The sequence below is a fragment of the Dromiciops gliroides genome, chromosome 5, assembly GCF_019393635.1.
Source record: "Dromiciops gliroides isolate mDroGli1 chromosome 5, mDroGli1.pri, whole genome shotgun sequence".
Lineage (NCBI taxonomy): Eukaryota > Metazoa > Chordata > Mammalia > Microbiotheria > Microbiotheriidae > Dromiciops > Dromiciops gliroides.
The window spans coordinates 191,822,975-191,943,376 of NC_057865.1; the positions used below are offsets into that span (position 1 = coordinate 191,822,975).

A 120,402-nucleotide genomic window follows, 5' to 3' on the forward strand; every position below is an offset into this window, starting at 1 on the left:
ATCAGCTGTATTATTTCTCATGGTCAGAGTGTCCTCCTCACAGCCAGAGTATCCCTAACTGGACCCAGGCCTACCAGGCTGCTACTACAGTCCTCTTCCAACAATATGTCAATAAAACACTCATCATTAAAACTGGATCATGAAAAGCAGTTTGATACATGATATTCTTATTGCTGGTGGTTTTTAAAACATTAATTCTATGCCAATTTCTGAATGCCTTCTCAATAAATGTCTGACCTTTCTTTTTGCTGGATCATTAGAGGTGAAGAAATGACAATAAAAGCACAGTGCTGCATCTTTTGATAGGCTATGTATTTTTTTTTATGTATAAGGTATTTTATTTTTTCCGTTACATGTAAAGATAGTTCTCAACTTTTGTTTATACAAGCTTTACAATTTCAGATTTTTCTCCCTCCCTCCCCTCCCTCCCCCCTCCCCTAGACAGCAGGTAATCTGATATAGGTTATATCTATATATCTCTATACATATAGATATAGATATAGATATATACACACACATATATATACACATAATAACATTAATCCTATTTCTGCATTAATCCTGTTACAAGAGAAAAAATCAGAGCAGTGATGCAAAACCTCAAAATAGAAAAAAAAAAACAACAGCACCCAAAACAAAAGAAATAATATGGTTCAATCAGCATCTATACTCCACATTTCTTTCTTTCTTTTTTTTTCTTGGATTTGGAGATCCTCTTCTATCATGAGTTCCCTGGAACTCTTCTGTACCATTGCATTGGTGAGAAGAATATAGTCCATCACAGTAGGTCAACACTCAATGTTAATGATACTGTGTACAATGTTCTTCTGGTTCTGCTCATCTCACTCATTATCAGCTCACCTAAGACCCTCCAGGTTTCTCTGAACTCTTCCTGCTCATCATTTCTTACAACACAATAGTATTCCATTGTATTCATATACCACAACTTGTCCAGCCATTCCCCAATTGATGGGCACCCCCTCAACTTCCAATTCCTTGCTACCACATAAAGAGCAGCTATAAATATTTTTGTACATGTGGGTCCCTTTCCCCTTTCCATGATTTCTTTGGGCAAAAGACCTAAAAGTGGAATTGCTGGGTCAAAGGGTATGCACAGCTTTATCGCCCTTTGGGCATAATTCCAAATTGCTCTCCAGAATGGTTGGATCAGCTCACAGCTCCACCAACAATGCATTAGTGTTCCAATTTTCCCACAGCCTCTCTAACATTTATTATCTTCCTTTTTTGTCATTTTAGCCAATCTGATAGGTGTCAGGTGGTACCTCAGAGTTGTTTTAATTTGCATCTCTCTAATCATTAGAGATTTAGAGCATTTTTTCATATGGGAATAGATAGCTTTGGTTTCTTCATCAGAAAACTGGATAGGCTATGTATTCTAAAGTATACTTTATCTACTAATTGGACTGGAAATTTTTTGTTTAGTGAAATTTCACATCCAGAAAATATGCTTAATCTAGGCTTTTATGGACCTCTAGACAATCAACACAAGTTTTCTTTCTTTTTTTTTAAAGTAATAAACATTTTTATTTATAGTTTTGGGTTCCAATTTTTATCTCTCCTTCCCTCCCTCCCCTCCCCCTTCCCTGAGGTGTCAAGCAATCAGATATAGGTTATATATGTAAGCTTATGTACAAAATTACCATATTAGTCATTTTGTATAAGAAAACTTGAATAAAAGAAAAAATTGAAAGAATGTGAAAAATAGCATGCTTCATCTGTGTTCCATCAATATCAGTTCTTTCTTTGGAGGTGGAGAATAGGTTTCATCAATAGTCCTTTGGGATTGTCTTGGATCATTGTATTGTTGAGAATAGCACTAGTTTTCTAATCTTTTTTTTGGATATATCATAAACTAGGTCATAAGATAAAGTATTTGATAGTTTTGAATAGGTCTATGCTGACCTGAGCTAAGATATAAATTATCTTCCTTTGGGCATTACATAGTGTTTTGCCTGCAATAGAAGTGTTTGCCACATTATTTTCATGTAAGTCCTTAACTGAAAATTTGAAGGTATCCAAACTATCATTATTTTTTCACACTATTATTATTATTTTTTTATTCACAAAAATTTTTTTAAAGCAGGGCAATGAGGGTTAAGTGACTTGCCCAGGGTCACACAGGTAGTAAGTGTCAAGCGTCTGAGGCCAGATTTGAACTCAGGTCCTCCTGAATCCAGGGCCAGTGCTTTATCCACTGTGCCACCTAGCTGCCCCCTCACACTCTTTTTTTTTTAGTGAGGCAATTTAGGGTTAAGTGACTTGCCCAGGGTCACACAGCTAGTAAGTGTTAAGTGTCTGAGGTCGGATTTGAACTCAGGTACTCCTGACTCCAGGGCCGGTGCTCTATTCACTGCGCCACCTAGCTGCCCCTCACTCTTATTTTTTAATAATAAATTTATTTATTTAGAATTTTCCCCAAGTTACATGTAAAAACAAATTTTCACATTGATTTTTAAAAACTTTGTGTTCCACATTCTCTTCCTCCTTCCCTCCCCACACTCCGTAAGAAATCAAGCAATTCAATAAAAGTTATACATGTGCAGTCATACATAACATCTCCACGTTAGTCAGGTTGTGAAAGAAAACATAATATAACTTTAGAAAGAAGAACTAACAAAAAAAGATATACTTCAATCTGTATCCAGATACCATCAATTCTTTCTCTGTAGATGGACTGCATTTTTCATAAGTTCTTTTGATAGCATCCTGTTCTTTCACAGTTACTATTGCTAACTGTATTACCCTCCATCCTATTCCCCCCTGATATTTACTCTATTTTCTATCTTCTTTCACCCTATCCTTCCTCAAAAGTATTTTGCTTTTTGTTGCCCTGTCCCCCAATCTGCCATCCCTTCCTTCACCTCTCCCCTCTTATCTCCTTCCCCTCCCACTTTATTGTAGGGCAAGATATATTACTGTACCCACTTATCCACACTATTATTATCTTACCTTATCAATGAACTGAACCATATCATTAAGCTAAATTCAATTATATGATTGGATTAAATATAAAGCTACACATTTGCTATATTATTTCAGTAGATCATATGCAACAGAGTAGACATCTATCTTGGCAAAACTGATGCGGCAGCTTTTCTAAAATAGTAATTGGAAGGGAAGGGGAGAACCCATGGCAACACAGATTGGTCACAATGAATAAACATTTATTGAGTCTGGCCTATTATATGCAAAGTATTAAGAGCCTTTTTTGATACAATGAAAGGCAAAAGACAATTTCTACTCTCAAGGAGTAGCTCACAATCTGATGGGGAAGGCAACACATAAAAGAAGCTGAGGAGAGGGAGAAGAGGGTAAGGTGGCTGGCATGAAGGCATAATGAAGTCCAGAGGAGTATAGTTAGGTAGGAAATGATGAAACAGCTGTTAGGAGTATCCTTTTTAAATGGAGGATTTGAGAGAGTTCTCCAATGTTCATTCTCTACCCTTCCAAGTCACAGGAACTGAGGGGCACCCTGGGCAGGGGATGCTGAGAAGGTGTGAGTTTTCAGAGTTGATGTGCAGCCCAGGTCTGAGCTGCAACTAAACATGGGTTTTCTACATATTTCCCTAATATCAATGTTATACAGTTTGGGATTTATTAAATTATACTTTAAAATAAAAAAATAGTATATGAAATTAAATTAAAATGCAAAATAATTGCCTTTTGAGACAGGTGTGTTTGGGCACATTCAGCACACTGAGAGCATGCTTATGGTCATTGTTCTCCATCCATGTAGCCTGGATTAATGTCTATTTTAGGAATATATTTATAAGCAGCAAAGCCTGTGGATTTTGGTGCTGTATTATGGCCAGTGAAAACCTCTGTGTTCCTATATATTTTTAATGAATTATATGATCATAGCATGCTAAGCCTCTGAATCTATGACCGAATTGGAAAGCGACCTGAGACAGTGGAATCCACTATGGAGTGAGGGCTCTAAGCTAAACAACAAAATCCATATTTTAATATTTTGAGCGATATTCTATTCCATTCCCTAAATTAAATTGGGACCTAGCCAACAAGGGAGGGTTTAATCATTGACAAGATGGATAAAATAGAGTGCCACCTGGTGGCAAATTCAGATATTGAACTCAGCTAATTAAGCTTCCTCGGCCAGTAATTAACAAAAGGACACACTGATTGGTTTTTTTTTTGGGGGGGGGGTTGGGGTTTTTTTTATGAGTTAGCTAATATTGAGCATCTAAATAATTTTTAAGGTTTGCAAAGTGTTTGCATATGTTATCTAATCTGATCCACCCTGTGAAGGAGTGGCTATTATTCCCATTTTACAGGTGAAGAAACTGAGTCACAGAGACATTAAGTGTTTTGCCCAAGGCCAGTATTTTTTTCAAGAAAACTCCAAATTGGAGCCATGAGAGGTAGGATATGACTGAAAATGATTGAACTGAATACAGCTAGTAAATTCTTGATTCAAACTCAGTTTTTCCTGACTCCAAGTCCAGGAGTATAACCTAACATTGTGCTACTGAGCTGCCTGAAGTCTGTTTATGCAGGTTTAAGGAAAACAACACCCAAGGCACACAACCAAAGGTCCCCACGTGGTACCAGTGTCACAAGATGACTTATTGGCAAGACATATCTCTGCCCCTAAGGAACTTATAGGCTAGCAGGGGAAAAAATACCAAGAAAGATAGCTTTAATATACAGTGTTACATAATAAATGCATTAGAGAGGTACAAATCAAAGTGTACACTATGTAAAGTGTAAAGATTGGCTTCAAATACAGTTCTCTCTTTTGTTTTGTAGATTGGAATATTCATATTTGTTCATGATTAAGTTTATAATAAAAAAAGGAAAATTAGAAGTAATATAGAAAAAGAAGCCATGAAATCAGCAACAACTATCAGATAGAAGTCTACTTAAGTTGGATTTATTTTTTGGGGGGGGAGGGTAACTAAATTTATTTAAAATTTTTAAATCTTGTCTTTATTGATTCTTTTTGTTTCAATCCACAATCCTATATTCACTTCTGAATATGACCTTTCCCCCTCCCCTGTTCAGGGAACTGCCCTTTGTAACAACAATAAAAAAATTTTTTTAAGTGTGGGAACTTTAAAAGACAGGTCAATAGAATAAGATGGACAGGAAGGACGTTCTAGATACAGTTAATAAGGATGGAGTTCATGTTGGAAGGGAATGTACAGTTGTCTAGCTTGCCCAGAGTGTCTGGGGCTCCACTCTGGACTATAGGCATTAAAGCTAGAAAAAGTTAAGGGGGTGGCTGGACACTATTCCCAAGCTCCCTCTTCAGCTGACAACCTCTTTGCTGCTGCTCCTTCTTTCTGTTCTGACCCAAACTGTTATCCTAGGGAGCTTGTAAAGTATGATGGAGCATGGCATTTAGAATCAGATGAATGGTGGGTTGCTTCCTTTCCTTTAAAGCCATTTGTAATGTTTACTCATTTCGTTTTCTAGTAACTGAAATCATAGCAAAGATTAGTAATTCTTTAGGTTAACACTTAGTTTTGAGATCTCAGAAAAAAGTTCTCTTTCAAATATTGCTAAAAGCATTAATGCAAATTAAAAGTTAAAATGTGCAATCTTTATTCTGACATTCAGATACACTAAATTTTTTTTTTCAGTAAATAAAACTAATTGCAGCAGTTTTGCTATGACTAGCTTTTGAGGATAAAGCACATGCACTTGTTTCAGTTGCTTTATTGCACTTGATTAGGTACAGTCATATCATATAGTATTCTCCATTCACATGTGTTTTGGGAATATTCATTTCCTACCATCATATACATTTTCCATAAACAAAACTCTAAATGCTTCATATAAGTTGCTATGCTACATTCATTTTCTTCCCTGCTGCCCCCCTGCCCAGGGCAATGAGGGTTAAGTAACTTGCCCAAGGTCACACAGCTACTAAGTATCAAGTGTCTGAGGTTGGATTTGAACTCAGGTCCTCCTGAATCCAGGACTGGTGCTTTATCCACTGTGCCACCTAACTGCCTACTACATTTCTTTCTTTCTTTCTTTTTTTTTTGTGTGTGTTTTTTTTTTTTTTAGTGAGGCAATTGGGGTTAAGTGGCTTGCCCAGGGTCACACAGCTAGTAAGTATTAAGTGTCTGAGGCCGGATTTGAACTCAGGTACTCCTGACTCCAGGGCTGGTGCTCTATCCACTGCACCACCTAGCTGCCCCTACATTTATTTCTAAGGCAAATGTAAGTTTAATGTTCACAGGTGATTTTTCTAAAGCTTAAGTCTAATCCTATCACTCCCCCCACCCCTGCCCCACTCACTGAGCTCCCAGGGCTCCTTTTGACAATATAAAGCTTTTATCTACCTTTCCAGCCAGCTTACACCTTACTCCTCTCCACCACTCTGGTCCAGCTATACTGGCTTCTTTGTAGTTCCTTGAACGGGACATTCCATTTACCAATTCTGTGCCTTTGCATTAGCAGGGCTCCTTGCCTTCAATGCTCTACCTCCTCAACTCTGCCTCTAAATTTCTGCAGAAAGTCTTTCCAGGTGCCCCCTTTCTTCCCCAGCTGCTAATGCCTTCCCTCTGAGAATACCTCCTATTTACACTGACTATATCTTATATGTGCCAAGTTATTTACCTGTTATCTCTACGAGAATGTGAGTTCCTTGAGGGCATCTTCCCTCCCCCCCCCTTTCATTGTATCTCTAGCACTAAGGATGATGGGAGACACATAGTAAGCATTTAATAAATGTGTATTGGCTGATTGGCCAACTGACAACCAACCAACTGTACCAGCTGCTGAGCCTCATTTCCCTTTCCATGCAGCACACAGAGGCAGTACGGTGTAGTGGAAGAGCCTTTGTATGGTGTTAGAAGACCAAGGTTCAAACTCCACTTCTTTTTTTTGTTAATTTTTTTTTTTTTTTTTTTGCTGGGCAGTGGGGGTTAAGTGACTTGCCCAGGGTCACACAGCTAGTAAGTATCAAGTGTCTGAGGTCGGATTTGAACTCAGGTCCTCCTGAATCCAGGGCCGTTGCTTTATCCACTGCACCACCTAGCTGCCCCCAAACTCCACTTCTGATATTGAACATGTGGGATCCTGGCCAAGTCACTTACCATTCTTGGGTCACAATTTCCTCTATAAAAGGAAGGAGGTTGGACTAGATGGTTTTTCAGGTCCCTGGGACTCTGAATCTAGAATTCTACATTTCCAATTTGCATTCTGCCTAGAGAGAGACCCCGATACTTAGCTATGAAAATTTTATTTGAGACAAATCTCAAGATGACCACTAGAAACGCTATAGGAGGAGGGGCAAAGCTGGAGCAGCTTGGAGACTAGGATGGTGAGGAAAAGGAAGTGATGGGATAAATGGGGACCCCGGGAATGGAGAAGAAAGAGTTGTTATACCTAAACCTCAGCCATCAGCCAAGGGACAACTGGACGCAGTCCTAGATTGTGGACTGAGAGGAGGACTACCTTCCTGGAGATTGCAGAAGTGGGGCAAAGCTTTGTGACCACAAGCACAAGGTTATTTCTTTATTGGTGAATGAGTGACGGATGGTATTCTTCCCTGAAAGGAATCATGAAGCTTCTTCATTTATCTTCTGGATAAATGTCAAAATCGCCAAGGACGACAGCAAATGGAGTAAGGAGGAAGGACTTAGGTCTGTTTAATTGATCTTATTGACTAAGAGAACAGGCTGGCTAGTGTCAAAAAGCAAAGTATTTCAATGACTGATCATTTGTGGGCAAGTATTCAAGAGTTGGTGTGGGTGTCATAACTGCATAAATCAGTGAGTAAATAACTTGGGTTAAAAGGAATGATCATAGAATCGTAGGGCTAAAAGGGACCTCAGAGACAATTTCTGAGCCCTTCATTTTACAGATGAGGATACTGAGGCCCAGGGAAGTTAAGGGACTCCCCCAAGGTCACACAGGTAGGAAATAGTAGAGGTGAGACTTTAATCCAGGTAGGTCTGCTGACTTCAGAGCCAGTGTTTTTTTTCTATTGTGTTATGTGGCAAGGAAAACATCTTTCTGAAACTGGTGCTCATGCATTAATTTTTAGATGCCTTGGGGCAAAAGTCCCTACCCTCAAGTAAAAGTGAAAAAACAATGCTATGCCATTTAACTATGGTTTAATCATCAACAAGAATTTCTGTGTAACTTATTCCGATGAACTTTCTTTTAAAAATGTTTTCATTAATTTTGTTAAATATTTCTCAATTACATGTAAAATTTTTAACAATCATTTAAAAAATATCTTGCGTTCCAAATTCTCTCCCTCCCTCCCACTCCCTTCTCCTTGAGAAGTCAAGTAATTTGATATTGATTATACATGTGACATCATGTAAAACATATTAGCTGGGCAGCTAGGTAGTGCAGTCGATAAAGTACCGTCCTTGCTTCAGGAGGACCTGAGTTCAAATCCAGCCTCAGACACTTACTAGCTGTGTGACCCTGGGCAAGTCACTTAACTCTCATTGCCCCACAAAAAAAAAAAAAGGAAAAACAAAACAAAAACATATTAGCCATGTTGTGAGAGACAATACACACATACACACAAAGAAAAATAGAGAAAGGAAAAAATATGCTTCAATCTGTATTCACAGTTCATCAATTCTTTCTCTGGAGGTAGATAGCACTTTTTATCATGCATCCTTTGGAATTCTCTTGGATCATTGTCTTGATTAGAGTAGCTAAGACTTTCACAGTTGATCATTCTTACAACATTGCTTTTAGTGTGCATGATGTTCTCTTGGTTCTGCTCACTTCACTTTGCATGATTTCATGTAAGTCTTCCCAGGTTTTTCTGAAACCATTCTGCTCATCATTTCTTATAGTACAACAGTATTCAATCACAACCATATACTACAACTTTTTCAGCCATTCCCCAATTGATGGGCATCTCCTTGATTTTGAATTCTTTGCCACCACAAAAAGAGCTGCTATAAATATTTTTATGCAAGTAGGTCCTTTTCTTTTTTCTTTGATCTCTTTGGGATACAGACCTAGTAGTGGTATTGCTGGATCAAAGGGTATGCCCAGTTTTATAGCCCTTTGGGCATAGTTTTTTTTTTTTAATTAAAATTTTTTTGTGTGTGGGGCAATGGGGTTTAAGTGACTTGTTCAGGGTTACACAGCTAGCAAGTGTCAAGTATCTGAGGCCGGTTTTGAACTCAGGTGCTCCTGAATCCAGGGCTGGTGCTTTATCCACTAAGCCACCTAGCTGCCCCCAATACTATTTACTTCTCACAAATATTTTAGTTACTGGAGGTGGATGGGGATAGGGGAGAAGAGAACTCATTTTATGCCTTTGGGTTTCTGGATCAGTGATTTTAATGTAAAAGCTGTTTGGGAAGCAATTGTGATCTATCAAAGAGTCATTTCCTTCGCTATAGCAGCGGTTCTCAAACTTTTTGATCACATCACCCTTTATACTCTTTTTTTTTTTTTTTTGGCAAGTCAATGAGGGTTAAGTGACTTGCCAAGGTCACACAGCTAGTAAGTGTCAAGAGTCTGAGGTCAGATTTGAACTCAAGTCCTCCTGAATCCAGGGCCGGTGCTTTATCCATTGCACCACCTAGCTGCCCCTCATACCCTTTATACTCTTAAAAATTATTGAGGACCCCAAATAACTTTTTAAAAGTGGGTTATATCTATTGATATTTACCATATTAGAATTAAAATGACTTAATGTTGTTATGAAAGTAATGGACTCTCTGAAACCACTCTTTGAGACCCTCAAGCCCATGGTGATTTCTATGCCAAGGCTAGAGTATCCCTTGGGGCTCAGGCCTCCCCTTCCATTATGCCCTTGATCCAGTCCATGTAGTTGAGGACCTTGGTGTAGAAGCCATACCCTTTGCTGCAGTCAGTACCCCAGGACACAATGCCTGTGGCCATCCAACGTTCAGTAGTGTTGTCCCACACAGCAAATACTCCTCCACTGTCTCCTTGGCAGACACCTTGCTTTAGAGTCCTGTCTCCAGCACAGAACATGTTTGGGGAAAACACCTCAGTCCGATTCTTCTCCAGAAGCCAGGCCTCACAAGCCTCTCTCTTAGCAACAGGCAGACGCACATATTTCAGCTGGCTAACCAGCCGGCCCCTTTCCATCCCAAAGCCACTGACATAGCCCACCAAGCCACTGGCGTAGAGAGTCTCATTGTCTGGCAAACAGATGGGGAGGATGTTGGAGCCCAGGGGGACACTGTTCTCTAATTCCAGTAGTGCAATGTCACCCTCAAAGTTGTCTGAATCCTCTGGACGATAGTCTGGGTGCACAATGACCCTACGGACAGAGTAAGCCCCCAGCCTTATGATCTCTTCTACGTCTGTGTGTCCTAGGAACACATCCACACTGTGGTTCTTCTGGAAGAAGCTGTCCTTAGGGTAGATGGTATGGGCAGCTGTGAGGATCCAGCGATCCGCAAGCAGGGCTCCTCCTCCACGCCCATAGATGAAGATCAGAGCCTGCCATGGGAAGCTTCCCAGCTTTGCTTTGGATACAACAAGGGCCCTCTGGTCCTGGTCGATAGGGGTAGATGGTTTTCCACACACTGGAAGTCAAGAGAGAGAAGGAAGAGAATGTCATTTACCTCATCATAAAAAACATACATGAATAAAGGACTTATTTCTTTGGCAAACTGTCCACCATACAAGGAGAGTCACATAGCTACCTCCCTCTGCTGACGATGGAGGCTCAAGAAAATAACCATTTAAGACAAGTGTAAATCTTGGGTCTAGAACAGTTAACAATGTAAACAATCAAGAAATGTAGATAAAATCATGTATATTACCGGTAAGTAAACTGAGTATTTATGGACAAGAATTGAGTGTTTATTTTGGAAGTGGCTCACCTGTGTGGTAAAATATGAAAGTTTTTAACAGTCGGTTAGGACACCTGTTAGGAGAAGCAGCAGAGCATGGTAAGTAAGATAGGGTTGGCCTCGAAGACCAGGAAGACCTGCCTCCAGCACATTCTGGCATCTGTGTCACTTAATTTCTCATTCCTCTAGGCAACTTTCTAAGACTATGACAAGGAAAGAGGTGCCAACCTACTTTCCTTTTTTTTTTTTTTTGTTGTTGTTGTTGTTGTTTTTTTTTGCGGGGCAATGAGGGTTAAGTGACTTGCCCAGGGTCACACAGCTAGTGTCACGTTTCTGAGACCAGATTTGAACCCAGGAGCTCCTGAATCCAGGACTGGTACTTTATCCACTGCGCCACCTAGCTGCCCCCTGCCAACCTACTTTCATAGAGGGAGTTTCCAAAACCAGTGAAATGACAGGTCCAATACTTTGTCCCTATTTTCTCCTAATGCTCTCCTTCATCTCTCCTGCTTCACTGGGACCTTGCCATTTGGATGTCTAGAGGAAAACATTCTGGGAAAAATGATGAAAAATGTTGATTTCTCTCCTACGTGGCCTTTTCCCTCCTTTTCAGTATATATCTATCCTTCGCACCTGGCTCATACTGCCTTGGGAATTGCCAGTTTCATAAGGAAAGTGATTGGCAATTCATTTGTTTGGAGGTACCAGTGATATGCTCCGTTACCCCTCTCAGGAGTATTGGTATTTTTTTTGGGGGGGGGCAGGGCAATGAGGGTTAAGTGACTTGCCCAGAGTCACACAGCTAGTAAATGTCAAGTGTCTGAGGCTGGATTTGAACTCAGGTCCTCCTGAATCCAGGGCACTGCACCACCTAGCTGCTCCTGGGGGCATTGGTGTTTTAAAAGAGAAATAGAGATGACCTTAAATCAGGGGAATTAAAGTTTAATGATGAGATTTCAGGCATCTCCATCTGCTACTAACCAGAGACATGTCTATGCTTTAGTCCCTCCTTCCAAAAGAGAAGCAGGTTTTTACTAGTATTGTAACTAGCATATTAAGTAGTTAACCAAATTTTACTTCTAGGGCTGTTAATGCAGAGAACTCCATGAGAGTTGTCCAACTACATTCTACTGGTCTGGTCAACCAAACTAGTGTTTTCCAACCTGAATATAACCCAAGATCCAAAGCTCCATCAGATTTGACCTCTGATTTCACTGCTAAATTTAGCACCTAGTTATCAAGAATTGGAAAATGGCTAGGAGAGGGAAGAACCCAGATCTCTAATTTCATTGGAATAGGAAGCTCCCAGGTGAGAAAACTCCTTCTGCTATTGTAGATCAGCAACTTCTAGTTACAAAGTAGCCTAGAGGCAAAGACAAATTAAGTTACTTGCCTAGGGTCACACAGCCAGGGCTAGCTCTCTATCCACTTGCCCAGGGGTTGGTAAATGTCAAGCAGAGTGCAACCTGCTGCCTGTTTTTGTAGGAGCTAAGGCTTTGTTGTTTTTTTTTTTTAATTTTATATACAATAAATAAGTGGTGGGACAAAGTCCAGGGGCCATATTTGCTGATCCTTGCACTAGCCCATGACAGACTGTGAGGAAACTACTAAAGTCTGATCCGTGTGGAAGGGCTGCTTCCTCCATAACAGCCTCAGGGTGTCCTCCTGCCATAAGATGTTGTCTCTATTTTCCCCACCTCTTTACTTTCTTGCTATTAAGGGTTTGCAATAGTCAGCCCAGGTGTAGAAATAGCAGACACTTAAGTTCTCTGGGTCTCAGTTTTATTAAAGGGCTTTACTAAATGTTCTCTTAGGTCCTAAAATTATGATCCTCTTATACAATCTGCTCCTGTCTCCTCCCCTCAGACCTTCCCTTCTTCCTTTTTTCCTCACCTGGCTCTGAGGTTAATCTAAGGGCAAAACTCCCTTTCTTCCCATAAGTCAGTAGGGTCTTGTCTCTCCTTTCTCTGGTACATGGAAAGCAGGGGTGTGCTGGTAAATAGTCATCAATCAGCAGGACACATTTTTAAGTTTAATCTGCGCCACTGACATTTTCTCCAGACCAATAACAGAACAATAAATCAAGCCTTGATTTGTAGCATTTGCCCATTACTGAGGTTTTAATGCTCACCATGGAACTTTAGTGATGGGCTCTCCCAAGTCTTTATTAGCTGGTTTCAGCACATCCCTGAGTGGAGGTCATCTAGCAGAGACCAAATGACTAAATGTCAGGTTTGTTAGAATGGGGATTCTGGGGCAGCTAGGGGATGCAATGAATAGAGCATGGGGCCTTGGGTCATGAAGACCTGAATTCAAATCCAGCCTCAGACACTAGCTGTGTGACCCTGATCAAATCACTTCACCCTGTTTGCTTCAGTTTCCTCATCTGTAACATGAGCTGGGGAAGGAAATGGCAAACCATTCCAGTATCTTTGCCAAGAAAATCCCAAATGGGGTCAAGAAGAGTCAGACACAACTGAACAACAGCAGGAATCCCTTTTTTAGGTGTGGGTTGGAATGGATGACCTTCCAGCCCTTAAATTCTGAGATATTATTTCCTCTTTCATTCTTCTTACCTTTGCTTCTTTCCTCCTTTTTATTGATGCAAAGAATGTCAGAGCCAGAAGGGATGAGGGAGGACCTTAGAGGTCATTTAGTAACTATATTCTGGTCCAATATCTCATTTTAAAGATAAACCTCAAAAACCAAAGCTCTGTAAAGTGAAGGAATTTCGGGGGTTATATAAAGTGACCATCTGAAGTTGCCAATTTCCCCCCAATCAAATTAACATTTAAGTGCTTACTCTGTGTCAGGCACTTTGCTAAGTGCTGACCTTTAATCTATCTTTCTTTACTTACTACATGCCCACACAGTGTCTGAGGGCTAACTTTGGGGTGGGGGGGAGCGGTGACGACAAGGCTGTGGTGGGCTCTGCTTACCAGGTAAACACTGAGGAATCTTCCCACTTCTCTCTCTGTCTTTCCAGATGTGCTGGGTCGAGTCAGTGAATGTTCCTTAAAGGACAACATGAAGAGATAAGCTAAGGTCAGAAATGTGTTTAGAATTTGGGGGTGGGGGAGACACATGCACAGAGTGTTCTTGTCTTGGGGTTGGTTCCTTACCAGGTAGAGGCTGGTCATTGTCCATGGCAGGCACTATCTTGTAATATGGCTCATGGCATGAGTATTGGATCTTATCTTGGTAGTTATCTTCTCCAGACCTCATAACATGCTCAAAACCACCAGAGGACAGGTTTTGGGGAGGGCTGCAGGTCATGACTGTAGGAAAAACATAGATCAATAACCTCTTCCTTTAGCCCCTCTCACTAAGAACTCCTCTAAGTCATCCTGAGGATTTTCTACTACCCTTCCTCCAGCATGGGGTAGTTATCTGGGACAGGTCTATGCCTTTTGAACTTGTAATGATCTCTAACTTCTGATGTCTTTCTGGAGAACTAGTTATAACTCAACACTTCTTAGAAGGGCAGGTAGGTGGAGCAGTGGATAAAGCACCGGCCCTGGATTCAGGAGGACCTGAGTTCAAATCCAGCCTCGGACACTTGACACTTACTAGCTGTGTGACCCTAGGCAAGTCACTTAACCCCAATAGCCTCACCAAAAAAAAATAAACAAACAACAACAAATGAAAACCCCCTACTTCTTAAACTAGGTATACTAACCATTCTAGTAGAGCCCGGAGTGAACAGGACTTTGCTTCCACCCACCAACATCTGGAGGGAGGGGCTGAATTTCCTTATCAAAGTGACTACAGTCTTCACCTATAGGTCTCCTGGCTAAAAATGGCACAAGGATCCACTCACCACCCCCAGCATCCCATTGTTTTGGTGCCTCTCTCCCAGGCTTATTGTCCTCCTAGACTCTTCAGGGACAAAGGCTGAATTCTCAATGGCACAGACCATTCCTTCTCCCTATGTGATAGCATCTGCCTTCAGTCTGTATTCCTTGAGTTGTTGTCCTCCTTGACTAATTTTGCTCAGGTTCAAGTATAGCTAGTTACACACAGACTGTGTTTTGTGGGAAAAGGTCACCCTTTCTTCATAACCTTCAAGGGATGGATGCTTACCCACAACTTGATGGCAGACCAGGAAACCTCTGAAGAAGATGGAAGTCCAGTTTTCCAGACTGGAGAAGATTGTGTAAAAAGGCAACTTCATTCTCTTCTATTAGGATGCAAAATCCTTCTGACTGGGATTATTTCCTCACACAAATCCTAGTTCTCCACTGAACTAGACCAAGTGGGTTCAACTGACTGAGAACTGGAAGAGGAGGAGAAGAAGAAGAAGAAAAGGGGGGGATGGCTTAGCGGAAAATCTCAGCTTCTGTTGGTTGCAAGATACTTTCTAGACTCTATAGTGTATGTACGTCACCATATAGGTCTCTCTCTCTCTAGTTGATCAGCATTTCCCCAGGCTCAGGCATCTCAGGTATCTGAGAATTACTTGGAATGGCTAAGAGAGGTCAATATTAGAAGCCAGTAATTGTCTATTTTCCATATCTTTTATTTGCCTAGCCCGCTCCTGATTCCAAAGTCACCCAAACATCATCATGTGCCCAGAATATCCCCTTAGTTGACTGTGTTGCTGCCTCCCCTTCCTCTTTTGCTCCTGAAATCCCACAAATATCAAAATAAGTGTCCCAGGATACCTCAAAGTAGAAGGTTCCACCACTAAGTTTCCCTCCTCACTATTCTGTTTAATTTCCCTAAACCTACCTTTGTGAGGTGCCCTGGAATAGCCACAGAAATTCCCATCTTGGTGTACAGAGCACACAGCACATTCTGATCAGCTCCTGTGAACTAAGCTTCCAATTACAATAGGCACAATGTTGGTTCTCCCAGCACTTTATTGTAAAAGCAAGGAACAAATGCATTCACAACTCCTCTCTGTCCCCCTTCCTTCCCCAAACACACACACACACACACACACACACAAACACACATGGACCACATCAACAAGATACTCCAGCTTGTAAAGAAAAAACCCTACATACAAAAGCTTAAGATGCCCTAACATTGTTTTATCCCTTATAAAACATTAACATACCTTAAAATGCTATGTGTATGTTCTACCGTATTTTCCTATTGGCTCAAAGTTTTCCAATAAATATTTCTTTTTTAAAAGTGGGGCGGGGGCAGCTAGGTGGCACAGTGGATAGAGCACCAGCCTTGGATTCAGGAGGACCTGAGTTCAAATCCGGCCTCAGACACTTAACACTTACTAGCTGTGTGACCCTGGGCAAGTCACTTAACCCTCATTGCCCTGAAAAAAAAAAAGAGGGGCAGAGGGACTTTGTTATACCACCTCCTCTAGAAAACTTTCCCATCAGCTAAAGCCTGACTAGCTATGGGTGTCCTGCAGCATGTTCTTTGGAGTCAGAGGATATAGGTTTAACTTCTGTCTCTTGTCTCTTGCCTTTGGGCAAATCATTTAAATTCTGTGGGACTCATTTTCCTAGTCTGTAAACTAAACCAAAGGGTTGTAAACCAAAGGGTTGGATTCGATGATTTCTATGGTCCCTTCCAGATCTAAATCTATGATCCTGTGATCTATAATCTTAAATCTACTCTGTGAACATGCTATTGGTCAACTAAATATAATCACTGAGGAAGAGACTTGGTTCAGTGGGGAAAAAAACAACAACCCAAACTGAACAGAACCAAAGGATCCATGTCATAGTAATAGCTGTGTGACCTTGGGTAAGTAAGTTACTTCCCCTTTCAAGGTCTCAGTTTCCACATCTGTAAAATAAAGCCTTGGACTGGATTTTCTCTGCTCCTCTATTGGATTATGTCAAGTCTCTATTATCTGGAGCAATGGAGGAGAGCATTAGTGCAAAAAACCAGCAGGATACTTTAAAAACAACATATAATTCAATGATTGCTTAGTTATGTTTGAAATGCACTATTATGATTGCTTTAGCAGTGGACTTGTCTTCTTAAGTATGTCATCTTAGATTCATTGTCAGTGATTTTGTTTCCTTAAGCCCACAGATCCTAGGTTTAGGGAAGACTCAGCCTGCATAAAAATTTTGCAGTGACAAATCCACTTAGAGATTAATCCCTATGCATCTGATTAAGAGTTGACACTACTTGCTTCAGAGATTCATAATTTCATCGGTGAGCATACTCTTCCCTTATGATTTCAATGTTCTTAGTACCTCAATGGAGCTGTCATCTCATCAGTGTGAATCTTACCATCTACCTACACCTTGTCATGGGATAGCTTGTCATGGGTGGCATAGTGGAAAGAGCACTGGACCTGGAGTCAGGAAGACCTGAGTTCAAATTCAGTCTCAGATACCTAACAGCTGTGTGATCCTGGACAAGTCACTTAACTTCTATTTCCCTCAGTTTCCTCATCTGTAAAATGGGGATTATAATAGCCCCTTCCCCCCTAGATTGTTGTGAGGACCAAATGAGTGCCTGGAAGTTAGTAAGTGCTATCTAAATGTTAGTTATTATTGTATTCTTGTTCTAATTTCTTTTTAGATGGTCTACCCAAAGTCCTAGGAAACTCTCTTCTCAGCATCACAGATATCAAGAGTTGGAAGGGATCTCAGAGGTCAAACTGCCTGAACAAAAATCCCTTCTACAATATACTCAACAACTATTCAACACATTCAACCTTTGCTTGATGATGTCCAGGAAGGGGAGAGCCCCACATCCCCTAAGGTGGCCCATTTCACTTTTATATAACTCAAAATCAAGCAGTTCTTCTGTCTCTAATCCTACACCCCACATTGGTCCTGGGCCTTTCTGCCTTCCAGAGCCAATCAGAGTAAATTTAATCCTAATTTTAAATAATTGATGCCAACTATTCTTTTTTTTTTTTTTTTTTGGCGGGGCAATGGGGGTTAAGTGACTTGCCCAGGGTCACACGGCTAGTAAGTGTCAAGTGTCTGAGGCCAGATTTGAACTCAGGTACTCCTGAATCCAGGGCTGGTGCTTTATCCACTGCACCACCTAGCCGCCCCATTGCAACTATTCTTTATATTCTTTATCTTCTTTTATCTAGGCAAAATATTCTCTTCACTCAATTGATCCCTATATGGTATGAATTCAAGGCCCTTAACTGTACCAGTTACTTAACTATACTGGTTCTATCTTTCCCTTTTCTTTTCTTTTTAAAATCTTTATTGATTTAGTTTTGATTTAAATTTTATTTCATAAAACATACATTTCCATACTATAGTATAATAAAAAAGATAATTGTATATGAAACTGCACATCTATTATGTACAACTAGTTATTCTCTTAAAATATATAATAAATTTATATAGATTTCTTTCTTTTCCCCTTTTTTCTCGTCCTCTCCCCCGACCCTAGAGATGGCTAACAGTAGACACAGATATGTATTGAAATATGTAAAATCATTCTATACATACTTCTATCTATCAATTCTTTTTCTGGATGCAGAATAGTGTCTTTCTTCATAGGTCCTTTGTTGAGTATTTTCATCTGTTCATTATCCTTTTTACAGTTATACTCTTAAATAGACTCAAGATGATATGGCTTAACTGTGTTTCTTGCCAAGCTTACCTCAAACTTCGTTATTTCTCTACAGCTTCTTGCTAGTTTGCAAGGTGATGCTACTCATAATTTGCCACTCTTCTTCTCTGGAAGATTTTACAAATGAATTTATGGTCTAATAATAATATCTGATCCTGATCATAATAATAATATTGCATTTAAAGGCTTGCAAAACTCAAACATAAATACATTTTGATAATAAATACATATTTTATTTGGCTGTAAATATAAACATAAATAAAATATAAACAAATATAACTGAAAATAAATACATATTTTATTTGATCCTTACAACAACCTCATAAAGCAATTGTTATTATCAACATTTTACAGAAAAGGCTCTGGGAGATTCAGTGTTTTGACCTGGTCACACAGCTAGCAAGAAAGTAATCTGGGGGGTAGCTAGGTGGTGCAGTGGATAAAGCACCAGCCCTGGATTCAGGAGGACCTGAGTTCAGATCTGGCCTCAGACACTTGACACTTACTAGATGTGTGACCTGTGAACAAGTCACTTAACTCCTATTGCCCCCCAAAATAAAGAAAAAAAAGAAAGTGATCTGAACCCAGGTCTTCCTGACTACAAGTTCAACGCTCTACTTTGGTATTGGTCTTGGCTGTCATATTCTTTCTACCCAACAAGAAGATCAAGTGTTTGTTTACTAAGGTTGTTTCTAGTCTCTTTTGGTCTCTGTGTTCTAGTGATTGCGATATATTGGTTAAACTTCCTTAGGAAGTGGTGAAATTCTATAGTGATGTCTGTTTTTTAAAATCCATTTCCCATTTTTTGGTACCAATAGGTTGTTTAAATATGTCAGATTGAGTTGCCTAAATTGAATGCCTTATCTTTTTATTTTTGTCCTTTTTTTTCTAGTTTCATATTGCTTTTGATTTTTGTTCTAACAGGTCTATGGTACAACTGAACACAGATAGCTGATTCAGAAACAACTCCCATATTTGTAACCTGTCATTTCCTGTCTCTTAGAATATTATCAATTTCATTTTTCACGATGTTGTTCAGTGCTGATGATGTCTGTCTAGTGCTTTTCAACTTTTTTCTCACAGAAAATATTTATAATACCCTTTGGGATAGTCTACAAACATTTGGTCTCTTATTTCCTACTTCTGAATCATATTTACAAAATATTTTTGCCATTCTCCCCCATGTCCAATGTGGGAGATAGATGAAGACACATGTGACATAAGTGATCTTGTTTCAAGTCCTACATAGTGAATGTCTTGCCTTTTCCCTACTTCCCAACCCAGCTGACTTTCTGCGCCCTAAAAACACTAGCATCTGTGTCTGGCTCCATGCATCAACAATCCTATTTAATATAGCTTCATCTCCTTCTCCAGAGCTACAGGCATCGTAGTACCCAGTAGTCCTACCAGGGCAACATGTCAAGGTTTAGAACACTGCAAGAAAAACTACAGTATTTCACACAATGACCATCATTGTCATACCGGAAGTGTAATTCTTTGTGCCTTTTAGCCTTTTGAAGAGATCTGTCTCAGTCTCAAAGGTTAAGTATACATTGGCTCTCTAGACAAATGTCACCTTGTTCTAGCCTCCCATTTAGGAAGATGGCTTTGATTCCTTTCTGTCCTATACAATGCATAAAGCATTTATTAAGCACCTCCTACATTCCCATCATTGTTCTTGGTGCTGGGTATAGGAAGACAACACCAAAAATGTCCCTGCCCTATAAAATAAATTTACATTTTTCTGGATTATAGTTAGGAGGACCAGGTAAATAAGGAGAGTTTAAAGGGTAATTGAAATATAGCTCTTTCTTGGTAAATTTGACTCTAGAGAAGTAATTCAGTCTTTGAAGGGGATTGGAGATACCCATACTGCACATCCAATAACCTATTTCTTGTGGTCTTGGTATTGACATGAGGAAACAACACGCTGACAAAAGCCTCCTTACTCTTTCTCAAGAGAGAGAGGTCAGGCACTTCTGAATGCAACCCTCAGGGAGTTTTATTTTTGCAACAAATGGGTTTTTTTTTTTCAACAATCTTACTCTGCTTTTTTCTGTCTTGTGCCCCAAGACTGATCTCAGAATTTGATGCCTGGCTGACCCCAAGGCAGCTGGGTGCCTTAATGGGTAGTGCACCGTACTTGGAATAAGAAGATCTGAAGTTCAAACCCTGCCTCAGACATTCACTTAACTCATCCATGCCTCAGTTTCCTCATGTGTAAAATAAAGGAGTTGGACTTAATGCCTTCTAAGATTTCTGTCAGCTCTGTTTCTATGAGATCCCCTCCCAGCCTTCACAAAAAAAAAAAGAAATGAGCAGAACCAAGAGAACATTGTATAAAGTAACAGCAATATTGTTTGAAGAGTAACTGTGAATGATTAAGTTATTGTGAATATTCAAATCAACTACAAAAGGCCTAAGAAGGAAGGTGCTATCCATCTCCAGAGAAATAACACATATGTAAGTAGATATTGTATGGTTTCACACACACATATACACACATATATGTGCACACACACACACACACACACACACACACACACACACACATTTTGAGTTCCAAACTGTCTCCCAACCCTGCACTAAAGGTCAACATTTAACACAGATATATGTGTGTGTATAATATTGACATATATATAAACAACATACGCATACATACATGCATGCATGTTGGCCTTCTCTAGTGCAGTTGGGAGGGAGGGAAGGAGACAGTTTGGAACTCAAAGTGTAACAAAATTGGTAAAAATAAAGATTTAAAAGATGGCGGGGTTGGGTGGGAAGGGAATATTATTCTGAAAAGAAAATTATAGGCCTCACCACACCACCAAAAAAGGTTGAGAGCCCTTGCTCTAAATTAATCAACTCCCTATTGACTCTAGAATAAAATAATAAACTCTTCTGGATGGCTTTTAAAGTCATCACAATCTTGCTCCAAACTATCTTCTTGTAACCCATTCCTCCTCCCACATTCTATGGTCTAATTAAACTGGCTTTCTCTCTGCTCCTCTCACCTAGTACTCCATCTCCTGTCTCTACCTTTTCATTAGTCCCAAGCCTAGAATGCCCTTCCTACACACCCCCAGCTCTGAGCATTCCTCACTTCTTTCAAGAGGCAGCTCAAACATCACATTCTACAGGAACATTTCCCAGATCCCTCCAACTACTAGTGTTTCCCCTTCCCCCAAGTACTTTTCATTTAACTAACACGTATTTGTTTTGTATTTATTCCGCGCATGCCTACATATATACGTGTTGTCTCCCCATGATGGAATATAAACTCCTTGGGAATAGGGTTTTTGGGTTGTTTTTGGTTTTTGTATTCCCAGCACCTAGTATGGCAGCTGACACACAGTAAGTGCTTAAGAAATACCTGCTGATTGATCTTGGGCAAATTATTTTCCTTCGCTGCGTCTCAGCTTCTTTTTCTCTAAAACGATCTCGAAGGTTGGACCGACTTGATTTGTCAGATCGTTTCTAGCTCTCAATCCTACGAACCTGTGTTCTCCCCTCTCTTTTCAGAATAATATTCCCTTCCCACCCAACCCCGCCATCTTTTAAATCTTTATTTTTACAAATTTTGTTACACTTTGAGTTCCAAACTGTCTCCTTCCCTCCCTCCCAACTGCACTAGAGAAGGCCAACATGCATGCATACATGTATGCGTATGTTGTTTATATATATGTCAATATTATACACTTCCCCCACTGTCGAATTCGAGGGCAAATAGCAGAAAAGGAACCCCGGTTACCAGTGCCCCTTCCCGTGCAGTGTAAGTCTCACTAGTCGGGCTATAGTTGTGAAAGAGGAGCCTTTGCCTCCATTGTCCACCACGCTTTTTCCTGGACATCGGAGTCTAGCTAGGAGAGTCCTGGGCCCTCAGCTTCTGGATAGTGCAGAGGGGAGGGAGACATACCGTACGGGCTTGTAAGGGCTCCCAAAAGGAACAGATATTACCTACCGACATCTAAGAGCCAGGCCGGGAGGTGGAGGTGACTACCACCCACTGGTCCTGATTCCATAGATCACCAAGGTCTCCCAACAGCCCCCTAGGAAGATGGGCGGGCTACCTCTGCGTCCTTGCCATTTCTTTTCCACGTGGCTGCCTCTAGCTCTCCTCCCCTACCGGTCCTCCCTTCGAGAGCTCACTCACATCTCGTAAATCCAGGCTATAAAGGTGGTCTTCCGGGGTTTGCTCTGTACGCTGGAGCAGGGCTTCTTAAACTTTTTTCCACTCGCGACCCCTTTTCGCCCGAGATTGTTTTTACGCGACCCTGGGTATATGGGTATATAAAAGAGGCATACATGACCTTTTACTACAGCGAATTTTTTTGCCTCCCCCACATTCAGTTATGCGACCCCATCCCGACCCACAGTTTAAGAAGCTGAGGGCTGGAATCAGTAAATTTGTTCTCCTCCGGTAATGGAAGAGGAGGCGGGGCCAGGGTAGGACTGGAGGAGAATTGCTGGAAATGAGTTCTGTGCTAGATCAAGTTCTCTTTTTCGAAATACGAAGGCGACACCTGCTGTCGGAATAAAAGAAATAGCAAGGCTTTTGGCGTAGGTTTTTACTCAGGGTGGACATGGGCAGGCATAGAGAAATCTAAGGATTAGTCAGTCTTCTTTTTTACATTTTAATTTATTTTATTTTTTGTTTATGACATAAAACAAGCATTTCCATAACATAGTATAATAAAAAGATGATTGTGCGTGAAACTGCAAATCTATCATATACAACTTGCTATTCCTTTTTTTTTTTTTTTTAGTGAGGCAATTGGGGTTAAGTGACTTGCCCAGGGTCACACAGCTAGTAAGTGTTAAGTGTCTGAGGTCGGATTTGAACTCAGGTACTCCTGATTCCAGGGCCGGTGCCCTATCCACTGCGCCACTAGCTGCCCCTATTCCTTTTAAATATATTATAGAGTTAATATCTAAATTTCTTTCCTCCCCTTTAGTCAATCTTCTTGCCAGCAAACTTGATGCTGAGCTAGGATGCGGGGGAAGAGGTAGAGGAGAGTTTAAGTGACTCATACCTGGCCGTTTCTTTTCCTCTCTATCTGAGTCTCTTTCAGCTTTTGTCTTTTTCTTGCTTCTCTGCCTCTTCCTTTATTCTATGAGTGATACTATTATCCCTTTCCTTCAGGGATCTGCCTGAAAAATGGGAGCAGGGGGATTCTACCTTCACCTCACAAATGAAATGAATACTTCTGACCTTATTCTCCCAGAGTCAGGTAAATTACATCTCTCCATTGTTCTCTAAGGATATCCTGAGAGCATTTTCCCCCTAAGGGTCGGGGGAGAGGAGAGGAAGAAATTTCTTCTATCAGCTCAAGCCCCCACAGTGCTTGTAGGGGCTTATGGACCGACTGACCTTGAGAGCCAAAAGTACTTTGGTAGTAATGTTACAAAATGAATTTGGATGTGTCTGTGATCTTCCCAACACTCAAATCTCAAATTCCAAAATAACTTACTGATTTTATACAAGCCCCACAGGACATGACCAAGTCTCCCAATCTACCCTAATAGCCTTTCTACGTATTTATTTGAAATGTTGGAGATGCCCAAGACTTGTTCACACCTTCTGAATAATATAGTTCTTTTCTCACCCAATAAAGTGATCTGAGCATAGCATCTGGTCACTTACTTTAAATGGGATGGAGTAATCTCATTGACTGAACCCTTAAATCTGCATTGGAAGGGATGGTCTTGGAAAAAAGCTAGCCAGGCTCTATGGTGGGGAGTGGAAGGGAGGACTCTGGTAGATAAAATTCCTCCAACCACAAAATAAAAGACAAAAATGGAAAAAAGAAATCCCTGCCCTCAAGGAGTCCATATACTATGTACATGATGATATGTAAAGTTTAATGAAGAAGGTGGTACTTGATCTTAGTTGAAAGTTAGGTGGAAGTCCATTCCAACTAGTATAAAGACATAGAGAGGAGAATGTTGTGAGGAACACCATCATTATCACCATCTTTGCTAGCATTTATATAGTACCTACTGTGCTAAGTGCTTTACAAATATTATCTCATTTGATCCTCTTAACAACACTGGAAGGTAGAGATAAATACTTTTATTATCCCCATTTTACAGTTGAGGAAGCTGAGGTAAACAGAGATTTTTTAGGTGATTTGCCCTAGGTCACACACCTAGTAAGTATCTGAGACCAAATGTAAACTCCAGTCTTTTGACTCTTTGTCACCATCTAGCAACAGAAAGGCCAATTTCGCTGGACTATAGAGAACAGGAAAGGGAATAATGTATAATAAAGTAGGAGAGGCAAGTTGGGCCCAGGTTATGAAGGGCTTCAAATGCCCAACAGAGGACTTTATATTTTAACTTGGAGGCAATAGGGAGCTACTGGAATTTGTCAGCTGGGTAGTGACATCAACTCTATACACGTTGGTAGCTATATGGAGATCATTTTCTCCAGGTATTCCTCAATTAAAGGACACTCAAATTGTTTATAATTTTTTCCTATCACAAAGAAGGCTGCTGTGAACAGATGATTATAGAAATTAATGAGAAGATACTTTATAGAGCTGCACAAAATAACAATAAAATTCATTTGGAAAAAATGAAAGGTCTAAAATCTCAAGGAAACTAATGAGAAAACATACGCCTGAAGGGGATAAAGTATTTGCAAACCTGAAATCATATTATAAAAGTAGTAGCCATAAAAGAAAAACCCCCCACCAAAAACCATTTGTTACTGGTTAAAAGACAGAAGAATAGATCAAAGGAAGAGACTAAACAAGAAATAGGACAATCAAAAATAGTAGTCCCCGTGTCTGCTAATTTAAGCACATAAATTACGAGGGGGAGGACTCTTTTTGATGAGAACTGCTGGGAGAATTAGAAAGCATTTTACCAGAAAGTAGGCTTAGATCAACATCTTATATATAGTTCAATAGGCTCAAAATATATACATGAGCTAAATATAAAAAGCTGTACTATGAAAGAAAAACAGGAGAAAACTAGATTAATAACTTCTCACAAGTATGGTTGGGGAAGATTTCCTAACTAAACATGGGATAAAGATGATCGGAAAAGATAAAATAAATAATTCAATAACAAGCATTTATGAAATGTTTATTATGTGTCAGGCATCATAAGTACTAGGGATACAGAGAAAGATGAAAACACTGTGCCTTGCTCCCAAGAGCTTACATTCTAATGGGATGACAAACAAACAGCAATGTCCACACCACACACCTACACACACACACACACACACACACACACACACACACACACACACACACACACAGAGTTGGGAGATGGAATTGTGTTTGAGGACAATAAGAAGGTCAGTGTTGTTGGATTGTAGACCATGTGGTAAAATGTAAGGAAGTCCATCAAGGAAGAAAGGGGTTGAGTTGTTAAAGGCCTTAAAAGCCAGAGATTTGATCCTAGAGGTAGTATTCATTAGAGTTGGTTGAGTTTTAAAAGCTTTTGCATGTACAAAATCAATAAAGATATCATTAGATGAGACATAGTAGAGTGGGAAAAATACTTCCATCAGCTATCACCAGTTAAAGTCTGACACTCAAAATATATAGGAACTTAGACAAATGTCTAATATCAAGAACCATTCTTCAATAGATTAGTGATCAAAGAATATAAACAGTGAGTTAAATTAAAATGAAAACAACTCTGAAATCTTATCCCATATTATTCAAATTGATGAAGATCACTAAGGAACTGTAGAGTTTATTCATTACATGCTCATGTGTAGTGTCACTGATAGCTAAAGATTGGGGTTATATAGGTGCCTGGAGCATTTAAGGAGGAAGAAGGATGACTAATATTGCTTATGGTCCTATAGTGGTACCTGCAAAAATTTTTACCTCCATTGAACTAGAATGAGTCTGTGGACATTTTTAGCGCAGGGGAAATTCAGTTCACTGGATATTAAAAACAGACTTGTCCGAGAGTAGATTTGGTATAGGAATAAAGCTGATGAGAAGGCAGGTGAGATCTTGCTTGAGGTCATCTTGGCCCTTCTACATTTTTTCCCCCCATGGAGAGGGTTCCAATACATGACGCAGGACAAATGGTTACCACTGGCTGCTTACTACTGAGTCGCCACTGACCAGTGAAGGGAGATCTGGGATAGATCCTTGAGAAATGCAGTGGTCAAGGTAGAGGCCCTGGGATGGAGATGGGATCATTGTATAGGAACTGAGAAACAGATCAAGCCAAGACAGACAGAGCAGGCCTAGACTGGACTGACAACTCCTATAGAAGTACACAGTAGCTGGTGGGATTGGACCAGGAGAACAATTTTAAGACCAATTCCAACACATTGCCTTACTTGCCCTGAGATGGGGCTCCTCATTTTCATCATTTGTTTGCAGAGTCTAACCTGGAAAGTTGCAAACACGTAATTTCTTCACTTATTCTTTTCCTCTAAACCTATCATTTCAGAGGTTGGGTGAGATGATTGGGACTCATAATTCCCTTACAGTTTTTACTTTACTATATTTCTATAAGCCCCGTGTACCCTGAAAGGCCAATTAATTGTCTAAATCTTACAAATGACGTTGGTAACTTCCAAAAACTTCCTAGACAAGTGGGGATGGGAACTAGAGCGAAATCAAGATTTCACATAATTTTATTTCCATGCAGTTAGAACGATATTAAGCTGGAACAAGAACATGATGTGAGCCTGGGGATAACTAAGACTTTGCAGGCAGAGTGAATGCTGACTAGCAGTTGGGAAACTGCAGCTATTATGGAAGACTGGGCAGGCGCACTAGCTCTCCTCTGACAAAACCACTTGTCTAGTGGCTTGAATATACTGCCACCTGCCGTCCAAATTACATATTACACTCTCTCATTGGTTAATTTAATAAGGTCACAGCCTGCTTTTCTGTAGGCTTGCAGAAAAGTGGACGGTAAATCTGGGGTGGGCACCTTACTCCTTTCCTGGGATACCCACCAAGTGCACAGACTGCATATATCACAGTTACTGATGTAAGACTGGGTTTCCTTTCAGCAAAATTGATTTAGCAGCAGAGAAAACCTGAACCAAGTCAGTCTGAAGGTGTGGGGAAAGGCATTAGCTGCATGATACAAGTACCAAGGGATGCCTTTCTTTATGACAGGCATTTCTGAGTGCTTTTCCAGTATCCTGGCCCATTGGAAAGGCTGCCGATGGGTGTCGGGGAGTGGTGTTTCTGTTCTGTCTCCTCCCCACAAGGTGTCTTGTCTACTGTGACCATTTGGTACCTGCCCTGGAAATCTGTTTCCCATGATATCATGCTAATTTATCTCATCTTCTATTGATGAAGAAAATATATAGTTTAATGAATACTTATGAATGATCCCTCAAAATGTAAGCATTGCATACAGAGCCTGGTTTCATGTCTAGATTTTTCTTGCTTTCTTGGCTAATGGCATTCTTCCAGGAAACCTGAGATAATGTGTCCCCTATTATAATGAGACTCTTGATTTCCATTCTCTATCTATTTCCTCTGGGAGCTTGACTTCTCAATCACTCCCTCTCTTTGTCTCTTCGATCTTCTGGCTCCTTTCTCATCACCTATATTTAAATTTTTTTTTGTTAAATTTTATTTTTTTATTTTATTTATTTTATTTTTTTTGTGGGGTAATGGGGGTAGTGACTTGCCTAGGGTCACACAGCTAGTAAGTGTCAAGTGTCTGAGGTGGATCTGAATTCAGGAACTCCTGAATTCAGGCCCAGTGCTCCTATCCACTGTGCCATCCTAGCTGCCCCCTAAATGTTATTTTTAAAAAAATTTTTTCTCAATTACATGTAAAGATTTTTTTGAGTGCCAAATTTTTTCTCCCACCATCCCTCCCTTCCTGACTTCCGAAGCCAGCAAGCAATTTGATATAGTGTTATACTATCATCTCATCACCTATAAACGTGTGGTAACAGGGCCAATACTTCTGCATGACTTTTTTTTTTTTTTTTGGCAGGGCAATGAGGGTTAAGTGACTTGCCCAGGGTCACACAGCTAGTGAGTGTCTGAGGCCATATTTGAACTCAAGTCCTCCTGAATCCAGGGCCAGTGCTTTATCACTGCACCACCTAGCTGCCCCCTGCACGACTCTTTATAATGTCTGGTTTCTGTAGTTCATATAATTTCCTTTTGTATAATTGCCTAATTTGTATAATGATATGATTTTGATTCTTAGAATTATGTAACTACAAGTGAGTATCCTTTCTTATTCTGAGGAACGCAAATTAATTAATAGTGTTTCTATAATACATATACATATAGACATTTAAACACAGATATTTTCATAAGGTGGGCAGCTAAGTGGTGCAGTGAATAGAGTGCCAGTCTGAGTTTAGGAAGACTCATCTTCCTAAAATTCAAATTTGACTCAGACACTTACTAGCTGTGTGACCCTGGGTAAGTCACTTAAACCCATCTGCCTCAGTTTACTCATTTGTAAATGAGCTGGAGAAGGAAATGTCAAATGACTCCAGTATCTTTACCCAGAAAACCCCAAATGTGGTCAAGAAGAGTCAAATGTGACTAAACAACAACAAAAATTCTAATAAGTATAATATGGAACTGACCATGAACCCAGCTCTTATGTACATGCATGGAGTGTTCTGTTAATGCAATCCCCATGTGGATTTTGAAGCATATGTAAACATTCTGCAAATCAAATCAGGTCAAATGGGATAGTATTTGTAAGAAAAAATGCTTAGCACAGTGCCTAGCATGTAGTAGATTACTATATAAATGTTTTATTCTGTCCCTCTCTGCAAATAGTTCCAGTCTGCTAACCATGTGGCAAAGAAGACCATCTTTGACTGGCTACTTAGTAAAAACTGGAGTGTATTCGAAAAGCTCAAGTCAAGTAGAACCTTTCCCTTTGCTTGGTTTGACTTTTTTCCTGACTGGCAGAATTCTGATGAGAGAAGATACTCTACTGTAAAGAGAGGAACCTAGGCACTCCCCATTTCTGACATGTGGCAATTCCTCTGGGCTGAGGCTGGCTATAGATCCCAGAGGATCTAGGGGTAATCCCTGAGAGTTTAGGGTTGTCTTTTTCTTATACTACTGGTCTGAGCCCCCATTCTGGTGTAGTCCCCTTACCACCAGTGATTAATGCTACAGCTCCATTTAACCAATTGGCAGCCTTTCCAAAGGGATGTTTACTTTGAAGATATAGTAATAACGGAAGTACAAACATCTCCCTTGTCCCAACACGGGGTGGGGGGGGACGTGCTCTCCCCTATTCTGCCTCAATCTGTGGGGCTGGGGGGCTTAGACTTAATGAAGTTTCTATACAGCATTGGTCCTTCCAGGTCATGCCCAAATGTGGCATTACTGATAGACAAGTCCCTGTTTCAATTAATCATGGACTAGATCCCAAAGTCCTCCTTGGGACACTAATACTAGACTGGCTGCAAAACTTAGCCTTGCCTCTATACCCAGACCTCCATTTCCATTCTCTTTCACCTAAAATATAAGTACAATCACAATGGCAAAAACTGAGGCCAAACAATCAATAAATTCATGGGCCACATCAATCGATCAATCAACAAACATTTATTAAGTACCCACTATGTGCCAGGCACTGTGCTAAGTGTTGGGGATGCAAAAAGAGGAAAAAGACAGTCCCTGCCCTAATGGAATTGGGTTGGTTTAATGCTTCTCTCATTACTGCACTGTCTCTCTCCTCTCACCAGAATGACGTTAGCAAGAAGTCAAACCAAATGAAGTGATAGTGGGGGCAGCTAGGTGGCACAGTGGATAAAGCACAGGCCCTGGATTCGGGAGGACCTGAGTTCAAATCCAACCTCAGACACTTGACACTTGCTAGCTGTGTGACCCTCAAGTCACTTAACCTTCATTGCCCCCGCAAAAAAAAACAAACAAATGGGCAATCAAATGAAGTGATAGTCTGAACAACTACCGCCTTTGAAATATATTCTGTTTTTGGCTATGCAGCCAATCAGTCAAAAAGGTCTCTCTTCTCTACATGGTTTAGCAGATCAGAACCAGTTACAGAATGTCTGTGCATGCTCCCAAATCCACCTGGGGATTGCATCAGCCAAACACTTCGTACGTGCTGAGCTCATCGGTCCAGCCTCGTGTTTCATAAGTAAAGCTATTATCCCTTTATTAGTGTCTTTGTGGTTTGGAAGTTTCTTCATTTCCCCTTTGGAATCAGAGATAGTATTTCACATGTAGGAATCCCATAGGATGGGTAAAAAGCCACAACTACTTTTATGCAGCTTTTGATTTCTCTTTTGAGAGAACAACCTAAGGGCACTCTTCTTTCAGATTAATTGGTATCTCATGTTAATTGTCCCTTGTTTTTTTGCTTTTACCCCTAAAATCATCCAAGGGGAAAGGGAGTTAACATGTAAATAGTGCTTACTATGTGCCAGGACCTGGGCTAAATGCTTTACTAATATCTCATTTGAGCCTTATAACAACACTGGGAGGTAGGTGATATTATTATTCCTATTTTACAGTTGAGGCAAATAGAAGTTAAGTGACTTGCACATGGTGACACAGCCAGGAAGTACCTGAGATAGGATTTGAACTCAGGTCTTTAAAGGCCCAGTGCTTTATCTACTGTGCCACTTAGCTGCCCCTAAGTAGTCTCCCTTCTTTACTCAATAACAACTTCATAGATTGGTGCCCATCTGAACTGAGTCAACTCCACAGCATCTGATATCATGGATAAGATCTTCTATATGCTCCATGTTAGCCAACTTGAATAAATCAGGGAACATTCTACTCTCTTATGCTCATCCCCCTCAATTAATTACCATATTCACCAATGCCAAAGCATAGATCTGGAAGTAGAGGTAGCAAATAAATACCTTGCTGTACCAATCACCATCACCTCATCCTGGACCCCCCCCCCCAAAAAAAAAAAAGAAGAAGAAGAAGAAGAGCGACATCTCTTGTACACAAGAGATGGGACTTTTCCTGTATCCAAAAGAAAAAAAAAAACTTGAAAGGAGCTATTTTACCACCACAACCCTGGGTGTTGCCATACCCTTGCCCCAATTTGGACACAGATTTAGAGGCCCACAATATCCCATTCTTGTCTCCAGTGTGCTGTAAGTAATATCTATTAATAATCTCCTTTTGGATAAAACGTCCTGTTTGTTGGTTTCTTTTCCCCTCGACACTATGGACATTTGAATAACTATATCATCGGTCATTTGGAGAAGCATTTGCCACTAAATAAAGGAATTGAAATGGGTAGAGATAAACTGATCAAGTATCCTTCTCATTTTTAATTTTGTTAAACTGAAGAAACCCTCATTTCAATTGCCCTAATTTACATGCTTACATCTTCCCCATCTTTAAAATTTTTTACTGAAAGGATGTTCAGGAACAATCCAAAAGCATCACTGGGCCTGAAACATTGGAAGTGAGCTGTCTCTGCTCATATGTACCTTAACCATGTGTGTTCATTGTGCATGTGCATGTGTATGTGTGTGCATATGTGTGTACATTTGTGTTGCTTCTCCACTTTTGAACTGTAGTCGCTCTTTGTTCTGATGCTGTGTACATTTGTCGGAGGTTTATGGGGAGATGTTTTGTTGCTACAGCTCTTATCATGCCATTTCAATAAATGTAAACTTTGCTTAGAGTTACTTGAATTCCCTAGCTAACTGGGGAACAGAGAAAAGCTGTTAGTGGAGACTTACGAGCTATAGTTTTAGGAGTTTTCTAGTACCGAGTACCTGGAATTATCATTTACCACACCTTCAAGTGCAAGGGTTGGAAGTACCCTAGAAAGGTTGTTATATTGATGTATCTAGGGTCTTTATGTCTTTTACCTCCTTGTAGCCAAAATGTCAGTTCTTTGAGTCAGGAGGTATAAATATTTTAAGTGAATTTTCTCAAAACATTGCAAAATTTTCCAAAATGGTCAATTCAATTAACAACTCTGCCAAACATGTATTTGTGTGCCAGGGTAGGGAAAATGAAAAGACCTTCTGACAGCTCTTGTCCTCTAAGGAAGAAAGGAGGGGACACAAAGGAGGGAACTGAATGTACATAGGAAAGACACCAAATCTTTCTCTTTCCTTCCTTTTGGCTGTGATGTGTAAGGATGACACTCTGAGCTCCAGAGTCGAAGTCTGTCCTTACTTCCCCATGACCAACCTATGAGCATATGGTTTACTAGGCAAGTCTGTGTCTGGGGGCAGAAGTGTTAATGTTTTCTTCCCTTTGGTACAGGGCCTTGTGATATCTCAAACTGTTGGAAGAGCTACTAGATGTCCAGCAACCAAGTCTGGAAAGGAACCTGGAGGCCTGATGAAAGACTTACTTGACCTAGACTGGTAGTGGATTGACCCAGCAGCTGAGCTAGTCATGAAAAGCATGGGGGGATAACTCCATTCATTGACTATGCCACATTTAGGAACTTGGTGGGGCAAATACTTTGTAGCAATCTCCTTAAGACTGAACCCACTTGGGGCAGCTAGGTGGCGCAGTGGATAGAGCACCGGCCCTGGAGTCAGGAGGACCTGAGTTCAAATCCGGCCTCAGACACTTAACACTTACTAGCTGTGTGACCCTGGGCAAGTCACTTAACCCCAATTGCCTCACAAAAAAAAAAAAAAGAAGAAAAAAGATTGAACCCACTCTCTCAAAGGATTGAAGTGGTAGAGGGAGGAGCATATCACCGATTTGAGGAGAGCGTGTTTGTACTCTGTTCCTCCTATACCTTCTCAGTAAACCTCCTTTGTAAAAGCTAATTGATGTTAATTGCTTTTTGATGACAAGGAGATGTCAATTGGCTAACTAATAATTGGGCACTAATCAGTTGTATTGATGATACTGAGGATTAATGGGCACTTGTCTATTGATATTGAGGAGAATATGTTGGAATGAAGTATGGATCAGATAGCATTAGAAAGATACCCCAACCCCTCAGAAGTACCCCTAAAACCTTGAGAGAGATATGCAGCCTCTTTCTGGGACTCGACTTGCCAGTGCAAGTAGAAGTTGGGTAAAGGACTCCTAAAGTCCTTGATACATACTGTTTACTTTCCCAATCAGTTGCTCTTTGCATTATCATGTATGGCTCTGTGTTTGATAATAAGTGAAAACTCTGGCAGCAACCGACATCCTTATTTGTGTGATTAATGCTGGCATTTGGGTAGAGCCTTCACCCTTTGAAAGAGACAGGAGGGGCAGCTAGGTGGTGCAGTGGAGAGAGCACCGGCCCTGGAGTCAGGAGGACCTGAGTTCAAATCTGGCCTCAGACACTTGACAATTTACTAGCTGTGTGACCCTGGGCAAGTCACTTACCCCAATTGCCTCACACACACACACAAAAAAAAAAGAGACAGGAAATGTTATCCCTCTATCAGCATGAAGTTGAGATCCAGGGTAGAGGTGGACCTACTTCCTATTTGGATTTCTCACAAGCAAGAGACATACTATAATTACAACCCATGGGGAAAAAACAAGCTTCCCATACATTCCTGTTGTTCATTCATTTCACATGTGTTTGACTCTTCATAAGTCCATTTGGGGTTTTCTTGGCAGAGATATTGGAGTGGTTTGCCATTTCCTTCTCCAACTCATTTTACAGATGAGGAAACTGAGGCAAACAGGGTTAAGTGACTTGCCCAGGGTCACACAGCTAATAAGTATATGTGGTCAAATCTGAACTCAGGACTGTAAGAAAATAATGGGGGGCAGCTAGATGGCGCAGTGGATAGAGCACCGGCCCTGGAGTCAGAGTTCAAATCCGGCCTCAGACACTTAACACTTACTAGCTGTGTGACCCTGGGCAAGTCACTTAACCCCAATTGCCTCACTAAAAAAAAAAAAAAAAAAGAAAGAAAATAATGGGCTTTGGCCCAAAGGCCCCAGATTGATTTGGACTGATGTATTGACTGAGATTGATTGACTTTGCTGATTAACCCACTTAAAGTTAATTCAATTGAAGCCACACCTCCCTGGCCCTCAAGAGGGTATTGTTCTCAGAATCTGTGGACTCTGATCTCAACATGGGACCACCCTCAAATCTGGTGAACCAATGGATTTGGGTGATGCTAGCCAATTAGCCTGAAGCAGGGTGGAAGGACTGCCTCTCCTTGGAGGCAGAGGAAGCTTCCTCTCTCAGTTTGTTGCTCAAACTGGCTGGTAGTGGAGGAATTGAGCTTGCTAGGCTAGATAGGCTTTTTCTTGGCTTTCTGACCCAGGTGTTCTCTTTTTCACTAATAAATGTTAATGTCCCAAACTGGTGCTAAACCTTCTAATTTATAAGTAAACCCTAGCTAGTTTTCCCTACACTTGGGACAGGAATAAGGCGACCACACATAGATTTTAAACGTCACAGGACCTTGTTGCAGGCCCAGTACTCTATCCATTGCACCACTTAGCTGCCCTTTCCCATAGACAGGAGAATTTATGAAATATATACCTTAATTTTATACAGACCCAGACTAAATATAGATAAGCTCTTGATGTAAATTAGAGACTGTTAATGTCTAATTGAAAACATAATAAGCATAAAACTCCTGAACCAACCCTTTCCCCTTTGACCCGCTTCATGTCAGATGATAGGGGAAATCTCAGAGCTCCCTCACCTGTGATTCCTCCCCCCCATTACACATACACCCCCACAATTATTACAGCTCGCCTATGTCTTCTTCCTACAACCGTAATATGCTCTCTAAATAAATAAATGCCCTTTATCCTATTCCTGACTCCAACTTTGCCTTAAGCTGCAAGTATGTGAAGTCTCTCAAAACCAGAACATTTCTCTAGCTTCCCTCCATGCCTGAAACTTTCCCTCCCCACCTCCACCTCCTTAGGCTTCCTTGGCTTCAAGACTCAAATAAAATTCTATTATCAGTAAGAAGCTGTTTCCTATCTCCCTTAATTGCTGATGCCTTCCCTCTGTGGATTATCTCCAATTTATTCTGTATACTGTCTTGTTTGTGCATAGTTGTTTGCGTGTTGTCTCCCTATTAGACTACAAGACTCTTGAGATCAGAGACGCTTTTTGTCTTGGGTATTCCCAGCATTTAGCAGTGCCTGCCACATAATAGACACTTAATGAATACTAGTTGACAGACTATATGCTCATAACGACCACATAGCTCAACCTGATGCCTCCTTACCTTCTTTCTAGTGATTCTAAAATTCTATTGATGCCTAGAAAAGAGCACCCCTTTGGGTAGCCCCACACAGCTGACTCTCCTAGTTTCCTAGCTGGCTATTCTATTCTCTCTCTCTCTTCTACCCTGTTACTTTACAAAAACAAGCCCTTTCCCCTTACTCTTAATAGCTCTCCCCAAACTATATCATTTCAGTACAACATTAACAGTAGGACGTTTAAAAGCGCAGAACAAAGATACAATTGTAACCTCAGTTTAAAAAGCTCTCAGAGACTGATTACTGATACTTGTACCTTTGAGACAGAGAGAACAGACTCACGAGGAGCACCCCCCAACAATTTCTAGTCCCTGTCAAAGATACAGTATCAGTAACAAAAGTCTGAGAGGGGCTCTGTACATTGGGGTTATACTATAGTTGGAGGGGATTTGGATTACAAGCACCATGCAGAACAGGTAAATTCTAGGTCTCAGGTTACTGAGTTCCCCTTGACACAAACTTAAACTCATTGTCTCAATTCATTGCAATAGCTTTGGGACATAAAGGAGGCTTTACAAAAGAGGCAGACTAGCTGGTGAGTGCTGAAATCAATAGGTGGTTATTGGCACATTTCAGTTGCACAAGAGAAGACTTAGAACGTGATATACAGGGGAGAAAGGGGATGGGGAACACTGGGAGGAGACGTTGGGACAGAGGCAAGAGACAAAGATAACAACCAGGGCAGCTGTTGGGGTCTATATTGTAAGGACAGGAAGTAAAAGGGAGTTCAACAATGGTCCTGTGGAGAGACTGCACTTTGGCCACAGTGCACCATCATCCTAATAGACCTGGGAGCTGGCTGAGGTATTGTCTCCACCATATCAGGACAGCAATTCCCACACTAGAGGTAGGCAGCTGAAACCTGTAAACTAGGGCAGTGGCTCTGCATGGTACTTCTGTAGCTCCATATACTGGGGAGTTCCTTTGACCTGGAAGCTCTCGTTTTGGCTATGATGCTCCTGGAGTTTTCATTTTAGGGTTTCTTAAGGAGGTAGATTCTTTCTATTCCTACTTTACCTTCCAGTTCTAAGAAAGTTGGCAATTTTCTTTTAAAATTTCTTGAAATGTGATGTTCTCTCTCTTCTCTCTAACTCTGTCTCTGTCTGTTGTGTGTGTGTGTGTATGTCTCTCTCTGTCTCTCTCTCTCAGTCATGGCATTCAGATAGTCCAATCATTCTTTTTTTTTTTTTTTTTTTTAGTGAGGCAATTGGGGTTAAGTGACTTGCCCAGGGTCACACAGCTAGTAAGTGTTAAGTGTCTGAGGCTGGATTTGAACTCAGGTACTCCTGACTCCAGGCCGGTGCTCTATCCACTGCGTTAGCTGTTCCAAGTCCAATCATTCTTACATTGTCCCCCCTTTAATCTATTTTCCAGATTAGTTATTTTTGCTATGTGAAACCTTCATTTCTTCTAATTTTTTTAGATGTTTGATTTTGTTTTAGTATTTCTTATTGTCCCCTGAAGTCATTGGCTTCTATTGGTCCATTCTAATTTTTAGGGAGTTTATTTCCTGGGCAAGGTTTTGACCTCTTGTGCCAAGTTGTTAATTCCCTTTCCAATTCTATCTTCCATGGCTCTCATTTCTTTTTTGATTTTCCTGAGATGTTCTCATTTCATTTATAAAAGCATTTAAAACTCTTTAAAAAAAATTCTACCTTCATCTCTGACAGGAATTTTAGTCGAGTTTGTACCCAACCTATGTTATTCTCTGAGGCATCACTTGTGATGTTTTTGGGTCATTCTCTTCATCCGTATTTGTAAAATCTTGAGCTTTGGGCAGCTAGGTGGTACAGTGGATAAAGCACCAGCCCTGGATTCAGGAGGACCTGAGTTCAAATCTGGCCTCAGACACTTGACACTTACTGGCTGTGTGACCCTGGGCAAGTCACTTAACTCCCATTGCCCTGCCCCCCCCCAAAAAAAAAAAAATCTTGAGCTTCCTTGCCACCACAATAGCTCATTAGGGTATGGGTTCTTTTTTTGTTCACTTATTCTTCCAGGCTACTTCCTAACTCTGGATTTGATGTTAGGGCTATGTTCTGTCACACTTCTGGAAGAAAGGATTGAACTGGTCTTGTTTCCTGGATATTAACTATTGTGTTATTCCAGGATCTCAGGGATAGTCTGGGACCTATAAGTTTTCAGTGCTTTCATAGTGGTCACATCCAGGCAAAGTCGGATTGCTTCCCCCCTAGTCTGAGCTCTGCAAGTTCCTGACCTAGGTGTGGGTCTGCATAAAGGTAAACTAATGCTGGACTCTGCCCCCTCAGCTTCTTAGATAGTTATCTTAGTTCAGCAGTGGTAGAACTGTGGGCTCCTCTTGGTTTGGGATTCCTATCCTAATTGCTTCTTTACAAGTGAGGCCTAGCTGCTGGAAGTGAGACCCTGCTCTCATCTGGGGTCTGAACTGCACTAATTGCTGCTGCCAGCTTCTGAATATACTTCTGTCTCAGACCTCCCTACCTGGGAATGGCACTTTCCTGTACAGGTCACCTTCCCACTAAGACTTAAGCCCTGAGTGAAGAGCTGCTAGTCCATACCTTGTCCCTATAGCAGTGTCCCAGTTTAGGTCTGGGAGTGTCCTGTATTGTCCGAGATCTCTTGCCTGGTGTCTCATTGGGTGCTACAGTGCTCAGTTCAGTGTATTCAGGTCCAACCCCAGTCCCATTGCCTGCAGACTTACTTTTCTATCTTCCTTTGCTGAGCTAGACTGGACAAATGACTTTTTTCTGTATTTCCCCATCAGGATTAGGTCTGGTACATTTCTACTGTTTGGAGAAGCCTTTGGAGGGGACTGGCCACAGTTTCCTATCACTCCACCATTTTGGCTCCTCCCTAGATTGATTCCCTATCTCTGACACCACAGGCAGGAGGATACAAGAAATTGACTGATCCTAAAGACTCAGGCATGCAGGCACAAGGCATGATATTTCCAAGAGGAAGATTCTAAATTGGGGGAAGAGCTAGGAAGAAGGACAGGGAGGGAGAGGTGACATATCTAGGTGCAGGTTGAACTAGGGGGCTTTGAGACCACTTGATTCTCAGATTCTGTGATTTTGTGATAGAGCAGCTTATCACAAATGAGCCTTAATGAACCTCAGAATGTTCCCTGACCACTCTCCCACCCAAACAGAGAGGATTTTAGATTATTACATCAATTCATTGATATTTTTTTCCAGGTTCTTCATGGGAAAAGTGCCAGTACAATACTTGATTGTGAGAGAAAGATGGGTGTGGTAGAGGGAAATTCTCTTCCAGGGGGAGGGTTGGGGTGTAAACTGAGAGTCTGACAACTGTAAATCCAAAAACCAGACTAGAGAAGTAAACAGGATATCTAAGAAGTGCTGAAGTCCAAGAGTGCCTTTTCTTCTTTAAAATGAAGCACAATGAGAGACCAGCAAAAATGATGGAGTAGGGAGGGATCAGTGTAGAGCAGCTCTCTCCACAATAACTTTAATAGATCTAAAAAGAGTGCCTAGAACCAGGTTGTGATAAAAAATCAAAGAAGAAACTACAGCGGGTCATATTTCCAGCCCAAGATTGTGAATTCAGCTTTCAAGTGACCAGGATAGGAATTATAGAAGGAGGGTGGACCTGCAGCTCTTCACTTTGACTCTGGAGCTTTAGCTAGAACTTGCCTAGGGGTGAGTGACCACATTAGGAACCAGAGCTCAGCCTATATCTTCCTTGTTCTGAACCTTCAGAACCTTCTAGTTAACTAACAGAAGTTACAGTCAGAAACTGTCTACTGGAGTTTCATCTAGGGGGAAGTCCACAGATATGTCAACCTCACACAAACCTGTTTAGTTTCCTGGAAAACTCAGAGGAGGAGGCAGCAATTACCTTGTACCCTAGATCTGACTTTGTAAGGCCAGCTGAAAGTTTGCAGCTCCCTGACTGAGCTGCTTCTGATATTTTTTCTTTTCTTTTCTTTTTTGGTGGGGCAATGAGGGTTAAGTGACTTGCCCAGGTCACACAGCTAGTAAGTGTCAAGTGTCTGAGGCTGGATTTGAACTCAGGTCCTCCTGAATCCAGGGCAGGTCATTTATCCACTGTGCCACCTAGCTGCCCCTGCCTCTGAGATTCTTAAAAAAATATAGTTCTCAATAGTCAGAGAGCATTATCTGAGGCAGGTCCCCAGATAATAGAGATAAGGATTATACAAGACATTGGACATTGCTTTCCAAAAGTACATAGCAACTGGCTGTAACACAAAGTACCAATTTGGGAATTAAGACTGGAAAAATGAGTAACAAACCCTCTCATGATGAAGACCTCTTAGACTTTCAGGGACATTTAAGACACAAACCCAGAAGTGAGAAATAATTCTAAAACATTTAGAGGCAAAGCCTCCAAAACTTTCCCCCCACAAAAAAAACAACCAACCAACCAAAAAAAAAACCACTCCACTACTGCTTAGTCATCAAGGTCAACTACAATTCCACAAAGAAATGAAATAAGAGATTAAAACAATTTTAATGATATAATTGAGGACATTAAAGGAAAGAATTTTTAAAATGAGAGCTTTAGAGGAAAGACTTTGAGGAGAATTAATTGTTTAGTATAAGAGTTAAAACCTATACCCAAATAACAGATTTCCTGAAAAATTAGAATGGACCAAACAAGAAATTAAATGATTCTATGAGACAATATTAAAACAAAGTAAAAAAATACAAAACTGCAATACAAAAGAAGAAAAGATAAGTATCTTTCACTGGAAACAGTTAACCAAAAAAGAGGTCAAGGAGAAGAAAATTAAGAATCATTGGAGTACCTGAAAGCCATGAACACACAAAAAGTTTTTAACTTAAAAATTACCTAGATAACATATTTTAAAGGGAACATGAAAGGAAACTGCATATTAGAACTAGAAGGCAAAGTGAATATGGAAAGAATCCTTAAGTCCTATCCTAAAAGAAATCCCAAAATGAAAAACTCCAGGAACATAAGATCCGAACACTCAGCTTCCTGGTCAAAGAAAGAAATGCCAAAAAATAAACAGAAAGCAGAAAAAATTCATGAGGTGAGGGATAAATCAAGATCACAAGAGTTATCAGTTACCACTATAAAAGAAGAGAGAGCTTTGAAGATTCAAAAGATATATAGACTTACAACCAAGAATAAGTTACCTTGGGGAAACTGGGTGCACAGTGGATAAAGCACCAGCCCTGGATTCAGGAGGACCTGAGTTCAAATCTGGCCTCAGACACTTGACACTAGCTGTGTGATCCTGGGCAAGTCACTTAACCCTCATTGTCCCGCCAAAAAAAAAGAAGTTACCCAGTAAAAACAACATAGTCCTATGGAGAAAAAACAATGGGATTTTCATGGGGGTGCAGAGGGAGGTGAGGAATAAGCATTTATTAAGCAGCCTACTATGTGCAAAGCATTTACAATATTTTATCATTTGATCCTCACAAACAACCTTGGGAGGGAGGGTGCTGTTATTATTTCCATTTTACAGTTGAGGAAACTGTGGCAGACAGAGAGGTTAAGTTACTTTCCCAGGGTCACACAATTAGTATCTGAGGTTGGATTTGAACTCATATCTTCTTGACTCAAGGACCAATGATTTATCTACTATGCTACCTAGACTTTCACTAATTATGAGATTTCTAATAATTTTTTTTGGTGAGCAGTTGGGGTTAAGTGACTTGCCCAGAGTCACACAGCTAGTAAGTGTTAAGTGTCAGAGGCCGGATTTGAACTTAGGTACTCCTGAATCCAGGGCCGGTACCTTATCCACTGCGCCATCTAGTTTTCTAATCATTTTTGATGAAAAGACTAAAGCTGAGTAGAAACTATAAAACAAAACATAAGAGTCAAGAGAAACATAAAAAGGAAAATACTTTATCAGAGCAATCAGAAGAGACTATACAAGGATGAAGTGATTACTCTCTAAAGAAGATGATACAAATATCTCCTCAGAACTCAGGGGGTTGATAGAGGAAGTTAAATAAAAAGGAGGGTCTGGAAGTAGTTGTAATCTGAAAAAAAAAAAGAAAGGAAAGGGAGGGAAAATGATGACATTATAAAGAGAGGGATTTATTATTTCACATACTCAAAGCCCACAAGTAGATTAAACAAACAAGGAGGTAGGAGTCAGGGGAGCAGGTGCCACTTGAACTTTGAATTACTTTATAGAGCTAGAAAAAATAATATTGGGATTCATCTGGAGGAACAAAAGGTCAAGAATCTCAGCTAATGTAATGAAACAGCAGGAAGGAAGGGGGCCTAACAATATCCAATTTTGAACTATACAACAAAGTACTAATCATCAATTATTTGGTATTGGTTTAAAAAATAAAAGGTTGGTCAGTGAAACAACATATAGAAGCAAGCAAAGAATCTAGTAGTCTGGTGTTGATAAATTTAAAGACCTACAGGTACTTATATAGGGTTTCCATATTTGGCAAAATATGTTGGGAAAAAATAGAAAGCAGTCTGGAAGAAATTAGGTTTAGTCCAACAACTTAGTACCAAATAATGAGATAAGCAGTAATGCTTGATATAAAAGGTTACATCATAAACAAATGAGAGAAGCAAGGAAGAAATTACCTTTCAGATCTATAGAAAGGAGAAGAATTCATAACCAAAGAATAGAGAGGCTCGCAGAAGGATAAAATGGACAAATTTGATTACATAAAATTCACACATGTTTCCTGCACAAAACAAAACCAGCTAAAATTGGCATGGTAACAGTTAACTGGGAAAAATCTTGCAGCAAGTTCCCCTGACAAATATTATTATTATAAATAGCAATAGCTAACATTTTTATAGTGCCTTAGGGTTTGCAAAGTGTTTTACATGTGTTAATCTCCTTTGATCCTCACAACAATATTGTGAAGTAGATATTATTCCCATTTTATAGATGAAGAAACTGAAGCTGAGAGAGATTAGTGATTTGCCCAGGGTCATAAATCTAGTAAGTATCTGAGGCAGGATTTTGAATTTGTCTCTCTGACTCTATCCATTCTATCCAAATAGTATGTAAAGATCTCATTTCAAAGTATTTGAGGAATGGACTTCAGATTTTAAGAATAAAAGCCCTACTCAAACTGGTCAACAGGCAGTTTTCAAAGAAGAAATCCAAGGTACAAATAGCAATATGAAAAATGCTTCAAATTACTAATAATTAGAGAATACAAAATAAGCAACTCTAAATTTCTACTTCACAAGTCATCAGATTATCAAAGTTGATAAAAACAGAAAATGACAAATGTTGGAGAGGCTGAAGGAAAATAGTCACATTAAGACACTGTTGGCAGAATTGTGAATTGATCCAGTTATTCTGGAAAGCAATTTGAAACCATGGCCCAAATATTACTAAATTGTGCATACTTTTTGTAATAATAATCTTTTTCTTTCTTTTTTTTTGGTAGGGGGCAATGAGGGTCAAGTGACTTGCCCAGGGTCACACAGCTAGTGTCAAGTGTCTGAGGCCGAATTTGAACTCAGGTCCTCCTGAATCCAGGGCTGGTACTTTATCCACTGTGCCACGTAGCTGCCCCTCAAAATTGTGCATACCTTTTGACCTAGCAGTACCACTGCTAGGTAAACCTCAAAAAAAGATCAAAGAGTGAAAAAGGACACGTATTTTGAGCAGCTCTTTTTGTAATTGCAAAGAACCAAAAAACTAAAAGGGTATCCCTTAATTGGAGAATGGGTGAGCAAATTATGGCATATGAATGAAATGCAATACTAAAGTATGATTCTTATGGTTTTGGAGAAACATAAGAAGACTTGTATGAATGGATGCAGAGTGAAGTAAACAGAACCAGGAGATAAAGTTACACAATAATTAATGGTATCACTGTAAAACCAAACAACTTTAAAAGACCTAAGAACTCTTATCAATGCAACGAACAGTCAGTATTTCAGAGGATTGTTGAGGGAACTACCACCTGACAAGAAAAGTAAATGATGGATGCAGGATGCAGTTAGAGACTTGTATTTTTGGACCTGGACAATGTGATAATTTGGTTTTGCTTGACTATACTATTTGTTTTAAGCATTCTCCCCCCTCTCTCATTGGAGGAATATTGGGAGGGAGAGAAAGTAAATGTTCATTAATTGGAGAAAAAAGATAACTTAATAGCTAGCACTTATGTAGCATTTTTGTTTGTTTTTTGTGGGGGGAAAGTAGTTAAGTGACTTGCCCAGGGTCACACAGCTAGTAAGTGTCAAGTGTCTGAGCCCGGATTTGAACTCAGGTACTCCTGAATCCAGGACCAGTGCTCTATCCATTGTGCCACCTAGCTGCCCCCTCTTATGTAGCATTTTAAAGTTTGCAAAGGGCTTTACATATGTTACTCATTTGATCACCACAACAACCCTGTGAGGGTAGATGCATTTATTATCTCCATTTCATGGATGAGGAACCTGAAGAACAAAGAGAGAAGTTAAATGAGACAGTAAGAGTCTGAGACAGGATTCAAACTCAAATCTTCCTGAGTGCAAGTCCAGCATTCTGTCTACTACATCACTCAACTACTCAAGTATTATCTTCTGCATAATGCCTTTCCTGATCTCCCCCTCAACTGATGGTGTCTCTCCAAAACAACCTTATATTTGGACTACTTTTTGTATATTATATTTACATACACACCATGTATATATCTGTATATTTATGTGTATACATATATACACACGTGTACATATATGTATGTGGTACATATGGACTCTGGGGGTATTTATCACAACTTTCATGACACTATCAAGTCGTGTCAGCAGAATACAGCTATATAGAATCTTCAAGTTTCTAGGGGTAACACTGAGGGATTGGGGTCATTCTTCTACTACAGTATTATCCCAAGCCCTCATTCAGTATGTGTTTCCCCTCAATATCAATCACCCAGTGTGAGTCAATATTTCCTCAATATCAATGTACCACTGATTAGCAAGTTGATTGCTCTTTATTGATTAACTAATTACCATCAATTAGAGTCTATATTTATTGAAAAGATATAACAATATATGGTCTACAAAAACATCCCCATGAATAGGGGACACTCCATTGGACACCCTTTACGCCTTGGCTGATCTGGGTCAAGCAGGTCATTCATCAGGGCTGGCTCCTTCCTGGGCTTCACTGCTAAACCTCTGGTGGCTCTTTCAACCTTTTATAGGGTCACGAGGTTACAACTTGGTCCATTTTATCTCTGATGCTCATTCACTTAAGAACAGAAAAGAAGGAGCATCTAGGTGGCACAGTGGATAGAGCACTGGCCCTGGAGGTCAGGAGTACCTGAGTTCAAATTCGGCCTCAGACAACTTACTAGCTGTGTGACCCTGGGCAAGTCACTTAACCCCAATTGCCTCACTAAAACAAAACAAACAAAACAAAAAAACAGGAAAGAAGAAATATGACAGGGATGGAAGAAACAATAGCAGAAGCATTCCTTGAAGACTCCACATCAGCCTGGTGGTGAGAGTAGGTCTGGTATTATCTCTTTCCCTATCTGGAGCTTATGTGGATATACATACATACCTATGTGTACACATGTATTGTTTGCACATGCATGTCTATGTATATATATATGGTCCTATGTCTAGATATGTATATGTGTGTATACAAACATCTATTTGTGTATGGGGGCAACTAGGTGGCATGGTGGATGAGCACTGGGCCTGGAGTAAGGAGCACCTGAATTCAATCTGGATTCAGATACTTCCTAGCTGGGTGACTTTGGGTAAGTCATTTAACCTTGTGTGCCCTCCATTTCCTCACATGTAAAATGGGAATAATAAGAACACCTGCTTTGCAGGGTTGTTGTGAGGTTTGAATAAGGTAATATTTGTAGCCCATGCCTATAACATAATAGAAGCTTAATGCTTTTCCTTCCCATTACATATGCATGCATATATACATATACACATGCATACATGTGTGTGTACATAGTCTACATATCTATCTACCACATGGATGTAGTCACATACACATATGTATACCATACCTGTACCTATATCTTTACCCATACCCCATACATATACATATAAATATACCACACCTACACCTATACACATACAGATACACATTCATATATGCTTTTTTTTTTTTTTTAGGTCAGGCAATTGGGGGTAAGTGACTTGCCAGGTCACACAACTAGTAAGCGTTAAGTGTCTGAGGTCGGATTTGAACTCAGGTACTCCTGACTCCAGGGCCAGTGCTTATCTACTGCGCCACCTGGCTGCCCCCTCACATTCATATATTCTTGTCTCCCCTGGGGGGATGATGGCAGATAGCCTACTAGCTTTAATTCACTTTGGGTGTTTGTGGGGTGTGCTAGTAGCAATAGGTATTTTGGGGTTTTTTGGTTTGTTTTTTTGGAGGGGGCAGGGCAATGAGGGTTAAGGGACTTGCCCAGGGTCACACAGCTAATAATGTCAAGTGTCTGAGGCTGGCTTTGAACTCAGGTCCTCCTGAATCCAGGGCCAGTGTTTTATCCACTGTACCACCTAGCTGCCCCCTAGCAATAGGTATTGACTTCAGGAACTGTAGTGCCCAAGATAAGTACAGTCAAGTACCAAATGTGGGAGCCATTGTTTAAATAGCAGGGTAGATGAGGGAACTGACTTAATATAAGAAAATTCTATGGGTTATAGGACAGCCCACTTATCCTGAGGCCCAGAAAGTGGAACACTGGAGATACAATTTCTAGGATTTGGGCAGTGTGTTCTTTCTGTTCACTGGGCTAGGGGTAATTGTGGAAGAGGCAGTCTTACCACAGATGCTGATCACTAGTCATACTCACAGTAGGTAAAGTGAAATATTATTTAGGAAGGAAGAGGGGGGCCTCCAGATGTTGAGCCCAGGAAGCCTAAACCAAGAGGTCAGGTTGGGACAGGGTTTCTTCAGAGCACCCAAATCCAAGGGGCTCAGACAAAGCACAGAAGAGTGAAGAGGCTGGAAGGTCGATATTAGAAAAGAAGCAAACATCTTGAGCGTATTAGAGTACTTTAAACAGGTGACTGTTGATCTGACTATTTTCACAGTTTCAGTATTTTGTGTATGTTTGAATTCCAGGTCCCAACCTTATCGGTCACAGTCATAGGCTTGGTTCACTCCGCTCCCTCCTGACACAGTCACACCATTAAAATCATGGCCACTGACAATCCTCTTTTCGTTCTTCCTATACCCCTTCTCTCCCTGTATAGCTTTATGTAAGCAACAGACTGTTGGCCATGGTGCCGACATGCCTGAGGCCCTGGGGCCTTGGGTATCTGACCACCTTGGGAAAATAAACCAGTACCATGGAAGTCTCACCTATCCCAATGGCAATGTATATATTAGCAATGTACGTAGCATATAGTGGTAGAGTCAATGGCAGAAAGGATCTTAGAGCTCACCTAATGGCGTCCCCAAGGTCATATAATTAGTAGAGTCAGAATTTGAAACTAGATCCTCTGACTCCAAATTCCATCCTACATTTTTCTTGACAGCCACATGGTGGTTATTATTTACTGTCATGGGGTGCAGAGCACCCCAGAAGTTCTCTGGGGCACATCAAGGAAGCTTCTCCTTGAGAAACTAAACCAGAGGACAGATAACGCCTAGAGAGATAAACTGAACCAAATTGGATTGAACTAGTTTTGGATTCCTACCTTCATCTCTGGTCTCCCTTACCCTGGGGAGATAAGTTTGGGTGTGGCTGCGGCCTTTGCTTTCTGAAGAGGGATCTGTAGCCACCCCTCACCCAATTCCTTTAGTCACTACCAGTGGGGGGATGGTCCTCCACTGCTCACCCAATTCCCCCAGCTACCACCAGTGGGGGATGGTCCTCTCTCACTAAAGGAACTTTTCAACGGGCAGATGGTCCACCCCCATCAGTCCTCTATAAAAGTACCTTCCAGTCCTCCTGTTCGAGGAGATTTGGTACCTCTGAGCCATGTGCTTTATGCCAATCTCCCATGAAAAGTCCAAGGATTTCTTTCATGGTTTCCCACCCCCCACCCTTTCCCTCCCTTGCTCCTAAATAAACTACCACCTTATTCTAACTACGTTTTGTGTGCAAGAGGGTGTAATTCTTTAAAGAGGAATTCCTAAGAACCCCAACTCCTACCCCAACCCGTACCCCATTTCCCACCATATCATCACCATACTCAAGAGGTGCAGGCAGCTGGTGACACAATGGATAGAGTACTGGGCTTGGAGTCAGGAGGACCTGAGGTCAAATCCAGCTTCATTCATTTCCTAGCTGTGTGATCCTGGGCAAGTCACTTAAGCAGTGTCTGCCTCAGTTTCCTCAACTGTAAAGTGGTGACAATAATAACACTTACCTCACAGGGTTTTTGTGAGGATAACTTGAGATAAGATTTGTAAAAGCACTCAGCACAATGCTGGGCACATAGTAGGTGTTTAATAAATTGCTTGTTCCCTTCTCCCCACCCCCAACCCCTACTTTGGCATGCTGATGGTTGTCTGTAGAGCAGATTTGATGTGAGTATGTAGGTCATGGTCTTTCAGTCTTCCTCTGAAATCTCTGGTACTCCGCCTCTGTGTCCCTGATTTTTATGAGCTATATTTATCTCATTGCTGTCAGTAACACAAGGTAGTTACATAGCCACGCATAGATAGTGGGTCAGGGTGCCCGTTGTGATAGTCCCCCTGGCCCACATTCTATGCATACCTGTGGGGCTTTGTGTCTGCAGGATGATGGACTTTGTTTGTGGAGACCTAACTGAAGCTGCTCTCTCCAAATTATTAAGGCAACTTTTAGTGCTAAGGTCTTTTCCCAATCCTCATCCCTGTGACTGGAAGGACAGAGTCATAAGCTTCAAAACCTCCATTTAAAGAGGAGGCCCAGCACATTCTTTTCCCAATTTCCCACCAGCTGCATTGTTTTTGGTCTTCTTTGATTTCCTCCATAGTGCCTTCACACTGAGTAGCTTCTTCACACCCTCCCCTCCTTCGATTTCCTTTTGTGTTTTGTCTCCCCCATTAGATTGCAAGCAACTTGAGGGCAGATCAGCTTTCTTTTTATTTGTATTCCCTAGCATTTAGCATAATGCCTCATATACAGTAGGCACTTAATACAATGCTTATTGACTGACTCTTGACTATTCTTTGTAGCCTTTGACACTATCAGTCACCCTCTTCTCACTGATACTCTCTTATTAGTTTTTTGTGAATGCTCTCTTCAGGTTCTCCTCCTACTTGTCCAGCTACTCCTTATCTCTATACTTAGCTGGACCTTCATCAATGTCATGACCACTAAAATTGGTGTTCCTCAAGGCTCTGTTCCTCTGCCTCTTCTCTTCTCATTCTATACTATTTTTTTTGTTTGTTTTGCGGGGCATTGGGGGTTAAGTGACTTGCCCAGGGTCACACAGCTAGAAAGTGTCAAGTGTCTAAGGCCAAATTGAACTCAGGTACTCCTGAATCCAGGGCTGGTGCTTATCTATTGCACCACCTAGCTGCCCCCAATTCTATACTATTTCTTTCCTTTCCTTTCCTTTCCTTTCCTTTTTTTTCCTTTTTCTTTTCATTTTTTTACGGGGTCAATGAGAGTTAAGCGACTTGCCCAGGGTCACACAGTAGTAAGTGTCAAGTGTCTGAGGCTGGATTGAATTTAGGTCCTCCTGAATCCAGGCCAGTGCTTTTCCACTGCGCCACCTAGCTGCCCCCCCATTCTATACTATTTCATTTTATGATCTCATTAACTATGGTTTCAATTATCATCTCTATGCAGACGACTCTCAGATGGGACTTATCTAGCCCAATTTCTCTCCTAAGCTCCAGTCTCAAATCTCCAAATAGACATTTCCCCTTTAGACATCTTAAATCAACATGTCTAAACTGAACTCATTACCTTTTCCCCAAAATCCTTTCCTCTTCCTAACTTCCCTGTGTTAGGGATGACAAGTCTGAGACACATAGTTTCTGTGTAATAAGAATCAGTTTATTAATTATAGCTAGCAAATGATCAAAAAACTGAGTTAGTGGCCCTCTCAGAAATTAAAGGACGAACCTTGGAGGACCCTGAATGTTTAAATACCCTTGAAATCGTGGGTACTCCCAACGACAAAAATCAATTCTGATGGGTTAATAATTAACAAGAGAATAAATATTATAATGAGAGGTGGCTTATTCTAGATGATGATCTGGGGTGTTGTGCTTCTGATTATGTCACCTTGGACAAGAGACTCACTTCCACCCAGGACCACACCCCCTAGGACAATCTAGACCAGGGCTTCTTAAACCTTTTTCTACTCATGACCCCTTTTCACCTGAGAAATTTTATGAGACCCCAGGCATATAGGTATATTAAAATAGGTATACATAACCTTTTACTATTATCAAATTTTTCCCAACCCCCACATTCAGTTACATTGACTCCATACAACACATAGTTTAAGAAGCTAGGATGTAGACAAAGGGAGGCATTAAAAAGATCTTTATATCCTGTCCCTCTCTACCTTTCTGTTCTTATACTTTACATATTTTCCCTCCAGTGACACCAGCCTCCTGGCTATTTCTCAAACAAGACACTGGCCATTTCCATTGGTTGTCCTCTGTAACTGGAATCCTCTCCTCTTCATTTTTGCCTCTGCGTTTCTCTGGATTCCTTGAAGTCCCAGCTAAAATCCTATCTTCTTTGAGATGTCTTACTGGACCCCCGTTAATCTAGTGCCTTCCTGTATCAAAGAGGCCTTTTTTTGCTTCATTTCTTACCCAGTCTTAACCACTGAATGGGCATTGCCTCAAACAAACTGAGACCTACTGCATCTGGGGCCAACTCCAGTTGTCCAATCTATATCTGTCCCTGAACCCAGTTGGCTCCAGAAGAGAGAATGAGGCTGGTGACTTTTCACAGCCTGCCTCTCTTTAATCCAATTCACTTGCAAATCAAGATATCCTCCTCCTGATGCCACTGGTCCTCTTCAAGAACAAGGACAAATAACCATCTCCATTATCCTATATGTATCTTGTTTTACATAACCTGGTATTCATGCTGTTTTCCCCTTTTGATTGTGAGCTCCTTGAGAGTGGGGACTGTCTTTTGTCTCATTTTGTATCCCCATCACTTAGTACATACAGTACCTGGGACATGGTAAGTGCTTAATAATACTCATCAACTGATTGATCAGTAAGAAAAATACATCCAATGGGCCTTGAGTCCAAAGGTTTTGAATAGAGCTTACTATGTTGTACATTGAACATGGGCAGAGCAGTAAATAGAACACTGCTCCTGGAATCAGGAATACCTAAGTTCAAATCCAGCCTCAGATACTTATTAGCTGTGTGACCCAAAGTTATCACTTTAACCTTTGTCTGCCTCAGTTTCCTCAACTGTGAAAATGGGGATTATCTCATAAAGTTATTGTGAGGAACGAATGAGATCAGATTTGTAAAGGTTCTTAGTGCATGCCGGGCACATAGTAGGTATTAATAAATGCTTGTTCTCTAGCCCCCACCTCAACTAATTAATTCTGATAGCCAATTGCTGTTGTGTGCTGAAGTGCCAAATAAAAGGGGTTGTGTGGTGTGTGTTGTTACATCGCTATCGTATATTGCACACTGAGTATGAAGATAAATCACAGTGGCCCTACAGATAGGGAAAACTGGTTGTTTGTTGTTTTTTTAAAACAGGATATGATCCTCTTCGAAGACTATTCATTTGGGTGGTATCTAATAACTGGATGATAAAGATATTGTGTGGACATTTTGGAAGAATGTAATGTATGGGTTAAGAATCATAGTTCTATTTTGTAAACTACCTGAAACGGTGGTACATTTTAGCATTCCCAAAGAGATAACTGTTAATGGGACTGTTTGGGAAACTAGTTATTAAACAACCCCCTCATACTGATGAGAAGATGGTTTAAAGAATTCCTGGTGAGAGAAGTGACTGAAGATGATGTGCTTTTAAGAGGGATAACACTTCCCTTGGTAGCTCATGATTCAGAAGCAGTACCATATTCAACAGCCAATCAGCAAGCAGTTATTAAATATTTACTACATGCTGGGTACTGTGGTATGCACTGGTGATAAAAAGGCAAAAACATGGTCCCCACCTTCAAGGAACTCACATTCTTTTTTTTTTTTTTTTTTTTGGCAGGGCAATGAGGGTTAAGTGACTTCTCCAGGGTCACACAGCTAGTAAGTGTCAAGTGTCTGAGGCCAGATTTGAACTCAGGTCCTCCTGAATCCAGGGACGGTGCCTGTATCTACTGTGCCACCTGGCTTGCCCCGCAAGGAACTCACGTTCTAATGAAAGAGGACAACATGCAAAACTATGAATGTAGAGGCAAGCGAATCTCAGAGGTAAGGCACAGCAGCGGAGGCAGCCTGAAAGGCTTCCTGGAGGAGATGACATTTGAGCTGAGAACTAAAGGAAGCCAGGGAGGTCAGGAGGCAGAAGTAAAGAGAGAAGAGCATTCCAGGTATGAGGGACAGCTTGTGAAAACACCAAGGTGGGAGATGCATTGTTGTTTGCAAGGGTCAGTATGAGGGCCAACATTGCTGCTTGGTAGTATGGGGCAGCTGTGGGGTGAAGTGGGTAGAGCACAGCTGGGAACAAGGAAGATTAATCTTCCTTCGTTCAAATCTGGCCTCAGACACTTATTATCTGTGTGACCCTGGGCAAGTCCGTGTTTGCCTCAGTTTCCTCATCTGTAAAATGAGCTGGTGAAGGAAATGGCAAACCACTCCAGTATTTTTGCCAAGAATATTCCAAATGGGGTCCGAAAAGGCAGAAATGATTGAACAACAAAGAGGATGTGCAGGGTAAGTAAGGACTGGGAAGATAGGAAGGGCCCAAGTTGTGAAGCACTTTAATGCCAAATAGAACATTTTTTTTTAAAAAAAATGATGGATCATGTTTCCCCTTCTTAAAAAATCTTCACTTGATCCCACCATCCCCATTTATATCTTTTTCCCCCTTTAGTAGTTATGTTCCTGGAGAAAATTGTCTATAATTGCTGCCTCTACTTCTCTCTAATCACCCTCTTCTTAATTCTATGTAATCATTCAACTGAAACTGCTCTCAACAAAGTCACCAGTGATCTTTTAATTGACAAATTTTTTTTTTTTTTTTTTTTTTTTTAGGCAATGGGGTTAAGTGACTTGCCCATGGTCACACAGCTAGTAAGTGTCAAATGTATGAGGCCGACTTGAACCCAGGTACTCCTGAATCCAGGGCCGGTGCTTTAACCACTGCGCCATCTAGCTGCCCCCTTAATTGACAAATTTAATGACCTTTTCTCAGTGTTCATGCTTCTTAACCTCTCCTCAGTCTTTGACACTGTCCATCACCTGCTTCTCCCTTGATACTCTCTTCTTTCTGAGTCTTTCTGACACTTCTCCCATCTAATTGCTTCTTCCCTGTCTCCTTTGCTATGGCTTCATTCTGGGGTCATGCCCGTTAACAGTGAAGTTCCACAAGCTCTGTCCTAGGCCCTCTTCTCTCCTCTACTCTGTTTTGTTGGGTGATCTCATCATCTTGATGTGAATACTTCTCACATCTACTTCTTCAACTCTAATCTCTCTCCTAACTTCCAGTCTTGAATCTCCACCTGTTGGACATCTCGAACTGAATATCTGTTGAGACGTCTTAAACTTATCACGTTCAATAGCAGAACTCATCATCTTCCACCCCAAAAAAACCTTTCCCTCTTCTTAACTTTCTTATTTACTGTCCAGGGCACCATCCATCCTCTTGTCATCCAGGCTCAGAACCTCTGTCTCACCTCCCTACCCCTGACCCAACTGATGTCCACCCTCAACCTCTCCTTTACACGCAATCTTCACCCGGGTGCAGATCCTTAGCACCTCCCACTTACACAATTGCAAAAGGCTTTTGTTTGGTTCTTTGCCTCAAGTTTCTCTTCTTTCCCAGTCTATCCTCCACTCAGTTGCCAAAATGATCTGCTTAAAGACTATGTCACTCAAATAAACTCCATTGTCTCCCTGGAACCTCCAGGATCAGATGTAGAATCCTCCAATTGGCTTTTAAATCCCTTTACACTTGGTCCCTTCCTATCCTCCTAGTCTTACATTTACAATCTTTTAAGTATTCTACTAAGTCTGGGTGGCAGATAGAGCAGACAGAGCACTGGCCTGAGTTAGGAAGACTCATCTTCCTGAGTTCAAATCTGACCTCAGACACTAACTGTTATGATCCTGGGCAAGTCACTTAACCCTATTTGCCTTAGTTCCTCATCTGTAAAATGAGCAGGAGAAGGAAATGGTAAAACTACTCCAGGATCTTTGCCAAGAAACCCCAAAGTGGGTCACAGAGAGTCAGATAGGACTGGAAAATGACCCGAACAACAATAAAAGTACTCTACCATTTGGCAACATTGCCTTTTGCTGACCTTTACACGCAATACTCCTCCAGACTGTATCTTTGGTCCCTCAAACTTGGATAGGACTCTCCCACTTTATCTCTGCCTCCTGACTTCCTTGGCTTCTTTCAGATCTCAGTTCACAGGCCACCTTCTGCAGGAGGCCTTTCCAGTTCCTTTCCATAGCCATGTCTTCACTCTGAGATTCCCTTCATTTACTATGTATAATACTGGGATATATCTTTCATGCTCATAGTCCATCTGCATGTTGTCTCCCTCATTGGAATATGAGTTCCTTGAGGGCAGGAAACTACATTTTTGCCTTTCTTTCTATTCCTTCTGTTTAGTGTTTGGCAAATAGTAAGTGTTTAATAATTTTTTATTGTTGTTGTTGATCCTGGAAGTAATAGGAATCCATCAGAGTTTATTGAGTAGTAGAGAGATATGATTAGACCAGTGGCTTCAGGGAAATAAATAACTTTGTCAGTGAGTGTAGAACGGATTGGGAAGGGGAGATACTTGAGGCAGAGAGATAAACCAGAAGGGTATTACAATAGTTCAGGCAAAGGTGATGAAAGCCTTTGGCTGTGTAAGTAGATAGAAGAGAATACAGATATATTATATATATACATATAGATAGATAGATAGATAGATGGAGAGAGAGAGAGAGAGAGAGATGAGAGAGAGAGAGGAAGAGAGAGATGAGAGAGAGAGAGAGAGGAGATGTTGAAAAGTAGAAACAAAACTTGGTAAGAGATTGGTATGGGAGGATTGAGGAGTCAAGGATGACACAGAGATGTGAGCCTGGGTCACTGGGAAACGGCATTCATGCTTTCCCAGAAACCAATGATCCTCCTCTGGGTAATAGTTACTATATGATGGCAGACTGTCAGCCTAATTACTTTGCTACAGAGACTCAATATGGAAAGTTCCTGTTCTTTCCAGGGGTGAATCTCTGCTACCAAAAAAGGAAGCCTTTAATATCTTGTTGGAACATGCCATTGATATGATACAAAAGGAGGAGGGGACCGATGCAGAAAAACATATATGAATTATCAGAGAGCTTCCAGGGATCTGATTTTGACAATATATGCACATTAAAGATATAGCACTTCAGGTCATGAAACTTTAGTCAATCAACGAATTAATCAATAAGCATTTACTATATGCCAGGCAATTTGCTAAGATACAAAAAGAAAAATGAAACAGTGCTTTCTCTCAAGGATCTTATAGTCTCATCAGGAAAAACAACATACATAACATGTAATATTATTATAGAATAAATATGTAACCCCCTGCCTCCAAAGTCCATTGCACAAGACTCTCTTCATTGGTGGATATTGATTATTCAATGTCCCTTGCCTGGGTGAGAGGCAGAGTTAATGAAAGTTTGGGTGAAAAGAGATCCTGATCTTCTAGTTTCCAACTTTGAGATAGAAGATACATTTCCATATTCTCTTCAGGTCCCTGAAGGAAGACAAGATTCTAGGAAGAAGCTGACATGTAAAGGAGTCCTTATTTCACTTATGGTCTCCTATCCTAAACCTTAGTACACTAGAGACTTTGGCAATTCCTTGGGGGTAAGATTTGGTACTCTTGGCTGAGCTGAGATATTTTGCTCCCAATGGAAGAAATTATTCATTCTACTCATTGTCTGGTATGCATTTATCATTTGTATACCTTTTCTGATTTCTGCTTGCTTTTAGCCTGGTTATTTAGGTTATTTGCTAATGTGTGTTATTTGTGGAACTGACATTTGGTAGAGAGAGAGTCAAGCCTTGGATATATAACTTCGATAGATAGCTTCTTTCCACCAAGTGCCAGCTTCCACAATTAGCATAGTTCTCACCAACTCCACCCTTCACACAGGTAGGAATCAATGAATATAATCAAGAGAGTTTTGTATAAACTTTGAGCCATGGGTCACATTCACACAAAAAATACCAGGTAGTTAGTTAGTGAGGGAAGGCACTAGGAGGTGGGAAGATCAGAAAAGGCTTTGTGGCAGAAGCTGGCATTGAGCTATCTTGAAGGAAGTGAGGAATTTTATGAGGTGGAGGTGAGGAGGGCATTGGGACAGAAAGTACAAAGGAACTGAGACAAGGGCAGTACCTTGGGTGAGTTTCAGAGAAAAAGCCAATTTGGCTAGACCAGAGAATGCAAGAAGGAGAGTAAAATATAATGAAGCTGAATAGCTGGGTGGCACAGTAGATAAAGTACCAACCCTGGATTCAGGAGGACCTGAATTCAAATCTGGCTTCAGACACTTGACACTTACTAGCTATGTGACCCTGGGCAAGTCACTTAGCTCTCATTGCCCCGCTGCACCCCCCCCCCAAATGAGGGGGAAAACAAAGGTGGGGAAGGTGTGGCTTTAAAGGTTTGGAAGGTTTGGCTTTAAAGTCAACAAAGAAATTTATATTTGATCCTAGGAAAAATAGGGAACTTTGGGTTATTTGGTTAAGGGAATGAGAGGTTTGATGACTACTAAAGAAGATCATTTTGGGAGTTATGTGGAAGATAGATTGGAGGGAGGAGACACTTGAGGTAGGGTGACCAATTAGGAGGCTATTACAAGAGTCCAGGAAAGAAGTAACAAGGTCTGAGCCAAGGTAGAGGCTTATGTGGGTAGAGAAAAAGGATTGAATGGGAGAAATGTTGCACTGGAAAGAATGGCAGAAATAGCAAGATGGAAAGTGAGGAGTAGAGGATTGTGCCAAGATTATGATCTTGGGGAGACTAGAAGAGAGGAAGTATCAGACAAAATAGGAAAATTTGGTAAGGGATGGGTTTGAGTGGAAAAATAATGAGTCATTTTGGATATGTTGAGTTTGAGATGCCTCTGAGATATACAGCCATTAGAAATGTCAAATGATAAGTTGAAGATACACAGTTAGGAGCCTAGGAGCCTAGGAGCCTAGGAGCCTAGGAGCCTAGGAGCCTAGGAGCCTAGGAGTCTGGATACCTAGATCTGAGCATCATCTACATTGAGAAGAGAAGTAAATCTGCAGGAACCAAAGAAATCACCAAGTGAGAAGCTGTTGAGGGATAAAAGGGCCCATATTTAGGGACAGTGATACGGATGATGACAGCAGATGAAACTGAGAAGGAGCAATCAGACAGCTAGAAGAAAATAAAAAAATCACGAGAGAGCAATGTCATGGAAATCCACAAGAAAGAGTGTAGGGTGTGGAGGGGGGTGGGAGGGAGTCAAAGGGCAGGGCAGATGCAAAGAGGTCAAGAAGGATGAGGATTGAGAAAAGGCTATTAGGTTTGGTGATTAGATCATTGGAGAGAACAGATTCAGTTGAGTCATGAGGTCAGAAACCAGATTTCAAAGGGTTTAAGGAATGATTGACAGGAGAGTAATTCAAGCAATGCATGTAGATGGCTTTTATTTTGATGATTTGTGAAGCTGAATGATCATTGTGATAGTTCAAGAAGTACTGAGGATACCCTTTGAAATTCCTCTTTCTAATAAGAGGAAAAGAAAAGAATACAACTTTGCTCTAGAATGGAGAAATCTATGCAGAGGGCCAAGGTTTGGTGGTACTGGTGCCTATAGAGTACATGGATCACATTAGCTGTCTCAAATGCTGAGGAAGCTCATGGAGGTCATCATGCTAAAATAGACCCCCAGCTATTCAGAACTGATATTGCCAGTTCAGGAGGTAGAGGAAGATTGTTCCAGAGGTGTCTAATGGTGGGTTCAGTAGATAGAGAGCTGGACCTGGACTCAGGAAGACCTGAGTACAATCTGGATTCAGACACTTACTAGCTGTGTGACCCTGGCAAGTCATTTAACTTCTGTTTGCTTCAGTTTCCTCAACTGTAAGGATAATAAAAGCCCCTATTTCCCAATGTTGTTGTGAGGATCAAATGAAATAATATTTGCAAAAGTGCTTAGCACAGTACCTGGCACATATAAAAGTATATGGTGCTATATAAAAATGCTTATTCCATTCTTCTCCCCTGTTGAGAAACATGGGAAATACATTATGGTGACAAAAAGCAGCCCCTCAGGACTCTAGTCAATTCCCTCAGGTGCGTTCCACAGAGAATGAAGTAGAGGACAAACTATCACCTATCACTATATCACCTATTACTGTATTTCTTTTTTCACTTTCATAGCCAAACTCATAGAAAGAAAATTGTGTACATGCATTGTTTTTACTTCTCTTCTCACTCACTCCTCAATCCTTCATAATTTGGCTTCCAACTACATCAGTCAACTGAAACCGCTTTCTCCAAATTTACCAGTTTTCTCTTAAATGCCAAATCAAATAGCCTCGTCTCAATTCTCATCCTCTTCAAGATCTCAACAACATCTAAAACTAAGGACCACATTCTCCTCTTGGATACTCTTTCCTTGTTGGGTATTCATGATGCTGTTCTCTCTTAGGTCTCTTCTTATGTGGCTGACCTCCTCAGTTTCCTTTGCCAACTCATCTATATTACATTCCCTAATTGTGGGTATATTTTGTCCTGGCCCTCTTATCTTTTCTATACTTATCACTTGGTGACCCCATTCTCCTATGGATTTATTATCTCCAGGCATATATAATATGTATATATTTATATATAATATGTATATATTTGTATGATATGTATATATTTATAATATGTATATATATACAATATACACTTTTATGTACATATGTATATGTAAACGTTGCACACACACACACACACACACACACACACACACACCCTCAATTGCTCTTCCCAATTGCCTATTGAATATTTTAACCAGATGTCTTGTAGGCATCTCAAACTCAGCATGTCTAAAATGAAGTAATTCTTTTTTTTTTTTTTTTTTTGGTGAGGCAATTGCGTCAAGTGACTTGCCCAGGGTCACATAGCTAGTAAATGTCAAGGGTCTGAGGCTGGATTTGAACTAAGGTCCTCCTGAAGCCAGGGCCGGTGCTCTACCACTGTACCACCTAGCTGTCACCACTGTGCCACCTAGCTGCCCCTCTAATTCTCTTTCCCTCATACCCACCCCACTTTTGAACTTCCTATTTCTGTCCGGGTCCCCCATCACCTTTTCAATCACCTAGGTTCAAAAACTGGTGTTATCCTTGACTCCTCATCCTCCCTTACTCACATACCCAATCAGCTTGTCCAGTCTTGTAATTTTCACCTCCACAGTCTCACAAATGCCCCCTTCTCTCTACTCATATGGCTACTACTCTAGCTCAGTCCCTTATCACTTCTTACCTGTATTATTTCAATGACCTCCTAGTTGATCTCCCTGCCTCAATTACCCCCTCTCTAATCCATCCTGAATGTAGCTTCCAAGTGATTTCCCTAAAAGTAGGCCTGACAATTCTATTCTCCTACCCAATAAATTCCAATGACTCCCTATTGCTTCCAGGATCAAATATAAGCACTTCTGTTTTACTATTAAAGCCCTCACAATCTGGCCCCAATCTTCCTCTTCAAATTTATATATTGCTTCCCTTTCCACACTGTACAGTCTAGCCAAATGATTCCCCTCGCTGTTCCTTACACGTGACATTACATGTTCATGTCTTTACATTAGCTGATCCCAAGCCCCAAATGCACTCCAGTCTCACCTCTGCCTCTCAGAAGCCCTCATTTCCTTCAAAACTCTGCTCTGATCCGTATTTCTCCATCTTCTCTGCGAGAATAGTATCATAACTCCCCCCACCGTTTTTTTTTTTTTTTTGTGGGGCAGTGGGGATTAAGTGACTATCCCGGGGTCACACAGCTAATAAGTGCCGAGTATCTGAGGCCAAATTTTGAACTCAGGTACTCCTGAATCCAGGCCGGTGCTTTTATCCACTGCGCCACCTAGCTGTCCCCAGTATCATATACTTTATCAAAAGCTTTGCTAAAACCTAACTAAACTCTATCTACAGTATTCCTTTCATCTACTAGTTTAGAAATACTGTCCAAAAAAAAAAAAAAAATAAATAAGATTATTATGGCATGACCCGCTCCTCATGAAACATTGCTAGTTCTTTGTAATCACCACTTTCTCATCTAAATCTTTGCTAGCCATTTCTTTAACGAGCTATTTTAGAGTTTTCTCAGGAATCAAAGTCAAGATCAATGGCCTAGAATTTTCAGACTCTGTTCTTCTCTTCCCTTTTTTGAAAACTGGAGCAATGTTTGCCCTCCATTCTTGTAGCTTGTCCATTTCCTGTGATCTTTCAAACATCGCTGACAGTGATCATTGCTGACAGTGGATCAGTAATCACATGTACTAAGTCTTTCAGGGCCCAGCGGTGTAGCTCATGTGGGCCAAGTTACCTGAATATGTTGAAGGCGGCCAGCTGCTCTCTTACTCTATCCTTATTTATCATAAGTATCAATTCCATGTTAATAATTTTTGTCCTGTTATTTCCATTATAAACGGTGTCTTTCTTTGAGAAAAAACAAAAACACAATAAAAATTGAGCAATTCTGCCTTCTCTTTATTGTCAGTTGTCTCATCCACCTCAAGCAAAGGTCCTGTCCCTCATTTAATCCTTTTTCCTACTAATATAACTTAAACACACGCATTTTTTTGTTGTCCTAACTTAGGTTTTGTTGAACCTAAGTTCCCTTGCCAATCTCAGCTCCTTTTGAGCTTTAGCATTTCTGATACTATTTTTTTTTATAAGACTGTTCACCCATATTCATTTTTTTGTTTCTGGTCTCGCTTCTATCTTCTGTGCATTTCCTTTTTAAAATTGAAATTGGTTGGTGAGTTCTCCATACATCCACATCTATATCTTCAGAGAAATCTCATTTTTCTTTCTCATTGGAATATTTTTCCTTTGTGTTTTCAGAATTTGGTCCTTAAGTATCTCCCATCTCTCCTGGGCCGGCTTACTCTCAAGTATTTTACATCACAGTATACTACTTAACTTTCCTCTAAACCAGTGTATCATATACTAACACCAGCCTTGGGGAGCTGGTTAACAGTTTTATTTTGTTGTTGTTCCGTTGTTCAGCCATGGCTGACTCTTTGTGACCCTGTGGCCCTTAGCACACCAATATAGTTCATGAGATTTTTTTTTTGGCAAAGATACTGGAGTGGTTTGTTATTTCCTTCTCCAGCATATTAAGGCAAACAGGTTAAGTGGCTTGCCCAGGGTCACACAGCTAGTAAGTGTCTGAGGCAGGATTTGAACTCATCTTCCTGACTCTAGGCCCAGTGGTCTATCCACTGAATCTTCTAGTTGCCTTCAGTTTTATTTTGGGAGAATGTGAATAACCAGATACCAATTGCATTTGTCAGTAGAATACTTACTGATGGTGAGATTCATTATCTTATCCACATATTAGAATTCTTGGCTTTGAAGGAGCCCTTCACTGGCAAATTTCAAGACTGTGTATAGAGTTCAGTTTTATGTATAGACAACCAACCCAGTGACCTATATTCTGACTTGTTAGGTTGGATACTGCTTGTCAGAGATGTCTAGTGGCATTAGCCAACAAGTTCAGTATTCATTACTTGCCAAGGAAGATTAAAGTCTATGCAGAAGCCATTGCTAATAGGTTTCATGTGTCCAAAGTTATGGTAGTACCTATAGAAGGAGTGAAGGTGATCTGGGACATAATCCATAAAAGTATGGTGAGGTATCTAGAACATCCTCTGGAAGGAGTAGTAGGAGTAAATGTAAATATCATTCTATTGCACCAACTCTTTTTATTCCAGTTCTTCTTGGATGGCTGGCAACAAGAGCAACTATCTAATAAAGGTCTTTGGGAAATTATACAGGCCAAGAAATGGGGTCATGACCCTTAAATATTCATGCTTTATTTCCTAGAAGGCACCTCGCTATTGAGGGAATGGCAAATGTTGAGACTATGCACTGTACTAAATGTTGACTGATTCAACATAGGGTGTAAGAAAACAGTTGGCGCCACCACAGGCAAACTATTATATAGCCATGATAATTCTGGAAATTTGGGCCAAGAGATAGCTCTGGAGCTGGTATGAGATATACTCTACTAGCCAAATTTGGCTTTAGATGTCAGAAGGAAGTGTGAGACTGTGCCTGTGATGTGTCCAAAGGGTCTTGCTACCAATTTGTATTATTTATCTGGGGAATACAACTAACAGCTAGCCTTTAAAACTTGCATGCCAGATAATGGTTCATAGGGAGAGGATCCAAATTTTCATTTAGGTGGATAATGAAATGCACATTGGTACCTTTCAGAGAGTCAATAAATTCAATTGACCTCCCTGGCCAAAGGGGAACCTCTGCTTGGACAGGAAGGGCTAAATCCAGGAGCTGCCCCATACCTGCACATATTCCAGATGTGGAGGCCCAAAGATACCTGAGAATACCTGTTAAAACTGTCTTGGGGCAGCTAGGTGGTGCAGTGGATAGAGCACTGGCCCTGGAGTCAGGAGTACCTGAGTTCAAATCCAGCCTCAGACACTTAACACTTACTAGCTGTGTGACCCTGGGCAAGTCACTTAACACCAAAAAAACAAAATGAAAAAAAAAATGTCTTGTGGGTGACTGAAATCAGAGAGAGTGAGACTGGGCCATCCATGGCGTAGGACTAGGACTGTAGGTCACCGGATCTAAGGCCAGCAGGTTATCTCTAAGGCACCATCTACATCTAAGGCATCTATCTAGCCAGTGACCAGGATAAATTATAATGCTCTAGTTAGAATGGTAGAGAAAAATACCCATATAATTAGATAATTCCCATTGGTGGATTGCATGTAATGTGTATGTAACTTCAATGTGTAATATGTTGTGTGTATCACATATGGCCTTTATATTTGATCTACAGTAAGTAATTTGTCTCTGTTTGCTATGCATTGCATGGGACCTATGAATGTGGTCTGCAGGATGCCATTTGGCTATGTAATGTGCAGGACATAGGTCAATAGTTCCATCTGGCCCCTCTAGCTCTAGGAAAATCTGCATGGCTCCAGGGCTAATGGCCAAGGGCATGAAGAGAATTCAAAGGAATTTACTCATCCCAATCCAAATATTAAGAAGACTTGAGGAATGCTCCCTAAGGGGGTAGGTGAAGTAATCAAAAAAGTCCAAGAGAACAAAAGATGAACGGAGTTGTAGAAGGGGTAGGGATTGTAAGCAGGAGTAGAAAGGATGGGAAAAACCCATATTCCAGACAGACACACAGATGGGATATATGGCAAGTATCTTACCTTTATAAGTAGGGTTGGGAAGATGGAGGCCGAGGTCTCCTAGTAGATGTCTTTTTTTCCTGATAAAAGTATTTTTTTTTCCAGTTACATGTAAAAATAGTTCTCAACATTTGTTTATACAAGCTTTCCAATTTCAGATTTATCTCCCTCCTTCCCCTACCTTCCCCTTCCCCTAGACAGCAGGCAATTTGATATAGGTCATATATATATATATATATATACATATACATAATAACATTAAACATATTTCTGCATTAGTAATGTTATAAGAGAAGAATCAGAGCAATGAGGAAAAACCTCAAAATAGAAAAACAACAGCACCAAAAGCAAAAGAGATAGTATGGTTCAATCAGCATCTCTACTCCACAGTTCTTTTTTTTTTTTTTCCCCCTGGATTTGGAGATCCCCTTCCATCATGGGTCCCCTGGAACTTTTCTGTACCATTGCATTGGTGAGAAGAATCTAGTCCATCACAGTAGATCAACACACAATGCTGATGATAATGTGTACAATGTTCTTCTGGTTCTGCTCATAGTAGATGTCTTTTAAAGGAAAGCAGGAAGTAAATGAGAAGCCAGTGTCAGCCAGATGGCTAGGCATTGGGACTGGACTGCAATGTGCCTACCACATAAATTCTTTTTTTTTTTTTTTTAGTGAGGCAATTGGATTTAAGTGACTTGCCCAAGGTCACATAGCAAGTAAGTGTTAAGTGTCTGAGGCCAGATTTGAACCCAGGTACTCCTGACTCCAGGGCTGGTGCTCTATTCACTGCGCCAACTGGCTGCCCAAAATTTTTTTCACTACTGAGTTGTTTTTTTTTTGTTTTGTTTTTGGTGAGGCAATTGGGGTTAAGTGACTTGCCAAGGTCATACAGCTAGTAAGTGTTAAGCGTCTGAGGCTGGATTTGAACTCAGGTCCTCCTGACTCCAGGGCCAGTGCTCTATCCACTGCACCACCTAGCTGCCCTACCACATAAATTCTTAAGAAATGATTACTTGTTGATTAATTGGGATATTGCCAGGTTGTTCTGGACCTCAGTTTTTCCTGAGGAATTAGGCAAAAGGAGATGGGGGTTGGTGTGTTGGTATAGGTTGTAGAGTAGCCAAAGCTTTCCTCGTTTAAAGCTAGCCTTTCTTTTCTTGTAGGAAGAGTGTGAACTTCTTCTCAGTGATGCTTCAGAAGGCTGAGTATTTCTTCTCCTTAGGCAGAAGAGCTATTCCTGGGTGTAGGTGGCTAGCTCAGAGGGATCTCATGGGACCACCTAGCATTCAAATAAGATGTGGGCTAACAGGATCCTGATAGTCCAATACTGAGTCACAGATCCAGGAGAATCAAAAGACAGAAGATGATGCTACCCAGGAAGCTGGCCAGCAATCACTGAGGAGATTTGAACTCCATTCATCTGTTCTCTTTCACAGCTCCCCCTCCCTTTAGTATTACCCCTTCCATTTAGATGAAGCCAGGAGTAAGGAGTGGTGACAATCACTGGACCCTAAATGAGAAACCTGCAGCTTGAGGAGGAATTGGGCCACAGCTCCAGTGCCCTGGAGAAAGGATGAATGGTGAACCTGGCTGGGTGTTTAGAGGAACTCTCCACTTTCTGGCTGGAGACACAGAGGCTCCCCTTTGTCACCAGGAAAAGCCTGTCTCTCCCTCCCACAGCAATGGCTTCTTCCTCATCTGGCCTTGTCTATACATTTCTGCCTCTAGAATCTCTCATGGCTTCTTCCTATATTCAGGCTGTGGCTTCTATTGTCCAGCCTCAGTTCTTACACATTGCTATTCCCAACTTCCAAAGTGCTGGAATAAGCAGGATTCAGTATTAGAGCCTGGCTTTGAATATGGGGAAAATAATGGTCAGACATTAGAAGGGAGCCTTGACAGAAAAAAAATGTTGGTGTCCATAGATACCTTTATGTCTGTGTTCATTTTTGGTCCATGGGAATGAATTTTCCTACATTCTGGTGCATTGTAGGCATTATAGGTGAATTGTCCCAGCAGGAGGATATAAGAAAGGGGACACTGCTTTCCTCATGTTAACCCTGGAGTTCTCTCTATTTGAATACTGAGAAGCCCAGGATGTCTCTCTAGGATCTTTCAGGCTGGGAGGTGGAATGTTGGGGTCTCCTTGGATTGGGGCTATGTGTTTAGTCCCTGTGGCTTCCAGGAGAAGCTGAAGGATCATTCTGGGAAAGAGGGTCCAAGGGGGAGTGAGTGCATAGGTGAGAGGAGGGGTCGTGTTTAGGAGACAGCTCCCTCCCCAGTCTTCCAAAGGTTCCATTCCCTCCCTGTCGTACATCTCCTGCATCTCATGTTGCTCTGGTTTTCCATTCATTCCATGCTCTCCTGCCTCCCCTGCAGTTTCCCTGCTCCCCCCAAATTGCAGTCAGGAAAAAAAAAAGCCCCCCACCACATTCTCCAGCACCAGCACCACAGTCCCATTGGTCCCCTCCCTCCCTGCAGCGCCAGCCCCTCTAGTCACCCCATTGGCTAGAGGTCCCATCAATCCCACCCGGCTATGCTGACATCATTCTGCAGTAGCAGGGATGGGGTGGGAGTGAGTGAGGGAGCGTAGAAAACCCGGGGAGCGGGAGGGAAAGAGAGCCATTGCTACCCCCCTCCCCACCACCTTATCTACACAGGTCGGTCTGCCCCTGGCCTGCCTCTGACGGATTAATCCATGAGGTTCCCCTCCACTGTCACTCCCTTGCTTATCCTTTGACCCTCCTCCCCATAGCATCCTCTCCTGAAGGTGGAATAAGGAGGAAGCTCCCAGGGAGAGCGGTCTCCTTGCCCTGCCCCACACCATGGCCCCCTTGCTGCTCCCCTCCTTCTGACCTCCCTGCTCCCCACCAGCTTCTGTAATAAAGGTGAGTGATGGGGGTGGGGGTGGGGGGTGCTGGTGGGGAAGGGGGCTAGAGAGTTGGGAGGTGGGCAGGAGATGCTAAAGCTCTTTGAGTCTGACCTGTGTCTTTCCTTCCATCCATCCTCTCTCCATCCTTTCCCAAGTGCTGCATGCTTCTTCACAGGCTCTTCACCCATGTGTTTCTCACTCTCCCCCGCTCCCGGGGGTTCTCCTCTTCCTGAGCCAATGTCCTTCCCCTCTCTTTCTCGATCACACCATATTAATTGCTCATCTCTTCTTGTTGTTTGCACATTGGTTTTCTCAGGTCTCAGGAGAAGTTGTATGTGAGGGGTGGCACATATCTTCATATCTACACAATTCTCAAGGGGCTATCTTTTCTGTGAATGTGTGACAAATTGATCTGATTTTTCTCTATACAGTCCAGGGAGAAACCATTCTCTGTAGTTCAGCCATTCAGAGCACGTATGTTTTTGCATGTTCATGTGGCTATATGTTCTCATGCTGGCACACAGCTGAGCTGTGGGTTACCACAGCCTAGGAACCCTTTACCATACATTCAGTTGGGTAAGGTGAGAGACAGAGAGAGAGAGAGAGACAGAGAGAGACAGAGACAGAGACAGAGACAGACAGACAGAGAGAGAGAGAGACAGAGAGAGAGACAGAGACAGACAGACAGAGACAGAGAGAGACAGAGAGAGACAGAGAGAGAGAAAGAGAGAGAAAGAGGGAGAAGAGAGTGAGGTTTGGGGCAGAAAGCTAATGGAAAGACGTAGGAGGAAGAGGATGAGAGAAACAGGTGTGGTAGAAAAATATAAGGACTGAAAAGAGAGAAAAGAGTTATCAGAGGTGAAAGCGAGGTGGAAAAAGAACAGGGCAGAGTTAAAGACCTGAGAAAAAAGATGGGGGGATGCGAGAAAAAAACAAGGGGAAAGAGAGAAGTGAGAGAGAGGGCAAAGACACTCAGAGCCGAACAGAGATGATGAGGCATATGAAAAAGACAAGGAGAAGGAAAGGAAAGAAACAGGGTAAGAAGAACTGGGGGGGAGGGGAGAGGAGAAAAACTGGGGGATGAGGAGAAGAGAAGGGAAAACTGGGGAAGAGAAGAGGAAAGAGAAGTGGGGGAGAAGGGGAGAAATGAAGTAAAAAAGAAGAAAAGGAAGGGGAGAAATGAGTGGGGAGGAAGGCAGGGAGGGATCACCTGAGAGGGGAAAGAAGAACTGGGGTGGAGGGAAGGAAAGGAGAAAGGGAGAGGAGAATTGGGGGAAGAAAAGGGAGAGAACTGAAGGGGAGAAAACAGGAGAAGAAAAAGGAGGAAAGAGGGAAGAACTGGTGGGGAGAGCAAAAGGGGAGCAGAGAAAGGAAGGAGAGAAGATGGGGGACGGGAGAAGGTAGGAAAGAGGAGAGACGTGGGGGGAAGGGAAAGAAGGGAAGGAAGTAAGGGAGAGAGGACAGATGAAAAGGAGGGAGAAGAAGGAGGGAATGAAAATGAGGGAGGAGGGAAGAGAGGAGAGGAAAAAGGGTGAGAACAGCTGAGGGTGAGAACCAGGGAGAGAAGCTTGCCCTGGTTCCACCTGTTCCCCTCCCATCTTGTACTCCATCTCTGTCTTGCCTATTGCTTGTTGCTCTGTTGCTCTTCCTCTTTCTCTTTGCATCTCCTGCCTCAACCTCAGCTTTTTTGTGTCCTGCCACACCCTTTTCTATCTATCCTGTTCACCATCTTGTGGCTCATCCCTCCGCTGTGGAGGGAGCAGGGACGGATATGATGTCTACGATGCACCAAGGGGCTGAGGGTAACTGCTTTGCTCCCTCAGAATCCTGGCATAGAGGATTCTGGATTCAGCAGGCATATTCCCTATCTGACATTTGAGATAAACTTCCCACTTGGTGATTTAATTGTTCTTGGTGACATGACTGCCATCACTCCCTCCCATACAAGGGAAATTATAACTTCATTAATATAATTTAAGAGCCTAGGATTTGGTGGAAGAAGGGCTGAACACAGACACAGCTGTCTATTTCCCAGTGGAGTTTTTTGGTTGAGTAGAGAGCAAGGGCAGTGGGGCAGGAAGGTAGAATTCTAAACAAGTGTCTATTGGGAAACTTGGGCCCGCTGGGACACCTGATATAGCTTCTTCACATGGCCTATCTTATATCTCAAATCCATTGCTTCAGAGCTAACATGATCTTTGAGGGAGGATTGGGGGAAGGTTCAGCTGATCCCTTTGGGTAGAAACAAGGGAAACGCTGTGCCCTTTTGGAATGGTCTCAGATGGGCAAAAAGAATGAAGACTAGATCTTGCATATGGATAAGAAACAAAAAGTGGAGCAAGGCTTGCTAAAGTTCAAGAGATAGGGGACTCAGAGCTTAACTCCAGGCTTGGGCTGGATTTGAGGATTGTAGGAGATACAATCCTGGGGACTGGCAGATGTGTGCGTTTGGTGGGGGGGCACAGGAAGGATTAGTGATGTATGTAGGCCAGCTCAATAATTCTCTATGATGCTGGCACCATTGGGTCCAATTCATGGCATTGATATCTTTCCTCTATCCCTGATCTTTCCAATGGAGTCTCCCTCCTTTGCCCTATATCTCTTTCTTCCTCCCCCTACTTTTATTTTTTTCCCTGAGGGCATAGTTCTGGATTGAGAGAGGCTGGGGTAGATGACATGACAAATGAGGGAATTTAAATTGAAATCCAGAGGAAGTGGGGTTCAAACCCCTCCCTAGCTCCACAGTGACCTCAATCTCTCCTTATCTTCTTTCTCATTGCTTCCTCTGCCCCTTCCCCTCCTGCTACTCTCCCAAGGACCTGAAGGGTGACCCTGATATTTAGAGCAGACCCGAGGTCTCCAATGTATAGATGGGTGCCCTGGAAATAGAAAGAATGGGCCATATGTTCTGCCCTTTGCCTCCCTAGCTTATGTCATGTCCTCACTCCGTTCTCTGGGGTTGGGCTGGTGTCCTTCCAGAAGGATGTAGGATAGTGGAAAGAGCACCGGACCTGGGGGCAGAGGAGCTGGGGTAGAATACTCCTTTGCTACTTATTACCCGTTTGACTTTGGGTAAGTCTATTAACCTCTGGGCTTCGGCTGTCTCTGGCCTCCAAGGTCCCCTTCCAACTCTAAAAAAGATTATCTTTGCAAGTGTAGGGGGAGGATAACAAAGGGGAGGAGTTGGAGGTGGGGAAGGGGTGGGTGAAGAAGGTGGCAAAGGGCAGCCAAGGCCTGGGCCTAGAGGGGTTGTTCATAGAGCGGGGTCTTGACTCACAGGGTCTTCCTCTCTGTTTCCTGGGGTGTCAGCCAACAAACACAAGCCATGGATAGAAGCAGAGTATCAGGGCATTGTCATGGAGAATGACAACACCGTCCTACTCAACCCACCACTCTTTGCCCTGGACAAGGATGCCCCTCTGCGTTATGCTGGTAATGGAGGGAAAAGCAGGGGTTGGGTAGGCAGAGACAAGGAAGAGGAGACATAGGCATAGGAATGTATAGGGGGAAATTAGAAGGCATGGGGAGAAAGAAGGGAGAGAGAGAGTAGAAGGAAGAGAATAGGGAAAACTTTAGGAAGAGGGAATAGAGGCAAATGAAAAAGGCGCTAAGGATAAGGGAGGGAAAAGGGGGATCAGAGGGCAGGACATGGATAGGGGTTGGATTCAGTAGACCTTATCAGGATCTCTGTTCTGGAAGCACAGGAAGAAGCGGACTGGGTTCTTATTAACTCGGGGAGGGGTGGGGGAAGGGGCTAGAACTCTAGATCTGGTCAAAGGGAAGATGAGAATAAAGATTTAGGAGGAGTGTCAGGGCCTGATGCAACAGGAGATGGGAGGGGATAATGTGGATGGGGGTGAAGGGGAAGTTAGAGGAGAAGCCGATGGGAATCACACGATCTTCTTTTCTTCCCTGACCAGGTGAAATCTGTGGCTTCCGACTGCATGGGGCTGGGGTTCCCTTTGAGGCTGTGATCCTGGACAAGGCGACCGGAGAGGGGTTGATCCGAGCCAAGGAGCCGGTAGACTGCGAGGCTCAGAAGGAGCACAGCTTCACCATTCAGGCTTATGACTGTGGCGAAGGTCCAGATGGGGCCAATACCAAGAAGTCACACAAGTGAGTGAATCTGTCCTTTCACTACTAGAGTTCTCTTCTCTAGATCCTGCCCCTTCTCCTAAGATTATAATGATTCCTTACTAATATCAGCACCACCCCCTCCCCCTACCACCCCTGTTCAGTGACTGTCAAACATCCACAACGATGGGTGGTGATCAGAATATTCAGTGAAGGACATGGTCCTTGCTCCTCAGAAACTTCAGTCCCAGGCGCACGTCCCATAGATTGCATAGATACACTTCCTCTATACAAACCACACAGATCCATAACATGCCACACAGACAACATTCTTTCTCCTCAAACACGTGATATGTACACATTACACAGCACATGCCCCTCATATGTAAATGCTACACACATTCCCATTACTTTTTATAGTTAGTTTGACTTTTTCACTTTGGATTTTGCTCTTGGTTTTCTAGCCCACATTTCCCGATGGGGCTATTTGATGTCAATGCTTGTTGTTCAGTCATATCCACCTCTTCATGACCCATTTGGGCTTTACTTGGCAAAGATACTGAAGCAGTTTGCCATTTCTTTCTCCAGCTCATTTTACAGATGAGGAAACTAGGACAAACAGGGCTAAGGGACTTGCCCAGGGTCATATAGCTTATTTAAGTGAGGCCAGATTTGAACTCATAAAGATGAGTCTTCCTGACTCCAGGCCCAGTGCTCTATCCACTGCTCCACCCAGCCATCAACTCTTCAGGAGGACCAAATGCTTTGACCCTTTAGGTGGGACTCTTTTTTTTTTTTTTTAATTTTTTTTAGTGAGGCAATGGGGTTAAGTGACTTGCCCAGGGGCACACAGCTAGTAAGTGTTAAGTGTCTGAGGCTGGATTTGAACTCAGGTACTCCTGCCTCCCAGGGCTGGTACTCTATCCACTGTGCCCACTTAGCTTCCCCTAGGAGGACTCTTAATGCTTCCCAGTTCACTCTCTGGAATTCCAGTCTCATATTAGGAGCCCACTTCGTCATGACCCCCTTATGAAGCTAACTATATTATCTTTATTTTTTTTTGGTGGGGCAATGACTGGCCCAGGGTCACACAGCTATATCATCTCTTAGGGAACCATTTAACTCCCTCCCCTGAGGTGGGTGTTTTGCTTCCTCCTTTGGGCACCTCTTCCCTTTGGACTCATGCTTTTTACCATGGGGTCTATGGTAGCACAGGCTAGGACAGCTAGGAGCTGGATGGGGGAGTGAGGCTAGGGGACCTAATGAATACAGTCCTGCTATAGTCTCAGATGCAGGTTAGTTCTGGAATTCTCCCTTTCTGGTCCAAACTTTGGCACCCTAAGGTTCTCTGGACATTACAACAATGCTAACCCTTTTCCTTCCCCTGGGATGCACAGGGCAACTGTGCACGTGAGAGTAAATGATGTGAACGAGTTTGCCCCAGTATTTGTGGAGCGGCTGTACCGGCATCAGTGACAGAGGGGAAGCTGTATGACCGAATTCTAAGAGTAGAGGCTATTGATGGTGACTGCTCCCCACAATACAGCCAGATCTGCTATTATGAGATCCTCACCCCCAACACTCCTTTCCTCATTGACAATGATGGTGAGTTCATCCCTACTCCCACCCTGATGTCATAACTCTTGTTCCCCAGATCTCTCAACTGGAACACAAATCCTTGCTTATCCCAGATTTCATTGCACATCTTCCTGGACAACTTCTTACTGTCCAATTTGTTATCCATCATTGAACCCATTGCTCTCTGTCTCTCCGTCTTCCCCTCTCTTCCTCCTGCTCTCCCCACGTCTATTTTTTTCTCCTGTCTACCCCTCTCTCATCCTCGCATCTCCCTTTTCTCCCGTCCCCTGTCTTTTCCTCTCCATTGTCCTCTCTCCTCTCCCCTCACCCCTGTCTTCTTGCTCCCCTGCCTGTTTCCCTCGGCCCTCTCGATCGAGATTCCCTCTTTCCTGCCTTTCTTTACTTCGATGATAGCATCATCTTATCTTCTAGGTAAACATTGGATAACACAGAGGAAACTGCAATACAGTGGGGAGCGGCTCTAATAAATTCACAGTGACCGCCTATGACTGTGCGGAAGAAGAGGGCAGCTGATGATTGCTGAGGTAGAGATCCAGGTGAAAGCCCACGTGCAAGCCCAGCTGGCAAGTGTGAGCGAGGCCCAGACCTCGCCCCTCATGCCCTGGCCCTTAATCCAGACCTGGAAGGATGAAGTAAACTGAACATGTGGCTCTCAGTTTGCCCATCTCTGGGCTTTTGTGATGGTCACATGGTTCAGTCTGGGGGATGCCTGACCCCCAAGTAGAGGGATTGAAAGGCGTAGACGGCAACAGAGCAGGATTTTGCAGTGTGGATTGAGCAGGCTTGGCCTAAGCTGGGGCTAAACTAGAATCCATAGAGTTGGGGAACTGGAATAGTTAATATGGGGGAGATGGCTTACTTGTCCTTTCCTTTGCCCCGCCCCCCATTCCCTACAGGCTGGAGCAAAAGGGATTGAGTATTGCACCTGGTGCTGGGAGCCGGCCTTATTTCCTGGCATCCGCCTAGAAACTTGTGATGAGCCATTGTGAAACATTCAGGCACATCGAGCTGCAGACCAGTCATGTGGCCAAGGGCTGTGATCGGGACAACTATTCAGAAAGGGCCCTTCGAAAAACTCTGTGGTGTGCCCCCCTTCCCTACCCCAACCCTGAGTAGTCATGGCCTTTCGTTGCTCTTCCTCAGCACGCCCATGACCATGTCTCTCTCTTTCCAAGAATACTTCCTTAAACCATTCTCTAGGGTCAATAAGTATGAGCTTTCAGATTCTTGGGGTAAAGGAAAGATTAGATTTACCCCCTATTCCCAAAAATGTTGAGACAAAAGGGATGGATAGAATTGACAGAGGCAATCCTGACACAGCACTGCATGGCCCAAAGTGCATTGAGGGGGGGGCAGCTAGATGCGCAGTGGATAGAGCACCAGCCCTGGAGTCAGGAGTACCGAGTTCAAATCCGGGGCCTCAGACACTTAACACTTACTAGCTGTGTGACCCTGGCAAGTCACTTAACCCCAATTGCCTCACTAAAAAAAAACAAAAACAAAAACAAAGTGCATTGAGGGCAAACAGGGCTGGAGAGTCAGTCTGGGAAGGCTTCCTGTGGAGGTGGCCTCAATCTGAGCTTCAAAGACCAGCATGGGGCAGCTAGGTTGCACAGTGGATAGAGCCACCAGCCCTGGAGTCAGGAGGACCTGAGTTCAATCCGGCCTCAGACACTTAACACTTACTAGCTGTGTGACCCTGGCAAGTCACTTAACCCCAATTGCCTCACTAAAAAAAAACAAAAACAAAAACAAAAACAAGGTGCATTGAGGGCAAACAGGGCTGGGAGAGTCAGTCTGGGAAGGCTTCCTGGTGGAGGTGGCCCTCAATCTGAGCTTCAAAAGACCAGCATGGGGGCAGCTAGGTGGCACAGTGGATAGAGCACCAGCCCTGGAGCAGGAGACCTGAGTTCAAATCCGGCCTCAGACACTTAAACACTTACTAGCTGTGTGACCCTAGACAAGTCACTTAACCCCGATTTGCCTCACTAAAAAAAAAAAGACTGTGGTTTGGGCAGGCTGGAAAAGATACTTAAACTTTTCTTCCTTCCATCCGTTCGCCATTTTGAGGGATGGCTATCTCAAATCTGCTCAATCTCCATTCTAATAATTCTGTCTTCTTGGGGGCGGGGGTGCCCTACAGGTGCTGCCACAGGGGAGGTGGATCTGCTCCCTATGCCTGGCCCCTAATGCTAACTGGACGGCGGGGCTCTCCGTGCACTACAGTCAGGACAGCAGCCTCATCTACTGGTTCAACGGGAACCCAGGCTGTGCAGGTCCCCCTGGGCAGTGGGGGTGGTGTTGGATCTGCCTCCCAAGATGGCCTCAGTGGACCATTTCACTTTATCCTTCTGGATGAAACATGGAGTGACCCTGAGCAAGGGCAAGAAAGAGGAGGAAACCATCGTGTGCAACACTGTCCAGAATGGTGAGCGCCAAAGCAGGAGACAGGACCCTTAGTCTCTAGACCTTGCTCTGCAGTGAATTAGCTTTGAATGAAGCAAGTCAATGAACCTCTCTGGGCCTCAGTTTCTCAGCTATAAAATGAAGGGGTTGGGCTAGATGACTTTTCTGGTCCCTGTCCAGCTCAATAAATATATAATCCATCTCTACCCATAAATGTGGGTAAGAGAACCAAATACTCCTGCAATCCATTGGAATGTTCACCCTTATCAACACATACTTGGGCACCACTTTTCCCAACCCAATTCTTAGCCCATTGTTTTGTATATATAGGTATGTAATCAATGTAATTGAGTTGGTGGTACAGTGGATAGAGAGACAGGTCCGGAGTCAGGAAGATTCATCTTGCTGAGTTCAAATGCAGCCTCAGACACTTATTTCTTTTTATTTTTTAGTGAGGCAATTGGGGTAAGTGACTTGCCCAGGGTCACACAGCTAGTAAGTGTTAAGTGTCTGAGGCCGGATTTGAACTCAGGTACTCCTGACTCCAGGGCCGGTGCTCTATCCCATCCTCAGATGCTTATTAACTGTGTGACCCTGTGTGACTTACTAGCAAGTCACTTAACCCCTATTTGCCTCAGTTTCCTCATTTGTAAAATGAGCTGGAGAGGAAATTGGCAAACCACTCCATTATCTCTGCCAAGAAAACCACAAATGGGGTCACTAAGAGTCAGGCATGACTGGAAAAAAAGGACTAAACAAAAACAAAGTTGATAAGTGGGTGAATGGATTTCATTATCCCTTTCACTCTAATTTCCTTCCAACATGGGCCTACTCCACTGTACTATAATGGGATATTTTTAGGTATGAATATACATCTGTTTCCTACTCTTTCACCATCTGTAGAACCTTAGCAAGTCACTTCTCTTAGCTTGGTCATAGACCTTGAGAGGACTCAAAACGTCTACTCTCTCCTTTTGCTTTAACTCACTCCTGTCCTTAGTCTTTGGTGTCTGATCTCTGTCTCCCCAACTTCTTCCCACAGAGGATGGCTTCTCCCACTACTGGCTGACAGTCCATGGGCTGCCGAATTGCTTTCCTTTACTGGCCTTTGCTGGAGAGGTGCCACGTCAGTCAAGTTCCTTTGGAATTGGAGGCAGGTGAGGATGGTGCAATAGAAAACTCAGACTCCTGGAGACACACAATAGATGGGGAAAATATCTTCGTCTGCTATTTCCTTCCAATGCTGTCTTTCTGCTTACAACAAGTTTCTCCACAACCACCGTTATCCCTCGTTTCTTCTTCCAGAGCCTAACTCCTGCAAAAAGCCTTCCCAGGTTGAGAGGGAGTAGGGAGTAGTTGCCAATTAACCTCAACAGACCTTAGTTTCTTAGTTCTTTTCTGTATATTGTCCCCAGACTGCTGACTCTTGATTGTCCATGGTTATAGGTGACAAAAAAACATGTATACTTTTAAAATCGGCAGATAAATTTAAAAGCTAATTAAAGCCAAGAACCATTTTCAACAAACCTATCACTAGCTGACCACAAGAAGCAGCTGAAATAGGTTGTTTGGTGGTTTTTTTTCTCCTTCTTTGATGTCTCTTGTTTATGCCCTGGTTCAAGTGGCGAAAGAGTCACATATGCAAAATGGCAGGCCTGGGTAATCTAGGAAGCAGATCCTCAGTCCTTGGAAAATTAGAACATTCTCAGGTCTTTCCTTTGCTGAGAATAGGAACTGGTAATTCTCATCTCTTAATCTCTCTAGGATTTGTATCACCTCATTACCCTTTCTCCATTCCTTAGTCTTTCCTCCTTCTGTCATCAAGACTAGCCCTGGGAAAAGTATGAAAGAGATAGTTTGCTTTTGAGGCTTTTCCATTTTTTTCTCTTTTCCTTGCTCTTTGAGACATCAATGGCCCAGTACTCTTACATGATAAATGACTTTACTCTAAGGGATATTTGCATATTTAGAAACATACTGGAAATGTACAATACTTAAAAGAAGGGGATCTCTAATGGTGGAAATCTAAGCACTGTGACACCTGGAAATATATATATTTTTTTAGGTCGCCTACTTTGAAGGCAGATCTTGATATTAAAGGACTAACACTGAGAAGTAAGGTCTCCCTTCTCACCCAGGAAGCAGGGATTAATGCTATTGAGACCTTAAAGACTAAGTAAGGAGGATGGTCCTGCTTTAATTTCTCTCCTGCTCTGTTACCCTTTCCAGGTCTGTGATGATGAGTGGCATCACTATGCTCTGAACCTTGAGTTCCCCACAGTCACACTCTATGTGGATGGAATCTCCTTTGACCCTGCTCTCATCCATGACAATGGCCTCAATCCACCCCCCTCGCCAAGAGCCTGCTCTCATGATTGGGGCCTGCTGGACTGGTGAGTCCTACGCCACCTCTTATCCCTATCCAGAAGCCACTCACGGACAAAACTAAGATGAGGACCACCAGGGGGTGGTTAGTGGATTAGGGTTAGTGAAAGTAGAGTGACTGATAGGGATACAGTAAACTGCTTGCTAGGCTAGCAAAAGGTATCTCATGCGTCCCCTTACATCTGAGCAAGTGAACCCTGAGTCCAAAAAACCAGGAATCTCCTATATTTAAAGAGCTCTGGAGAAGGAGATCCCATAGTTGTGGAAACTGGTCAGCATCTCAGACTGCTAGAAAAGTCTACCAATGGCTCAGCTGAATCCTCCTCTAATTTTTGTCTGGTTTGTCCTTACTCCATCATTAGTGGAGAAGGAGAAGGAGAAGGAGAAGGAGAAAGGAGAAGGAGAAGGAGAAAGAGAATAATCTTCTTTGGAGAAGAACCCTTCAGAAATCCATCAAAGGCGTTTCTCCTTTTGCTTCTTTTATTTGAAGCTATAGATTTCGGAGTATCACATTTGAAATTTCATCCGATTATATTTATGTGATTGTACATATATAACCTGTATCAGATTGCTTTCTGTCTTGGGGAGGAAGAGTGAAGGGAGAAAAATTTGGAACTCAAAATCTCATGAAAACAAATATGAAAACTCGTTTTACATGTAACTGGAAATAATAAAATACTTTTATAAAATTCATCAGATCACACTGAGGTCTGGGAGATTGATATTGAGTAGTTCATGGAGGAGAGTCCAGCTTGGAAGCTGCCTAAAGATTCCCAAGTAGGACGTGTTTGGGCAGAAGGGAAAGGCCTCTCCTTCATTCCTTTTGGCCACCCTGAACTCACGGGTTCTCTTCCTTACAGAGGAAAAAAGCAAAGAGAAGGAGAAAGGAGGAGACAACAGCACAGATTTGAACCAAGGTATGGTATGCTTGTGCAAGGAGCAGTTTCCATTGGGGAACTGGACCAATGTGTATTTCTTTCCTGGTGCCCTCTCCAGCCCCATCCTGCACCAGTTCATCCCTCTCTAGGGAACCATGACCTAAGCAAAGACAGCCATGCAGGGCCCATTAAACTCTGTGGTGTACCTCCACAGAACAAGGTAAGGTGGTTTTCTGATTAGCCTGACATTGACTGGGGTGGAGGTGACAGAGGTAGAAAGGAGGAAGACTTGGTGGTGTATCTGAGCATCTTCTGAAGCTGACACCCAATCCTTCTGAGTAGTGTTGCTAGGCCATGTAGGAGGGGAGGCATACAGCCTGGCTTGGGAACCGGACTGTGTCTTGGCAGACCACTCCTTTAGATTCCTCTGTGGCTCCCTTTTCCTCTTCTCTCCTTCTTGGTCTGATTTCCTTGTTCCAGTGCTTGCTCCACTGGACTTGTCATTTAGTCCTGTTGCTTCTCCTTTGGCTTTCAGTAGTTTATCCTTTCCCTTCTAGTTTTATTACCTGTATCTTTCATTACACCTTTTTCTGATCCCTTTTCCTTCTTCCTTTCCTCTCCCATGCCCCCTTTTTGTCCTCCTCTCTCCTATTTTGCCCCTTTCTCCTTTTCCTTTGTCTCCCTCCTTCTTTCTTCCCCCTCTCCTCTTATCTCCCTCATCTCCTGCTCCCACCCTAGGAGACCCTCTGCCGATTCACCACTACTTCCACGGCTACCTGGCTGGTTTCAGTGTGCGCTCAGGCCGCTTGGAGAGCCGTGAGGTTATCGAGTGCCTCTATGCATGTCGGGAGGGGCTGGACTATAGGGACTTCGAGAGCCTGGGCAAAGGCATGAAGGTACAGGCCTCCCTTCACCTGCCTCGCATGTCTTCCTGCCCCCTGCCCTACCTGGCCCCTCCTTTTCCTGCCCCTGGTCCTGCTCACAGCTCTGTCTATGTCTGGGGCCCAGGTCCACGTGAATCCCTCGCAGTCCCTACTCACCCTGGAGGGAGATGACGTGGAGACCTTCAACCACGCCCTGCAGCATGTGGCTTACATGAACACTCTGCGCTTTGCAACACCTGGTGTGCGGCCCCTGCGCCTTGCCACTGCTGTCAAGTGAGTGTGGGGGTACATCACAGAATTCTAGCGTAAGAAAGGACCTCCTGAAAGCCATAGTTGTGCCTTTCACAGACAAGGAAACAGGCCCTAGAGATTAATTGGCTTGCCCAATGTCACACAGATGGTGAGTGGCAGAGTCAGGACGCTGCTGGGACTTTGTGGCTCACATTTCAGTGGCATCTTGGGGAAATCTCTTCCCTTCTCTGTCTCCTTTTATTTCTTTGTTTCTTTCTCCAAGCAGAAAACAAAAAAAGCAGGAGTAGATATGGTGCTATCAGATGGAGCCCAGTCAGGAGGCCTAGCTCCTAGTCCTAACCAGGCTATAGACTGACTCACTGTGTGACCTTGGACATAAGGCACTTCACTCTCTGGGGTTTATTCTCCCTTATTTATTCTAATCATCACCATGTAAGGCTCAATGCGAGACTGCTTAACCACAGGTGAAACGTTTTGAGCTTGGATTGTTTTTGGTTTTGTTTTCTTAAATAGCAGACAAGTGATAAAATCTGTGACAACTGGGTATTCAATGGTTGAGGCCTTATTGAACACTGATTTTTAGGATGTACTGCCATCTGGTGGATGGAACTGGTTCTTTTAGTCCCCCTCCCTTCACTCCCCCACCCCCTCACCATGGATGTCAAATCCCTTTCCCCTGCTGTGCCCTAGTTTCTCCATCAGCAACCTGAGAAAAAACATCCCTAACTGTTCCCTATCTCCTGGGGACAATAAGGATGGGCTTTAATTTATAGTGGGCTCTTCACTCCCTGGTGGTGACTGGGGACTAATAACAAATCTATGTTAGAGCTGTGGCGGGGGTGGGGGTTTTTGGAAAGCAGGCTAGAGAACCAGGTTATGGTTCAAGGTTTGGCCTGGGCTGGTGCAGTTAAAGTTAAACTGCGGACAGGTCAGTTCAGGCATAGATGAGGTCTCATTCTCCAGATGAAAACCTCCTAAACTGTTAAAGGGATTCATAAATAATTGTGATATACTTAGTCTCTGGAGCCAAAGTAATTTTCCTCCTCTGGCCCGGAGAGTTTTTGGAATCTTTTTTTGGGTGGAAAGTCCTATCTTCTGTCCTGATTGGGAGCTCTTTATTAAAGCCTTGACCTCCTAGCACACTGGCCAGGGTAGCTTCAATCTTCTCTTTGTTGGATGGGTTATTCTCTTCTGGGTCTGGCCCCTGGGTGTACCTTCCTTTATAAGTAAGTCATAGGGTCACAGATCACATTATTAGAGTTGGAATCTAGTCTGTCTAGTCCATTATACTCATTTTACCACATTGAGGAAACTGAGGCCTAGGGGAATGGAAATGACTTACCAAGGTTACAAAGCAGTAGATGATGCAGTTAGGATTTGAACCCATGTCCTCTGATTCCAAATACAGTGCTCTTTCCATCATGTGTACAGATGGATACACTAGGGTTGTCCTAATGGGAGGTGGCGGCAGTGAGGAGAGGTCTCAGTCACTAGGCTATCCAGAATGGTGGATTCCATGACTGATTGCATATATTTTCCCCAATGTTGCTTTGGACATCTCTTCCACTCCCACGTCTTTCATGATTATCTAAACCATTTGATCCAATCTTTATCCTTAGCCCTGATCAATTTAGTCCTTGCCTTTTTCCAGTACTTACTTGTAGACAAGTAGATGGTGCAATAGATAATGTGGAACTTGGAATTAGAAAGATCTGAGTTTGAATCCCTGTCTTGGATACTTACTTATTTACAAGTCACTGAACTTTTCTCAGGCTCAGTTTCCTCATTCGTGAAATGGCATAATAAAAGCAAATACTTCACAGGATTGTTATGAGGATTAAATGAGATAAACATATGTAAAAGGACTTTGTAACCTTAAACACTTTATAAATGCTATTATTATTTCTATCTCATTGCCCCCCCTTCCAATTTAATATGTTCAAAACTGAGGTCAGCCCCCTAAACCTGCTCCTTTTCTGATTTCTATATTTCTATTAATGGTACCATTATCCTCCCAATCACCTTAGCTAAAGATTTCTGGGTCATTTTTTTTTACATCACCCTCTTCTTCCCCTTCTCTTCACATCTAACCACTCACCAAGTGCAACCAATTACAACTAGCAAATTTTGGCATACAGGCAATTCAGCTGAGGTTGGTATGAGGGTGGGGGATATAGATCCTGCAACTCTACTGGGCTGTTGCTGAGGGAAGCTGATGTGGGAGAGTATGGGGCAGTGGGGCAAGGGATGAAGATGTTTTCCATCCTTTGGTAACTTCTTATTTTAACTAACTATCATCTCTAACTGGGTGCTAAAAGAGTACTTGTTTCTATGTTGGAGAAGCAGTACAATTGTTGCTAATGCCCTCTAAATTTTAGCCCCTCTTGCCCCTCCCCAATGATGATTTCATCTGCTAATTCTCTCTCAGAAATGTCTCCCTATATATCCAATCTCTCCACTCACACAGCCACCACCTTATCTCAGATCATCCTCATCTCTTCCCTGGATTGTTGTTAAATAGCTCTTAAATGGCCTCCTGCCTCCAGTCTCTTGGTCTCCAATCCATTTTCCACACAGCTACATAGTAATAGGAAAATCTGATGTTTTCCAGATATTTCCCTTGTTTGCAAATTGAAAAAACTTCTCTCCACTCTGTAAGACAACAAAACCAACAAGTGACTTGAGAACTCAGGAGGAAGTTATTGTCCCGTCTAGAGCCAGTTAAATGGCTAATTCAAACCCTTTTCTAAAACCACATGCAAATGGCTGCCAGCCTGTTATCTCAGTTGCTTCCTAAACTGTGTTGTTTTAGGCCGCCTGGGATAAAGATGTGGATCTCACAACCTGGGAACCACACTCCTCAATGTCACAGTCAGTGACTCTGGGACTGGAGATTCCTTCCTCCCTGCTGAGACAAGTTCCAGACTATTTATTTCTTCATGTTTTGTCTTTTGCCCTACTTTGCCTACTCTCTCCCTTGGCTCCAGCAGCCACATCAAACCTGTTTTAGAAGCACAAACGGTAGTTGTTCTCTAAGCACAATGGCCTCTATTGGCATGCAGGAAGTGCCTCTTTACCAGAAGTAACTCACTTCACACAGGAGATTAGACATTTTCTGTCATATATTTATATGGCAGGTGGTATATGCGTTCTATCAGAATCTTTGTGCAAACAGCAGCTGACTGGACTCCCAACTTATTTTGGGAAGTGTTGATATCGTCACCCCGCAGAGGTAGTTCAGAGCAGCTATGCTAATGGTTTTGGTATTGTCTCTAGCTTCACGGCAAGGCTTAGTCTTATGATGCCATCAGGACAGAATCAGTGAGGGCTGATGAGAGCAGAGAGGCCTTGACCCATCCTAACCAGAGTAGAACACTCTAAAGCTTGCCCTTATCACCTTGAGCAATTGAGTTATGACACCAGGAAGGGGACATTCCTTGGGGTCACCCCACTCTTGGACTCTTCACATTGCTTGTCATGATGTTGAACTCACAGTACTTGCCTTTTGGGAAAGTAAAGTCTCCGTTGTTATGAAACATGCTATAAAACACAGATGCTGCACACATTATTTTTATGTAGGGTTAAGTTGATTTTGGTTTTCCCTTATGTTTGATAGGATTATTAGACTTAATGGACAGAGGAGGATGAGGAAAGCACATTAAGGCATGGTCCCCTGTAGGTACTAAAGGGTGCTGAAATAAACAATGAGTTCTTCCTATCCAGATCCTTTCCTACAGTTGGGTATGACACCAGGGATGGAAGTCCCTTCCCCTAGCTTTGTTACAATGGTGTGGGTGGATGGAATTGCTCACTCTTCCTCTTCTTCCACCCTCCTTGTGAGAAAGTTTCTTCCCCTGAAGAGAAAGGGATTAGAAAGAAGATGTAAAAGAATCCTGCATGGTGGTGTGGCTAACTCTCTCCCACCATCCCTCTCCACATAGGTGCTTCAGCGAGGAGTCCTGCGTCTCCATCCCTGATGTGGAGGGCTATGTTGTGGTCCTCCAGCCAGATGCCCCTCAGATCCTGCTAAGTGGGATGACCCATCTAGCCCACCCTGCTGTGGACTTTGAAGGGCCCGAGGGAGTCCCTCTATTTCCTGAGCTCCAGATCACCTGTTCCATCTCCCACCAGGTGGAGACCAAAAAAGATGAGAACTGGCAGGGCACAGGTAAGGCTGCCCTGGAAACAAGGTCAGAAGGAAAAAGGAAAGATCATTAAGGAGAGTTGGAAAACAAATTTCTCATAAAAAAGAAAGTAACTTGATTTTAAAAGAGGAATCAGCAAGACCACTTAGCCCTCAGAAGTAATATCGGTGGGAAGAGGATTGTAGGGAGTTTGGGGATCATGGATTGGAAAAAGGTTCTGGAAACACAAGGTGGTATTTGTCTTTACAAGAAATGACTATTTACAGAAGGACGAGGTCAGGTCATGAGATGATAGTTGTCTTCAAGGGGTTTGCAGGTATCTGCTGCTTCTGGAGGCCCATCATCTATGACCCTCTCCTTTTCCCAGTGACAGACACTCGAATGTCCGATGAGATTGTGCACAACCTGGATGGCTGTGAGATTTCACTGGTTGGGGATGACCTGGACCCAGAGAGAGAAAGTCTGCTATTAGATGCAGCATCCCTGCAGCAGCGAGGACTGGAGATCAGTAATACCTCTGCCTATATCACCATTTCTGGTTAGTTGGGCCCCAGCATTATTTCCACTTAGAATCATAAGTGGGAACTCTTTTGCCCGGGATAAATTCAGTTTGTGGGAGGAAGGAGAGGAGCCCAGAAGCCAACCTATCAATGGTGCAATTACATCAGGAGAGGAGGTGGACAATCCTCTAGACATCTGACTTCAATGACTGACTGTCTTTAATTGCTCTCTACCTACCCCTGCCTAAGTGGATGGGGTGGGAGGCAGACTATAGAGGTGGAAGCCACAGCAGTGGAACCCTGGGGGGACAGGTCAGGGATCAAGGGTGGTTGCAGGGCCTAGTGGAGGACCATAAGTATCCCTCCCCCCAATTTCAGCACCCTAAAGCCCCACCTTCATTAGAACTCTGCATCCACCTTTACTTCACTTTTCCCTAGGACCTAACAGTTAGGAAACAGGGAGGACCCTTTCTTTTAGGGCCCAGAGATGTGACAAGGTGTTGTCTGTATCCTTCCTAAGAGAGAAAACTCTCTTGTATGTTCATACCTAATGAACGTGTTTCCAAATTCAGGCTCCAAATATTTGCTTTCCCCCCCTTTTCCTCCCATATCTTTCTGTACATAATCCTACCAGAGATTCATCCCCACCAAAACAACTGAATTCAATAAACATTAATTAAACATACACTTTGTTCAAGACAGTGTGCTAGATCCCGGGGACACAAATTAAAAGCAAAACAATCTCTTATTCTACCAATCACCTCCCTGGTCACATTTGCAGGTGAGACAATGCTAGGAGGGATAGTGTAAATATAACCAGTGGGTAAGGCAAAGAGTGTGGCTAGACAGCAGTTTGTCAGGAAAAAAACAACATCTGAGGGTCTTTATGGACTGCAAGTTCAATATGAGTTGGGAGGGTGTTACAGCATCCAGAAAAAAAGCTAACGTGTTGGTAGATTGCATTAAGAAAAGAATAGTATCTAAAATGAGGGAGGTGGGAGTCCCGTTGTACTCTGCCCTAGTCAGACAAGAGTCATTTGAAAAAACTGGGGATGTTTAATTTGAAGGACTCACGTGTGGAAGAGCCAAGGTGCATTTGCCTTGTTCTTTTTGACCTGAGTAGGCAGAAGTAGGTGCAAGCTTAGGGGGATGGGGTGGGATGGGGCGCACATTTAGGTTCAATATAATGAAAAGCTTCCTAACTATTTGGGCTATCCAAAAGTGGGCTGGGCTGCCTCATGGAGTAGGGGGACGTCCTTCAGCTGGATGGGAATACTTGTTGAGAATGTTGCCAAGTGGAGTCTTACTCAGACAAAGGTTGGCCTAGTGGCCCACCCAGGGCCCTTCCAACTACAAAATTCTATTATTCCTTTGCTCGGTTCATCTGCTTCTCAAATCAATGCAATTCAATAAGCATCAATTACTTTATCTAATGAACTGTCTAGCTATTTATATCAGTCTACCTATTTATCGTCCATCTCTGATAAAACTCAAAGGTACTATCATAGCATAACCCAAAGTTATACCCTTAATCCCTGATTCAAGGCAAAAGAAAGAACTAGAATTAGAGTCAGAAAAATTCCAAGTTAAAATCCGTCCTACAGACTGACAGGGGCAAGGACTATGGTGTTTTTTGTTTTGTTTGGTTTTACCTCTCCTTGTATGCCCAGCACTTGGCACAGTGCTTGCACTAGTAAACACTTAATAAAATGCTTTTTTGACTGCCTCAATCTCTCAGTGCCCTTGTTAATTCTCAAAGACTATAAATTACAGAGCAGTTGCCAATCTGCAAGAATTTCCTCATTGGGAATTCCTTGTTTCACTGAAGTCATTAGTCCAGTCTAAAAAAAAAAATTAAAAGGCACAATGTTGTGGCTTCTGAAGGTAGATTTCTATTTCTCCAGGGACCCAACCAGCATATCAATTAGCCTGCCTCCCTATCCATTAACCCATCTCCCTCTCCGTTTTCACTTTCTGCTATCTTTCTTTTATCTCCCAGTCCTCTTCCTTCTCTCCCTCCTAGAGGCCAGAGAGCTATTAGTCTATCCTATATCTCTCAACTCAATAGGGGGCTTATCTGCTCCAAAAACATACTACTTTTTGTGTTTTGTTGATGCTTTGAGTGTTTTTAAGCATCACTGTCATTTCCCAATAATACCTCTATGCCCTTTCTAACAAATAGAAGCAGTTTTGCAAAAGGAGTCTACAACCACACACATGATATCTAGTGAGGCAGAACTAACTAATGGAAGAGGCTAGAACATGTGTCCTTTAGTACTTATACTTGTTTCTTCCCTCCCCACCCACCCTTCCTTTCTCTTCTCCTCCCCTCCCCTCTCCTCCCCTTTCCTTCCTTGCCATTATCCCTCCCAATTTCCCTTTTTTCCCTTTCTCCTCCCTCCCTCCCTTCCTCCCTTCTTTCCTCCCTCCCTTCTTTCCTCCCTTCCTCCCTTCCTTCCTTCCTTCCTCCTTCCCTCCCTCCCTTCTCTTCTTTCCTTTTTCCTTTTCTTCCTTCACTTACCTGATATGATTTAGTACTTAATATGAAAGAATACAAGGCCCTATCCTTTTCCATTACTTAGGGTCCTTGTCCTAGCAACCCCAGCTAAGTGAAGTCTTTAAGGGCTAGGAGTCACACATGTGAACTAGAGAACCACCTTTAGGTTGCTAAGCTGGTGGTCCCATCTAGGTTGTATCAAACCACTTTCCCATCCCTCCAGGAGTAGAAAGCATCACAGTGTATGAGGAGGTGCTGAGGCAAGCACGCTACAAGCTGAGACATGGGGCCGCCCTCTACGCCAGGAAATTCAGGCTTTCCTGTTCTGAAATGAATGGCCGCTATTCCAGCAACGAGTTCATTGTAGAGGTAAAAGATGACCTCTCCTCTCCCTCTCTCATAGCTCCTTCCAATTGGGAGAGCCCAATGGGGTTGGAGGGCATGGGCTAAACCTTCTGTTAGTGGGTTGGGAGTCCTAACATTAAGAGATAGAGTCCTCTAGCTGTGTGACCCTAGGCAAGTCACTTAACCCCAATTGCCCCCCACCCCCACCCCCGCCAAAAGAGATAGAGTCCTCCCACTGTTTTAGGTGGAGGAGTTGAGATGGTAAAAACTGGGGTTTGGGCTCTGAAATGGTAGGAAGTCTGATGAAGGACACCCAAAAATCATCGATTCTTTGTCTCCAGGCAAATGTACTGCATAGCATGAACCGGGCTGCCTACCCCAGCCATGTGCTCAGCTCCCAGCAATTTCTTCATCATGGGCACCAGCCGCCTGCAGAGATGGCTGGACACAGCATAGCCAGCGCTCACCAAAACTCCAGTAAGTAAGGCAGGGTGGGATAGGGGGTATACTGGGTGACAGTGCTGCAATACTGTTGTCCTTCGTCTTGATAGAGTTAGGGGGAAGGAGGGGAAATTGTGGGGGAACGGGTGTGTTCAGACCTCACATCCTTTCTGGGCCTGTTTTACTGTGAAACCTTGGGCCAAATCCTTCCTCTCCCTGGGCCATTAGTTTCCCTTGTCTTCATCACCAGCATGATGACATCAGGTTGGGATTTGGGGCTCCTTGCTGCTGCTACTACTGTTTCTCTCCCATCACATTATGCCAATCTTTGACCTGGAAAAGTCTCCTATGAATCATGTTTATTGAACACTTAATATGTGTTCAGAACTGCTGCTCTGTGAAAGATAAAAGATAAGGTTTGATTTAGGTCTTTAAGGGGTTCATATTCAAGACAAGAGAATGATTAAGTGCGGAGCATATGGCATTCTGACATGGTGATTATCTCCTGGGCAGTTAGGTGGCACAGTGGATAGAGTGCTGGGCCTCAGGAAGACCTGAGTTCAAATCTGATCTCAGACACTTATTAGATGTGTCTACTTCAGTTTCCTCAACTATAAAATAAGAATAATATTAGCACCAACTTCCCAGAGTTGTTGTAAAATTCAAATGAGGTAATATTTGTAAAGTGTATGGCACAGCCTGGCACATAGTAGATGCTTAATAAATGTTTGTTTCTTTCCTCTCTATTTTCCTTCCTTCCTTCCTTCCTCCCTCCTTCCCTCCCCCTCTCCCTTCTTCCTTTCTTTTCTTTCTTTCTGTCTTCCTTCCTTCCCCTATTTCACTTACATGATATGATTAACTTTTTAAACAAACCAAAACTTATATATCCAAATGACTGTTGTCCTTCGAAGTAGCCAACCTGGAAGGGTATGTATTTATTTGTCTAATAACAGGATTTAGAGCTAGAAAGATTTATGCCTTAGAAACTATTCTTCTCCAATCCTCTTATTTTATGGATGAAGGAACTGAGGTGCAGAGCAGGGAAGTGACTTTCTTAAGGTCACACAGGTAGTAAAGCTAGAATTCGAACCCAGATCCTCCAGTGCATTCCTACAGAATACAGGTTAGATTAAAAGACCTATTCTGGGTGGTGGCTGGGGTGGGGGAGGGGAAAGGGGATGGTGCAGCTAGGTGGCACAGTGCATAGTGTTAAGGAATGCCTGAATTCAAATCTGGCCTCAGACTCTTACTAGCTGTGTAACCCTGGGCAAGTCACTTAACCCTGTTTGCCTCAGTCTCCTCATCTGTAAAATGAACTGGAAAAGGAAATAGCAAACCACTTTTCTAAGAAAACCCCAAAAGGGATCATGAAGAGTCAGACATGACTGAAAAAAATGACTAAAAAACATCTGCCACTACTCAAAATACGTTTGAAAGTTCTCTTTGGATTTGCTTTTAGAAGCAGTTTATGAGCTATGTGCAGGTGCATGCATGCACATATACACACACAATTAGCCTCTTTATGTTATAGTCATGCATCTTTTAACCAACAATAATATTACCCAGCTTGATCACCCACCTTTCCTTCCAGACTAGGATCTAAATGACTTTTGATTCTTAAAAAAAAATCTTCCCTTGTGGGATGAAGATTTACCACCACTGGAGGCAGAAGAATAATATTCCAATTTCACTAGATGGCTTCTGGATCTTCCCTGATTCCCATGATTGTTCGACAGGGACTTTGATGGCAATACCATAAGATGAGTTCCAGAAATTTGAGCCATGACAACATCATTGAGATGAGTTCATGAAGCCTCTCAAGGCAACAACAGTCAGGAGTCATGGTGTATTTTAAAAAGTAAAAATTGGTCATATTCCCTTCCCCTCAGTGACTTTTAAATACTGTATAGTCTTCAGAAATGAGAGGACTCAATAGGTGTTAGAGTAGTCAGGGAAGGGAATGGGATCTGAGCTGGACCTTGAAGCCTGGTAGGATTCAGATAGTCAGGGAAAAGCAGAGAGTGGGAACTTGTTGTTCAAGCCAAGTTAAGTGGTGTTGTGAAGGTCAGAATGAGCGGGGTGCGTGTGAGGAGTGAGGACAGTAAGGACTCTTCTCTGATTGGAGCTGAGGGGATCTGTTGAGAAGTGGTGGGAAATAAGTCTGGAGGTTTTGAATGGGGCCTTGAGTGACAGAATTAGGAGTTCAGACTTGTTGGGGGCAGTAGGGGACCATTGGGAATTCTTAAACTTACCTGTAGTGGGGGGCAGCTAGGTGGCGCAGTGGATAGAGCACCGGCCCTGGATTCAGGAGCACCTGAGTTCAAATCTGGCCTCAGACACTTAACAATTGCTAGCTGTGTGACCCTGGGCAAGTCACTTAACCCCAATTGCCTCAACAAAACAAAACAAAAATTTATTTGTAGCGAGCTGAAAAAGTCTGCTATTATCCCTGCCTTTACTCTGCATTATTTCTGGTTCTTTCTCTCCACATCCCCTTGAATGTGATTGGGAGGAGTCTATTTTTAATGTAATGAAATCCTGTCGGTCTGCATAGAAATCTTTTTTTTAAATTTTCTGTATTGGGGCAGCTAAATGGCACAGTGGATAAAGCACTGTCCCTGGACTCAGGAGGACCTGAATTCAAACTCAGCCTCAAACACTTGACACTTACTAGCTGTGTGATCCTGGGCAAGTCACTTAACTCCTATTTGCCTCATCTATAAAATGGGGACACACTGGAAAAGGAAATGGCAAACCACTCCAGTATCTTTGCCAAGAAACCACCATGGACAAAAAGTCCATGCAGTCACATAGAGTGAGATATGTTGTTGTTTGTCTTTTTTTCCTGAAGAGGGATGGGGTAAGATCATGATGTGCACTGAACTGGATTTAAGGGGAGGTCACCAACCTCACCCTCTCCTCCAGAGCCATCTAGGTCCAGTGGCAAGATATAGATCAGGAAGACTAGAGATGGCCTCAGATGGTTTTTTTAAGGTAATTGGGGTTAAGTGACTTGCCCCAGGGTCACACAGCTAGTGTCTGAGGTGAGATTTGAACTCAGGTCCTCCCAACTTCAGAGCCTTTGCTCTATCCACTGCACCACCTAGTTTTCTCTAGAATGGGATATGACTGAATGACTGAACAACAACAATGTGCCAGGAATTGTGTTGAATGCTAGGAATACAAAGAAAGTTCAAGAGATGACCTCTGTCCTCAAGGAGCTCACATTCTAAGGGGGAGATCACATGGAAAAAGCTGTGCATACAAGATATAAATGGGGGCAACTAGGCCACTGGCCCTGGATTCAGGAGGACCTGAGTTCAAATCTGGCCTCAGACACTTGACACTTACTAGCTGTGTGATCCCGGGCAAGTCACTTAACCTTCATTGCCTTGCAAAAAACCCTCAAAAAAACAAAAAACAAAACCAAAAACCTAATGTGTTAGTCTAGGCAAGAGGTGATGAGGTCCTGGACTGTGGAGGTATCTATGAGGGAAGGAAAGAGGACATAGATATGAAACGTCGTGAAGTTAAAAAGACAAGATTTGGCCACAGACTGGATTGTGGGTGAGAGTGAATGAGAAAGGGGCAGCTACATGACGCAGTGGATAAAGCACCAGCCCTGGATTCAGGAGTACCTGAGTTCAAATCTGGCCTCAGACACTTGACACTTACTAGCTGTGTGACCCTGGGCAAGTCACTTAACCCCCATTGCTCCGCAAAAAAAAAAAAGAGAGAGAGAGAGAGAGAGTGAATGAGAAGGATGGCAATATGGTTTCAAGCCCAGGAGACTAGGAGGGTGGTGAGACCCTTGATGACCAAAGGAATGCTTGGGAGAGGAGAGGGCTTAGAGAAGGGGGAGGAAAGATGAGTTACTTTTGAACACATTGAACACATTCTTGGGCAGCCACCATCCAGTGGCTATGTGTAGTCAGAGAACAAACACTCCAGCATATTGGCACAAGCCAAACATCACTGTGAGAATAAATTTGGGGCTGGTTGGGGTGGAGAAGGAGGGAAGATCTCATAGTTCTTACAAAGCTGCCTTTTAAAAAGTTTGAACGATGTGTTGTTTTCTTGGAAGTCCCAGAAAGGAGTAAGTCTTCCCTCCCCCATCCCATTGCTTGGTTAGGACACATTACTCCAACTGGCTGCTCTCTCCTCTGGGAGGTGATGCCAGTGCCCTGGGGAGCTACCTCTGAAGAGTCTGCTCTAACTGGAGGAAGGGCCCCGTGTGTGGGTTGTGGGATGGGTCAAGTATCCCCTGGCCTGGCTGGCTGCTCCCCTATGCTGTAGAACTGGGGCATGTGTGTTCAAGGGCAAGACTCTATGGAAGGATTATTTTCTACATTCTGCTGTGCCTGTTATTCTTGAAGTGTGTTGCTGAGTGAGTTTTTTCCAGGTGCTATGGGAAGGGGTAGTCTGTCCGAATCTTTCTGTATTTATAAATTGACTTCCCAGGATAGAGATTATACTAGGATATGATGCATACTATTTATATGTAGGCTTGTGTGGCCCTTTTATTTGGTGGCAGTGGTAAATATATGTTGTGCTCCCTCAGGTAATTGTGTCCTTTCAGGACCAAATTCTGACTCTAATGGATTCCTCTGCAAACAGCTGGGTCTCTTTGAGCCCAACTGGATTCCCAAGTGTCATGCTTCCCCAGCTATGGGCTCTAGGTGTGTGCATGAAACTCTGGGACCTGGGGCTGCGGGTAGGGAGATTGTATTTCTATATATTTCTTCACCTACCCTATGTATATGTACGATCAGGAGTTAGAGTTGTGGCCTTGAATATTCAATTTGTGGCCCATATGGCCCATATTGGCTGTGTCTATGTGCTTCTGCAAGGGACTGCCTGGGTTACCCAGTTGGTAACAAGCTTGCTGATATTGCATGTACAAGTCTATTGGGCCATACTGAAATCACTCGGGGATTTTCTCATGATGTCCTCACTTAAGCAGCTCATAGCACAGCTGGTCTTGGCAGTCATGACAGCTAGCAGATATTCTATATGTGTCTTGTCCCAGGTGAGGCCAGTCTTGCTCTTTGCTGGGATGTGTGCCCGAACAGTCTTGGTGGGCATAGGCCTAAGCCTACACATATGTTTCACTGCTATAAGCTCAAAGGTCTCAGTGAAGGTCCATGCCCCACTCCGCCTCTCACTGCCCCTCAGGCTTCACGCCCCAATGAACTTGAAAGTCAATTTGAGGCGAGGTAACAAGAGGGAAGGGAGGGGCAGAGAGGAAATAAATAGTTCTCAGGGACAGAATTTGGGGAAGCAAGAGCTTCAGACTTCAGAAAATCCCCATTCCACAAGAAAACAGAAACCATCCAGTTTCCGGAGGGAGTCCGTTTCAGGTGGGTGAATGGAACGGGGCATTGCCCCATTGTTTGTTTTTTCCAGTATTGTATACATCTCTCTTTTCCTGTGCTACACCACCTTCAGAGGAGACATAGAAAAACAGATGCTGTGGCTATCTTTAGAGGTGGGAAGTGACTGTTCTCCTTTGCTCATAAAGACCCTAAAAAGTGGGTGGAGGGGGCAGCTAGGTAGCGCAGTGGATAGAACACTGGCCCTGAAATCAGGAGGACCTGAGTTCAAATCCGGCCTCAGACACTTAACAGTTCACTAGCTGTGTGACCCTAGGCAAATCACTTAACTCCAATTGCCTCACCCCCCCCCCCCAAAAAAAGTGGGTGGATTGGTGTTCCTCTCACTGGACATTCTCCCTCCTCTATTTGCTCATACATCTCTTCAGCCCCCTTTTTTTCTGTCTCTCTTGCCCCTTAGCCCTATTAAATAGTGTTTCTGTCAATGATTTAGCTAATGCTATGCTCCACAAATTTGTGGGTGACACAACGCTTAAATGGCTTGACAAAATTATTGTTGCTGTTCAGTCGTGTCTGACTCTTCATGACCCCATTTGGGGTTTTCTTGGTAAAGATACCAAAATGGTTTGCCATTTTCTTCTCCAGTGTATTAAGGCAAACAGAGGTTGAGTGACTTGGCCAGAGTTACACAGCTAGTAAGTATCTAAGGCTGGATTTGAATTTAGGTCTTCCTGACTCCAGGCCCAGCACTCTATCCACTGAGCCATCTAGCTGCCTTTGACAAAGATTAGGATTTCAAAAAATCTAAACAGATAGGAATTATGGTCCAGACCTAAAAAAAATATGAAATTGAACTTAAATGCTAATAATCAGTTCTATAAAGTATGTCCCAAAAGTCAATGCAGTTTTAAGCTTAAATGTATATATAAGCTGGTGAATACTTGACTTAATAATTCATGTGAAAAAATACATGATCGGGCTTTACATAATAGTAACTTATAGTTTCATATACAATATTCTTTTCTGTTCCTCATTATTACATGGACAAGTTCATATTTTCAGGTGTTTGTCAAGTTCAGAAAAACTCTTAAATTAGTATTACTTAAAAACAAACTAGGTGAGGAGGAATAGGTAAAAAGAAGATAGAGTAAATGTCATGGGAAGGAGTGGGATGGAGGGAAATAGTTATGATGATTGATTATAATGGCAAAACGTATGGTGCCTACTTTGCTGGGCTTTTATGAAGAAAATTCTCTGTCAAGCTTAAGGTATTATATACAGGTTATAATGAACAAGATACTATCAGAAAAAACCTGGAAAGACCTACATGAACTGAAGCAGAATGAAATGTACTGTATACAAAATAATAGTGGGGGATGATCTGCTGGGAAGCATGTGGTTATTTTCAGCAAGGCAATGATCCAATATAACCCTGAAGGACTTATGAAGATTGCAGCCCATCTGCAGAGAAAGAACTGATAGTATCTGAAAACAGATGGAAACACGTTAAAAACTTTTTTTCTTTTCCTCTTTGACAATTCCTTAATCTGAAGTTTTGGGGTTTTTTGACTGTTCTCTCTCACAACTAGCTAATATGGGAATTTTTCCATGATGACTCATGTATAACTTATTTTGAATTGCTTGAGTTCTTGTGGGTGGGGGGTGGGAATGGAGTGAGGAAGAGAAGTTGGAACACAAAGTTTTAAAAAAATTGATGTTAAAATTTTGTTTTTACATATATTTTGGAAAATAAAATTCTATTCAAAAAACAAAAAACCAAAACCAAAACCAAACTAGGATGTCTTGTGAGATGGTGAGTTTCCATCATAGGAGGTGTTTAAGCAGAAACTTCATGATCATCTATCTGTCAGGGAGGTTGTAAGGTGGATTTCTGCATTGGATAGACAGGCATTTAAGGTAGAACATTTCCAAGATTCCTTCCAACATTGCGTCCATGATTCAGCAGTGGCTATGGCCTGTCTTGCCTCCCTATTTCCTAGTTTAGTCCTATTTACATTTGTGCATCTCAAGTTGAGGGTCATTGAGTCATATGTCTAGAGCTGGAAGGGATTTTAGAGATCATCTAGCCTAATTCCTTCATTTTACAGATGAGGAAACAGGCTTAGAGAGGTGACTAAGTGGCCCAATGTCACACGGGTGGTTATTCATAGAACCAGGATTTGAACTCATTTCTATATCTACATTCTATCTTATTTTGCACACCAGTATCTCTGTTCATGCCCTTTGGCAGGCTCTTCTCTCTGGGAATTGTCATGCCCATCTCTAGGATCTTCTTTTTCCTCTTTTCCTCACAGTGGTTCCTAGTGCAGCAACTCTCATCATTGTGGTCTGTGTGGGGTTCCTGGCACTCATGGTTGTCCTGGGCCTGGTACGGATCCATTCCCTGCACCAGCGTGTCTCAGGAGCTGGAGGTTCACCAGGGGCCTCAGATGACCCCAAAGACCCTGACCTTTTCTGGGATGACTCAGCCCTCACAATCATCGTCAACCCTATGGAGGTGAGGGTTAGAGCTGTGCTTGGGCTCAAGGGTAAGAAGTTAAGTCTAAAGAACAGTGACTGGGGCTGGAAGTCGGGCTCTTCAGAAAGGAAAGGGCCAGCCTCAGACCCTTGACACTTACTAGCTGTGTGACCCTGGGCAAGTCACTTAACCCCAATTGCCTCACCAAAAAAAAAAAAAAAAGTGTTTTGGGGCAGCTAGGTGGCACAGTACATAGAGCACCAGCCCTGGATTCAGGAGGACCTTAGTTCAAATCTGGCCTCAAACACTTTACACTTATTAGCTGTGTGACCCTAGGCAAGTCACTTAACCTCAATTGCCTCACAAAAAAAAAAAAGAATAAGGATAGGGCCAAGAGCTGGCAGCCTACACCAACAAAGAATTGGGAGAGGGGAGCATCCTGGCTGTAATGGAGGCTGGAAGGAGACTAAGGGAAGTGTGACTGAGGAGGAAAGGCACTAGGATGCAGGATGAGAGCACTCATTCTTTTCTCCCTTACATTCTTTCTTCCCCTCCAGTCATACCAGAATCGGCAGGCGTGTGTGGCAGGGGCTGCTGGAGGGCAGCAAGAGGATGAGGACAGCAGTGACTCTGAGGCAGCTGACTCTCCCAGCAATGAAGAGAGGCGCATCATTGAGTCAGCCCCACACCGCTACTAAGGTCCCCTCCCCAGAGAGAGAGCCCCCTACCCAGGAGAGAAGAGACAAGAGACACCCACACTGACAAGGAAAGAGACATCTTGGAACAGGACAATTGAGTCTGAAAGAGTGAGACCCTCTCCAGGGAAGTCCCTGGAGTGAGCTATCTTTGGAATCCTACTCCCCTCCCCTCCCTCAAATAGTGTCTCTCCTCCATCCCTGTTAAACCTTCCCTCTTGAGCATCCCCTCCCAAGTCCAAGAATCTTCTTTCCCCTGTAGGAACCCAGGATGCTTATATTAGAAAGGGGGATGAAGGGGTCTCTCTTATCCCCCATGGCAGCCAACACTACTGGTGTTTTTGCTCCTTCATTACTGCCGACTGGGCTTAATAGTTCATGTGAAAAACTACACTCCAGGAAAGGCTAGTAGCAATGGGGTTGAGGAAGTGATGAGAGAAAACCCCCTGCTTCCCCTTCCCTCCCCTCCCTTTAAGCTTTTCTTCCCTCAACGTGGATACTCCCCCTCTTGGTATTCTTCCCTTTTCCCCAGTTTACTCTGGGGGGAGGCCCCTCTTCCTTCCTTTCCCTCCCCTGCCTCTTTCCAAGGTCCCTCCATTCTATCTTTGGCCCAACCCCCCTTCTCTAGTCTTGAGGTTCTCTACACCCTATCCCTGTTTCCATGGGGATGGGTCAGGGAATGGTGGAAGAGGTGCCCTGGGTGTCTTATATATAATGTATATTTTTTCAATGTTATACTGAACACAGCCCCCGTGTTCCTGTGAGCAGCTCACAGCCTTGTGTCACTTGTCATCATGTGTCAGCTCACAGCCATCATGTCTGGGAAGGGGGTGGGGTTGGGTGAGGGTGGGGCACCTCCTGGGGTTTTCAAATAAAAACAACTCAGAAAAAAAAAATCCCACCCCATGAGCTGCCTCCTGTCTGCCTGATCTTGGAGGGGCGGGGTTAAAGGAGGGAGAAAAGGCATTCCAAATTTCCCAGGGAGGGCGGGTGGGGAGGGGAACAAGGATGCTACATTGGATGGGGGGGAATAGCTTTTGATGACCTCCAAAACATTTCTCATGATCACTTGCAGCCAGTTTCCCATGATGCTAGACTACTAGGCCAAGCTTCCAACAGTAGCATATAACATTAGTACTTTCCTCCCCACCTCTGTCTGAAAAAAATAAAGAAAAGGCCACAGACCCCTAGGCATATGTCCAATAGATTTTTTTTTTTTTTAGTGAGGCAATTGGGGTTAAGTGACTTGCCCAGGGTCACACAGCTAGTAAGTGTTAAGTGTCTGAGGCCAGATTTGAACTCAGGTACTCCTGACTCCAGGGCTGGTGCTCTATCCACTGTGCTATCTAGCTGCCCCTGTCCAATAGATTTTGATAGTCAGTAGGGACAGAGAGAAGGAAGTTCCCTCATGCTCTCCCTTCCCCCCATCTCAAGGTCACAGCTAGGAGCTCTTTATGTTTTGTGCTTCCTCTCACCTCCCAAAGGAATGGAGTCAGATGGCCTGGGTTAGAATTTCAGCTCTGTTACTATCTGTATGACTCTAGGCAAGTCACTTAACCTCTCTAGGCCTCAGTTTCCTCATCTATGAAATGACATTGGGGGCCATTCCATCTTTTTTTTTTTTTTTTTTGCAGGGCAATGGGGGTTAAGTGATTTGCCCAGGGTCACACAGCTAGTAAGTGTCAAATGTCTGAGGCCGGATTTGAACTCAGGAACTCCTGAATCCAGGGCCGGTGCTTTATCCACTGCTCCACCTAGCCGCCCCCATCTTTTTTTTTTTAGTGAGGCAATCGGGGTTAAGTGACTTGCCCAGGGTCACACAGCCAGTAAGTGTTAAGCCAGATTTGAACTCAGGTACTCCTGACTCCAGGGCTGGTGCTCTATCCACTGAGCAACCTAGCTGCCCCAGGCCATTGCATCTTGAAATCTATGGTTTCCCCCTTTTTCATCAACCAGAGTAATCCTTTAGACCATTGGTCCTCAAAGAGTGATCCAGGGACCCCCAAGGGAAATTCTCCAGGGATCCATAAGGTCAAAACTATTTTCATAATACTGTGAAGTTTTTATTTTTAATATAGTAAACATTGAAAGCTATGACCCACTCTTCGGAGTCCCCAATAACTTTTAAGAATATAAAAGACTCCTTTTATAAAGTTTGAGAACTGCTACTTTAGATGCATAGCCTTGCCTACCTTGCCTGTCATACCATGACTCAGAGACATGACCCAGTGAGGAAACCGAGGCACAGAGATTAAGTGACTTAACTCAAGTCACATAGCTAGTAAGTATCTGAGGCAGGATCCAAAGTAAGTTCTTCCCACCTCCAACCCCAGCTCTCAATCCACCAGGCAAAGCTGCCCCTGATCTCACTTCTGCTCCTTGAGGAGCCTGACAGAGTTGACAGTAGAAGTAGTGATTCAGGAAAGCTTGGCATGATGGGAGGAAATTTTTGCTCACCTCAGGTGCAGGGATGTCAATTAACCAGCCTTTTTGATGGTGTGTAAAGTAAGGGTGTTGAAATGCATGGTCTTAAGGCCCTTCCTAAGGTCCAAAATTCAATGATTCGGGGGGTTCAGGCTATTAGGAGAAGGGAGAGAAGGAGACCAAGGGGTATAACAAGGCCCTGACACTGAGAGAAGGCTTTGATGTCTGAGGCAATCCTGTGTGGGCAGAAGTCTTAGCTCTTACATCTAGATTCCTGGAGGGACTTTGGGGCCCTGTTGGGTAATAGGGTAATAGTGCTTCATCCAGGCCTGAGACCCAAGAGTTCATTTTGCAATATAATATGTAAATGAATGACTTTCCAGTTTTCTGGTTTGAATTTCTACAGGTCCAAAATGATCAGGAGACAAAGGAGAGATATCTACCTTTCTTCCAAGTCACCCCACAAGCATTTATTAAATGCCTATTAAGTGTGAGACCCATAATATGAAAAGCAACACGACACAGAAAATAGAGCAGACCTCAGAGTTGTAAGGACCTTTGTTCTAGTCTACTTCTACCATTTACTGGTGGTGTGAATTGGGCAAGTCCCAGCTTCTCAGGGCCCCAAGCAACTCCTACCATTGAAAATTGCAGAGAAGGCGACAAAAGACACTGGTAGAAGTACATCCGTAGAAACTAACTCTGTAACTCCTACTTCCAAAATCAGGAGGTGTGGGTGATAGGGCCAGTGTTTGTGGGGCAGAAATAGGAAATTAGTGATGGCACAAAATGGACATCCGAAGAAGGCCTCCCCATGTCCTCACCCATGTTATCCCTCCCTACTCAGTTATTACATTGCTCCCTGCTCAGTGGAGAAATTCCTCACTGGGAGATTCCTACATTGGTCTAGTTTAAAGAAAATATGAACAAGTCACTGGGAATATAAAAAGTCTTCCTTACCTTCAGGTGGCTTATATTCTTGGGGACGGAGGGAAAGGAGTTGAGAGGATATAACATGTGAACAGATAATTATATACATGACAGTGTGAGGAGGGAGAGACCACTAACTCTTATGAGTAAGGGCTTCCTTACTTAGGAGATAGCAGGGAGCTAGGGATTCTGAATGGCAGAGGTGCTGAGGGAGGGCTGTCCTGGGGCATGGAGGTAGGAAATGGAAGGGCAAGTTCAGGAATCAGTAAGTAGTCTTCCACCTTTCTTGAGAGTTACGGTCCCTATAGCTTTCAGAGGATCCATTCCTTTCTTGCTTTTGTGCCTTAGAGCCCCAAATTCCACCTTGTGACAAGGAGCAAGGAGGTTAAATCTTTTCCCCCAAGCTCCAGAACCAGAAGGATCAATAAAGGAGACACCCTGCTAATATGCACACCCCACCAGACCTGCAGTGAGTAATAGATAACCTTTCTCTTTGGAAGGGCCTCTGCCCTACCCTTTTTTTTTTGGCCTTTGCCTCCCTTGGCATTTCCTCAATCTTGACTTTGATTCTTGGGGGTGGTGGTGAATCCCAGGGAATGTTCTTCTTTGTGTCACACAGATATTCCTGCCATTGTTCTTTAAAATTTTTTTTCCAGGACCTTTGATTATTTCTTGTGAAATGTGTAAATGTTGCCTGACCTTGGCCCTCCCTGCAAATTACAGATTACAAAGATTCCCTGCCCTCCCAATAATTTCCTAAATAAAAAGGGACTAACAAATTTACACTTCCTTGTGAACATCGAATGAGATAATGCATGTAAAGCCCTCCCTAACTGAGATATGTTAGATGAAGGTGAGTGTGACCACTGAGCTGGGAGGGACATCCTAGCTGGGTGAAAGCATGGGGAGGCCTTCCTGGGATGTCCATTCTGTGCTAGCATTATTTCCCTATTTTGTACAGATCCTGACTGCATCACCCACACCTGATTTTGGAAGTGGGAGTTAGACAAAGATGAAGAAGAAATGCAATTAGCCTGGGTAATCTCAGTGGGTTTTCTCCAGAGATCATCTTATCCAACTCCTTCCTTTTATAGGTTAGGAAACTGAAATCTAGACTTTATTCAACAGTCATTTGTTAAATGCTTATTATGAGCAGAGGCTTAGGCTAAGTTTTGGGGAAGTTAGATACAAAATAGTCCTGCCCTCATGGAGCTTACAATCGAATATGACTAGGTCTAGAACTCAAGTTTTCTGATTCCTAGAGTCTAGTTCTACTATATCACCTTCCTTATGGGAAGGAGGTTCTCGAACTTCCTCAGAGGGGCAGCTAGGTGGCACAGTGGATAGAGTACCCGCCCTGGATTCAGGAGGACCTGAGTTCAAATTTGACCTCAGACACTTAACAAGTACTAGCTGTGTGACCCTGGGCAAGTCACTTAACCCCAATTGCCTCCCCCCACCCCACCCCCCAAAAAAAGAACTTCCTCAGTTTCCTGTTCTTATGTTCAATCTTCCCTATCAGGCATATTTTCCTGTATCAAATTAAAATCCGTTCTGAGCGACGGAAGTCCATTTCTTTAGTTCAGTCTTTATCATCTAGTATTAGTTAGGTCTTTCTTTTTTTTTTTTGCAGGGCAAAGAGGGCTAAGTGACTTGCCCAGGGTCACACAGCTAGTGTCAAGTGCCTGAGGCTGGATTTGAACTCAGGTCCTCCTGAATCCAATGCCAGTGCTTTATCCACTATGCCACCTAGCTGCCCCCATCAAGTATTAGTTAGAACATTTCTTAGGTGCCTGGTATTTTATACCATGCATGGGCGAATGAAATGTGCAGTATTGTGAGTCCAAACTTAGGAACAATAATACTTATTCATTCCTCAATTTACCAGCCACAAAACCTGGAAACACAAGAAAATAGAATAAGATGTGTGCTAAGTACATGTGTACTGATATGGTATTTTCATAGAGAGAGATATAAATATAGATGTCCATTTATAGATATAAATATGATGTAGCTAGAACCTCCAGGTCCCATTTAATGTACTGCATTTCCCCATTAGAATATAAGGTCCTTGCCAGGCATAGCGGTACATGCCTGTTATCTTAGCTACTAAGGGAGATTAAAGTTTACAAATCACTTGAATTAGCCCTACTGCAGTAGCTGGGTTAGCACTGGGTGCATACTATTTGCCCAGGGAACAATCAGCAGTACTTTGGATTTGTACTTCCTGCAACCCCAATCTATAACCACCAGCCCCTGAACTATGGTGTTTGTTTAGAGGCGATAATTATACCTACACAATGATTAATCAAGAAAAAAATCACGGACCCAATAGTTTGGGTGTGCTTTTTAGGGTGTCCCAGACCACATAGCCTGCTCAGTGATTCAGCCCCAGCCTAGCTTGTGGGTTATGTTTTTACAACATAACTGCTATTCCACGAGCCCCTCAGTGCAGGAGTTTCACTTAAACTTTGTGTGTGTGTGTCCTTTGGCATCCTTTGGCATCCTTTGGCAGTTTATGAACCTCTTCTCAGAATAATGTTTTTAAATACATAATATAAAATACATAGAATTACAAAGGAAATCTATTATATTGAAAGTTAAACACATACATACATATCTATCTATCCAGTCATCTAAGATCCATCTATCTATCTATCTATCTATCTATCTATCTATCTATCTATCTATCTATCTATCTATCTATCTATCTATCTATCTATCTATCTACCTATCTATATCTGTCTGTCTGTCTGTCTGTGTCTGTCTATCTATCTATCCATCCATCTATCCATCCACAAAGTTCACAGACTCCCAGACCCTTACTAGAGTTTACTCCCTAAATTTCTCTTATATTTTTTTTCCCTCTTATCTTTTATAAGGTATTCTTAAGGTCCCACATGCAGGCATCTAGGTGGCTCAGTGGATACAGTGATGGACCTGGAGTCAGAAAGACCTGAGTTCAAATCTGCCTTCAGATACTTACTAGCTGTCTGACCCTGGGCAAGCCACTTAACCTATATACTTTCCTCCACTGGAGAAGGAAATGGCAAACCACTCCAGTATCTTTGCCAAGAAAACCCCATGGACAGTATTGGCGTGCTGTCACAGGATCACAGAGTCAAACATGACTGAAAGACAGAACAACAACAAGGCCTCACCTCCCATTCAGAGTTCCCTCCCAACTCTATCTTGTTCCAAACCATGGGTCTCCAGAGATCATGCTCCCATAAGCCAATTTATAAATGCAAGGCAATGATGAAATTGTATGTCCCCTTTCCCCTATTGATGACATTGGTGTAAATCTGCTGAACTCACCCTGTGGGGATTGGGGGGTGAGGATGGAGTCTTTTCACTCACTAATCGGTCTTAGTCTCAGCGTTAGCCCCTCTCTTAGACGGGCAGTCCCCTTCCAGAGAGGAAGGTATTTATAGAGTTGTCTGAGCCTCCGCATAGGTAGGGCAGTCAGAGAGGAAGACAGGGCAAGTTTATTTTGATAGCAGTGGGTGTCACTGCTGCTTCTTCAGAACCACGCTTTCTTGCTCACTTAAAATATTCACATTCTATGGGAAAGAGGACAGAGGAGGATTACATTTAGCAATCTCACATGGGAGGGAGAAAGGGGAGCAGTGCTTTGTTGAGAAGAGGCAGCTGAGAAACAATATGGGAGAGCCCATGTCATGCTGGCTTCAGAGACAGGGAGACCTGGATTCAACTCCTACCTCTGGACAAATCACTTGCCCTTTCAGAGCCCCAGGTGACTCTGGAAGACTAGAAAATGCTGGAAATCAACTGATCCAAATTGGTAGAGGTAACTGCCTCACTTGGGAGTTCCCTATGTCAATGAAATCACAGCTCTAGTACAACCACCACCACCACCAACAACAACAACAACGAAGCAAGGAGTATAGATTTCTAAGGGCAGGGACAATGGCTTACTAGCATAAAGATGGCTTCTCCCCAAAGTAGATGTTCCTAGATAGGGCCAGGCCCCCCACCCACCCCACCCCACTTCCTCCTCCACCCTGATTATTAGAGGCTTAAGCTGATGCCACTGCTCACCGTTCCTGGTGGGAACTTGCAGCTAGTTCTGGGGTCGAGTGTCTAAATTATTAGTGTCTTTCAACCAGGTATACCAGTTTGGGGGGCCTGACACTTCTGATACAAACACCCCTTGGAAAGACTCAGAAGGTGCTGGTCAAGGGCATGGCTGCCACTGAACTTCTAATGTTGTATCATGACTGCCCAGCCTTTGAGCATAAGATGTACCTAGGATCTCCTGTTCTTCTTTATGTATTGTCTTTCCCTGCTAGAGTTTAAGCTTCTTGAGGTTAGGGTCTCTCTGTCTTGTTTGTATTTATATCCTCAGCACATACATAGACAGAGGTTTTATTAACCTCTCTGTCTCTCTCTCCCTCCCTCTTTCTTTGTCTCATTCTCTGTCTCTTTCTCTCTGTCTCTGTCTCTGTGTCTCTCCACCCCTCCTTTCCTTCCTCTCACAAAACTTTTCCCAGAGACACACAATTACAAATACATAGTGATGACCACTCAGGTAAATGGGCTTCACAGAAATATAAATCTTTTACTGCAAAGAAGCCTCACGTGGCTCCTTCATTTTTCCTCTCCCCCAAAACACTCAGCTCACCAGTCACAGTATAAAGGATGGTGTTAACACCAGCTCAGAACTTTAGGCTTGGCTCTGCTTTTAGCTCCTGTGACAGAGGAACTGTTACCCTTATTATTAGGGCAAGTGGCAACAGCTGCTGCCTTCCTGGCTCCACAGACCAACTCCCTTACCTTCTGCTTCCAAGAGGATGAACAGTCCTGCCTCACCATGTACCCTTTCTGGGAAACCACCAAGAGCCCACAAATGTGGTTCTTTGTTTGTCAAATTGGCTGACTGGTTGCTGGTTTGCTGCCTCTCCTAAGCCAGTGGCTCTTTCTATAGAAAGGTCTTTATGGCCTGTCTTGAGTCTGTGTCCAGAACCTTTTTTTCTTTTTCTTTCAGCCGATCTTGCTTTCCTACCAGAGTCCTTTTGGACCAGGTTATTCCCAGTTACGCCCCCTGCTTCTGCTCCCCTAGCAGATTTCTGCCCAGGAAAGGTAAACACATATGTCTGGCATTCTCTTTTCTCCTTAAAGTCTTCAAACTCAGGGTAATGATATGAATCTAAAAGTCTTGTCCACTCAAGACTTTTCTTCATTCTTATAAACAAAACTTCCTGCACTGCCACTGTCGTAATTAAGGCCAATGATGGATGGTAATGAATGCTGGATTTGGAGTCAGAATAGAGCCGGGTTTGAATTCTGCTTTAGATACTACCTTTAAAAGGGTATGACTAAGGGGGCAGCTAGGTGGTGCAGTGGATAAAGCACTGGCCCTGGATTCAGGAGGGCCTGAGTTCAAATCCGGATTCAGACACTTGACACTTACTAGCTGTGTGACCTTGGGCAAGTCATTTAATCCATATTGCCCTGCTTAAAAAAAAATGGCATGACTAGTGGTCCAGGGGTCCTTCTCCCTGACAAAGTTCTGTCTCTGTGCTTCTACAGAACCTAAATTTGGTAAAAGCTAAAAGGTGAAGAAGCTATTTTCTCTGGCTCACTGCACCCACACTAAAGAAAGTTCAAGGAAATCTTTAAAACAAAGAAAACAAAAGTCACCTAGGGTCTTCCCCCCAAAGTGGGAAACACTATCCTTTATAGAAAATGTTCTTAATGTAGAATACATATATCAGATCTAGGACAGTTATTTATTTCCTTCATCATAGAAAATGCTGAACCCACAGGAGATATATAAGGGCTCATTGACGATAACAGAAACAAAAGATCCCCAAAACTTATCATATGCATTAGACTCTCCTGAAAAAGAAAATGTTTTGAAATGGCTGAAATAAATATTTCTCTTAAATCTCAGATATGCCCTGCTTGAGCAACCCCAGGGCCCACATTATCTGGCCAGCCAGACTTTCTTAGTCCTTTTAGCTAAAGCTTTCTCCTCAGGGTGATGATGCTTTTCCTCTGAGGATCCTGCAGCTACAGGAATCCCTTCCCACTTGACAACCAGAAACTGATGCTGGAACTCTCAGACATGAGGCAGTCCCAAAGGTGGAAATGGTCATTTTCTCAGGAGAAAATACTGAATGAGTCCTAGAAGAAGCAGGCTCCCAAAGAGACTAGCCTGTCTTTTCTCAGGTCCTCTTACAGCCCAAAGTGTGGGCAGCTCCTCCTGATGCAGTTGTCAATCATTTTCAATCCCTCAGTCACAGGAACCAGCAAGAAGGAGCTGCAGGGTCACTTGGCAAGACATATTGTTTAACAAAGAGCCAAAACACATCTGACTCCAAAAGATCACCCCTGTTGTATGGTTATGCAAACTTTCGCTACTTTGACCTTGACTCAAGACTCCTGCTGCTACAGATGGATCTTGGGAAAGGTTGAATACTGACATGCCTTCAAGCCAAGTTCAGGGAATGTAAATGGGCCAGAGCTCCTGTTGAGATAGAATGAGAAGAGTCATTGGAGATCAAATACTATCCTTATTGAGGTCATGTTACTAACTCCCAAAACTCCTTGGAAATCAAGGGAAGTTTTCTTCCATACTAACCTTCTTCTTACAAGTCTTCCTTCAAGGGAGCAGCTAGATGGCGCAGTGGTTAAAGTTATGGCCCTGGATTCAGGAGTACCTGAGTTCAAATCCGGCCTCAGACACTTGACACTTACTAGCTGTGTGACCCTGGGCAAGTCACTTAACCCCCATTTCCCCTACAAAACAAACAAACAAGTCTTCCTTCAGTTCTTGCCCCAACTAAATTAAAGTCTCATTAAGAAATATTTAACAAAATAAATAAAAATGCAATAAAACATAAATAATGTTAACATGTGATTTTCTAAGTCAACATATGGCCTGCAGGAATCTTTATGTATAGTTTAGTGGCCTCCTTTCTATTTGAGTTTGACATTACTGTCTTGGAGGATAGGGTAGACATAAAAAAAAAAATCCTTGTTTATTAGTAATTATTCAGCTAAGATGATTAATGTAGCTACTATAGGAAAGAGAAATTTTTTTTAGTTTTCTTTTTTAATTGAAAGATACATGACCATCAAGTAATAGGTTGTGCCAGCAAACAATAGCTTTTTGCCAGTCATGTTTCTGTGTGTAGAAATCCATTATATATAATGCAAAAACAAGGAAGGGTTAATTGTTTCTGATTTTAACTCAGCAGAAAATTTGCAGTATAAATCTATTCCTCTTTATGTGGTTCTGCTTAATGGATGGTGTCATACCTTAATTTCCCATTCCAGTTTCAATATTTTAGTTTTCTATGAGTGTGTGTATGTTGATGAAAGAGAATTACAGAATGTGGCTGGCTTATAGAATTTCAAGAAGAGGAATAATATATAGATGTGGCTGGAAAGGAAAGTTGGGTCCAAGGTTCTAAATATCAGAGTTTCTATTTGAGCCCTGAAGTCAATAGGGTGCCATTAAAACTTACAGAGAAGCAAGGAGACATGGTTAGATGTGAATTTTATAAAATCATCCTGGCAGCTGAATGGAGAATGGATTGGCCTAGAGAAAGACGTGTGGATCAGAGACCAACCGGGGGGTCATTTCAACAGTCCAGGCAACACTGTCAGAACTGGGGTGGGAAAGATATGGAAGTGAGAAATGAGGAAATGGACAAAACGAAATTTGGCAACTGACTGGATATATGTAGTAAACAGTCTACAATAAGCCTGAGATTGCTAACTTGGGTGACTGGAAGGATGGTGGTGTCCTATTTGGAAGAGGGGCATGCGGGAAAGATAATGTACCAAAATCTGCAAGTCGGATTGAAACCCAATCCCAGTTATCATCATGTGAGAATCAGTCCCACCCAAAAGGAAAAGGGAGAGGGATCTTACTCAGTGATATTTGCACCAGAGTGCAGCCACACATTCGGAGGGGTACCTGTTGAAGCTACAAGATTTGGAGAGATTGTGGTTAGTATGCTGGGGGAAGTGGGGAAAGGGAAGGAGAATGATTTTCCCAATGGCTCCAGTTCAGATACTGCTGTGGATGTGTTGATCACAGTTAGATTATAAGTACCTTGAGAGTCAGGAGAGGAAAAATTGGGAGCTTGCAAAGTAGTAGAACAGGGTTGGAATGGGTGGGGTGGGGTGGGGTAGTTGGGATATAGTGAGGAAATGGAGAACAGCCCTGTTATTGACTAATGAAGGAAAAGTGGACTTGAACCCATCTTCCTACTCTCCTATAGATCACACCATCCCTGGGGTTACAACATGGCCCACAGTAGAACCATGATCCCCAATCTGGAGATATATAGGGCATTACACTGGAAAGCACAGGCAGCCTCTGAGTGGTATGGGGATGATTCCTGCCTCACCGTTCAATTGCCCTGCCTTCCTGGTTGTGTTAACAGTGAAAATGGAAATATTTGAGCTGATCTCTGTTTTTTATCAGCCGGGGTACCCAGATCCTTAGATCTTAATGTTTGAAAAAATACATTTTTGTTGATTACTTTTGTTTTACATTGTTTAGTTTTTCCCCTGTATCCAGCTCCCTCCCTCCTAGAGAGAGAATTTCTGTAAAAAGAAAAATAGAGGGGAAAATCAATAAATCTAATCAATACATTAAAAAAACCCCAAACCCTCTCACATTATATTCAATAGAACTTAATGTGTTATTGAAACCAGCCAGAGGAGGGCTGGTTTCTATTCCACCATATCTCCAGAGAAAGGAAAGATCATAGGGGATGCCAAGGGCAGTCTGCTTCTGTAAATCTGAAGGGTGGGTTGGATAACTTGGTGTTTCTTTATAGGCAGATTCCAGTTGCAGTTGTCTGTCTTGGAAGGACAAGGCAGTGCCTTGCACAAAGTGTACAAAGAGTACATGTTGAATGGGTAGAAGAACTGAGTAAGATATTTTGGTGAAGCAGTGTAGCTCTGGGGGTATAGTAATTCTGAGTGGCTTTTCCTCTGTGTCTGTGTTCCCTTGGGTTGTATGTACTCCTGGGTAAAACTTTATTGTGTTGCAAGTTAATTGAGATTTTGGGCACAGAAAACCCCTAAGGGTTTGGCTGATGGAAGTTATGAGGTCAGCCAACAGTTGGGTTTCCTTTTTTCATAGGCTGCTACTTTCCATCTGTGAGGCATTTTATTCTTGTTCCCAAGAATTCCTAAGAGATTGTTTTTATTGGAAGGCAAAAAAAAAAAAAAGCAACCCCAGCATGATGAGATCAGTATAAAGGGAAACACTTGGACTTCATAGTAATGGTAAGAGAAGACAGAAAATAGAAAGTCTGTTTGATTGTGGGATCCATACTGTATGTAATTTATAGCGATTATTATGATTATATATCTTGAGTTCATGATATATCATAAAATGACCATTGTTAGTATATAACAATAACACCCAGCTTTTATCAGCCATGTAATCCTGTACCTGCCCAGGGGTTATAAATAATAAATGTATAGCAACAGTAATCATCAACTGACTCCCCAGTTTCACCAACCAATGTCTAAACCAACTTAGACAACCAATGTCTAAGGAACACAGACCAGGTGAATGCCGTTCCATGAAATGATTTATCTTTTATGTTGATGGAAACAGCTATAGAAGAAAGAGGAAGACTAATTGGTGCTGAGAACTGGATAGTGCTCAAAGGAGCAATAGGCTATAGAAAGCCTGTTCTACTTCCCTCTGAAAAAACGCAAGAAGGTTCCTTGGAAGTAATACATTTGAGGGAGGGAAACAAAGAGAACTGTTGGGAGGGGGTTGGGAGGGGGGACTGGGAAAACTGGAGATCTGGGCAGGGAGAATCCATCTCACATGGACAGGCTAGGGCAGAAGAATATACATGGAAGAGAAAAAGGCTAAGAGTAAGGAGAGTCAGTTCCTAGGAAGACAATATGAATGAATAACATGATACCCATAAATATGTGATTATAATGTTATAAAACTGGCTTTTGCATTTGGCTGGTGAAATAATTAATTATTTTATCATAACGTCTTATATGTTGTTGACATGTTATGAGGAAATTCCTCTCTGGTCATTCATCCATTCATTTGGGTTCTATGCACCAGTGTTACAAACAAAAGAATGCATTAAAACACACACACACACACACACACATACACACACACACAAAACACACCACCAAAACTTTCTTATCCCATTTAAAGAATGCTTGGCTGGATTTGAGCAATTCTGAAATCTTTGTGATTCCCCAGTCTTGTAGCCAGGCCTGCATAGAAGTGAAGGGTAGAGCATGGGGTGCCCATCCCAATCCAATTGCTTTAGGAAGGAACAAGGGACAAAGCAGTTAACGGTGATTATTACCATGGGGAAATCCTCTGCCATGGAGCCAGGGTGGTTACTGCATGCCCCACACTTTTGCTTATGTAGGGATCTTTTCTAGTGTCTTACAGGATAGAGGCACACATTCTAATCCTCGGGCATGATCTGTCCAAACTTGGTTATGAACTCTAGGCTTATACCTGGTCTTATGCCTAGATATGCCTGGTTTGAACACTCAAGTGGATCTGTGATCTCATACATTTTTTTTTGTTTTTGTTTTTGTTTTCTGCGGGGCAATGGGGGTTAAGTGACTTGCCCAGGGTCACACAGCTAGTAAGTGTCAAGTGTCTGAGGCCGAATTTGAACTCAGGTACTCCTGAATCCAAGGCCAGTGCTTTATCCACTGTGCCACCTAGCTGCCCCGATCTCATACATTTTGAAATTTTCTCAGATGGTACAGATCAAAACCCATCCATGCCTGCCCACCTCATGTCCTTTTCCATGTGCTGTCATAAGTTTGATATAGGAGGTCCACTCAGGAACACAGCTGGGGCCTTCCTTAATTTCTCCTAAAGTTGAAAAGATACCAGTGGAGCTGTTATCCCTGATCCACATGATCAGCAAATATAATTGTTATGAGAAATTGGGATTTACCCAAGCATATCTACATATACCCAAATTGGTGATTTGACTGTAAAATGTATCTTCATATTTGAAGATATCATTGCTTGTGGTGACTACTTTCTGTGGCTGGAAGATATTCATTGTAGTAATTGCTCATGATTATAGTTTATAGCGGCTTTCCTCATAAGAACCTTTAGCTAAATAGTGTAAATGATAATAACTCCCTTTCATAGATGAGGAAACTGAAACTCAGTTTGGTTAAGTGAGTTGGCCAATGTTACATGACTATATAGGGACGCAACTTGCACTTGAAGGTTAAATTCACTGAAGAATGACTATACCAGTATAAAAGTATTCTGTAGGTCTATATTCCTAAAACAATAATTAATGATTTTTCATTTTCTCTAGTCACCCAGAGGCCACAATTAACTCAAAGCAAAGGTATTTAATGAAATGGCAAATCAATCACAGCAGCAACCAAAGAACTCACTCATAAACCTAGGTTTTGATCTCCAACAAAGTATGGGAAGAATGGATCCACCCAGAATTCAGTAGAGTTTGAAAATATTTCAAACACCTATGGACAAATCAGTTTGTACCTCCAGGTCCCTTGGTGCTATTCTGTGGGGGTGTTGGGCCCTCTGCTGGGTAAGCTGGATGTTCTCCAATGTTTGGCCATTGTCACAGGGAAAATAGGTGGTGGGGGTCCTTAGGTATTCCTCTTTAAAGAATTATCACTTTCACACACAATCCAATTAGAATAAAGATGGTCTTTTATTTGGGTGCTTAGAGAAAGTGACCTTGAGGGAAGTCAAAGACTTCCCTTCACTGGGAGGAGATGGCTTAGAGACAAAGCTTTTATAGAGGATGGATGGGGTGTCCACCTGACAATGCAAAGTTCCCTTTGGGGGTGGGAAAAGCTTGAATGAGGGATGAGATGTTTCTTTTGGAATGACAGTCCTGACTTCTGGAATTATATCTGTCTCCTAGCTCAGGTAGTAAGTAGTCTTGCCCAACTGACTTTCCTGCTGTAGAATTCAATCTCCCCCTACTTCTTAGGTATGCCCGTACTGAAAGCTAGTTGGCCAATTTAAACTTTAATAGTCCCTTAATTCCTTGATATATCCCAACCCGCATGGTCAGACATGGTCTTTACTGAGTCTAGTTTAGGGTTCAGTTGAAATGCTGGCTCAATGTATTGGTATGCCCTTTCAGAAAGAATGAGAACCCATATCCTAGAACCAACAGGAGTCCTCAATCTTAGCCCCCGAATCTCTCCTCAATTTGACTTTTCTCAACTTGTCTTTATGCACCAACTCTGTTAATGGGGAGAAGGAGAAGAAATCTAATCACTCTGATTCCTGCTTGCTACACTCTCTGAGAAGCACAGGGAAAAGGTGAAAATTGAACTCTCTGCAGCTGAGTTCTTTCTCCAAAGCTGGCTCTTTTCTTGACTGAATTCAAAGATAGACTGCTAGCAGGGTCAGCTCCTCCAACTTTAAAACTAGGTCCCTTTAGTGCACCCCACTACAGTGAGTAGAATGGAAAAAAGGGATCAGCTGCTCCCTCAAAGCCTTTATCAACCCTCTGCCTTTCATATGCAAATGAACCACTTAAAATCTTTTTAAAATAAGTTCAGCCTTCCAACCTTGAAATTCAGGCATTTCCTAGTCTTGGTTACTTGTCCCTTATATCCTAAAATATCAAATGGATTGGGGGGGAGGGGCTGAATTGATCTGGCATCCCCAATAAACCTCCTGCTACAATAAATGAAAAGAATTGGAATTGTACACATTCACTTGTAAAATCTAACTTTTGATTTACAACTACTTGCAAAACCCTGTACTGGTATAATTTCTCCCTTAGATTTATGGGTATCTATGATCTTGAAAAGCTTATACTTTCACTTTTTCCATATCCCTCCAAAGTACCTAGCCTTTCTGGTCACATAGTAAGTGAACTTAATACTTAATTTCCAGTCTCAATAATCATATTCACAGACCTGGGCATTATGAAGGAAAAAGTTTTTTTTTTTTTCCCAAGGGGTACAATTGTACCCCTGAAAAGACTGAAAAGACCACCCTATTCCCAAATATCCCACTCATTCAGGCTGCTGAAATTTCACCAGTGATTCTTTCCATTAGATAAAATGCTTACCTTTCCAGAGAGGCCCCCTTCTAAAACAGAAGCAAACCTCAGTGGGATAACATTAAGTCCCTAAATTATTTTAAGTGAATTAATTTGTCATTCAACAAACACTTGTGTGCAGATATTGTGCTAGGTATTGAGGAGAGAGGCTGTTATTACAAAAATTAAATAAAGTATGGTGCATCACTGCTGTAAACAAGTCCAGAGTTTATTAGATGAGACAAGTGTTCAAAGAAATCTTGGTTTGGACTTCACCCTGGTCAATGTGGCCAACTCAGGAAAAGAAAGGTAAAATTATTTTATTTAGCACACCAAGGATGAAAACAGTTCGGTGCTGCCAGCTGAGATTCAAACAGCATGTTGCTTTTTATAGACAGGAGTAAACAACTTCCATGTAAGGGCAAAAGTATGTTGATTGGTGCATGTAATGGTGAGGAGATGGGATTAATGCACATGTGCAAGGGTATTTCCAGCCAGCCATCTTCTGCAGGCTGGCTGCCCCCTTCCCAAAGTCTAAACAAAGTTTTAAAATGGGGTCACTCAGACTGACTCTGCCTAAATAGCTGACTTTGCACAATCCCCTCTTTGGTACTAACTATAGTCATGGTTCAGCACCACAATCAGATCTATGTCTATTCATCCATCCATCTATCTTCAACTGCATCATCTTAATCTCTGCTGTTTATAATTTGGGAGTCCACTAGGAAACCTGCACTATCAACACAACACACAGTTCCTATGAAGACACACAAGAAAAAACCCACAAACATATGCTTCAGCCATGAGAGATTTGAGAGCCAAGAGGCTAGCCATTCCCATGGGGAGCAGGGTTTCTTTCCATCCTCCCGGAATTTGTTCTAGGCATTTCAAACCTAGTCCTTATGGGTATGAATGTCATCCAAGTATGAATATCACCCAGGTGCAGCACTCCTGACCTAGGAGAGTTCCTACTCTTCCCCTCCCTGCCAGGAGGAAATCTAGAGCCTTTAAGGCCACACCCCTAAAGTGTGGACCTCAGGATTAAGGTCCCCCACTGGGTCTATTAACAAATACTTGGAAAAATTTGTTCATTTTATTCAGGAGTGCCATACCGCATCTGGTCCTATACATGGGTAATGGGATGGAAAAGGCATATATTTAATCTTACTCTCTAAAGGGGAAAGTGTGGCAGAAACTTACTTCTCCAGTGTGTGCTAAGAAGCAGGATAGGTGTAGGCTGGAGGCCAAAAAGCACTGCCCCAACCCACACCTGCTTATCCAATTTGAGGGGAGCCAGTAATATGCTTTCTTGTTACATAGGAAATAAAATTTCTTTTGGGTTGTGCAGAAAAATCTGCTCGTGTGTGCCAGATCTCCTGGTTTAAGAAAAATTCTCAGAAGGCCTTTTCTTTCTTTTTTTTTTTTTTTTGTTTTTTGTGGGGCAACAGGGGTTAACTGTCTTGCCCAAGGTCACACAGCTAGTGTCAAGTATCTGAAGCCAGATTTGAACTTGGGTCTTCCCGAATCCAGGGCCAGTGCTTTATTCACTGCACCACCTAGCTGCCCCAGAAGGCCTTTTCAGTGGTCCTAAATGGTCACGTTTTGTTTCAGGGATAGGGTATAATTATATCCCATTTGCCATGCTATTTCCTGACCTTATGTCTTATAACACAGAACTGGTAGCATGACAATATGTTGCAAACTCAAAATGTGTGTGTGTGGGGTAGGGTGAGAATTGTGAAAGGTTAGTGATCTTTTCCCAATTAAAAGTGAATGAGTGGGGTAGCTAGATGGCGCAGTGGATAGAGCACTGGCCCTGGAGTCGGGAAAACCTGAGTTCAAATCCAGCCTCAGACACTTAACACTTACTGGCTGTGTGACCCTGGGCAAGTCACTTAACCCCAATTGCCTCACCAGAAAAAAAAAAAAGAAAAAGAAAAAATGAATGAGTGAGGAGCAGCTAGGTGGCGCAGTGGATAGAGCACCGGCCCTGGAGTCAGGAGGACCTGAGTTCAAATCCAGCCTCAGACACTTACTAGCTGTGTGACCCTGGGCAAGTCACTTAACCCCCATTGCCCCACAAAACAAAAACAAAAAAAATTAAAAAAAAAACGTATCTGTAGCTCATAGACTTTAGCAGTTTAATTAAGTTAATCTACAGGTGTTCAAATGGTAAGGGGCAATAAAGTCAATCTGCAGGTATATAAATGATAGGGTCACTCGCTTTCTCCCCACTTTTGTCATAGTTTTCTTAAACTATTGACAAGAAAGGTAGCTAGAGACCACAAGATGAGCCTTTCATCAATGCAAACTTGCAACACAAGGGCCTCACTTCCTATATCTGTATCAGTCCAAGCAGAAATGATAACCAGCTTACAGAAAAGGAATAGGTGCACAACATACATAAAACTAATAAAACAAATTATAATAGGGTGAATAAAAAACCCCATATAGTTGTAGCTTTGTGGGTATCAAGTCCTTCAATAGTATCCATGATCTTCAGAAATCTAGCAAGCGCCCCTTGTGCATCTCTCACACAGCTGTGCATGGATGAGGGCAGGTATGTGGAGGCATTTCTGCACTGCTATCTCCTGCAGGCCAGCTGCACATATACCCTAAGTCTAACAAGGTTTCAAAAAGGGGTCACTCAACCTGACTCTGCACAAGTAGCTGACTTTGCACACAAGGCATGTATACAGATATCTATAAATGCAATTTTAAATGTGGTAAGTACCATAAGTGTACACAATGCTATTCAGGGAAATTACTTCTGGTTGACCAGGGTTGGTACTGGAAGTCAGGAATACTTCTCTTCCTCTCATAGTCCACTAATTAGCACACATCTACGTAAAAGAAAATGGAATATTGCTCTGAAATATCAATTATGGAATTCTCTATTTGGCTCTTATCCTCTGTCTTTCCAAATCTACCTTGAATTCATCATCTCTCTGCATGTGGGTATCCTCTTTAATCACTGGCCTTTTGGAATTGTGGCTCACTATTGCATTGATCAGTGTTCTTTATGTCTTTCAAAGTTAATTTTCTTTACAAAACTGTTACTATATAAATTGTTCTCCAGGTTCTGCTCACTTCATTTAGTATTAATTCATATAAATCTTTCCAGAAGTGTCTGAAACCATCCCTTTCACCATTTCTTATGGAAAAATAAAATCCATATGTATGTGTATGCAATATACATACATATGTATATCCATGATTTATTCAGCCCTGTCTAGATGATGGCTTCCACCTTGTGTTCTTGTTCTTTGCCACAAAGAACTGCTATCGAAATTTGTATACATATGAGGGTCCTTTTCTTCTTTCTTAGAGAAATATATCCAGTGTTATTGCTGAATAATAATAGCATTTTATATAAGTATTTTAAGTTTAGCAAAACATAAGTTCTTTTAGTTCACAAATATTTATTTACACATATTATCTCATTTTATTTTCCCTATGACCCTGGGAAGTAAGTGCTACATATTGTCATTAGTCCTCTTCAAGAATGAAGGATAGGGGCAGCTAGGTGGCGCAGTGGATAGAGCACCGGCCCTGGAGTCAGGAGAACCTGAGTTCAAATCCAGCCTCAGACACTTGACACTTACTAGCTGTGTGACCCTGGGCAAGTCACTTAATCCCAATTGCCTCACTAAAAAAAAAAATAAAGAATGAAGGATAAACAATAATCTCCATTTTACAGATAAGACAGATGTTAAGTGATTCGTCAGGGATCATATTTGTTGTTGTTTGGTAGTGTCTGACTCTTAGTGACCCCATGGACCATAGCATGTTAGGCCCTTCTATCCTCCACTAGCTCTCAAAGTCTGTCCAAGTTCATATTTGTTGTTTCCATGGACACTATCCATCTCATCATCTGCCATCCCTTCCCTTTTTGCCTTCAATCATTTCCAACATCAGGATCTTTCCCAATGAATCCCATTTTCTCATGTGGCCAAAGGATTGAGCTTCTGCCTCAGTATTTGACCTTCCAGAAATAATTTTCTTTAAGTATTGACTGATTTGATTTCCTTGCTGTCCAAGGGACTCTCAAAAGTCTTCTCCAGCACCAAAATTCAAAAGAGTAGATTCTGCGGTGTTCATATTTTCTTACAATCCAACTTTCACAGCCATACATTGCTACTAGAAAACCCATCGCTTTGACTATATGCACCTTTGTCTAAAAGGTGATGTCTTAACTTTTTAATATGTTGTCCAGATTTGCCATAGCATTCTTTCCAAGGAGTAAGCATTTTTTCATTTCATGGCTGCAGTTGCCATCTGCAGTGATCTTTGAACCCAAGAATATAAAATCAGACACTACTTCATCTTCTTCTCCCTCTATTTGCCAGAAAATGGTGGGATCAATCACCAAGATCTTAGTTTTTTTAAGCTTCAAGTCAGGTTTTATACTCGCTTCTTAATTCCTCTTCAATTTCTGCCATCACAATGGTACATATGGTCAGCATATCTGAGATTGTTGATATTACTCCTGACACCTTTTAATTTCAGCTTTTGATTTATCCGGTCTGGCATTTCACAAGATGTACCTTAGAGGAATTAAATAAATATGGTGACAATATGCAACCTTGTCATACTCCTATTCCAATCCTAAACCAACAAGTAGTTCCATGTTCAGTTCTGATTTGCTTCTTGGCTTGTATACAACTTCCTCAGGAGACAAGTGAGATGATCTGGTACTCTCATCTCTTTGAGGACCTGCCACATTTCACACAAAGCTTTCACACAAAGGCTTTAGTGCAGACGATGAAGCAGAAGTAGATGTCTTGGAAATCCCTTCTTTTCTCTATAATCCAGTGAATGGTGGCAATTTGGTCTATAGTTCTTCTGTCTCTTTGAAGACCATCCTGCTCTTCTGGTAATTCTTTGTTCACATATTGCTGAAGCCTAACTTGCAGAATCTTAGGCATATTCTTGTTGGTTTGTGAAATGAACAATCCTTTGTATTGCCCTTCTTTAGGATTGGGATGTAAGCTGATTTTTTTTCCAATCCAGTGGCTACTGTTGTTTTCCAACTTTGCTAGTATATTGAGTGCAACACTTTTTTTTAAAAAACAAGCTTTGGCCAGTTTATTAAAGAATACTTTTGTACAATTTACTTTTCACTGGTCTGTTCTGGCATGCTTCTAATGATGTCAGAATCACCTGGATCAATGGTAGCCAGTGTACAAACTCTGTAGTACTTCCCACATGCTGTATCCAATTCAATGTTGCTGCCACTGTAGTGATGTACACCAGTTTTGGCCAACATAACATAATATTCTATCTCTGATTTCCTCAAGGCTGGGGCAGTTGTTGGTCAAGATGACTAATTTGGCTTTGCCTTGTCTGATCATTTTCAGGGTCTGTTTGTAGCCTAGCACATATTTGCCGCTTTTCATCACCAGCTGGAGCCTCGAGTTGATGGACTCCAGCGACTTTTTCGTCTTCTTTGTGGCCACCATCTTCCTGCTTGTGGTGCAGGAAGACCCTCAGCCAGAGACCTGTAGCCAAAAATGGCCGGGAAGCGAGAAAGGCAAGTGCAACAATTTAACAACATCATCTTTTAGTGTGTTAAATAGCTCAGATGGAATTCCATTACCTCCACTAGCCTTGTTAGTAATGCTTCCTAAGGCCCACTTTACTTCATTCTCCAGAATGTCTGGCTCTAGATCAATAACCACACCATCTTGGTTAAAGGTAATGTTAAGATCTTTCTTATATAATTCTTTTGTGTATTCTTTTTTTTTTTTGTAGGCAATGGGGGTTAAGTGACTTGCCCAGGGTCACACAGCTAGTAAGTGTCAAGTGTCTGAGGCCGGATTTGAACTCAGGTACTCCTGAATCCAGGGCTGGTGCTTTAACCACTGCGCCATCTAGCTGCCCCCTCTTTTGTGTATTCTTGCCACCTCTTAATCTCTTTTTTCTGTTAAATCTCTATCATTTTTGTCTTTTATCATGCCCATTTTTTTTGTTTTTTTTAGTGAGGCAATTGGGGTTAAGTGACTTGCCCAGGGTCACACAGCTAGTAAGTGTTAAGTGTCTGAGGCCGGATTTGAACTCAGGTACTCCTGACTCCAGGGCCGGTGCTCTATCCACTGCGCCACCTAGCTGCCCTATCATGCCCATTTTTGCATGAAACTTTCCTTTGATTTTTTTGAAGATATTTATCTTCCCCAGTCTATTATTTTCTTCTATTTCTTTGTATTGTGCATTTAAGAAAACCTTATCTTTCCTTGTTATTCTCTGGAATTCTGCATTCAGTTGGGTATATCTTTCCCTTTCTCAAGGGTCATAACTCCTAGTTAAATGTCTACAGTTGGATTTTAACTTAGTCTTCCTGAATCCAGGGTCAGCACTCTATTCACTGCAACAATTTGGTGACTTTGGGGGTATATTTCCAAATCTGTATATTTTCCAACCTTCCCCATTGTCCCCCTGATCCCATGTCTGACACTCCCATTGGGACTTTGAGCAAATACTTTATCTCCCTAACCCTGAATTATATTATTTGTAAAATGTGGGGGTTGTACTAGGTGGACTCAAGATCCCTTGCAATTCTAGATTTATTTCCCCAGCAAAGGGAAGCATTAGAAATACTTGTTACACAAATAAGATGAAATTTAATAGGGATAATATAAAATCCTACACTTGGATTTTTTTTTTAATCAACTGCACAAAGTACAAGATGGTGGTGGGGAGGAAGGTGGACTCTGGTATATGATTAGGGAATAATAGATCCTATAAAACTGGCCTATAAGGTTTAGAAAACTGAAGTCAATAATTTAACATGGCAGTCAGAAAAGTTAATAGGACCTCAAACTACATAAACATAAGTATAGTTTTCAGAATGGAGTCATACAGGGGATGTTTAGCATAGAGAAGAGCAGCTTCCATGGATATGGTGGTAGAGTGTAGCATAATAGCACATTTGGGAATGTGATGGACCTTTTTTTGGTCCTAGACTAAAAAGTAGGAGCAACTTGACATAAATAAAAGTTTTCTGACAATTAGATATGAGTAGAATGAGAAGGTATGGGTTGTAAAGGGTACTTACTCCTTTTTAGGCACGGTTGGACTAGATGACCATGAAAGAGTACTGAATTTAGAGAGAACTAGTCACCTAACATGTCACCTAAATTCTCTGGCCTCAGTTTTCCTCATCTGTAAATGAAACGGATAGCCTTGATGATCTCTGAGGTGATTTCTGCTGTGGCCACAGAGTGCTATCTACTGCCTTCATCTTCTTCACTCCTCTCAAACAGGCAAAACTCCCAGTTTCTTTCCTCCTCCCTTCCCATTTAATGGATTTCCCTACATCTTTCCCCAAAGGTATCAAAACTGAAAATAAAGTAATTCTTAAAAAGCCTTGAAGTTATCTTAGAATATAGATATATACTTGAGCCTAATTACTGCAATCTCCCAGATATCTGGGGAACACTACTTGTCTGACATGGGGCTTGGGATAAATCAGAAGTTTCTCCTGTGAGAAGCAAAACCAAAGATGACCAAATAACAGGACAGACATATCGAAGAATCAGGGGACTATTGTGAGAAAAGAATTATTAATATTGGATTTCTTGAGGGGACCCAGAGATCAGTTTCAGTCCTCTCCCCCCCCAATCCAAAAAGTTCAGCTCTTGCCAGGGACAAACCAAAGGGAACAAAAGAAATAGAGAATGATTCTTTTGTCTAGCTCAGTGAACTGATGGGATCAAACCACATCTAGATACTAGACTTTTGCATACTCTTCCCTTATGTCATCTGTAGAGTTCATTATAATTTAGACCACCCTCAAGTCATGTCAACCAATGGAATTGAATGATGCTAACCAAGTAGCTTTGATCAACGTATAATGACAAGAGGATAAAACCCTTGGCCATGCTAGGGTCATGTTCCCTTAGCTCTGAATGCTTTCTCTTGGTGCATGCTCTTCCTCATAGGACAATGTAGGTATGAAGGCCTGAAACCATGAGAAGTTAGGGAAACATGGTCAAAACTTTACTGATATCCAATATTAACTAATAATAAATGCTTAGTACCAAAACTGGTATGATTTATGGTCTCTCTCTCTCTCTTTTTTTGCAGGGCAATGAGGGTTAAGTGACTTGCTCAGGATCAGAGTTAGTATCGAGTGAATCCAGATTTGAACTCAGGTTCTCCTAAATTCAGGGCTGGTGCTTTATCCACTGTGCCACCTAGCTGCCCTCAGTCAATTAATTTATAAAGTACAGTAGTAATAATACTTTTAAAAACCCCACTATTAAAGTTTGGATTGACCAACTAGATATCAGGACAGACAAACCTAAGAAGTAAGGGGAGAGAAAATTCTATAGCAAGAAAGTCAATTAGGAGTGGCTACTAGCTAGAAGACAGATAACCTCAAAGGTCAGGACCATCATTCCAAAAAAAAAAAAAAAATCTCCCTCTCAGGAATGTGATAAACATCGACTTTCTCCACCCCACTCCAAAAAGGAACTTTCCATTTTCAAGTGGACACCCCATCTATCCTCTATAAAAGCTTTTGCCTTCCTTCTGTTCTTAGAGGAAGATGTTTCTAAGCTCTCCTTCCTGAGGGGTGGTCTTTTGACTTCCCATTTGGTCACTTTCTCTAGTGCCAAATAAAAGACCACTTTAAATTTTTTTTTTTTGCGAGGCAATGGGAGTTGTGACTTGTGCAGGGTCACACAAGTGTAAGTAAGTGTCATGTAAGTGTCAAGTGTCTGACCCTGAATTTGAACTCACACATTTTTCCCCCCTCGGGGCAATGAGGGTTAAGTGACTTGCCCAGGGTCACACAAGTAGTGTCGTATTTGAGGCCGTATTTGAACTCAGGTCCTCCTGAATCCAGGGCCTGTGCTTTATTTTACTGCACCACCTAGATGCGTAATTCTTTATTGAGGAATACTTAAGAACCCCCACCTTTCCTGGTGACATGTCCATCTTGTGATTCCTCACTCTCCTCCCCCTTTCCTTGGTGTCTCTGTTCTGCTCCCTGGAGAGAATCTAGGTTTGTTTCCCAGTGACCAGAAGTTTGGAATTTTAAAAAGATTCCTTGGTAGACTGCAGTCCAAGGCCTGGCAAGGAGAATATCTTTGCTCAAGTTCCCCTTCCAAGATTATGAAGATGTCTTACTACAGTCACTAATTCCCCTTTGCTGCTTGGAACAAAGGGAATAAGCCACTAAGAGCATTAATTAAAAAACCAAGAAGGAAGCAGAAGATAAAGCTGGTGAAAGGGAAGAAGGCACTATTGTAGCAGGAGAAAGAAATAAGTCCCGCCCTGAGACTCAGAATTTTTAGAGGAGCTGACACAGCTGAACATCA

General features: G+C 42.3%; 2 protein-coding genes and 1 pseudogene across 8 annotated transcripts; 1 reads left to right on the forward strand and 2 right to left on the reverse strand.

Annotated features, from left to right (window-relative positions):
• Positions 1–9,530: 9,530 nt before the first annotated feature.
• LOC122727898 (complement C1r subcomponent-like protein) lies at positions 9,531–66,769 on the reverse strand. Of its 7 annotated transcripts, XM_043965844.1 has the most exons (7): positions 65,872–66,769; positions 62,907–62,965; positions 22,486–22,606; positions 14,889–15,081; positions 13,928–14,083; positions 13,745–13,819; positions 9,531–10,535 (listed from the first exon to the last, which is right to left on the reverse strand). In XM_043965844.1, exons 4-7 carry the CDS (start codon positions 14,977–14,979, stop codon positions 9,766–9,768), a joined length of 1,092 nt encoding a protein of 363 aa, XP_043821779.1. In that variant the 5' UTR covers positions 14,980–15,081; positions 22,486–22,606; positions 62,907–62,965; positions 65,872–66,769; the 3' UTR covers positions 9,531–9,765. The 7 variants fall into 7 exon arrangements, with proteins under 7 accessions (XP_043821779.1, XP_043821780.1, XP_043821777.1 ...); XM_043965845.1 differs by lacking the exons at positions 62,907–62,965; positions 65,872–66,769 and adding an exon at positions 22,707–22,766; XM_043965842.1 differs by lacking the exons at positions 62,907–62,965; positions 65,872–66,769 and adding an exon at positions 15,537–15,613 and having other exon boundaries at positions 22,486–22,765.
• Positions 65,738–95,529, forward strand: CLSTN3 (calsyntenin 3). Its single transcript, XM_043965846.1, is given in 31 exon segments — positions 65,738–65,776; positions 69,070–69,192; positions 69,681–69,876; positions 71,232–71,299; positions 71,302–71,443; positions 71,867–71,894; positions 71,896–71,928; positions 71,930–71,950; positions 71,952–71,972; positions 71,974–72,000; positions 72,330–72,433; positions 72,435–72,504; positions 72,506–72,515; positions 73,577–73,617; positions 73,619–73,690; positions 73,692–73,763; positions 73,765–73,861; positions 74,882–74,916; positions 74,918–74,956; positions 74,958–74,996; positions 76,069–76,179; positions 76,181–76,232; positions 77,085–77,141; positions 77,841–77,998; positions 78,111–78,259; positions 82,180–82,406; positions 82,751–82,921; positions 85,604–85,749; positions 86,067–86,202; positions 93,815–94,017; positions 94,536–95,529. Coding segments are annotated over 30 exon segments (2,742 nt in total). The 5' UTR covers positions 65,738–65,776; positions 69,070–69,116; the 3' UTR covers positions 94,677–95,529.
• Positions 95,530–116,192: 20,663 nt separating this feature from the next.
• On the reverse strand, positions 116,193–116,541 carry LOC122727682 (annotated as a pseudogene).
• Positions 116,542–120,402: the final 3,861 nt, after the last annotated feature.

Excerpts from the sequence above, each read along its gene's own strand:
- LOC122727898 (XM_043965844.1), bottom strand. The coding sequence starts at position 14,979 with ATGAAGTTGCCTTTTTACACAATCTTCTCCAGTCTGGAAAACTGGACT. Across the intron at positions 14,084-14,888 it reads GGTCTGCCATCAAGTTGTGG|TCATGACCTGCAGCCCTCCC; the intron begins GTAAGCATCCAT and ends TTTTTCCTACAG. Across the intron at positions 10,536-13,744 it reads GATTCCTCAGTGTTTACCTG|TGTGTGGAAAACCATCTACC; the intron begins GTAAGCAGAGCC and ends CTTGACTTCCAG.